Consider the following 144179-nt stretch of genomic DNA (forward strand, 5'->3'; position numbering starts at 1 on the left):
AATTCATTGTGATAGAAGTGTGGGGGAGAGTTCTTCTATTAAGAGTGCTTTTTAAACTTCCTATAAGTTATCTATCCTTTTCCTCTGAATCTACCTGCGTTGCAACAACAAAATTTCCCCATGTGTGGACAAAAAAGGAATTTCTTATCTCATCTTAAGCGTTTAACACTGGAGGGTCTGCAGGATTTTATGGTTCATCTTGAGGGCAAATCTACATGTTGTGGTGATTTTAATGCTCATAGTACGTTGTGGGCATAATGATGAGAATGAGTTGGTGATAGAGGATTTAATGGATATGAAGGGTCTTGTATGTTTGAATGACGGGAGTGGAACTAGATTTAATGCTGGTGTCAGCGGAACCACCTCCTCATCAACGCGGGGAAGACCAAGGAGATGGTGGTGGACTTCCACAGAGGCCACCCCACTGCCCCCTCACCAGTGAACATCCAGGGACGGGACATTGAGAGAGTGACTCATACAAGGACCTGGGTGTTCATCTGAACCACAAACTGAACTGGACTCATAACACAGACGCACTGTACAGGAAGAGCCAGAGTCGGCTCTACCTCATGAGACTCAGGTCTTTTGGAGTGACAGGGCCACTCCTGAAGACCTTCTCTGACTCTGTGGTGGCATCAGCTCCTGTAGGTGTGGCCTGCTGGAGCAGCAGCATCACAGAGAGGGAGAGGAAGAAGCTGGACAAGGGTCCTGACTAGATTCACATCTATGCTGGACCATGAGTGTCGCCCCCTGCAGGACACTCTGTCCGCTCTGGAGAGCAGCTTCAGAGAGACTGATCCAACCTCGCTGTGTGAGGGAGAGGTTTCACAGGTCTTTCCTTCCTGCTGCTGTCAGACTGTATAACAAACACTGCTAGCCCTGAACATGTGCAATACTGATTTAACCATGTGCAATACTGTCATATTCATGTGCAATTACTGTCATACTCACACGCAATTAATTTCATTCATGTGCATACAACTGATGTAAATAAGAGTGTTTACTTTACCATTATTATTAGTATTATTTGTCTTATGCCTGCTACTTTTATTTCTATTATTATTATTATTATTAGGCCCGAGCGCCACAAGCTGGCGAGAGGCCTATTAGTCTCGTAAGGCCGTGCAAAGCACGGCTGCGAAAGTGCGCACATAGTGCGCACGAAATCGAGCGCGAAGCGCTCGCCCACTTCCAAACACTCACTAACGCACTCCTCCACTCATGCACGCCCCGTGCATACTAATTAGTTGTAGGAAAATGGAACATTACCGTTGTAAACGGGCGAAGCCCGTGCAAAAGTTCGCACTAAACGAGCACTTTACATATAAAGCACTCATTTGCGCTAAGTAGCTCACGAATACGTTCCCCATCTCTTGCATGTTCCGTGCATATAAGCATGTAATGCAAAAATTGAACATTATTACTGTATAGAGGGCCAAAAACACAAAGTCGAAAGTACCCGTCAGTGACCAGGGACCCACACCATGAGGTAGGAAAGCGCGAGCGCTTTCCGAAAATGTATAGTTTATGATATTTGAAAAATGGGAAACATTGTTTTCTCATCGGAATATTCTTCTTCTTCTTCTTCTTCTTCTTATTCTCGGGACCAACCCCCCTATTTTTCACCCAGTGAACATTGACGAAAAGTCACAAAAATTTGCACACCTCTAAAAATCGTGCCTCTCTACATTATGGCTATTTCCCTTTTCTAAAATAAAAAAATTGGCGCGTCAGCGCCCCCAAATGTACCAAAAATGCATTGAGAGATGGGAAATGACCCAAAAAAAATCTGATCGTAGAATCATGAAATTTGGCGCAGAGGTAGATGGTGACAAGAGAAGTAAAAAATATTATTACGGCAACGCCGTCCGCCCAACCAAAAGTCGGCCATATTGCTTCAAAAATGGCTAAACATGACTTCGGAGTTTTTCCAAACGTCGTACTTTTACGAACTCCTTCCAGGGCGTTGGCCCTAAAAAGCTGAAATTTGGTGAAAATGCTACTGAGGAGTGGGACATCAAAAGTTATCCAAATTACATTGATACCTGTCACGGTCTCTGTGCGGCGAAGCCGCAAACTGTAGCAAGAATTTCAGAAATCTCCCAAATTTTACATTTCTGCCGTTTGCGCAGATAAAGTCCGAATTGCGTCAAATTAGAATCAGTTGTTAAACTCTTTGCCCTAAACCTACTTGAAGTGAAATTAATTAATTTGGCGCCACAGCGCCCCCTACAGATTTTATATGGAGGTTAAATGTTTAGTTTTGCGAAATTATATGAAATTTGACACACAACTCAATTTTAGCATCCCCATCAAAAAAGTCAATGAGACCCATGTCATAATTGTTATGGCGTTGCCGTAACGATGACCGAAACCTTCCATGTTATTCCAATGGGGAAATCGCCAGAACATGTTTACACTTTAGACTTTCACAAACTCCTCTTAGGGCGTCAGCCCTATTAACCTGAAATTTGGCGAGACTCATCTTCAGGGGTGGACCATCAAAAGTTATCCACATTTTTATTCAAAGAGTCACGGTGTCTGTGCGGCAAAGCCGCACATTTTGCCAAGAATTCAAAATAAAATAGCTTTTTGATGGTAAAACAAAGGGGAGAAGATGTGACAGCGTCACAGATTCAGCAGTAGGCGTAATAAAAGGACAATTGGGGCGCGTTAGCGCCCCCTCCTCTTGCGGCGTGGCGGCGGCGTAGCGAGGGCCGATCATTGCCGCTTGCGGCTATATTTATTATTATTATTATTATTATTTTATCTTTATTTTTATTTTTCTGCCCTCCATTCCCTATTAAGATATGAGAGGACCTGTTTACAAGGTTTTGTTAATAAGAGTTTTTGTTTATAAGAGTTCTTCTATTAAGAGTGTTTTTTTTAACTTCCTATAAGTTATCTGTCCTTTCCCCCTGTATCTACTGTGTTGTAACACCCACATTTCCCCATGTGTGGACATTAAAGGCATATCTTATCTTATCTTGCCTCAAAGGCCGGTTTTTCTATATTATACAAACGAGAGCAGAGGGGAGAACAAGAGAGTAGAGCAGTAAGAGCCGCAGAGAGGAGGACGTTCTGACGTGTCTGAGGTTGGGACACACAGGGCTGAATGACACCCTCAGAATAATAGGGAAACATTGAACAGGGGAGTGCGAGCGCTGCAGAGTCCAAGAGACAGTGGAGCATGTCATTATTCATTGCCCGAAATATCAACAGCAAAGACAAATTGTGAGAGAGAGTATGTGAACATGGGATTAGATTTAGTATCAAGGAATGATTGCTGAACATCTCACAAGAGGTTATAGTAAAGGTACTCCTTATGTACCTTAAGTCAACAGGATCAATGGGGAGGATTTAAGGACTGTTGGGGCCTTCCCAACCCACACTCCATACCGGCCGGTGGCGGTAATGGTGGTGGCACCTTTAGTTGCGTGCCAACCGCCAATAAACAATACTAGAAGAAGAAGAAGAAGTACTTCCGTGAGTTAGGCGTGTATGATCTAGTGCCTGCCATGCTGCTGGACTCGCTGCTTAAACCCGCGACCTACAACGACTCCAACTCAACATAGCCGAAGGTAAGTGAAGAATGACATTATATTTGTAAAGGAATGTGTTTCCTTCACTTATATCCGGTGTTTAGGCCATAGTTTTAACTTGTTTGTGACGTTAGCTAGTCGGCTAACGCTAGTCGGCTAACGCTAGTCGGCTAACGCTACAAACGTAAAACAACAACACTAATGAAGTGAACTCTTTATCGGTTCGGCTGGATGTGAAGTGAATTACTGAGAGTGTGTTTCTACTATTATTTTACATGTTTATTGCTTTTTATGAAAGATATACACGTTTTTACCGTTGTCCCAGCAACAATACATAGCTTCACGCTGACGTCGTCATCCGGGTCACTTGACCTAGTAACGGGGGCATTCAGTTTGCGAGGGGGAAACAACACCATAACTACCGCGTGTCACGTGGTTACGCAGAGCATTTGGAGCATCAGTGATTTGAACATCCCAAAACTGAGCAACTTTTTGAGATTGATCAGAATGACAGTTAGCTTACTCGGTATCAAGGTTTTGTGAGGGGGCAGTGACCCGGATGTTGTGACGTCATCTGAAGCTATGTATCGTCTCAGTAGAAGTGCATGTGACACACTGAATGGACAGTCCACTCTCGATGCACTTGGACAGATCCTTCTTCTTCAAAGACAGAGAAGTCTCCTCGGGGGTCTTTCGTGTTCCTGTAAATGAATAAATCTTGTAAATGATTCATCAACTTAACTGCATTGATGACATCAGTAATAAGCCCTCACTTCCTCTGTTGTGCTGCAGTCTTTGTTTAGTGCAACGCGTACATCCATGGATTTGCTCTTCCATGACAGATGTAACCTAAAGCATTGTTTATTATTTTCTGATCGGATGTTGCATCCCGATCAGTGATCGGATATACATTTTACTCTTACTAGTTTGATCAGCGTTATACATTTCAAGCTTATTATTAGTCTCTCTCCTCCGTATAACACATGAATGGATCATGACATTTTACTGCCCACACTTTACGGCAGTTAACTTGCATCATGGATCAATCATCTGCATGTCCAGGGAATTTCGCGGACACCACACAGCAGAGAGCATCTTAACAGATTAAGGAAAAAATGCTCAATAACTGGGGCATCGACAAGCAACGGGTCGGTGTAATTTTGCGTGACAAGCGCTGCTAATATGAAGAAAGCTATGTGTGAGACGGGAGTGCGGAGTGTGCGCTGCGTCGCACATTCTGGCCATCTCTGCGTACAGAACTTGCTTTCCCAACACGGCGTGATAGACACCGTGGCTACTGCGAGGATGAGTGTAGGTCGCTTCAAACACTGGCCCCTGGCCTACTCTCGACTCGACAACAGATGGATTTCATCAAGAAAAACATACGTTTTATTATTTAAGCCCAAGAGTATTAAGAGTGCAGTTCTGAAAAGCACATTATGGCCTTACTTTATGACACTGTTGCAATTTTAATACACTTTGTTTATTTGTTTACATGCTTCTGGGGATTTTAAGTTGAGCTGCTTTTTTATTTAATTCAAATTCTGCACTATTGTTTCTTATTCAAGCTACCTCAAAAAAGGTGCACTGTTAAAGTGTTAAAAAATAAAATAAAAACTGCGACAACCTGCATTTGTGCATTTAAAAAAAAAAGTTACTGTACTAGGGAAAGAAATCCCGCACACTGTCTTACTTGCGGATAAAAATGTATTGGTAAAGAGGCAACGTTTCGGCAACTGGGCCTTCGTCAGGCAAATGGGTAACTGAGGATGGGACAGAGGTTTAAATAGGAGTGGCCTAAAAAATAGGAGTGGCCAATCACAGATGTTAAAGGTCCCATAACATGCAAAATCGACTTTTCAGAGCTTTTAACCTTCTTACATTGCTATTTGTGCTTCATATTTGTCCAGAGTGTTTTTTTTGATTGATTCCCGCAGTGTTTAGCTATATTACAGACTATCTCCTTTCCACAAATCTCCAAACTGACGGGCGGTGGGGCAAGACCGCGTCATAAGGGCAAGCACGCGTCATTAGCCCCCCTCACCCCCCGCCTGCCGCCTCCCGCCCCCTTCCCCCCGGCTCCGCGCTGCTGTCTCCCTTCAAGCTCATTCCGGAGTTTTTCTGCTTCGATTTACGAGGAAACACGGCTCAAAGAGGCCCAAAACGTCATTAATGATATCGCACTCTTTACTCTTATCACAATGGTGAAGGTTTATGTGGCACTTGATGCAGCAACCGGGAAAATAAACGGAGAGAAGTTCTATCCGATACGAAAAACCAGGAAATAAGAGCGCGATGGACATAAGACTTTTTTATCCATCTCTATCTCTATAGATAGATAGATAGATAGATAGATAGATAGATGGATAGATTCTCACTCATTCGCGCGGAGCTGCGCAGCGCGGAGCAGACAGCTGTGGGGCTACGTCACGGGTGGGCGGGGCACACACGCTCTCTGAGACTACGTCACGGGTTGGGCGGGGGAGCCAAATCGCTCTTCGCAAGGTTGGGGGCGAATATCAAACCAAGCCGTTTGCATTTCCGGGTTGGTGAGGGGGTCCAAGGTCTGGGTGATATTTCTTAACTATTCTGTTAAGGCTGTTGCACAACCCTTATTATTACCAATTATTATTACCAATTATACACTAGACTACACTAGACTACGAAACGTGAAAAAAAGCATGTTATGGCACCTTTAACCCCAAACGATAAACGATAGACAAATAGTGACACCTCATGATGAATTACACATACGTCAAAAATAGTATTAATCACTATTTTTTGAAGGCCCAGTTGCCGAAACGTTGTCTCTTTACCAATACATTTTTATTTGCAAGTAAGACAGTGCGCAGGATTTCTATTATTATTATTATTATTATTATTATTATTATTATTATTTTATATATATATATATAATTCCACAAATGTTCCCAATCATTGTGTTCACACTTGCTATCACAGGCAACACAACACCGCTCTGTGACGAGTTCTTGCTGGTTTGCTCACGGCAACAAACCACACTTTTTTGTAGCTGCTGTGAACAGCTGCAAGTTCCCCGAGTTGATCTGGCGCTGTACTCACACCACGTTTGTGAAATATGTTTGCTCATGTAACAGTTATACGATTAAATCCCACGGGCGCATACATGGATGCGCCCGTGGGTAAAACAAAACTAATCAAATGTGTGGTGATTTTCATAGCTTACGATGCCCACAAATGTTTTTTTCCCAGCAGCTTTTGAGTTTGCTCTCACAATTTGACATTCTCGAAACATACGGCCAGTAAATATGCAATAAAATGTTTAACGTCTGGTTTTCATTATTTTGAAATCCAGGTCGAGTTACCGGAAACACACATTTTTTTCTTCTTATGAAGTTCTCTCAGGTGTGAACTGTTGCCCAGTCAAGTGACCCAAACTGCCATTTTTAGAGCCAATTACCTTCCCAGGAATGTTGTGTAGAAGCATTGCGACTCCTGCTGACCAATTTGTTCCATAACTAAAATATATTTTGTCTCCCCAACATTTTTCATCAGTGTTTTTGGTGTGTGTCTCTTGAAGAAGAAAATGATGTGCTTTGGTTTTAGTCGAGTCTCTCAAACCCCGAGCATTGAGAGACGCCTGCCGTGTGGGGCGGGCTGCGGCCTCATGAGTTTGAGTCCGGCTTTCACCTGTTTGCTGCATGTCGTTCCCCAGTCTCATTCCCATTTCCCACTGCACTGTCCTGTCAAAGCCTACAGTCCAAAAAAAACTCTGGAAAAAAAAGTACTCAGAATGTGAAATACAAAGGATCAAACATGACTCTCCCACTTTACCCTCATTCACACAAACACATTTAATTGTTAAATTAAATCAATGTGTTACATTCATTAAATGTTGAATGTAAACATGTTTGAATGACAGAGCTCTGGCTAGACTTGTTTGATGCTGTCGGTCCTCACCCAAAGCCAGAGCCTGTTATACTGTCCACATTCTTATAGAAACAGTAAAGTTCTGTTCGTTTCATAACTCACTGAAGCTTGTGAAAATGACTTATTTTTTTCCATTACAACACCACTCTCAATGGTGATAAGGAATTGACAAAAGTATAAGTTATTTATTTAACCCTATTATTACTTAACATCTTCTTTTTCTGTGTTCATGGCAGATCTAAAAGTCCATCAGAAGAATGGGGTTCACCCTTTGACCAGTGTGGAAAGACATGGAGCTGTTCTTCTGCGCTCAAGAAACACTACAGAACTCACACAGGAGAAAAACCATACGAGTGTGACCAGTGTGGAAACAGTTTTCCTACAGCAAGAGCTCTCAAAATACACACTAGTATCCACACTGGAGAGAAACCTTACAGCTGTGATGTTTGTGAGAAGACATTTTCAAGCTCAAGCTACTTAAAAAAACACATGAGAATCCACACTGGAGAGAAACCTTACAGCTGTGATGTTTGTCAGAAGACATTTTCAAGCTCAAGCTACTTAAAAAAACACATGAGAATCCACACTGGAGAGAAACCTTACAGCTGTGATGTTTGTCAGAAGACATTTTCAAGCTCAAGCTACTTAAAAAAACACATGAGATTCCACACTGGAGAGAAACCTTACAGCTGTGATGTTTGTCAGAAGACATTTTCAAGCTCAAGCAACTTAACATCACACATGAGAGTCCACACTGGAGAAAAACCTTACAGCTGTGATGTTTGTGAGACGGCATTTTCATACTTGTGCAGCTTAATAAAACACATGAGAGTCCACACTGGAGATAAACCTTACAGCTGTGATGTTTGTGAGAAGGCATTTTCATGCTCAAGCCACTTAACATCACACATGAGAGTCCACACTGGAGAAAAACCTTACAGTTGTGATGTTTGTGAGACGGCATTTTCCCAGTCAAGCAGCTTAACATCACACATGAGAATCCACACTGGAGAGAAACCTTACAGTTGTGATGTTTGTCAGAAGACATTTTCATGCTCAAGCAGCTTAACATCACACATGAGAATCCACACTGGAGAGAAACCTTACAGTTGTGATGTTTGTGAGACGGCATTTTCATGCTCAAGCAGCTTAACATCACACATGAGAATCCACACTGGAGAGAAATCTTACAGCTGTGATGTTTGTCAGAAGACATTTTCAAGCTCAAGCAGCTTAATAAAACACATGAGAGTCCACACTGGAGAGAAACCTTACAGCTGTAATGTTTGTCAGAAGACATTTTCAAGCTCAAGCAGCTTAATAAAACACATGAGAGTCCACACTGGAGATAAACCTTACAGCTGTGATTTTTGTGAGAAGGCATTTTCAAGCTCAAGTCACTTAACATCACACATGAGAGTCCACACTGGAGAAAAACCTTACAGCTGTGATGTTTGTGAGAAGGCATTTTCAAGCTCAAGCTGCTTAAAAAAACACATGAGAGTCCACACTGGAGAGAAACCTTTTAAGTGTGACCAGTGTGAAAAGGCTTTTAGAACATCACCTGAGCTCTCGAATCACTACACAACCCACACAGGAATAACACTAAATGAGTGTGACCAGTGTGGAAACAGTTTTTCTACAGCAAGCGCTCTCAAAAGTCACACCAGAATCCACACTGGAGAGAAACCTTACAGCTGTGATGTTTGTGAGACGGCATTTTCCCAGTCAAGCAGCTTAATAACACACATGAGAATCCACACTGGAGAAAAACCTTACAGCTGTGATGTTTGTGAGAAGGCATTTTCAAGCTCAAGCAACTTAACATCACACATGAGAATCCACACTGGAGAGAAACCTTACAGCTGTGATGTTTGTCAGAAGGCATTTTTCCAGTCAGGCAACTTAACATCACACATGAGAGTCCACACTGGAGAGAAACCTTACAGCTGTGATGTTTGTCAGAAGGCATTTTTCCACTCAGGCAGCTTAATAAAACACATGAGAGTCCACACTGTTGAAAAGCCTTAGGCCTAAGGCTTTTATCAGATGCATGTGTTTTCATATCAAACGCCTGCTAATGTTCATGTTTTACCATAAATGAGCTCATCATCTGGACACTGTTTTTTTTTCCCAACTCCTTCAAGAGTCATTCTCAATATGTGGATGTAGTCTGAGAATGCAAATATTTACTCTACTCTATGAAGGGTGTTTACAATTTCACTTGAGATTACTCTCCTTTGTATCCTAACTGTAAAGGGCTATCAAAACCCTTTTGTTAGCTGATGTTAGCTCCCTCATCACTGAGTACCTGATTAGCGTCAGAATGGACAGGGCTTTTCCCGCCCCATGGCTTCAAGACACTATTGTATGCGACCGGTATGTTTAACGTTAAATTTCTATTCAAAGAGCTCTTTCTGAACAAAATGGCCTCTGTAGGACATATGTGTCCATAGAGACCTTTAAGAGACATTACCTTTTCATAATTAAGACACTGTTGCAGAAAGCAAAGCAAAATGTTGGATGGGTGGAAGAATGTTCCCCATCCCCCCATTGACCAACAACACTGTCTTCACCACACCCCCCTCCCCCCCTTTGGGTCAACACCTCTGATAAAGAACACAGAGGACACCAAATGGGTCCAAGGACCTGACCCCTGTGGAGAAGTGGAATCGTCCACTGTAACAAATCCTCTTGTTCTGCTGGATGGAAACTTTCTCAGGATGAAGTCCTTAATGACTGTATTTCACATTTAAACTGACTTAACGTTTACTGTGTGATCTAAACTTGTAAATAAATCATGCTTTAGTTTAGTTTGCCTTAAGAACTGTGTTAGAAATGTGTTTATGTCATATTTAATGTACTTCCTCATGACCTGCTAATGATGTGTGGGAGGGGCTTCCATTGTCTCCCACGTCTCAGCACTGTGCTCAGAATGTCAAATCTTCGAACGCTAAACTCTGAGCAAAGACCAGCGCCACAGACGGCTCTAAGGACCCAAAGATCTCTGAGGAGGCCTTGATCCACATCTGGGCCTTCTCTTGGACACATGAGACCTGAGAGTGGCTGAAACTTGCAGAGTGGCATTAAATTGAGGTTTCATCCAGATTATTTTAGAATTAATCAAAACTTACTTTTCACGTTGATCCCAGACATAGCTGGTGTAATTAATGTGTAATTACTTGCTTTGATATTTTTGTTTATTAAACTACACAAAATCATTCTGGTTTATAGACTTTTTATTGATCTTTTTTTTTTAGAGTTATAGTTGTCAGTCAATGGATAAAGTGCTCCCTTTTCAGAAAACGAGACTCGGTAGGTATTAATGTTTTGCTGAACAAGCTTCAGATTTTGCCCTTTTTAAATTTAAATCTGAACAATAACTACCTAAAATCCTAGCCCCAGAGAATATTGTCCATAACAAACACCATGTTCAAGCACAAGGGTGTCCATCAGTGCACGTGGCACCAGGACGCATACTTCCCAACTCTCTTGGAGATATTTATTTAAAAAAATAAAAATTGACCTTTTCTACTAGCCTTTACTTTGGTAGCAAAGGCGAGCGGGGGGGGGGAGCATACGGGGGACACGGGCGCCGCCATGTTTGTTGAGATTACGATGCTGAGCGTTTCCATCCCAGAATTCAACGCAGGTCAAATTTAATCCGAAATCTACACCATGATAGTGAACGACATGAGCGTTAACAAAGATAGCGGCGCCAATAAGGATAAATTGACTGATGAAAATAAATACCGGTTCTACACCACATGCTTGTTTAATATAGAAATATACTATGAAGCGTAAAGTGGGACGAATATGCATCCGATGAGTCATGTGTCTCAATCCTGGTCCTGTTGGACCTCAGCGCAGCGTTTGACACCATCGACCACAACATTCTACTGCAGAGGTTAGAATGTGATGTAGGTGTTGGAGGAACAGCCCTCAGCTGGTTTAAATCCTATCTATCTGATAGGTTCCAATTTGTTAATGTAAACCAGAGCTCCTCACCAAGCTCTAAAGTAATTTACGGTGTGCCACAGGGTTCGGTACTCGGTCCAATTCTGTTTACTCTTTATATGCTACCATTAGGCAACATTATTAGAAAGCATGGCATTAACTTCCACTGCTATGCAGACGACACTCAGCTGTATTTATCAATGAAACCTGATCAGAGCGATCAAGTAGACAGACTTAGTACTTGTGTGAAGGAGATAAAAACCTGGATGACACTAAACTACCTGCTTCTTAACCCTGAAAAAACCGAGGTCATTGTGCTTGGCCCTAAGCATCTACGAGACGCTCTATCTGAGCAGATAGTCACACTGGACAATGTCAGTGTAGCCTCCAGTTCTACTGTAAGAAACCTTGGAGTCTTATTTGACCAGGAGCTCTCATTTAAAGCTCATATAAATCAAGCTTGTAAAACAGCCTATTTCCATTTGCGCAACATCGCCAAAATCAGAAGAATCCTGCCTAAAAGTGATGCTGAAAAACTTATCCATGCATTTGTAACGACTAGATTAGACTACTGTAACTCCCTGCTTGCAGCGTGTCCTAAAAGCTCCATAAAAAGCTTTCAACTGGTTCAAAATGCAGCAGCAAGATTACTAACAGGAACAAAAAGAAGAGAGCACATTACGCCAGTGCTGAAGTCTCTTCACTGGCTCCCCGTCGAGTCTAGAATCAAATTCAAAATTCTACTCTTGACCTACAAAGCCATAAATGACATGGCCCCATCCTACCTCAAAGATGCTATAGAACCATATCATCCAAACAGAGCTCTTCGCTCTCAGAATGCTGGCCTTCTGGTGGTGCCAAGAGTCTCTAAAAGTACTGTAGGAGGTAGAGCGTTTAGCTACCAAGCTCCTGTGTTATGGAATCAGCTCCCGACCCATGTTAAATATGCTGACACAGTCTCTTCATTTAAGTCCAGGCTTAAAACGTTCCTCTTCGAAATCGCTTATGGTCAGAGTAGTTAGGAACAGAAAGATAAACCCACAGCTTCAGCTACGCTGCCCTAGGAGTAACTATGCTGGGGAAAGTATGGCAGCTTGAGCACTATCCTCTTCTTCTTCTGACTACTTATGCTATCAAACAATATTTATTTTTTAATTCCACTTGCAAACTGTTCACCGCCTTCTTTTTCTTTCTCTCACTCCTGAGGACCTGTGGACCCAGATGCCCCTCCCCTGGTGAAGTGGTCCCTGCCCTGTGTGGACGGTCCCTCATCTGCCTGAAGAGTGGCTCCAGTTCGCCTCAGTCGGTCCCTCATCTGCCTGAAGAGTGGGTCCAGCTCGCCTCCGACGGTCCCTCGTCTGCCTGAAGAGTGGGTCCAGCTCGCCTCCGACGGTCCCTCTTCTGCCTGAAGAGTGGGTCCAGCTCGACTCAGACGGTCCCTCTTCTGCCTGAAGAGTGGGTCCAGCTCGACTCAGACGGTCCCTCATCTGCCTGAAGAGTGGGTCCAGTTCGCCTCAGTCGGTCCCTCATCTGCCTGAAGAGTGGGTCCAGTTCGCCTCAGTCGGTCCCTCATCTGCCTGAAGAGTGGGTCCAGCTCCAGTCTCCTTGTGTCCGTCTGTCCGTCTGTGAGAGTCGGATCTCTCCTTCACTGGAACTCCTCCAGGTTTCTACGCTTTTTTCCCAAAGAGGTTTTTTTGTAGTTTTTCCTGGCCGAGAAGGAGAGTCTAAGGACAGAGGACCCTGGGACATCGTCCCTCGCCACCACAGACATTGTTGATTCATTTCTCCCTGTGGCCCTCAGAGGCAACTGTTGTTGTGATTTTGGGCCTTACAAAAATAAATTGATTTGATTTGATTTGATGTGGCTCGCCTCATTAGTGTTATTTTCGGTTAATTCTGTTAAAATTTGAAATCTCCCGCATAGGGGGGCAATCTCCCATTTTTTAATGTGTTATCTCCCCCCTGGGATGGTAAATAATTTGGGAAGTATGAGGACACCCTAGGCTGGAGATCAATTATCGGCTTCGTTGTCGTGTCATCTGACCTCCGGCCACGTATCTTGGACACTCGGGTGAAGAGAGGAGCAGAGCTGTCAACTGATCACCACCTGGTGGTGAGTTGGATCCGCTGGCGGAGGAGGAAGCTGTGCAGACACAAGCGCATTGTGAGGGTCTGTTGAGAACGTCTTGCGGAGCCCTCTGTCAGTAGGGTCTTCAACTCACACCTTCGGAACAGCTTCTCCCATTTCTTGGGGGAGGCTGGGGACATTGAGTCAGAGTGGACCATTTTCGTGACCTCCATCGTCGATGCGGCTGCTCAGAGCTGTGGTCGCAAGGTCTCAGGTGCCTGCAGGTACGGCAACGCCCGAACCCGGTGGTGGACACCGGAAGGGATGTTGTCAGGCTGAAGAAGTAGGCCTATCAGGCCTCTTTGGCTTGTAGGACTCCTGAGGCCTTTGACAGGTATCGGCTGACCAGACGAGCCGCAGCTTGTGCTGTCGCTGAGAGGAGTTTGGGGAGATCATGGAGGAGGACTACTGGTTGCCCCCAAAGAAATTCTGGAAAACCGTCCGTCGCCTCAGAAGTGGGAAGCAGTGCTTCACCAACACCGTTTACGGTGCGGGTGGAGACCTGCTGACCTCAACTGGGGATGTTGTCAGGACGGTGGAAGGAATACATTGAGAACCTCCGTAATCCCACTATCACATATTCCGAAGAGGAAGCAGACTGAAGACTCTGAGGCTGACTCGTCCATCGCCCAAGCTGAAGTCATTGAGGTTGTTGGCAGACTCCTTGGTGGCAGGGCTCTTGGGGTGGATGAGATCTGCCCTGAGTACCTAAAATTTTTCTGGATGTTGTAGGACTGTCTTGGCTGACACATCTAAGTGTCTCTGGACTGGCAGACCGGAGTGGTCATCCCTCCGTTCAAGAAAGGGGACCGGAGGGTGTGTTCCAACTACAAAGGGATCACACTCCTCAGTAAGGTCTGTTCCAGGGTACTGAAGAGGAGAATACGACTGATAGTCGAACCTCAGATTCAGGAGGAGCAGAGTGGTTTTTGTCCCGGTCGTGGAACACTGGACCAGCTCTAGACTCTCCATCGGGTGCTCGAGGGTTTATGGGAGTTTGCCCAACCAGTCCACATGTGCTTTGTGGATCTGGAGAAGGCTTTCAACCGTGTCCTTCGGGGTGTCCTTTGGGGGGTGCTCTGGGGCTACGGGGTCCGGGGCCCTTTGCTCAGGGCTGTCCGGTCCCTGTATGACTGGAGCAGGAGCTGTGTACATTGGAGTAAGTCAGACCTGTTCCCAGTGCGTGTTGGATGCCAGGGCATCCCTTTGTCACAGGTTCTGTTTTTTGTTTTTATGGACAGAATTTCTAGGCGCAGTCAGGGGTCGGAGGGTTTGGGGACCACAGGATTTCATCTCTGCTGTTTGCAGACGATGTTGTCCTGATGGCTCCATCAAACCCGGACCTGCAACATGCACTGGGACGGTTTGAGCCGAGTGTGAAGCGGCTGGGATGAGAATCAGCTCCAAATCCGAGGCCATGGTTCTCAACCGGAAAAAGGTGTCTTGCCCTTTCCAGGTGGGTGGGGAGTCCTTGCCCCAAGTGGAGGAGTTCAAGTATCTCGGGGTCTTGTTCACGAGTGAGGGAAGAGGGAACGTTAGATTGACAGTTGGATCGGTGCAGCGGTCTGTTGTGGTGAAGAAGGAGCTGAGTCGAAAGGCAAAGCTCTCAATTTACCGGTCAATCTACATTCCCTCACCTATGGTCATGAGGTAATATTTTGAATAATTGGTTAAATCCAACTGAACTCTTTGCTTTGAAAACCACTGCAAATATGATGACGGTTCAAAACCATGAACCATTTGCTCAATATTCAAACCCATTTTGGGCTGTATTCAAAATCAGAGCGTATTAAAAAAAAAGTCAAAATGTGTCCTGTTGAGTTGTGCTGTAGACCTTTAGTCGAACAATCGATCAATGGTGTCTTTGTCAAATTCATTTTGGGTTCTTTTGAAGGATTAATATTCACAACAACAGAAAAGAATAAACAAGTGAGATACTGTGAGATTTGGGAGTGAATTATGGGTTCATTCTGTCGTTTTTCATGTAAATACACTGGTCGTTTTCTATAAAAATAAAAAAAAAATATTTGCAATAGTGTGAACTCCTGTGATCTTGTGGTGTTGTCGTTCCACTTTGGGTTAAATACATGTTCTGTTAGCAAAATATATAAAATCAATGTTGTTTTTAAGTTGGGCTGAATTTGAATATTAAGTTTATTGTTGATGGTAAAAAGTTCAAACCTCAACTAACACATTTAAACACATTTCTGTTGTATTGAAATAATATTGTCTGATTATCGTTATCAGGAATTAGATAAAGATTTTTGTCACTATTTTTGCCTTAGTCTTCTCATAAAGATACTAAATAGTTTTGCCCGCTTTAATCGTGTCTACTGCACGGTTTTGGCCGTAGAGGTTTAGGTTTATAGTTTTACTTCCTGTTTGTAATTTATGACGTCACACTAGTGAATTACCCAGCAACCACTTTTTGATTCGACAAATAGAAATATATGAGCGCTACTTTATTTTGTTGAATTAACATTTATAGGGTGAAAAACAGTTGTTTTGTGTAAATTATACATCTACTCTGGCTGGACCCTAATGTGATGTCACTTCCTGTCATTTACTATAGATTTGTTTGTACTTTTCCTTGCATATAGCCGCTCGATCGGTGTAAAACTATGGTTCATATGTACAACAGATACAGACACACCAAATAAAAACCTGTAACGTGCCCTTTGAACTAGGGACTGTTGAATGTGGTGTCGATGAGTCTCGCAGGCCTGTTTGAATAGAACGGTTTGGCGTCTTGATTGTGTGTTACAAAGTTGCGTGTCTCTCATGTAACGCGCCTGAGCAGACGTTCAGCCCAGCGCTTCCGTTTTGCAGCGTATAAGGAAGAAAACTGTCTGGATGTTGCCAGAGCCCATTATTATAACACTTTCCGAGCCGGGCCACGTGACAGATGATTGAACGCTTTTCTTTCAACACTGACGATTTCAGTTTGAGTTGAGTTTGTCTTATTAAAAGCAGACTGACTTTTAACACAAAAAATAGTCACATTTCTTTCTCCATTTTGCTAAAGGTGTGATTTTTGTTTGTCTCACTATTAAATCTGCAAGTGAAAAGTAACGTTAAGGCTCAATTAATGAAAAAAATATGACAATCACAGTTATTAAAACCATAACTGTAATCACGATTATTCAAACAATTATTTGTTTTAGAGCAGGGATGTCAAATTTTACCGTTTTGATTAAATATCACGATTTAATGATTGATCACGATTATTGAGACTGTGACCAAACAACAGTGACAGTGAATTTCCCTGGGAGCGCCCCGGGTTTTTGCCTCTGTGACACAAGCGGTGTGCTTGGCCTGCCGATACCTGTCAACGGCCTTAGGAGTCCCATAAGCAGAAGAAACCTTATCCCTTACGCCATCCCGTACTTCCGGCGTCCACCACCGGGTTCGGGGGTTGCCGCCTTCCTAGATTTTTAAAGATGAATATTCATTAAAAACCTATAAAGGGTTAATTTGAAAAATTAAAAAGTGTGTATGATACCTGGAGACAAAAAGTACTAAAAAAAAAAACTTAGATTTGACTTTCTAGTTTACCTGATTTAGAAGCTATAAAATTGTATTATTATTATCTAAATAGGGTTGAATTGAAAAAAGTACAAGGTGTGCTTGATACCTAGAAATTAAACCTACTATAAAAGACAGTAGAAGCTATTGAAAGAATTCCTTGTTTTTTGAAGGTGAATATTCATAAACTACCTGGCCTGATAACGAGACTGTGACTGGGGCTTAGCATCGGACCTCTTCTTGACTGGAAAACATCATAATGGCCAATGTGAAACCTGTGGAAAAGAAGAAACTGTCCCCCATGTTTTAATGGAGTGTAACAGGTTTGCAGTTCAGAGGAGATCACTTTTGTCCTACTTCTTTGATCTGGGGTTTAAATCTGTGTCAGTGAAGACTTTGCTTGTCCCCTCTTTGCATCAGCAGGTGTACAGAGCGTCATAACGGACTATCACCAGTGAGAGGCAGCAGTTCTCTGTGTGGTGCGTAGTCTCCCGGAAATACATTGTTACCTGCCTGGCTGGCCCCTTGAAGAGAGAGGGTGGCATTGTGGGTAGCCGGAAGTGTCTTGTTGTTTTTGGGTCTGTTTTTCGATGTTTTTTCGGCGGGCGCGTGTCTGCCACCGCTGATCCGCATGTCCTGCATTCCGTTTCATGTAACCAAATAAAATCGTGTTGCAACGAGTACTATGCCTGCTCAGCCTCTGTACCACGGTTAGGAGTTTACTGGGCAGGGGAAGTATTAATAAATCCGGAGGTGGAAATAAATTTGGCCACGTCCCGGAAGGGACCTGCGCGCTAATGTATAGCTTACATAGAGATATCGTTCTACTGACGCGCGCAGATCTCTATTGGTGGTGCGGAGGCAAAGTGCTTCACCATGCATTAGACGGCAAGAATGAAGGTCCTTGTGCCCTAGTATCTCTCATTGTGCAGGCAGACGTGTTTCCCATGACAGCTAACGACATTTTGCAGTGGGCTGATTCTCCTGTCCGGATGGCAGAGAACCCACTGCGTCCCATGAGATCGGTAGGGAAATCCACTCCCTGGCTGAGTGAAGCTGACCCAACCTATGTCGATGCCATAGGAGTCCCACGGGGTGTGCCAGACGAGTATAAAATAAGTAATCAAGTGGCCGCAGGATTTGAATCATTCTTTTGCCCGTGGTGTACTATAAATAAAAACGTTGATAGAATTAATTACATCCATTATAATGTTCAGAGACTGGGTAATTTTTCCCAGGAAGGATTCACTGCTGTACACGAGCAGCTAGCCGCTACCTCTCTGATGGCCTTCCAGAATCGTATAGCCTTGGACATGCTCTTGGCAGAGAAAGGCGGGATTTGCGCCATGATAGGGGAGGAGCAATGTTGTACTTTTATACCGAATAACACACGCGAAGGGGGCCGTTTGACCCAGGTTGTTGACGGATTACGCACACTAAATAGAAAGATGAAAAAGCATTCGGGGGTAGACACATCCATTTGGGATTCATGGATGAATTATTTTGGTAAATGGATGTGATAAAATGTGAATATATGATTATATTTCTGTGATGTATTTTATCTGCATAATAGTGATATTTTATCTGCATCATTAGTCTAAGAGAATAACGGGTGTGTGACAAACTGCATTTGTGAAGGGGTCGTAAAGATGGGCCAAAGGATGTTTACCCTAGGGGGGTGACAGCCCAGAGGAGTTTGGGTAATGTTTACCCAAGGCTTGATCTCTAGGAAAAATACCAGCTGTAAAACAAGTGCCTTGATGTGAAGCTGACCAATGAGAAATGTGACCCGCCTATTCCAGAATATCTAACAAAACCAACCAGCATGGGAAAAAACGGGGTGAGACGCAGGAGGATCACGCAGGCTGCGTACCACAGCCTGCGTGATCAGTCCAGGCGTTTTCTCCCAAGCTTGCCATACAAATGTCTCATATTTCTGTGTCGTTTCATTTTCTAAGTTGAATTGTGTTCTCGATGTGTTACGGAATAGCATCGGTGTATGTCTGATTCCATGACAATGGAAAGGGTTAATGTCGTCTGTGATACTCTCCCTCGCCGTTTTCCTGGCCATCCTGGTCTTGTGTGGCTATGGCTGCATACCCTGTATCAAGACCTTCACGGTGTCTTACCCGCCTGGTGGAACGAACGATCGGCGGCTTTGTGGCTCAGGCAGGAGGAGGTCAGTATATGTTGATATGTTGGTGCCAAAGGAAGATGCTGTCCTCCCGGAGGAAGAGGAATGTTATCTACTCTAACCTTTCCCTTTGTCTAGTGTGCTGCGCTGTGCTTTATTTTTCAGAGTTGTCTGGTGAGCCGAACAATGGGAAAGTTTTGCAGTTCTGTAGTAGACATGTTTATATTGATGCACGGTTTTCTCACCAGTGATTTTATGTGAATTATTTGATTATATATGGGTTCTGATTGTGATCTCCTTCAGATATCAACAGGGGGAATGAAGTATATTGATTATGCTACTATGTTTGTTACTTATGCTCATGTATCGCTTCATTCTTCTGCCCAGTCCAGATGAAGGGAGATCGGAGGGTCGGAAAAGAGTCGTGAGAGAGCAGAATAATCCTAAAGTAATCCTTCAATTTAAAACTGAGAGTGAGTTAGGAAAAATTGGAATCTTGGCGCTGTCAAGGGAGATAAAGAAGATATTGGGGGATGTAGCATTTGCCAGTGTTGAGAGATGGTAATCTACTGATTGTGTGTGATTCGGAGGCGCAGAAAAACTCAGCAATGCAGATTAGTAGCATTGGAAAGATGGCTGTAAGTGAGTTTAAGGTTGTTGGAGAAAGGAAAGGAGCACGTGGAGTAGTCACAGGAATCCCCCTGGATGAAGATCTGAATAAGTTTAAAAACAGTTTGGGTGCAGGGGTGGATTCTGTTAAGAGATTGATGAGATGGAGTGATGGCCAAAGAATTCAGAGCATGTCGGTTTTATTGGAATTTTAAGATGTGCTTCCTGAGAGAGTGAAGGTCGGCTGTTTGAGTTTCCTGGTAAGAGAATATGTCCCTCCTCCACTCCGGTGCTACAAGTGTCAGCTTTATGGCCACGGTGTAAAGAGGCAAGCAGAAATGTTTAAAATGTGGAGGTGAACATAAGATTGAAGAATGTGAGGAAAATGCTCAGATTAAGTGCTGTAATTGTGGGGGACAGCACACTGCGACGTTTGGTGGATGTGAGGTAAGAAAGAAAGCTGTACAAATTGAAAAGGTAAAAATGTTGAATAACATCTCGTATGCAGAAGCTGCAACGAAGGTCCAAATACAGAAACGAGGAAACACTGCTGACACCAGTGTTGTTCCAAAAAGAGGAGGAACAAGTATAGTACTTGCTGTTGATGACTTGGTAGTATTTTTGTCTTATGTGATAAATTGCTCTGAACAAGTCAAACGTAAACCAGACAAAGCTAAGATGATAGTAGAGGGGGCGGAGAAATTCTTGGGTGCTAAAGGTATCTCTTGGGAGCTAATGAACAAAAGGTTAGAGGGGAACAGTAAGGCAGGAGGAGAAACAAGTGAGAAGACCTGATTATACTGCAGTGGAATGCCAGGAGTCTCATTGCAAATGGACAGGAATTTAAAGGATATGTACAAGATAGTAAGGTGAAACCGGATGTCATTTGTGTTCAAGAAACCTGGCTAAAGCCAACATTAGATTTTGTTATTAGAGGGTACGAGTGTGTTCGAAGGGATAGGCAAGGAGGAAATGGTGGAGGATGTGCAATATTTATCAGGAATGGGATCAGTATAGAGTTTTAAGTAAAGGGAAAGAATTAGAATTCATTGTGATAGAAGTGTGGGGGAGAGTTCTTCTATTAAGAGTGCTTTTTAAACTTCCTATAAGTTATCTATCCTTTTCCTCTGAATCTACCTGCGTTGCAACAACAAAATTTCCCCATGTGTGGACAAAAAAGGAATATCTTATCTCATCTTAAGCGTTTAACACTGGAGGGTCTGCAGGATTTTATGGTTCATCTTGAGGGCAAATCTACATGTTGTGGTCATTTTAATGCTCATAGTACGTTGTGGGCATAATGATGAGAATGGGTTGGTGATAGAGGATTTAATGGATATGAAGGGTCTTGTATGTTTGAATGACGGGAGTGGAACTAGATTTAATGCAAGGAATGGAACAAAATCAGCCCATCATATTGCTGGGATGAGCACCTGGGTCGTTGATAAGGAGTGATCACTACCCAATAAAAACAGATAAGTTTTAATTATGAGAGTGCACGGAAGGAATAAGTAGGTGGTGTTTTAAAGGAATAGACTGGAATAAATTCAGGGTCATTTGTGAAAATGAAATGGAGAAAGCACAGTTTGGGCTCTGGAACCCATCTCCTCGAGAGGGGCTGGACGCTCCACTTCTCTGGTGTTGCCCGCGGGGAGAGGCGGCGGGCTGGTGTGGGCTTGCTGATAGCCCCTCAGCTCAGCCGCCACGTGTTGGAGTTTACCCCGGTGAACGAGAGGGTCGCGTCCCTCCGCCTTCGGGTGGGGGACAGGTCTCTCACTGTTGTGGCGGCCTACGGGCCGAACAGCAGTGCAGAGTACCCGGCCTTCTTGGAGTCCTTGGGAGGGGTACTGGACAGTGCACCGACCGGGGACTCTGTTGTTCTACTGGGGGACTTCAACGCCCACGTGGGCAATGACAGTGACACCTGGAGAGGGGTGATCGGGAAGAACGGCTTCCCCGATCTGAACCCGAGCGGTGTTCAGTTATTGGACTTCTGTGCTAGCCACGGATTGTCCATAACGAACACCATGTTCAAGCACAAGGGTGTCCATCAGTGCACATGGCACCAGGACACCCTAGGCCGGAGGTCAATGATCGACTTTGCTGTCGTGTCATCAGACCTCCGGCCGCGTGTCTTGGACACTCGGGTGAAGAGAGGGGCAGAGTTGTCAACCGATCACCACCTGGTGGTGAGTTGGATCCGCTGGCGGAGGAGGAAGCCGGACAGACTTGGCAGACCCAAGCGCATTGTGAGGGTCTGTTGGGAACGTCTAGTGGAGCCCTCTGTCAGTAGGGTATTCAACTCGCACCTCCGGGAGAGCTTCTCCCATGTCCCGGGGGAGGCTGGGGACATTGAGTCCGAGTGGACCATGTTCTCCGCCTCCATTGTTGATGCGGCTACTCGGGGCTGTGGTCGCAAGGTCTCCGGTGCCTGTCGTGGCGGCAACCCCCGAACCCGGTGGTGGACACCGGAAGTAAGGGATGCCGTCAGACTGAAGAAGGAGGCCTATCAGGCCACTCTAGCTTGTAGGTCTCCGGAGGTCATCGACGGGTACCGGCAGGCCAAGCGAGCCGCGGCCCGTGCTGTCGCAGAGGCAAAAACCCGGGCCTGGGAGGAGTTCGGGGAGGCCATGGAGGAGGACTATCGGTCGGCACCAAAGAAATTCTGGCAAACCGTCCGGCGCCTCAGGAGGGGGAAGCAGTGTCTCACCAACACCGTTTACGGTGCGGGTGGAGACCTGCTGACCTCGACTGGGGATGTCGTCGGACGGTGGAAGGGATACTTTGAGGATCTCCTTAATCCCTCAGTCACGTCTTCCGAAGAGGAAGTAGAGACCGGGGACTCGGAGGCTGGCTCATCCATCAGCCAAGCTGAAGTCACTGAGGTTGTTCGCAAACTCCTCGGTGGCAGGGCTCCGGGGGTGGATGAAATCCGCCCTGAGTACCTAAAGTATCTGGATGTTGTAGGACTGTCTTGGTTGACACGTCTCTGCAACATCGCGTGGCGTTCGGGGACCGTGCCTCTGGACTGGCAGACCGGGGTGGTGGTCCCTCTGTTCAAGAAGGGGGACCGGAGGGTGTGTTCCAACTACAGAGGGATCACACTCCTCAGCCTCCCGGGTAAGGTCTATTCCAAGGTACTGGAGAGGAGAATCCGACCGATAGTCGAACCTCGGATTCAGGAGGAGCAGAGTGGTTTTCGTCCCGGTCGTGGAACACTGGACCAGCTCTATACCCTCCATCGGGTGCTCGAGGGTTCATGGGAGTTTGCCCAACCAGTCCACATGTGCTTTGTGGATCTGGAGAAGGCTTTCGACCGTGTCCCTCGGGGTGTCCTTTGGGGGGTGCTCCGGGAGTACGGGGTCCGGGGCCCTTTGCTCAGGGCTGTCCGGTCCCTGTATGACCGGAGCAGGAGCTGTGTTCGCATTGCCGGCAGTAAGTCAGACCTGTTCCCAGTGCATGTTGGACTCCTCCAGGGCTGCCCTTTGTCACCGGTTCTGTTCATAATTTTTATGGACAGAATTTCTAGGCGCAGTCAGGGGTCGGAGGGTGTCCGGTTTGGGGACCACAGGATCTCATCTCTGCTGTTTGCAGACGATGTTGTCCTGATGGCTCCATCAAACCCGGACCTGCAACATGCACTGGGACGGTTTGCAGCCGAGTGTGAAGCGGCTGGGATGAGAATCAGCACCTCTAAATCCGAGGCCATGGTTCTCGACCGGAAAAAGGTGGCTTGCCCTCTTCAGGTGGGTGGGGTGTCCTTGCCCCAAGTGGAGGAGTTCAAGTATCTCGGGGTCTTGTTCACGAGTGAGGGAAGGATGGAGCGTGAGATCGACAGGCGGATCGGTGCAGCGGCTGCAGTGATGCAGTCGCTGCATCGGACCGTTGTGGTGAAGAGGGAGCTGAGCCGAAAGGCAAAGCTCTCGATTTACCGGTCGGTCTATGTTCCTACCCTCACCTATGGTCATGAGCTTTGGGTAGTGACCGAAAGAACAAGATCGCGGATACAAGCGGTCGAAATGAGTTTCCTCCGCCGTGTGGCTGGACGCTCCCTTAGAGATAAGGTGAGGAGCTCGGCCACACGGGGGGAGCTCGGAGTAGAGCCGCTGCTCCTCCACGTCGAGAGGAGCCAGCTGAGGTGGCTCGGGCATCTGTTCCGGATGCCTCCTGGGCGCCTCCCTCGGGAGGTGTTTCAGGCATGTCCCACCGGGAAGAGGCCCCGGGGAAGACCCAGGACACGCTGGAGAGACTATGTCTCTCGGCTGGCCTGGGAACGCCTCGGGATCCCCCCGGAGGAGTTAGAGGAAGTGTCTGGGGAGAAGGAAGTCTGTGAGTCCCTGCTCAGACTGCTGCCCCCGCGACCCGGCCCCGGATAAAGCGGTAGAAGATGGATGGATGGATGGAAATGGAGAAAGTAAATGTGGATGTAAACTTATTTGTGTCTCGCGATTGTGAGAGCAGCAAAGCAGACAATAAGGAAGAGCAAAGGTAAGCAAAACCGAAAGATTGTCCCTTGGTGGTCTGAAGAATGCACAAATGCCATTCGAGCGAGGAATAAAGCATTTAAAGTATTGAAAAGAAATGATTGTTTTCAAAATTATATTGATTATAAAAAGAAAATGGCAATGGTAAAAAGAACGGTAAAAGGAGAAAGAGTATTGGAGAGGTTACTGTGACACGCTTGGTAGACAATCATCGGTAGGTCAGGTTTGGGGAACAATTAAAAGAATGGCTGGTATTAATAAAAGTTTTAGTTACCCAGTGATGAAAAATGGAGAAGAAGTAGTTCTAGATAATGCAAATAAAGCTGAGTTGTTAGCTAGGCAATATGTAAAAGTTAATAGTCGGGAAAATCTGAGTGTAGAGGAAAAGAGAGCAAGAAGAAAGATTGTGGGAAATAACACCAATAGATTAGATGATATCAGTGACTATGATAGTGCAATTAATGTTGAATTTACAATGAAGGAACTCAATGACGCTTTAAATAAGTATGAAAAGATGAAGTTATTGTATGTTGAAGAACCTCAGTGGAAAAAGTAAAGCCTTAATTTTACAGTTGTATAATAAAGTGTGGATGGAGAATTCCTACCAGACCAGTAGAAGGAGGCAGTAATAGTACCAAATTGTAAACCAGGTAAGGATCCCAGCTTGGCAGTGAGCTATAGACCTAGAGCCTTGACATCGCATGTAGGGAAACTAATGGAAAAAATGATCAATGAAAGACTATGCTATATTTTGGAAAAAAATGAAATGATTAAAAGCCACCAGTCTGGATTTAGGAAAGGCAGGAGTACAATAGACCCAGCAGTTATTTTGGAGCATGAAATTAGAAAAGCCCAAGTGAATAAGGAGTGTGTTGTTGCAGTATTTTTTGACATTGAAAAAGCTGATGATATGATGTGGAGGGAGGGGCTAATTATAAGGTTGCATCAGATGGGAATAAGAGGCAAGATGTTAGGATGGGTTAGGAATTTTTTGGTAGGAATATTTCAGTGCGTGTGGGGAAAGATTTTAGCTCAAAGTATGACATCAAAAATGGTACGCCACAGGGGAGTGTAGTGGGCCCGGTGCTGTTTTCTATTATGAATAATGAAATATTTTGTAATGTGGAAGGCCCTATAGGGGTCTCTCTTTTTGCAGATGATGGAGTAATGTGGAAGAGAGGTAGAAATATTGAATATACTGGGGGGAAATTGCAACAAGCCATACATTAAGTGGAAACATGGACAATTAAGTGGGGATTTAGATTTTCTGTAAATAAGACAAAAACAATGTTTTTTACGAGTGTGAGTTTAAGTATTTGGGGTTGTGGTTTGACACTATATTGACATGGGGAGTGCATATAAGTAAAACAGTAGAGAAGTGTAAAAAAGTGGTAAACATTATGAGGTGCTTGAGAGGACGGGAGTGGGGACGGGAGTGGGGAGCTAGCCGGAAATGCCTGAAGGTAATATATATGGCTCTGATCAGATCATCGATTGACTATGGGTGTATTGTATATTGCTCAGCTTCAAGGAGTAATCTAAAAAAATTAGATATAGTTCAGAACCAAGCTTTAAGAGTGTGTTGTGGGGCGATGAGGTCAACTCCAGTAGATGCACTCCAAGTTGAAAAGGGGGAGATGCCTCTAGATAGCAGAAGAGAGCAGATGATTCTAACATATTGGGTTAATTTACAAGGACATAGTGTAAGCCACCCAGGACTAAATGTACTAAAACCATGTCAGGAAAAAGAAAAAGCACAGTTCACCAGCTTTGGGTGGATAGGAGAGAGTGAAGCTCAAATAAATAGGAATTAACCAGCTGAACGTGAGCCCGACAGTTCCAAACTCTAATGTCCCTCCATGGTTTCTGAAAGAGCCTGGGGTAGATCTGAGTTTGTTGAGAAGAAAGAAATGTAGTAGTGTTAATGTGAACGGGTACATAAATAGAGAGTATTCAGAAAATCTAGTAATTTACACTGATGCATCAAAGTTAACTAGTGGTAAGGTTGGAGTAGCTTTTGTCATCCATGATATAGACATTGTTGTAAAAAAAAGAGTAAGTGATTACATAGCTGTGTAAACAGCAGAACTGTTGGCTGTGCTTTTGGCACTAAACTGGAGGAGGAAAATGGGCAAGAGAAAAATCTAGTTGCATCAGATTCAAGTAGAGCAATAACAAGTATTAAACATTTGAGCTCGGAAACCAGACAAGACGTAATCTGTGAAATAGGACAAGTGCTAGAAAGAATAAACAGACAAGGGAAACAAGTACACACTCACATAGGGGTGGAAGGGAACGAGCTGGCACATAAATATGCAAAAGGAGGAGCTACAAAAGCAGAGGTGGACATCCCCATTTTGCATTGTAAAACATAAATCAAAACCACAATTATGGAAGAAGTTAGGAAACGATGGCAGAGGAGATGGGTTGCTTGCTCCTCCCCCTGCACAGCTGCACAATGCCCTGCACCCGTCCCTCTTCACACCTCTGCTCCAGCCCATCAGCTCCCCACTTTGCCTGGACTCACCCATCCCCCCAGCACACAGTCCCCCTGCCAACCACTGACTCTCTCAACAGCACAGGTGAGGAGAGAGCTGAAGAGGATTAAAGTGAGGAGGGCAGCAGGACCTGACGGCATCAGCCCCAGGCTCCTTAAGTCCTGCAGATGAACTGTGTGGAGTTATGGAGCATGTCTTCAACATGAGCCTGAAGCTCAGGGTGGTACCACAGGTCTGAAGACCTCCTGTCTGGTACCTGTGCCCAAGACACCGCGCGCCAAAGACTTCAGCTTAACAGCTTCAGGCCGGTGGCTCTCACGTCCCACCTGATGAAGACACTGGAGCGGCTGGTCCTGGACCACCTCCGCTCCACCGTGAGCCCAGCCATGGACCCGCTGCAGTTTGCATACCGGCATCGGAGTGGAGGACGCCGTCATCTCCCTGCTGCACCGCTCTCTCTCTCACCTGGAGAAACCTGGCAGCTCTGTGAGGATCCTGTTCTTTGATCTCTCTAGCTCCTTCAACGCCATCCAGCCGCTGCTCCTGAGGGACAAGCTTGATCCTGGACTACCTCACAGAGGCACTGTCATTTTGCCTTTTCTCTTCACCCTCTACACTGCAGACCTCAGACACGACACGGACAGCTGTGTCCTGCAGAAGTTCTCTGACCACTCTGCCATCATCGGACTCATCACAGACGACGATGATGCAGGGGACTGGACTGGTACAGGACTTTGTGGACTGGTGTCAGCGGAACCACCTCCTCATCAACGCGGGGAAGACCAAGGAGATGGTGGTGGATTTCCGCAGACGCCACCCCACTGCCCCCTCACCACTGAACATCCAGGGACGGGACATTGAGAGAGTGGACTCATACAAGGACCTGGGTGTTCATCTGAACCACAAACTGAACTGGACTCATAACACAGACGCACTGTACAGGAAGAGCCAGAGTCGGCTCTACCTCATGAGACTCAGGTCTTTTGGAGTGACAGGGCCACTCCTGAAAACCTTCTCTGACTCTGTGGTGGCCTCAGCTCCTGTAGGTGTGGCCTGCTGGAGCAGCAGCATCACAGAGAGGGAGAGGAAGAAGCTGGACAAAGTCTTTAAGAAGTCCCGCTCCGTCCTGGGCTGCGCTCTGGACTTGGTGCAGGAGGTGGGGGACAGAAGGGTCCTGACTAGATTCACATCTATGCTGGACCATGAGTGTCGCCCCCTGCAGGACACTCTGTCCGCTCTGGAGAGCAGCTTCAGAGAGACTGATCCAACCTCGCTGTGTGAGGGAGAGGTTTCACAGGTCTTTCCTTCCTGCTGCTGTCAGACTGTATAACAAACACTGCTAGCCCTGAACAAGTGCAATACTGATTTAACCATGTGCAATACTGTCATATTCATGTGCAATTACTGTCATACTCACACGCAATTAATTTCATTCATGTGCATACAACTGATGTAAATAAGAGTGTTTACTTTACCATTATTATTAGTATTATTTGTCTTATGCCTGCTACTTTTATTTCTGTTATTATTATTATTTTATTTTATCTTTATTTTTATTTTTCTGCCCTCCATTCCCTATTAAGATATGAGAGGACCTGTTTACAAGGTTTTGTTGATAAGAGTTTTTGTTTATAAGAGTTCTTCTATTAAGAGTGTTTTTTTTAACTTCCTATAAGTTATCTGTCCTTTCCCCCTGTATCTACTGTGTTGTAACACCCACATTTCCCCATGTGTGGACATTAAAGGCATATCTTATCTTATCTTGCCTCAAAGGCCGGTTTTTCTATATTATACAAACGAGAGCAGAGGGGAGAACAAGAGAGTGGAGCAGTAAGAGCCGCAGAGAGGAGGACGTTCTGACGTGTCTGAGGTTGGGACACACAGGGCTGAATGACACCCTCAGAATAATAGGGAAACATTGAACAGGGGAGTGCGAGCACTGCAGAGTCCAAGAGACAGTGGAGCATGTCATTATTCATTGCCCGAAATATCAACAGCAAAGACAAATTGTGAGAGAGAGTATGTGAACATGGGATTAGATTTAGTATCAAGGAATGATTGCTGAACATCTCACAAGAGGTTATAGTAAAGGTACTCCTTATGTACCTTAAGTCAACAGGATCAATGGGGAGGATTTAAGGACTGTTGGGGCCTTCCCAACCCACACTCCATACCGGCCGGTGGCGGTAATGGTGGTGGCACCTTTAGTTGCGTGCCAACTGCTGATAAACAATACTAGAAGAAGAAGAAGTACTTCCGTGAGTTAGGCGTGTATGATCTAGTGCCTGCCATGCTGCTGGACTCGCTGCTTAAACCCGCGACCTACAACGACTCCAACTCAACATAGCCGAAGGTAAGTGAAGAATGACATTATATTTGTAAAGGAATGTGTTTCCTTCACTTATATCCGGTGTTTAGGCCATAGTTTTAACTTGTTTGTGACGTTAGCTAGTCGGCTAACGCTAGTCGGCTAACGCTAGTCGTCTAACGCTACAAACGTAAAACAACAACACTAATGAAGTGAACTCTTTTTATCGGTTCGGCTGGATGTGAAGTGAATTACTGAGAGTGTGTTTATACTATTATTTTACATGTTTATTGCTTTTTATGAAAGATATACACGTTTTTACCGTTGTCCCAGCAACAATACATAGCTTCACGCTGACGTCGTCATCCGGGTCACTTGACCTAGTAACGGGGGCAGTCAGTTTGCGAGGGGGAAACAACACCATAACTACCGCGTGTCACGTGGTTACGCAGAGCATTTGGAGCATCAGTGATTTGAACATCCCAAAACTGAGCAACTTTTTGAGATTGATCAGAATGACAGTTAGCTTACTCGGTATCAAGGTTTTGTGAGGGGGCAGTGACCCGGATGTTGTGACGTCATCTGAAGCTATGTATCGTCTCAGTAGAAGTGCATGTGACACACTGAATGGACAGTCCACTCTCGATGCACTTGGACAGATCCTTCTTCTTCAAAGACAGAGAAGTCTCCTCGGGGGTCTTTCGTGTTCCTGTAAATGAATAAATCTTGTAAATGATTCATCAACTTAACTGCATTGATGACATCAGTAATAAGCCCTCACTTCCTCTGTTGTGCTGCAGTCTTTGTTTAGTGCAACGCGTACATCCATGGATTTGCTCTTCCATGACAGATGTAACCTAAAGCATTGTTTATTATTTTCTGATCGGATGTTGCATCCCGATCAGTGATCGGATATACATTTTACTCTTACTAGTTTGATCAGCGTTATACATTTCAAGCTTATTATTAGTCTCTCTCCTCCGTATAACACATGAATGGATCATGACATTTTACTGCCCACACTTTACGGCAGTTAACTTGCATCATGGATCAATCATCTGCATGTCCAGGGAATTTCGCGGACACCACACAGCAGAGAGCATCTTAACAGATTAAGGAAAAAATGCTCAATAACTGGGGCATCGACAAGCAACGGGTCGGTGTAATTTTGCGTGACAAGCGCTGCTAATATGAAGAAAGCTATGTGTGAGACGGGAGTGCGGAGTGTGCGCTGCGTCGCACATTCTGGCCATCTCTGCGTACAGAACTTGCTTTCCCAACACGGCGTGATAGACACCGTGGCTACTGCGAGGATGAGTGTAGGTCGCTTCAAACACTGGCCCCTGGCCTACTCTCGACTCGACAACAGATGGATTTCATCAAGAAAAACATACGTTTTATTATTTAAGCCCAAGAGTATTAAGAGTGCAGTTCTGAAAAGCACATTATGGCCTTACTTTATGACACTGTTGCAATTTTAATACACTTTGTTTATTTGTTTACATGCTTCTGGGGATTTTAAGTTGAGCTGCTTTTTTATTTAATTCAAATTCTGCACTATTGTTTCTTATTCAAGCTAGCTCAAAAAAGGTGCACTGTTAAAGTGTTAAAAAATAAAATAAAAACTGCGACAACCTGCATTTGTGCATTTAAAAAAAAAAGTTACTGTACTAGGGAAAGAAATCCCGCACACTGTCTTACTTGCGAATAAAAATGTATTGGTAAAGAGGCAACGTTTCGGCAACTGGGCCTTCGTCAGGCAAATGGGTAACTGAGGATGGGACAGAGGTTTAAATAGGAGTGGCCTAAAAAATAGGAGTGGCCAATCACAGATGTTAAAGGTCCCATAACATGCAAAATCGACTTTTCAGAGCTTTTAACCTTCTTACATTGCTATTTGTGCTTCATATTTGTCCAGAGTGTTTTTTTGATTGATTCCCGCAGTGTTTAGCTATATTACAGACTATCTCCTTTCCACAAATCTCCAAACTGACGGGCGGTGGGGCAAGACCGCGTCATAAGGGCAAGCACGCGTCATTAGCCCCCCTCACCCCCCGCCTGCCGCCTCCCGCCCCCTTCCCCCCGGCTCCGCGCTGCTGTCTCCCTTCAAACTCATTCCGGAGTTTTTCTGCTTCGATTTACGAGGAAACACGGCTCAAAGAGGCCCAAAACGTCATTAATGATATCGCACTCTTTACTCTTATCACAATGGTGAAGGTTTATGTGGCACTTGATGCAGCAACCGGGAAAATAAACGGAGAGAAGTTCTATCCGATACGAAAAACCAGGAAATAAGAGCGCGATGGACATAAGACTTTTTTATCCATCTCTATCTCTATAGATAGATAGATAGATAGATAGATAGATAGATAGATAGATAGATAGATAGATAGATAGATAGATAGATAGATAGATAGATAGATTCTCACTCATTCGCGCGGAGCTGCGCAGCGCGGAGCAGACAGCTGTGGGGCTACGTCACGGGTGGGCGGGGCACACACGCTCTCTGAGACTACGTCACGGGTTGGGCGGGGGAGCCAGATCGCTCTTCGCAAGGTTGGGGGCAAATATCAAACCAAGCCGTTTGCATTTCCGGGTTGGTGAGGGGGTCCAAGGTCTGGGTGATATTTCTTAACTATTATGTTAAGGCTGTTGCACAACCCTTATTATTACCAATTATACACTAGACTACGAAACGTGAAAAAAAGCATGTTATGGCACCTTTAATCACAAAACGATAAACCATAGACAAATAGTGACACCTCATGATGAATTACACATACGTCAAAAATAGTATTAATCACTATTTTTTTGAAGGCCCAGTTGCCGAAACGTTGTCTCTTTACCAATACATTTTTATTTTTATTTGCAAGTAAGACAGTGCGCAGGATTTCTATTATTATTATTATTTTATATATATATATATAATTCCACAAATGTTCCCAATCATTGTGTTCACACGTGCTATCACAGGCAACACAACACCGCTCTGTGACGAGTTCTTGCTGGTTTGCTCACGGCAACAAACCACACTTTTTTGTCGCTGCTCTGAACAGCTGCAAGTTCCCCGAGTTGATCTGGCGCTGTACTCACACCACGTTTGTGAAATATGTTTGCTCATGTAACGGTTATATGATTAAATCCCACGGGCGCATACATGGATGCGCCCGTGGGTAAAACAAAACTAATCAAATGTGTGGTGATTTTCATAGCTTACGATGCCCACAAATGTTTTTTTCCCCGCAGCTTTTGAGTTTGCTCTCACAATTTGACATTCTCGAAACATACGGCCAGTAAATATGCAATAAAATGTTTAAGGTCTGGTTTTCATTATTTTGAAATCCAGGTCGAGTTACCGGAAACACACATTTTTTTCTTCTTATGAAGTTCTCTCAGGTGTGAACTGTTGCCCAGTCAAGTGACCCAAACTGCCATTTTTAGAGCCAATTACCTTCCCAGGAATGTTGTGTAGAAGCATTGCGACTCCTGCTGACCAATTTGTTCCATAACTAAAATATATTTTGTCTCCCCAACATTTTTCATCAGTGTTTTTGGTGTGTGTCTCTTGAAGAAGAAAACGATGTGCTTTGGTTTTAGTCGAGTCTCTCAAACCCCGAGCATTGAGAGACGCCTGCCGTGTGGGGCGGGCTGCGGCCTCATGAGTTTGAGTCCGGCTTTCACCTGTTTGCTGCATGTCGTTCCCCAGTCTCATTCCCATTTCCCACTGCACTGTCCTGTCAAAGCCTACAGTCCAAAAAAAACTCTGGAAAAAAAAGTACTCAGAATGTGAAATACAAAGGATCAAACATGACTCTCCCACTTTACCCTCATTCACACAAACACATTTAATTGTTAAATTAAATCAATGTGTTACATTCATTAAATGTTGAATGTAAACATGTTTGAATGACAGAGCTCTGGCTAGACTTGTTTGATGCTGTCGGTCCTCACCCAAAGCCAGAGCCTGTTATACTGTCCACATTCTTATAGAAACAGTAAAGTTCTGTTCGTTTCATAACTCACTGAAGCTTGTGAAAATGACTTATTTCTTTCCATGACAACACCACTCTCAATGGTGATAAGGAATTGACAAAAGTATAAGTTATTTATTTAACCCTATTATTACTTAACATCTTCTTTTTCTGTGTTCATGGCAGATCTAAAAGTCCATCAGAAGAATGGGGTTCACCTGTGACCAGTGTGGAAAGACATGGAGCTGTTCTTCTGCGCTCAAGAAACACTACAGAACTCACACAGGAGAAAAACCATACGAGTGTGACCAGTGTGGAAACAGTTTTCCTACAGCAAGAGCTCTCAAAATACACACTAGTATCCACACTGGAGAGAAATCTTACAACTGTGATGTTTGTGAGAAGACATTTTCAAGCTCAAGCTACTTAAAAAAACACATGAGAATCCACACTGGAGAGAAACCTTACAGCTGTGATGTTTGTCAGAAGACATTTTCAAGCTCAAGCTACTTAAAAAAACACATGAGATTCCACACTGGAGAGAAACCTTACAGCTGTGATGTTTGTCAGAAGACATTTTCAAGCTCAAGCAACTTAACATCACACATGAGAGTCCACACTGGAGAAAAACCTTACAGCTGTGATGTTTGTGAGACGGCATTTTCATACTTGTGCAGCTTAATAAAACACATGAGAGTCCACACTGGAGATAAACCTTACAGCTGTGATGTTTGTGAGAAGGCATTTTCATGCTCAAGCCACTTAACATCACACATGAGAGTCCACACTGGAGAAAAACCTTACAGTTGTGATGTTTGTGAGACGGCATTTTCCCAGTCAAGCAGCTTAACAACACACATGAGAGTCCACACTGGAGAGAAACCTTACAGTTGTGATGTTTGTCAGAAGACATTTTCATGCTCAAGCAGCTTAACATCACACATGAGAATCCACACTGGAGAGAAACCTTACAGTTGTGATGTTTGTGAGACGGCATTTTCATGCTCAAGCAGCTTAACATCACACATGAGAATCCACACTGGAGAGAAATCTTACAGCTGTGATGTTTGTCAGAAGACATTTTCAAGCTCAAGCAGCTTAATAAAACACATGAGAGTCCACACTGGAGATAAACCTTACAGCTGTGATTTTTGTGAGAAGGCATTTTCAAGCTCAAGTCACTTAACATCACACATGAGAGTCCACACTGGAGAAAAACCTTACAGCTGTGATGTTTGTGAGAAGGCATTTTCAAGCTCAAGCTGCTTAAAAAAAACACATGAGAGTCCACACTGGAGAGAAACCTTTTAAGTGTGACCAGTGTGAAAAGGCTTTTAGAACATCACCTGAGCTCTCGAATCACTACACAACCCACACAGGAATAACACTAAATGAGTGTGACCAGTGTGGAAACAGTTTTTCTACAGCAAGCGCTCTCAAAAGTCACACCAGAATCCACACTGGAGAGAAACCTTACAGCTGTGATGTTTGTGAGAAGGCGTTTTCAAGCTCAAGCAACTTAACATCACACATGAGAATCCACACTGGAGAGAAACCTTACAGCTGTAATGTTTGTCAGAAGGCATTTTTCCAGTCAGGCAACTTAACATCACACATGAGAGTCCACACTGGAGAGAAACCTTACAGCTGTGATGTTTGTCAGAAGGCATTTTTCCACTCAGGCAGCTTAATAAAACACATGAGAGTCCACACTGTTGAAAAGCCTTAGGCCTAAGGCTTTTATCAGATGCATGTGTTTTCATATCAAACGCCTGCTAATGTTCATGTTTTACCATAAATGAGCTCATCATCTGGACACTGTTTTTTTTTTCCCAACTCCTTCAAGAGTCATTCTCAATATGTGGATGTAGTCTGAGAATGCAAATATTTACTCTACTCTATGAAGGGTGTTTACAATTTCACTTGAGATTACTCTCCTTTGTATCCTAACTGTAAAGGGCTATCAAAACCCTTTTGTTAGCTGATGTTAGCTCCCTCATCACTGAGTACCTGATTAGCGTCAGAATGGACAGGGCTTTTCCCGCCCCATGGCTTCAAGACACTATTGTATGCGACCGGTATGTTTAACGTTAAATTTCTATTCAAAGAGCTCTTTCTGAACAAAATGGCCTCTGTAGGACATATGTGTCCATAGAGACCTTTAAGAGACATTACCTTTTCATAATTAAGACACTGTTGCAGAAAGCAAAGCAAAATGTTGGATGGGTGGAAAAATGTTCCCCATCCCCCATGGACCAACAACACTGTCTTCACCACACCCCCCTCCCCCCCTTTGGGTCAACACCTCTGATAAAGAACACAGAGGACACCAAATGGGTCCAAGGACCTGACCCCTGTGGAGAAGTGGAATCGTCCACTGTAACAAATCCTCTTGTTCTGCTGGATGGAAACTTTCTCAGGATGAAGTCCTTAATGACTGTATTTCACATTTAAACTGACTTAACGTTTACTGTGTGATCTAAACTTGTAAATAAATCATGCTTTAGTTTAGTTTGCCTTAAGAACTGTGTTAGAAATGTGTTTATGTCATATTTAATGTACTTCCTCATGACCTGCTAATGATGTGTGGGAGGGGCTTCCATTGTCTCCCACGTCTCAGCACTGTGCTCAGAATGTCAAATCTTCGAACGCTAAACTCTGAGCAAAGACCAGCGCCACAGACGGCTCTAAGGACCCAAAGATCTCTGAGGAGGCCTTGATCCACATCTGGGCCTTCTCTTGGACACATGAGACCTGAGAGTGGCTGAAACTTGCAGAGTGGCATTAAATTGAGGTTTCATCCAGATTATTTTAGAATTAATCAAAACTTACTTTTCACGTTGATCCCAGACATAGCTGGTGTAATTAATGTGTAATTACTTGCTTTGATATTTTTGTTTATTAAACTACACAAAATCATTCCGGTTTATAGACTTTTTATTGATCTTTTTTTTTTAGAGTTATAGTTGTCAGTCAATGGATAAAGTTTTTCAGAAAACGAGACTCGGTAGGTATTAATGTTTTGCTGAACAAGCTTCAGATTTTGCCCTTTTTAAATTTAAATCTGAACAATAACTACCTAAAATCCTAGCCCCAGAGAATATTGTCCATAACAAACACCATGTTCAAGCACAAGGGTGTCCATCAGTGCACGTGGCACCAGGACGCATACTTCCCAACTCTCTTGGAGATATTTATTTAAAAAAATAAAAATTGACCTTTTCTACTAGCCTTTACTTTGGTAGCAAAGGCGAGCGGGGGGAGCATACGGGGGACACGGGCGCCGCCATGTTTGTTGAGATTACGATGCTGAGCGTTTCCATCCCAGAATTCAACGCAGGTCAAATTTAATCCGAAATCTACACCATGATAGTGAACGACATGAGCGTTAACAAAGATAGCGGCGCCAATAAGGATAAATCGACTGATGAAAATAAATACCGGTTCTACAATACATGGTTTGTTTAATATAGAAATATACTATGAAGCGTAAAGTGGGACGAATATGCATCCGATGAGTCATGTGGCTCGCCTCATTAGTGTTATTTTCGGTTAATTCTGATAAAATTTGAAATCTCCCGCATAGGGGGGCAATCTCCCATTTTTTAATGTGTTATCTCCCCCCTGGGATGGTAAATAATTTGGGAAGTATGAGGTGTCGTGTCATCTGACCTCCGGCCACGTATCTTGGACACTCGGGTGAAGAGAGGAGCAGAGCTGTCAACTGATCACCACCTGGTGGTGAGTTGGATCCGCTGGCGGAGGAGGAAGCTGTGCAGACACAAGCGCATTGTGAGGGTCTGTTGAGAACGTCTTGCGGAGCCCTCTGTCAGTAGGGTCTTCAACTCACACCTTCGGAACAGCTTCTCCCATTTCTTGGGGGAGGCTGGGGACATTGAGTCAGAGTGGACCATTTTCGTGACCTCCATCGTCGATGCGGCTGCTCAGAGCTGTGGTCGCAAGGTCTCAGGTGCCTGCAGGTACGGCAACGCCCGAACCCGGTGGTGGACACCGGAAGGGATGTTGTCAGGCTGAAGAAGTAGGCCTATCAGGCCTCTTTGGCTTGTAGGACTCCTGAGGCCTTTGACAGGTATCGGCTGACCAGACGAGCCGCAGCTTGTGCTGTCGCTGAGAGGAGTTTGGGGAGATCATGGAGGAGGACTACTGGTTGCCCCCAAAGAAATTCTGGAAAACCGTCCGTCGCCTCAGAAGTGGGAAGCAGTGCTTCACCAACACCGTTTACGGTGCGGGTGGAGACCTGCTGACCTCAACTGGGGATGTTGTCAGGACGGTGGAAGGAATACATTGAGAACCTCCGTAATCCCACTATCACATATTCCGAAGAGGAAGCAGACTGAAGACTCTGAGGCTGACTCGTCCATCGCCCAAGCTGAAGTCATTGAGGTTGTTGGCAGACTCCTTGGTGGCAGGGCTCCTGGGGTGGATGAGATCTGCCCTGAGTACCTAAATTTTTTCTGGATGTTGTAGGACTGTCTTGGCTGACACATCTAAGTGTCTCTGGACTGGCAGACCGGAGTGGTCATCCCTCCGTTCAAGAAAGGGGACCGGAGGGTGTGTTCCAACTACAAAGGGATCACACTCCTCAGTAAGGTCTGTTCCAGGGTACTGAAGAGGAGAATACGACTGATAGTCGAACCTCAGATTCAGGAGGAGCAGAGTGGTTTTTGTCCCGGTCGTGGAACACTGGACCAGCTCTAGACTCTCCATCGGGTGCTCGAGGGTTTATGGGAGTTTGACCAACCAGTCCACATGTGCTTTGTGGATCTGGAGAAGGCTTTCAACCGTGTCCTTCGGGGTGTCCTTTGGGGGGTGCTCTGGGGCTACGGGGTCCGGGGCCCTTTGCTCAGGGCTGTCCGGTCCCTGTATGACTGGAGCAGGAGCTGTGTACATTGGAGTAAGTCAGACCTGTTCCCAGTGCGTGTTGGATGCCAGGGCATCCCTTTGTCACAGGTTCTGTTTTTTGTTTTTATGGACAGAATTTCTAGGCGCAGTCAGGGGTCGGAGGGTTTGGGGACCACAGGATTTCATCTCTGCTGTTTGCAGACGATGTTGTCCTGATGGCTCCATCAAACCCGGACCTGCAACATGCACTGGGACGGTTTGAGCCGAGTGTGAAGCGGCTGGGATGAGAATCAGCTCCAAATCCGAGGCCATGGTTCTCAACCGGAAAAAGGTGTCTTGCCCTTTCCAGGTGGGTGGGGAGTCCTTGCCCCAAGTGGAGGAGTTCAAGTATCTCGGGGTCTTGTTCACGAGTGAGGGAAGAGGGAACGTTAGATTGACAGTTGGATCGGTGCAGCGGTCTGTTGTGGTGAAGAAGGAGCTGAGTCGAAAGGCAAAGCTCTCAATTTACCGGTCAATCTACATTCCCTCACCTATGGTCATGAGGTAATATTTTGAATAATTGGTTAAATCCAACTGAACTCTTTGCTTTGAAAACCACTGCAAATATGATGACGGTTCAAAACCATGAACCATTTGCTCAATATTCAAACCCATTTTGGGCTGTATTCAAAATCAGAGCGTATTAAAAAAAAAGTCAAAATGTGTCCTGTTGAGTTGTGCTGTAGACCTTTAGTCGAACAATCGATCAATGGTGTCTTTGTCAAATTCATTTTGGGTTCTTTTGAAGGATTAATATTCACAACAACAGAAAAGAATAAACAAGTGAGATACTGTGAGATTTGGGAGTGAATTATGGGTTCATTCTGTCGTTTTTCATGTAAATACACTGGTCGTTTTCTATAAAAATAAAAAAAAATATTTGCAATAGTGTGAACTCCTGTGATCTTGTGGTGTTGTCGTTCCACTTTGGGTTAAATACATGTTCTGTTAGCAAAATATATAAAATCAATGTTGTTTTTAAGTTGGGCTGAATTTGAATATTAAGTTTATTGTTGATGGTAAAAAGTTCAAACCTCAACTAACACATTTAAACACATTTCTGTTGTATTGAAATAATATTGTCTGATTATCGTTATCAGGAATTAGATAAAGATTTTTGTCACTATTTTTGCCTTAGTCTTATCATAAAGATACTAAATAGTTTTGCCCGCTTTAATCGTGTCTACTGCACGGTTTTGGCCGTAGAGGTTTAGGTTTATAGTTTTACTTCCTGTTTCTAATTTATGACATCACACTAGTGAATTACCCAGCAACCACTTTTTGATTCGACAAATAGAAATATATGAGCGCTCCTTTATTTTGTTGAATTAACATTTATAGGGTGAAAAACAGTTGTTTTGTGTAAATTATACATCTACTCTGGCTGGACCCTAATGTGATGTCACTTCCTGTCATTTACTATAGATTTGTTTGTACTTTTCCTTGCATATAGCTGCTCGATCGGTGTAAAACTATGGTTCATATGTACAACAGATACAGACACACCAAATAAAAACCTGTAACGTGCCCTTTGAACTAGGGACTGTTGAATGTGGTGTCGATGAGTCTCGCAGGCCTGTTTGAATAGAACGGTTTGGCGTCTTGATTGTGTGTTACAAAGTTGCGTGTCTCTCATGTAACGCGCCTGAGCAGACGTTCAGCCCAGCGCTTCCGTTTTGCAGCGTATAAGGAAGAAAACTGTCTGGATGTTGCCAGAGCCCATTATTATAACACTTTCCGAGCCGGGCCACGTGACAGATGATTGAACGCTTTTCTTTCAACACTGACGATTTCAGTTTGAGTTGAGTTTGTCTTATTAAAAGCAGACTGACTTTTAACACAAAAAATAGTCACATTTCTTTCTCCATTTTGCTAAAGGTGTGATTTTTGTTTGTCTCACTATTAAATCTGCAAGTGAAAAGTAACGTTAAGGCTCAATTAATGAAAAAAATATGACAATCACAGTTATTAAAACCATAACTGTAATCACGATTATTCAAACAATTATTTGTTTTAGAGCAGGGATGTCAAATTTTACCGTTTTGATTAAATATCACGATTTAATGATTGATCACGATTATTGAGACTGTGACCAAACAACAGTGACAGTGAATTTCCCTGGGAGCGCCCCGGGTTTTTGCCTCTGTGTCAACGGCCTTAGGAGTCCCATAAGCAGAAGAAACCTTATCCCTTACGCCATCCCGTACTTCCGGCGTCCACCACCGGGTTCGGGGGTTGCCGCCTTCCTAGATTTTTAAAGATGAATATTCATTAAAAACCTATAAAGGGTTAATTTGAAAAAGTAAAAAGTGTGTATGATACCTGGAGACAAAAAGTACTAAAAAAAAACCTTAGATTTGACTTTCTAGTTTACCTGATTTAGAAGCTATAAAATTGTATTATTATTATCTAAATAGGGTTGAATTGAAAATAGTACAAGGTGTGCTTGATACCTAGAAATTAAACCTACTATAAAAGACAGTAGAAGCTATTGAAAGAATTCCTTGTTTTTTGAAGGTGAATATTCATAAACTACCTGTCCTGATAACGAGACTGTGACTGGGGCTTAGCATCGGACCTCTTCTTGACTGGAAAACATCATAATGGCCAATGTGAAACCTGTGGAAAAGAAGAAACTGTCCCCCATGTTTTAATGGAGTGTAACAGGTTTGCAGTTCAGAGGAGATCACTTTTGTCCCACTTCTTTGATCTGGGGTTTAAATCTGTGTCAGTGAAGACTTTGCTTGTCCCCTCTTTGCATCAGCAGGTGTACAGAGCGTCATAACGGACTATCACCAGTGAGAGGCAGCAGTGCTCTGTGTGGTGCGTAGTCTGCCGGAAATACATTGTTACCTGCCTGGCTGGCCCCTTGAAGAGAGAGGGTGGCATTGTGGGTAGCCGGAAGTGTCTTGTTGTTTTTGGGTCTGTTTTTCGATGTTTTTTCGTCGCGCGCGTGTCTGCCACCGCTGATCCGTATGTCCTGCATTCCGCTTCATGTAACCAAATAAAATCGTGTTGCAACGAGTACTATGCCTGCTCAGCCTCTGTACCACGGTTAGGAGTTTACTGGGCAGGGGAAGTATTAATAAATCCGGAGGTGGAAATAAATTTGGCCACGTCCCGGAAGGGACCTGCGCGCTAATGTATAGCTTACATAGAGATATCGTTCTACTGACGCGCGCAGATCTCTATTGGTGGTGCGGAGGCAAAGTGCTTCACCATGCATTAGACGGCAAGAATGAAGGTCCTTGTGCCCTAGTATCTCTCATTGTGCAGGCAGTCGTGTTTCCCATGACAGCTAATGACATTTTGCAGTGGGCTGATTCTCCTGTCCGGATGGCAGAGAACCCACTGCGTCCCATGAGATCGGTAGGGAAATCCACTCCCTGGCTGAGTGAAGCTGACCCAACCTACGTCGATGCCATAGGAGTCCCACGGGGTGTACCAGACGAGTATAAAATCAGTAATCAAGTGGCCGCAGGATTTGAATCATTCTTTTGCCCGTGGTGTACTATAAATAAAAACGTTGATAGAATGAATTACATCCATTATAATATTCAGAAACTGGGTAATTTTTCCCAGGAAGGGTTCACTGCTGTACACGAGCAGCTAGCCGCTACCTCTCTGATGGCCTTCCAGAATCGTATAGCCTTGGACATGCTCTTGGCAGAGAAAGGCGGGATTTGCGCCATGATACGGGAGGTGCAATGTTGTACTTTTATACCGAATAACACACGCGAAGGGGGCCGTTTGACCCAGGTTGTTGACGGATTACGCACACTAAATAGAAAGATGAAAAAGCATTCGGGGGTAGACACATCCATGTGGGATTCATGGATGAATTATTTTGGTAAATGGAAAGGGTTAATGTCGTCTGTGATACTCTCCCTCGCCGTTTTCCTGGCCATCCTGGTCTTGTGTGGCTATGGCTGCATACCCTGTATCAAGACCTTCACGGTGTCTTACCCACCTGGTGGAACGAACGATCGACGGCTTTGTGGCTCAGGCAGGAGGAGGTCAGTATATGTTGATATGTTGGTGCCAAAGGACGATGCTGTCCTCCCGGAGGAAGAGGAATGTTATCTACTCTAACCTTTCCCTTTGTCTAGTGTGCTGCGCTGTGCTTTATTTTTCAGAGTTGTCTGGTGAGCCGAACAATGGGAAAGTTTTGCAGTTCTGTAGTAGACATGTTTATATTGATGCACGGTTTTCTCACCAGTGATTCTATGTGAATTATTTGATTATATATGGGTTCTGATTGTGATCTCCTTCAGATATCAACAGGGGGAATGAAGTATATTGATTATGCTCATGTATCGCTTCATTCTTCTGCCCAGTCCAGATGAAGGGAGATCGGAGGGTCGGAAAAGAGTAGTGAGAGAGCAGAATAATCCTAAAGTAATCCTTCAATTTAAAACTGAGAGTGAGTTAGGAAAAATTGGAATCTTGGCGCTGTCAAGGGAGATAAAGAAGATATTGGGGGATGTAGCATTTGCCAGTGTTGAGAGATGGTAATCTACTGATTGTGTGTGATTCGGAGGCGCAGAAAAACTCAGCAATGCAGATTAGTAGCATTGGAAAGATGGCTGTAAGTGAGTTTAAGGTTGTTGGAGAAAGGAAAGGAGCACGTGGAGTAGTCACAGGAATCCCCCTGGATGAAGATCTGGATAAGTTTAAAAACAGTTTGGGTGCAGGGGTGGATTCTGTTAAGAGATTGATGAGATGGAGTGATGGCCAAAGAATTCAGAGCATGTCGGTTTTATTGGAATTTAAAGATGTGCTTCCTGAGAGAGTGAAGGTCGGCTGTTTGAGTTTCCTGGTAAGAGAATATGTCCCTCCTCCACTCCGGTGCTACAAGTGTCAGCTTTATGGCCACATAGCAGCGGTGTAAAGAGGCAAGCAGAAATGTTTAAAATGTGGAGGTGAACATAAGATTGAAGAATGTGAGGAAAATGCTCAGATTAAGTGCTGTAATTGTGGGGGACAGCACACTGCGACGTTTGGTGGATGTGAGGTAAGAAAGAAAGCTGTACAAATTGAAAAGGTAAAAATGTTGAATAACATCTCGTATGCAGAAGCTGCAACGAAGGTCCAAATACAGAAACGAGGAAACACTGCTGACACCAGTGTTGTTCCAAAAAGAGGAGGAACAAGTATAGTACTTGCTGTTGATGACTTGGTAGTATTTTTGTCTTATGTGATAAATTGCTCTGAACAAGTCAAACGTAAACCAGACAAAGCTAAGATGATAGTAGAGGGGGCGGAGAAATTCTTGGGTGCTAAAGGTATCTCTTGGGAGCTAATGAACAAAAGGTTAGAGGGGAACAGTAAGGCAGGAGGAGAAACAAGTGAGAAGACCTGATTATACTGCAGTGGAATGCCAGGAGTCTCATTGCAAATGGACAGGAATTTAAAGGATATGTACAAGATAGTAAGGTGAAACCGGATGTCATTTGTGTTCAAGAAACCTGGCTAAAGCCAACATTAGATTTTGTTATTAGAGGGTACGAGTGTGTTCGAAGGGATAGGCAAGGAGGAAATGGTGGCGGATGTGCAATATTTATCAGGAATGGGATCAGTATAGAGTTTTAGGTAAAGGGAAAGAATTATAATTCATTGTGATAGAAGTGTGGGGGAGAGTTCTTCTATTAAGAGTGCTTTTTAAACTTCCTATAAGTTATCTATCCCTTTCCTCTGAATCTACCTGCGTTGCAACAACAAAATTTCCCCATGTGTGGACAAAAAAGGAATATCTTATCTCATCTTAATAAGCGTTTAACACTGGAGGGTCTGCAGGATTTTATGGTTCATCTTGAGGGCAAATCTACATGTTGTGGTGATTTTAATGCTCATAGTACGTTGTGGGCATAATGATGAGAATGGGTTGGTGATAGAGGATTTAATGGATATGAAGGGTCTTGTATGTTTGAATGACGGGAGTGGAACTAGATTTAATGCTGGTGTCAGCGGAACCACCTCCTCATCAACGCGGGGAAGACCAAGGAGATGGTGGTGGACTTCCACAGAGGCCACCCCACTGCCCCCTCACCAGTGAACATCCAGGGACGGGACATTGAGAGAGTGACTCATACAAGGACCTGGGTGTTCATCTGAACCACAAACTGAACTGGACTCATAACACAGACGCACTGTACAGGAAGAGCCAGAGTCGGCTCTACCTCATGAGACTCAGGTCTTTTGGAGTGACAGGGCCACTCCTGAAGACCTTCTCTGACTCTGTGGTGGCATCAGCTCCTGTAGGTGTGGCCTGCTGGAGCAGCAGCATCACAGAGAGGGAGAGGAAGAAGCTGGACAAGGGTCCTGACTAGATTCACATCTATGCTGGACCATGAGTGTCGCCCCCTGCAGGACACTCTGTCCGCTCTGGAGAGCAGCTTCAGAGAGACTGATCCAACCTCGCTGTGCGAGGGAGAGGTTTCACAGGTCTTTCCTTCCTGCTGCTGTCAGACTCTATAACAAACACTGCTAGCCCTGAACATGTGCAATACTGATTTAACCATGTGCAATACTGTCATATTCATGTGCAATTACTGTCATACTCATATGAAGAAAGCTATGTGTGAGACGGGGGTGCGGAGTGTGCGCTGCGTCGCACATTCTGGCCATCTTTGCGTACAGAACTTGCTTTCCCAACACGGCGTGATAGACACCGTGGTTACTGCGAGGATGAGTGTAGGTCGCTTCAAACACTGGCCCCTGGCCTACTCTCGACTCGACAACAGATGGATTTCATCAAGAAAAACATACGTTTTATTATTTAAGCCCAAGAGTATTAAGAGTGCAGTTCTGAAAAGCACATTATGGCCTTACTTTATGACACTGTTGCAATTTTAATACACTTTGTTTATTTGTTTACATGCTTCTGGGGATTTTAAGTTGAGCTGCTTTTTTATTTAATTCAAATTCTGCACTATTGTTTCTTATTCAAGCTACCTCAAAAAAGGTGCACTGTTAAAGTGTTAAAAAATAAAATAAAAACTGCGACAACCTGCATTTGTGCATTTAAAAAAAAAAGTTACTGTACTAGGGAAAGAAATCCCGCACACTGTCTTACTTGCGAATAAAAATGTATTGGTAAAGAGGCAACGTTTCGGCAACTGGGCCTTCGTCAGGCAAATGGGTAACTGAGGATGGGACAGAGGTTTAAATAGGAGTGGCCTAAAAAATAGGAGTGGCCAATCACAGATGTTAAAGGTCCCATAACATGCAAAATCGACTTTTCAGAGCTTTTAACCTTCTTACATTGCTATTTGTGCTTCATATTTGTCCAGAGTGTTTTTTTTATTGATTCCCGCAGTGTTTAGCTATATTACAGACTATCTCCTTTCCACAAATCTCCAAACTGACGGGCGGTGGGGCAAGACCGCGTCATAAGGGCAAGCACGCGTCATTAGCCCCCCTCACCCCCCGCCTGCCGCCTCCCGCCCCCTTCCCCCCGGCTCCGCGCTGCTGTCTCCCTTCAAGCTCATTCCGGAGTTTTTCTGCTTCGATTTACGAGGAAACACGGCTCAAAGAGGCCCAAAACGTCATTAATGATATCGCACTCTTTACTATTATCACAATGGTGAAGGTTTATGTGGCACTTGATGCAGCAACCGGGAAAATAAACGGAGAGAAGTTCTATCCGATACGAAAAACCAGGAAATAAGAGCGCGATGGACATAAGACTTTTTTATCCATCTCTATCTCTATAGATAGATAGATAGATAGATAGATAGATAGATAGATAGATTCTCACTCATTCGCGCGGAGCTGCGCAGCGCGGAGCAGACAGCTGTGGGGCTACGTCACGGGTGGGCGGGGCACACACGCTCTCTGAGACTACGTCACGGGTTGGGCGGGGGAGCCAGATCGCTCTTCGCAAGGTTGGGGGCAAATATCAAACCAAGCCGTTTGCATTTCCGGGTTGGTGAGGGGGTCCAAGGTCTGGGTGATATTTCTTAACTATTATGTTAAGGCTGTTGCACAACCCTTATTATTACCAATTATACACTAGACTACACTAGACTACGAAACGTGAAAAAAAGCATGTTATGGCACCTTTAATCACAAAACGATAGACAAATAGTGACACCTCATGATGAATTACACATACGTCAAAAATAGTATTAATCACTATTTTTTGAAGGCCCAGTTGCCGAAACGTTGTCTCTTTACCAATACATTTTTATTTGCAAGTAAGACAGTGCGCAGGATTTCTATTATTATTATTATTATTATTATTATTATTATTTTTTATATATATATATATATATATATATATATATATATATATATATATATATAATTCCACAAATGTTCCCAATCATTGTGTTCACACGTGCTATCACAGGCAACACAACACCGCTCTGTGACGAGTTCTTGCTGGTTTGCTCACGGCAACAAACCACACTTTTTTGTCGCTGCTCTGAACAGCTGCAAGTTCCCCGAGTTGATCTGGCGCTGTACTCACACCACGTTTGTGAAATATGTTTGCTCATGTAATGGTTATATGATTAAATCCCACGGGCGCATACATGGATGCGCCCGTGGGTAAAACAAAACTAATCAAATGTGTGGTGATTTTCATAGCTTACGATGCCCACAAATGTTTTTTTCCCTGCAGCTTTTGAGTTTGCTCTCACAATTTGACATTCTCGAAACATACGGCCATTAAATATGCAATAAAATGTTTAAGGTCTGGTTTTCATTATTTTGAAATCCAGGTCGAGTTACCGGAAACACACATTTTTTTCTTCTTATGAAGTTCTCTCAGGTGTGAACTGTTGCCCAGTCAAGTGACCCAAACTGCCATTTTTAGAGCCAATTACCTTCCCAGGAATGTTGTGTAGAAGCATTGCAACTCCTGCTGACCAATTTGTTCCATAACTAAAATATATTTTGTCTCCCCTACATTTTTCATCAGTGTTTTTGGTGTGTGTCTCTTGAAGAAGAAAACGATGTGCTTTGGTTTTAGTCGAGTCTCTCAAACCCCGAGCATTGAGAGACGCCTGCCGTGTGGGGCGGGCTGCGGCCTCATGAGTTTGAGTCCGGCTTTCACCTGTTTGCTGCATGTCGTTCCCCAGTCTCATTCCCATTTCCCACTGCACTGTCCTGTCAAAGCCTACAGTCCAAAAAAAACTCTGGAAAAAAAAGTACTCAGAATGTGAAATACAAAGGATCAAACATGACTCTCCCACTTTACCCTCATTCACACAAACACATTTAATTGTTAAATTAAATCAATGTTGAATGTAAACATGTTTGAATGACAGAGCTCTGGCTAGACTTGTTTGATGCTGTCGGTCCCCACCCAAAGCCAGAGCCTGTTATACTGTCCACATTCTTATAGAAACAGTAAAGTTCTGTTCGTTTCATAACTCACTGAAGCTTGTGAAAATGACTTATTTTTTCCATTACAACACCACTCTCAATGGTGATAAGGAATTGACAAAAGTATAAGTTATTTATTTAACCCTATTATTACTTAACATCTTCTTTTTCTGTGTTCATGGCAGATCTAAAAGTCCATCAGAAGAATGGGGTTCACCTGTGACCAGTGTGGAAAGACATGGAGCTGTTCTTCTGCGCTCAAGAAACACTACAGAACTCACACAGGAGAAAAACCATACGAGTGTGACCAGTGTGGAAACAGTTTTCCTACAGCAAGAGCTCTCAAAATACACACTAGTATCCACACTGGAGAGAAACCTTACAGCTGTGATGTTTGTGAGAAGACATTTTCAAGCTCAAGCTACTTAAAAAAACACATGAGAATCCACACTGGAGAGAAACCTTACAGCTGTGATGTTTGTCAGAAGACATTTTCAAGCTCAAGCAGCTTAACAACACACATGAGAGTCCACACTGGAGAGAAACCTTACAGCTGTGATGTTTGTCAGAAGACATTTTCAATCTTGAGCAACTTAATAAAACACATGAGAGTCCACACTGGAGAAAAACCTTACAGCTGTGATGTTTGTCAGAAGACATTTTCAATCTTGAGCAACTTAATAAGACACATGAGAGTCCACACTGGAGATAAACCTTACAGCTGTGATGTTTGTGAGAAGGCATTTTCAAGCTCAAGCCACTTAACATCACACATGAGAGTCCACACTGGAGAAAAACCTTACAGCTGTGATGTTTGTGAGAAGGCATTTTCAAGCTCAAGCTGCTTAAAAAAACACATGAGAGTCCACACTGGAGAGAAACCTTTTAAGTGTGACCAGTGTGAAAAGGCTTTTAGAACATCACCTGAGCTCTCGAATCACTACACAACCCACACAGGAATAACACTAAATGAGTGTGACCAGTGTGGAAACAGTTTTTCTACAGCAAGCGCTCTCAAAAGTCACGCCAGAATCCACACTGGAGAGAAACCTTACAGCTGTGATGTTTGTGAGACGGCATTTTCCCAGTCAAGCAGCTTAACAACACACATGAGAGTCCACACTGGAGAAAAACCTTACAGCTGTGATGTTTGTGAGACGGCATTTTCCCAGTTAAGCCACTTAACATCACACATGAGAGTCCACACTGGAGAGAAACCTTACAGCTGTGATGTTTGTCAGAAGACATTTTCATGCTCAAGCAGCTTAATAAAACACATGAGAGTCCACACTGGAGATAAACCTTACAGCTGTGATGTTTGTGAGAAGGCATTTTCAAGCTCAAGCCACTTAACATCACACATGAGAGTCCACACTGGAGAAAAACCTTACAGCTGTGATGTTTGTGAGAAGGCATTTTCAAGCTCAAGCTGCTTAAAAAAACACATGAGAGTCCACACTGGAGAGAAACCTTTTAAGTGTGACCAGTGTGAAAAGGCTTTTAGAACATCACCTGAGCTCTCGAATCACTACACAACCCACACAGGAATAACACTAAATGAGTGTGACCAGTGTGGAAACAGTTTTTCTACAGCAAGCGCTCTCAAAAGTCACACCAGAATCCACACTGGAGAGAAACCTTACAGCTGTGATGTTTGTGAGACGGCATTTTTCCAGTCAGGCAACTTAACATCACACATGAGAATCCACACTGGAGAGAAACCTTACAGCTGTGATGTTTGTCAGAAGGCATTTTTCCACTCAGGCAGCTTAATAAAACACATGAGAGTCCACACTGTTGAAAAGCCTTAGCGGCTAAGGCTTTTATCAGATGCATGTGTTTTCATATCAAACGCTTGCTAATGTTCATGTTTTACCATAAATGAGCTCATCATCAGGACACTGTTTTTTTCCCCCCAACTCCTTCAAGAGTCATTCTCAATATGTGGATGTAGTCTGAGAATGCAAATATTTACTCTACTCTATGAAGGGTGTTTACAATTTCACTTGAGATTACTCTCCTTTGTATCCTAACTGTAAAGGGCTATCAAAACCCTTTTGTTAGCTGATGTTAGCTCCCTCATCACTGAGTACCTGATTAGCGTCAGAATGGACAGGGCTTTTCCCGCCCCATGGCTTCAAGACACTATTGTATGCGACCGGTATGTTTAACGTTAAATTTCTATTCAAAGAGCTCTTTCTGAACAAAATGGCCTCTGTAGGACATATGTGTCCATAGAGACCTTTAAGAGACATTACCTTTTCATAATTCAGACACTGTTGCAGAAAGCAAAGCAAAATGTTGGATGGGTGGAAGAATGTTCCCCATCCCCCATGGACCAACAACACTGTCTTCACCACACCCCCCTCCCCCCCTTTGGGTCAACACCTCTGATAAAGAACACAGAGGACACACAATGGGTCCAAGGACCTGACCCCTGTGGAGAAGTGGAATCGTCCACTGTAACAAATCCTCTTGTTCTGCTGGATGGAAACTTTCTCAGGATGAAGTCCTTAATGACTGTATTTCACATTTAAACTGACTTAACGTTTACTGTGTGATCTAAGCTTGTAAATAAATCATGCTTTAGTTTAGTTTGCCTTAAGAACTGTGTTAGAAATGTGTTAATGTCATATTTAATGTACTTCCTCATGACCTGCTAATGATGTGTGGGAGGGGCTTCCATTGTCTCCCACGTCTCAGCACTGTGCTCAGAATGTCAAATCTTCGAACGCTAAACTCTGAGCAAAGACCAGCGCCACAGACGGCTCTAAGGACCCAAAGATCTCTGAGGAGGCCTTGATCCACATCTGGGCCTTCTCTTGGACACATGAGACCTGAGAGTGGCTGAAACTTGCAGAGTGGCATTAAATTGAGGTTTCATCCAGATTATTTTAGAATTAATCAAAACTTACTTTTCACGTTGATCCCAGACATAGCTGGTGTAATTAATGTGTAATTACTTGCTTTGATATTTTTGTTTATTAAACTACACAAAATCATTCTGGTTTATAGACTTTTTATTGATCTTTTTTTTTTAGAGTTATAGTTGTCAGTCAATGGATAAAGTTTTTCAGAAAACGAGACTCGGTAGGTATTAATGTTTTGCTGAACAAGCTTCAGATTTTGCCCTTTTTAAATTTAAATCTGAACAATAACTACCTAAAATCCTAGTCCCAGAGAATATTGTCCATAACAAACACCATGTTCAAGCACAAGGGTGTCCATCAGTGCACGTGGCACCAGGACGCATACTTCCCAACTCTCTTGGAGATATTTATTTAAAAAAATAAAAATCAACCTTTTCTACTAGCCTTTACTTTGGTAGCAAAGGCGAGCGGGGGGGAGCATACGGGGGACACGGGCGCCGCCATGTTTGTTGTGATTACGCTGCTGAGCGTTTCCATCCCAGAATTCAACGCAGGTCAAATTTAATCCGAAATCTACACCATGATAGTGAACGACATGAGCGTTAACAAAGATAGCGGCGCCAATAAGGATAAATCGACTGATGAAAATAAATACCGGTTCTACACTACATGGTTTGTTTAATATAGAAATATACTATGAAGCGTAAAGTGGGACGAATATGCATCCGATGAGTCATGTGGCTCGCCTCATTAGTGTTATTTTCGGTTAATTCTGATAAAATTTGAAATCTCCCGCATAGGGGGGCAATCTCCCATTTTTTAATGTGTTATCTCCCCCCTGGGATGGTAAATAATTTGGGAAGTATGAGGACACCCTAGGCTGGAGATCAATTATCGGCTTCGTTGTCGTGTCATCTGACCTCCGGCCACGTATCTTGGACACTCGGGTGAAGAGAGGAGCAGAGCTGTCAACTGATCACCACCTGGTGGTGAGTTGGATCCGCTGGCGGAGGAGGAAGCTGTGCAGACACAAGCGCATTGTGAGGGTCTGTTGAGAACGTCTTGCGGAGCCCTCTGTCAGTAGGGTCTTCAACTCACACCTTCGGAACAGCTTCTCCCATTTCTTGGGGGAGGCTGGGGACATTGAGTCAGAGCGGACCATTTTCGTGACCTCCATCGTCGATGCGGCTGCTCAGAGCTGTGGTCGCAAGGTCTCAGGTGCCTGCAGGTACGGCAACGCCCGAACCCGGTGGTGGACACCGGAAGGGATGTTGTCAGGCTGAAGAAGTAGGCCTATCAGGCCTCTTTGGCTTGTAGGACTCCTGAGGCCTTTGACAGGTATCGGCTGACCAGACGAGCCGCAGCTTGTGCTGTCGCTGAGAGGAGTTTGGGGAGATCATGGAGGAGGACTACTGGTTGCCCCCAAAGAAATTCTGGAAAACCGTCCGTCGCCTCAGAAGTGGGAAGCAGTGCTTCACCAACACCGTTTACGGTGCGGGTGGAGACCTGCTGACCTCGACTGGGGATGTTGTCGGGACGGTGGAAGGAATACATTGAGAACCTCCGTAATCCCACTATCACATATTCCGAAGAGGAAGCAGACTGAAGACTCTGAGGCTGACTCGTCCATCGCCCAAGCTGAAGTCATTGAGGTTGTTGGCAGACTCCTTGGTGGCAGGGCTCCTGGGGTGGATGAGATCTGCCCTGAGTACCTAAAGTTTCTGGATGTTGTAGGACTGTCTTGGCTGACACATCTAAGTGTCTCTGGACTGGCAGACCGGAGTGGTCATCCCTCCGTTCAAGAAAGGGGACCGGAGGGTGTGTTCCAACTACAAAGGGATCACACTCCTCAGTAAGGTCTGTTCCAGGGTACTGAAGAGGAGAATACGACTGATAGTCGAACCTCAGATTCAGGAGGAGCAGAGTGGTTTTTGTCCCGGTCGTGGAACACTGGACCAGCTCTAGACTCTCCATCGGGTGCTCGAGGGTTTATGGGAGTTTGACCAACCAGTCCACATGTGCTTTGTGGATCTGGAGAAGGCTTTCAACCGTGTCCTTCGGGGTGTCCTTTGGGGGGTGCTCTGGGGCTACGGGGTCCGGGGCCCTTTGCTCAGGGCTGTCCGGTCCCTGTATGACTGGAGCAGGAGCTGTGTACATTGGAGTAAGTCAGACCTGTTCCCAGTGCGTGTTGGATGCCAGGGCATCCCTTTGTCACAGGTTCTGTTTTTTGTTTTTATGGACAGAATTTCTAGGCACAGTCAGGGGTCGGAGGGTTTGGGGACCACAGGATTTCATCTCTGCTGTTTGCAGACGATGTTGTCCTGATGGCTTCATCAAACCCGGACCTGCAACATGCACTGGGACGGTTTGAGCCGAGTGTGAAGCGGCTGGGATGAGAATCAGCTCCAAATCCGAGGCCATGGTTCTCAACCGGAAAAAGGTGTCTTGCCCTTTCCAGGTGGGTGGGGAGTCCTTGCCCCAAGTGGAGGAGTTCAAGTATCTCGGGGTCTTGTTCACGAGTGAGGGAAGAGGGAACGTTAGATTGACAGTTGGATCGGTGCAGCGGTCTGTTGTGGTGAAGAAGGAGCTGAGTCGAAAGGCAAAGCTCTCAATTTACCGGTCAATCTACATTCCCTCACCTATGGTCATGAGGTAATATTTTGAATAATTGGTTAAATCCAACTGAACTCTTTGCTTTGAAAACCACTGCAAATATGATGACGGTTCAAAACCATGAACCATTTGCTCAATATTCAAACCCATTTTGGGCTGTATTCAAAATCAGAGCGTATTAAAAAAAAAGTCAAAATGTGTCCTGTTGAGTTGTGCTGTAGACCTTTAGTCGAACAATCGATCAATTGTGTCTTTGTCAAATTCATTTTGGGTTCTTTTGAAGGATTAATATTCACAACAACAGAAAAGAATAAACAAGTGAGATACTGTGAGATTTGGGAGTGAATTATGGGTTCATTCTGTCGTTTTTCATGTAAATACACTGGTCGTTTTCTATAAAAATAAAAAAAAATATTTGCAATAGTGTGAACTCCTGTGATCTTGTGGTGTTGTCGTTCCACTTTGGGTTAAATACATGTTCTGTTAGCAAAATATATAAAATCAATGTTGTTTTTAAGTTGGGCTGAATTTGAATATTAAGTTTATTGTTGATGGTAAAAAGTTCAAACCTCAACTAACACATTTAAACACATTTCTGTTGTATTGAAATAATATTGTCTGATTATCGTTATCAGGAATTAGATAAAGATTTTTGTCACTATTTTTGCCTTAGTCTTATCATAAAGATACTAAATAGTTTAGCCCGCTTTAATCGTGTCTACTGCACGGTTTTGGCCGTAGAGGTTTAGGTTTATAGTTTTACTTCCTGTTTGTAATTTATGACATCACACTAGTGAATTACCCAGCAACCACTTTTTGATTCGACAAATAGAAATATATGAGCGCTCCTTTATTTTGTTGAATTAACATTTATAGGGTGAAAAACAGTTGTTTTGTGTAAATTATACATCTACTCTGGCTGGACCCTAATGTGATGTCACTTCCTGTCATTTACTATAGATTTGTTTGTACTTTTCCTTGCATATAGCCGCTCGATCGGTGTAAAACTAGGGTTCATATGTACAACAGATACAGACACACCAAATAAAAACCTGTAACGTGCCCTTTGAACTAGGGACTGTTGAATGTGGTGTCGATGAGTCTCGCAGGCCTGTTTGAATAGAACGGTTTGGCGTCTTGATTGTGTGTTACAAAGTTGCGTGTCTCTCATGTAACGCGCCTGAGCAGACGTTCAGCCCAGCGCTTCCGTTTTGCAGCGTATAAGGAAGAAAACTGTCTGGATGTTGCCAGAGCCCATTATTCTAACACTTTCCGAGCCGGGCCACGTGACAGATGATTGAACGCTTTTCTTTCAACACTGACGATTTCAGTTTGAGTTGAGTTTGTCTTATTAAAAGCAGACTGACTTTTAACACAAAAAATAGTCACATTTCTTTCTCCATTTTGCTAAAGGTGTGATTTTTGTTTGTCTCACTATTAAATCTGCAAGTGAAAAGTAACGTTAAGGCTCAATTAATGAAAAAAATATGACAATCACAGTTATTAAAACCATAACTGTAATCACGATTATTCAAACAATTATTTGTTTTAGAGCAGGGATGTCAAATTTTACCGTTTTGATTAAATATCACGATTTAATGATTGATCACGATTATTGAGACTGTGACCAAACAACAGTGACAGTGAATTTCCCTGGGAGCGCCCCGGGTTTTTGCCTCTGTGTCAACGGCCTTAGGAGTCCCATAAGCAGAAGAAACCTTATCCCTTACGCCATCCCGTACTTCCGGCGTCCACCACCGGGTTCGGGGGTTGCCGCCTTCCTAGATTTTTAAAGATGAATATTCATTAAAAACCTATAAAGGGTTAATTTGAAAAAGTAAAAAGTGTGTATGATACCTGGAGACAAAAAGTACTAAAAAAAAACCTTAGATTTGACTTTCTAGTTTACCTGATTTAGAAGCTATAAAATGGTATTATTATTATCTAAATAGGGTTGAATTGAAAATAGTACAAGGTGTGCTTGATACCTAGAAATTAAACCTACTATAAAAGACAGTAGAAGCTATTGAAAGAATTCCTTGTTTTTTGAAGGTGAATATTCATAAACTACCTGTCCTGATAACGAGACTGTGACTGGGGCTTAGCATCGGACCTCTTCTTGACTGGAAAAAATCACAATGGCCAATGTGAAACCTGTGGAAAAGAAGAAACTGTCCCCCATGTTTTAATGGAGTGTAACAGGTTTGCAGTTCAGAGGAGATCACTTTTGTCCCACTTCTTTGATCTGGGGTTTAAATCTGTGTCAGTGAAGACTTTGCTTGTCCCCTCTTTGCATCAGCAGGTGTACAAAGCGTCATAACGGACTATCACCAGTGAGAGGCAGCAGTGCTCTGTGTGGTGCGTAGTCTGCCGGAAATACATTGTTACCTGCCTGGCTGGCCCCTTGAAGAGAGAGGGTGGCTTTGTGGGTAGCCGGAAGTGTCTTGTTGTTTTTGGGTCTGTTTTTCGATGTTTTTTCGGCGGGCGCGTGTCTGCCACCGCTGATCCGTATGTCCTGCATTCCGTTTCATGTAACCAAATAAAATCGTGTTGCAACGAGTACTATGTCTGCTCAGCCTCTGTACCACGGTTAGGAGTTTACTGGGCAGGGGAAGTATTAATATATCCGGGGTGGAAATAAATTTGGCCACGACCCGGAAGGGACCTGCGCGCTAATGTATAGCTTACATAGAGATATCGTTCTACTGACGCGTGCAGATCTCTATTGGTGGTGCGGAGGCAAAGTGCTTCACCATGCATTAGACGGCAAGAATGAAGGTCCTTGTGCCCTAGTATCTCTCATTGTGCAGGCAGACGTGTTTCCCATGACAGCTAACGACATTTTGCAGTGGGCTGATTCTCCTGTCCGGATGGCAGAGAACCCACTGCGTCCCATGAGATCGGTAGGGAAATCCACTCCCTGGCTGAGTGAAGCTGACCCAACCTATGTCGATGCCATAGGAGTCCCACGGGGTGTGCCAGACGAGTATAAAATAAGTAATCAAGTGGCCGCAGGATTTGAATCATTCTTTTGCCCGTGGTGTACTATAAATAAAAACATTGATAGAATTAATTACATCCATTATAATGTTCAGAGACTGGGTAATTTTTCCCAGGAAGGATTCACTGCTGTACACGAGCAGCTAGCCGCTACCTCTCTGATGGCCTTCCAGAATCGTATAGCCTTGGACATGCTCTTGGCAGAGAAAGGCGGGATTTGCGCCATGATAGGGGAGGAGCAATGTTGTACTTTTATACCGAATAACACACGCGAAGGGGGCCGTTTGACCCAGGTTGTTGACGGATTACGCACACTAAATAGAAAGATGAAAAAGCATTCGGGGGTAGACACATCCATTTCGGATTCATGGATGAATTATTTTGGTAAATGGATGTGATAAAATGTGAATATATGATTATATTTCTGTGATGTATTTTATCTGCATAATAGTGATATTTTATCTGCATCATTAGTCTAAGAGAATAACGGGTGTGTGACAAACTGCATTTGTGAAGGGGTCGTAAAGATGGGCCAAAGGATGTTTACCCTAGGGGGGGTGACAGCCCAGAGGAGTTTGGGTAATGTTTACCCAAGGCTTGATCTCTAGGAAAAATACCAGCTGTAAAACAAGTGCCTTGATGTGAAGCTGACCAATGAGAAATGTGACCCGCCTATTCCAGAATATCTAACAAAACCAACCAGCATGGGAAAAAACGGGGTGAGACGCAGGAGGATCACGCAGGCTGCGTACCACAGCCTGCGTGATCAGTCCAGGCGTTTTCTCCCAAGCTTGCCATACAAATGTCTCATATTTCTGTGTCGTTTCATTTTCTAAGTTGAATTGTGTTCTCGATGTGTTACGGAATAGCATCGGTGTATGTCTGATTCCATGACAATGGAAAGGGTTAATGTCGTCTGTGATACTCTCCCTCGCCGTTTTCCTGGCCATCCTGGTCTTGTGTGGCTATGGCTGCATACCCTGTATCAAGACCTTCACTGTGTCTTACCCGCCTGGTGGAACGAACGATCGGCGGCTTTGTGGCTCAGGCAGGAGGAGGTCTGTATATGTTGATATGTTGGTGCCAAAGGAAGATGCTGTCCTCCCGGAGGAAGAGGAATGTTATCTACTCTAACCTTTCCCTTTGTCTAGTGTGCTGCGCTGTGCTTTATTTTTCAGAGTTGTCTGGTGAGCCGAACAATGGGAAAGTTTTGCAGTTCTGTAGTAGACATGTTTATATTGATGCACGGTTTTCTCACCAGTGATTCTATGTGAATTATTTGATTATATATGGGTTCTGATTGTGATCTCCTTCAGATATCAACAGGGGGAATGAAGTATATTGATTATGCTACTATGTTTGTTACTTATGCTCATGTATCGCTTCATTCTTCTGCCCAGTCCAGATGAAGGGAGATCGGAGGGTCGGAAAAGAGTCGTGAGAGAGCAGAATAATCCTAAAGTAATCCTTCAATTTAAAACTGAGAGTGAGTTAGGAAAAATTGGAATCTTGGCGCTGTCAAGGGAGATAAAGAAGATATTGGGGGATGTAGCATTTGCCAGTGTCGAGAGATGGTAATCTACTGATTGTGTGTGATTCGGAGGCGCAGAAAAACTCAGCAATGCAGATTAGTAGCATTGGAAAGATGGCTGTAAGTGAGTTTAAGGTTGTTGGAGAAAGGAAAGGAGCACGTGGAGTAGTCACAGGAATCCCCCTGGATGAAGATCTGGATAAGTTTAAAAACAGTTTGGGTGCAGGGGTGGATTCTGTTAAGAGATTGATGAGATGGAGTGATGGCCAAAGAATTCAGAGCATGTCGGTTTTATTGGAATTTAAAGATGTGCTTCCTGAGAGAGTGAAAGCCGGCTGTTTGAGTTTCCTGGTAAGAGAATATGTCCCTCCTCCACTCCGGTGCTACAAGTGTCAGCTTTATGGCCACATAGCAGCGGTGTATAGAGGGAAGCAGAAATGTTTAAAATGTGGAGGTGAACATAAGATTGAAGAATGTGAGGAAAATGCTCAGATTAAGTGCTGTAATTGTGGGGGACAGCACACTGCGACGTTTGGTGGATGTGAGGTAAGAAAGAAAGCTGTACAAATTGAAAAGGTAAAAATGTTGAATAACATCTCGTATGCAGAAGCTGCAACGAAGGTCCAAATACAGAAACAAGGAAACACTGCTGACACCAGTGTTGTTCCAAAAAGAGGAGGAACAAGTATAGTACTTGCTGTTGATGACTTGGTAGTATTTTTGTCTTATGTGATAAATTGCTCTGAACAAGTCAAACGTAAACCAGACAAAGCTAAGATGATAGTAGAGGGGGCGGAGAAATTCCTGGGTGCTAAAGGTATCTCTTGGGAGCTAATGAACAAAAGGTTAGAGGGGAACAGTAAGGCAGGAGGAGAAGCAAGTGAGAAGACCTGATTATACTGCAGTGGAATGCCAGGAGTCTCATTGCAAATGGACAGGAATTTAAAGGATATGTACAAGATAGTAAGGTGAAACCGGATGTCATTTGTGTTCAAGAAACCTGGCTAAAGCCAACATTAGATTTTGTTATTAGAGGGTACGAGTGTGTTCGAAGGGATAGGCAAGGAGGAAATGGTGGAGGATGTGCAATATTTATCAGGAATGGGATCAGTATAGAGTTTTAAGTAAAGGGAAATAATTATAATTCATTGTGATAGAAGTGTGATAGAAGTGTGGGGGAGTCTTCTATTAAGAGTGCTTTTTAAACTTCCTATAAGTTATCTATCCTTTTCCTCTGAATCTACCTGCGTTGCAACAACAAAATTTCCCCATGTGTGGACAAAAAAGGAATATCTTATCTCATCTTAAGCGTTTAACACTGGAGGGTCTGCAGGATTTTATGGTTCATCTTGAGGGCAAATCTACATGTTGTGGTCATTTTAATGCTCATAGTACGTTGTGGGCATAATGATGGGAATGGGTTGGTGATAGAGGATTTAATGGATATGAAGGGTCTTGTATGTTTGAATGACGGGAGTGGAACTAGATTTAATGCAAGGAATGGAACAGAATCAGCCCATCATATTGCTGGGATGAGCACCTGGGTCGTTGATAAGGAGTGATCACTACCCAATAAAAACAGATAAGTTTTAATTATGAGAGTGCACGGAAGGAATAAGTAGGTGGTGTTTTAAAGGAATAGACTGGAATAAATTCAGGGTCATTTGTGAAAATGAAATGGAGAAAGTAAACGTGGATGTAAACTTCTTTGTGTCTTGCGATTGTGAGAGCAGCAAAGCAGACAATAAGGAAGAGCAAAGGTAAGCAAAACCGAAAGGAGAGTCTAAGGACAGAGGACCCTGGGACATCGTCCCTCGCCACCACAGACATTGTCTGACTCCCTCGCCACCACAGACATTGTCTGACTCCCTCGCCACCACAGACATTGTTGATTCATTTCTCCCTGTGGCCCTCAGAGGCAACTGTTGTTGTGATTTTGGGCCTTACAAAAAAAGAAAAAAGAAAAAAAAAGAAAAAAAAAAGAAAAGAAAGAAAGATTGTCCCTTGGTGGTCTGAAGAATGCACAAATGCCATTCGAGCGAGGAATAAAGCATTTAAAGTATTGAAAAGAAATGATTGTTTTCAAAATTATATTGATTATAAAAAGAAAATAGCAATGGTAAAAAGAACGGTAAAAGGAGAAAGAGTATTGGAGAGGTTACTGTGACACGCTTGGTAGACAATCATCGGTAGGTCAGGTTTGGGGAACAATTAAAAGAATGGCTGGTATTAATAAAAGTTTTAGTTACCCAGTGATGAAAAATGGAGAAGAAGTAGTTCTAGATAATGCAAATAAAGCTGAGTTGTTAGCTAGGCAATATGTAAAAGTTAATAGTCGGGAAAATCTGAGTGTAGAGGAAAAGAGAGCAAGAAGAAAGATTGTGGGAAATAACACCAATAGATTAGATGATATCAGTGACTATGATAGTGCAATTAATGTTGAATTTACAATGAAGGAACTCAATGACGCTTTAAATAAGTATGAAAAGATGAAGTTATTGTATGTTGAAGAACCTCAGTGGAAAAAGTAAAGCCTTAATTTTACAGTTGTATAATAAAGTGTGGATGGAGAATTCCTACCAGACCAGTAGAAGGAGGCAGTAATAGTACCAAATTGTAAACCAGGTAAGGATCCCAGCTTGGCAGTGAGCTATAGACCTAGAGCCTTGACATCGCATGTAGGGAAACTAATGGAAAAAATGATCAATGAAAGACTATGCTATATTTTGGAAAAAAATGAAATGATTAAAAGCCACCAATCTGGATTTAGGAAAGGCAGGAGTACAATAGACCCAGCAGTTATTTTTGAAAATGAAATTAGAAAAGCCCAAGTGAATAAGGAGTGTGTTGTTGCAGTATTTTTTGACATTGAAAAAGCTGATGATATGATGTGGAGGGAGGGGCTAATTATAAGGTTGCATCAGATGGGAATAAGAGGCAAGATGTTAGGATGGGTTAGGAATTTTTTGGTAGGAATATTTCAGTGCGTGTGGGGAAAGATTTTAGCTCAAAGTATGACATCAAAAATGGTACGCCACAGGGGAGTGTAGTGGGCCCGGTGCTGTTTTCTATTATGAATAATGAAATATTTTGTAATGTGGAAGGCCCTATAGGGGTCTCTCTTTTTGCAGATGATGGAGTAATGTGGAAGAGAGGTAGAAATATTGAATATACTGGGGGGAAATTGCAACAAGCCAAACATAAAGTGGAAACATGGACAATTAAGTGGGGATTTAGATTTTCTGTAAATAAGACAAAAACAATGTTTTTTACGAGTGTGAGTTTAAGTATTTGGGGTTGTGGTTTGACACTATATTGACATGGGGAGTGCATATAAGTAAAACAGTAGAGAAGTGTAAAAAAGTTGTAAACATTATGAGGTGCTTGAGAGGACGGGAGTGGGGACGGGAGTGGGGAGCTAGCCGGAAATGCCTGAAGGTAATATATATGGCTCTGATCAGATCATCGATTGACTATGGGTGTATTGTATATTGCTCAGCTTCAAGGAGTAATCTAAAAAAATTAGATATAGTTCAGAACCAAGCTTTAAGAGTGTGTTGTGGGGCGATGAGGTCAACTCCAGTAGATGCACTCCAAGTTGAAAAGGGGGAGATGCCTCTAGATAGCAGAAGAGAGCAGATGATTCTAACATATTGGGTTAATTTACAAGGACATAGTGTAAGCCACCCAGGACTAAATGTACTAAAACCATGTCAGGAAAAAGAAAAAGCACAGTTCACCAGCTTTGGGTGGATAGGAGAGAGTGAAGCTCAAATAAATAGGAATTAACCAGCTGAACGTGAGCCCGACAGTTCCAAACTCTAATGTCCCTCCATGGTTTCTGAAAGAGCCTGGGGTAGATCTGAGTTTGTTGAGAAGAAAGAAATGTAGTAGTGTTAATGTGAACTTTACCATTATTATTAGTATTATTTGTCTTATACCTGCTACTTTTATTTCTATTATTAGGCCCGAGCGCCACAAGCTGGCGAGAGGCCTATTAATCTCGTAAGGCCGTGCGAAGCACGGCTGCGAAAGTGCACACGTAGTGCGCACGAAATCGAGCGCGAAGCACTCGCCCACTTCCAAACACTCACTAACGCACTCCTTCACTCATGCACGCCCCGTGCATACTAATTAGTAGTAGGAAAATGGAACATTACCGTTGTAAACGGGCGAAGCCCGTGCAAAAGTGCGCACTAAACGCGGTCGTCATCCCCATATAAAGCACTCATTTGCGCTAAGTACCTCACGAATACGTTCCCCATCTCTTGCATGTTCCGTGCATTTAAGCATGTAATGCAAAAATTTAACATTATTACTGTATAGAGGGCAAAAAACACAAAGTGGGCGGAGCCCACTCAAAATCAACGAAAGTACCCGTCAGTGACCAGGGACCCACACCATGAGGTAGGAAAGCGCGAGCGCTTTCCGAAAATGTATAGTTTATGATATTTGAAAAATGGGAAACATTGTTTTCGCATCGGAATATTATTCTTTCTTCTTCTTCTTCTTCTTCTTCTTCTTCTTCTTCTTCTTCTTCTTCTTCTCGGGACCAACCCCCCTATTTTTCACCCAGTGAACATTGATGAAAAGTCACAAAAATTTGCACACCTCTAAAAATCGTGCCTCTCTACATTCTGGCTATTTCCCTTTTCTAAAATAAAAAAATTGGCGCGTCAGCGCCCCCAAATGTACCAAAAATGCATTGAGAGATGGGAAATGACCCAAAAAAAATCTGATCGTAGAATCATGAAATTTGGCGCAGAGGTAGATGGTGACAAGAGAAGTAAAAACTATTACTGCGGCAACGCCGTCCGCCCAACCAAATGTCGGCCATATTGCTTCAAAAATGGCTAAACATGACTTCGGAGTTTTTCCAAACGTCGTACTTTTACGAACTCCTCCCAGGGCGTTGGCCCTAAAAAGCTGAAATTTGGTGAAAATGCTACTGAGGAGTGGGACATCAAAAGCTATCCAAATGACATTGACCCTGTCACGGTCTCTGTGCGGCGAAGCCGCAAACTGTAGCAAGAATTTCAGAAATCTCCAAAATTTTACATTTCTGCCGTTTGCGCAGATAAAGTCCGAATTGCGTCAAATTAGAATCAGTTGTTAAACTCTTTGCCCTAAACCTACTAGAAGTGAAATAAATCAATTTGGAGCCACAGCGCCCCCTACAGATTTCATATGGAGGTTAAATATTTAGTTTTGCGAAATTATATGAAATTTGACACACAACTCAATTTTGGCCCCATCAAAAAAGTCAATGAGACCCATGTCATAATTGTTATGGCGTTGCCGTAACGATGACCGAAACCTTCCATGTTATTCCAATGGGGAAATCGCCAGAACATGTTTACACTTTAGACTTTCACAAACTCCTCTTAGGGCGTCAGCCCTATTAACCTGAAATTTGGTGAGACTCATCTTCAGGGGTGGACCATCAAAAGTTATCCACATTTTTATTCTAAGAGTCACGGTGTCTGTGCGGCAAAGCTGCACATTTTGCCAAGAATTCAAAATAAAATTGCTTTTTGATGGTAAAACAAAGGGGAGAAGATGTGACAGCGTCACAGATTCAGCAGTAGGCGTAATAAAAGGACAATTGGGGCGCGTTAGCGCCCCCTCCTCTTGCGGCGTGGCGGCAGCGTGGCGAGGGCCGATCATTGCCGCTTGCGGCTATATTTATTATTATTATTATTATTATTATTATTTTATCTTTATTTTTATTTTTCTTCCCTCCATTCCCTATTAAGATATGAGAGGACCTGTTTACAAGGTTTTGTTAAAATAGTTTTTGTTTATAAGAGTTCTTCTATTAAGAGTGTTTTTTTTAACTTCCTATAAGTTATCTGTCCTTTCCCCCTGTATCTACTGTGTTGTAACACCCACATTTCCCCATGTGTGGACATTAAAGGCATATCTTATCTTATCTTGCCTCAAAGGCCGGTTTTTCTATATTATACAAACGAGAGCAGAGGGGAGAACAAGAGAGTGGAGCAGTAAGAGCCGCAGAGAGGAGGACGTTCTGACGTGTCTGAGGTTGGGACACACAGGGCTGAATGACACCCTCAGAATAATAGGGAAACATTGAACAGGGGAGTGCGAGCGCTGCAGAGTCCAAGAGACAGTGGAGCATGTCATTATTCATTGCCCGAAATATCAACAGCAAAGACAAATTGTGAGAGAGAGTATGTGAACATGGGATTAGATTTAGTATCAAGGAATGATTGCTGAACATCTCACAAGAGGTTATAGTAAAGGTACTCCTTATGTACCTTAAGTCAACAGGATCAATGGGGAGGATTTAAGGACTGTTGGGGCCTTCCCAACCCACACTCCATACCGGCCGGTGGCGGTAATGGTGGTGGCACCTTTAGTTGCGTGCCAACTGCTGATAAACAATACTAGAAGAAGAAGAAGAAGAAGTACTTCCGTGAGTTAGGCGTGTATGATCTAGTGCCTGCCATGCTGCTGGACTCGCTGCTTAAACCCGCGACCTACAACGACTCCAACTCAACATAGCCGAAGGTGAGTGAAGAATGACATAATATTTGTAAAGGAATGTGTTTCCTTCACTTATATCCGGCGTTTAGGCCATAGTTTTAACTTGTTTGTGACGTTAGCTAGTCGGCTAACGCTAGTCGGCTAACGCTAGTCGGCTAACGCTAGTCGGCTAACGCTACAAACGTAAAACAACAACACTAATGAAGTGAACTCTTTTTATCGGTTCGGCTGGATGTGAAGTGAATTACTGAGAGTGTGTTTCTACTATTATTTTACATGTTTATTGCTTTTTATGAAAGATATACACGTTTTTACCGTTGTCCCAGCAACGATACATAGCTTCACGCTGACGTCGTCATCCGGGTCACTTGACCTAGTAACGGGGGCATTCAGTTTGCGAGGGGGAAACAACACCATAACTACCGCGTGTCACGTGGTTACGCAGAGCATTTGGAGCATCAGTGATTTGAACATCCCAAAACTGAGCAACTTTTTGAGATTGATCAGAATGACAGTTAGCTTACTCGGTATCAAGGTTTTGTGAGGGGGCAGTGACCCGGATGTTGTGACGTCATCTGAAGCTATGTATCGTCTCAGTAGAAGTGCATGTGACACACTGAATGGACAGTCCACTCTCGATGCACTTGGACAGATCCTTCTTCTTCAAAGACAGAGAAGTCTCCTCGGGGGTCTTTCGTGTTCCTGTAAATGAATAAATCTTGTAAATGATTCATCAACTTAACTGCATTGATGACATCAGTAATAAGCCCTCCCTTCCTCTGTTGTGCTGCAGTCTTTGTTTAGTGCAACGCGTACATCCATGGATTTGCTCTTCCATGACAGATGTAACCTAAAGCATTGTTTATTATTTTCTGATCGGATGTTGCATCCCGATCAGTGATCGGATATACATTTTACTCTTACTAGTTTGATCAGCGTTATACATTTCAAGCTTATTATTAGTCTCTCTCCTCCGTATAACACATGAATGGATCATGACATTTTACTGCCCACACTTTACGGCAGTTAACTTGCATCATGGATCAATCATCCGCATGTCCAGGGAATTTCGCGGACACCACACAGCAGAGAGCATCTTAACAGATTAAGGAAAAAATGCTCAATAACTGGGGCATCGACAAGCAACGGGTCGGTGTAATTTTGCGTGACAAGCGCTGCTAATATGAAGAAAGCTATGTGTGAGACGGGAGTGCGGAGTGTGCGCTGCGTCGCACATTCTGGCCATCTCTGCGTACAGAACTTGCTTTCCCAACACGGCGTGATAGACACCGTGGCTACTGCGAGGATGAGTGTAGGTCGCTTCAAACACTGGCCCCTGGCCTACTCTCGACTCGACAACAGATGGATTTCATCAAGAAAAACATACGTTTTATTATTTAAGCCCAAGAGTATTAAGAGTGCAGTTCTGAAAAGCACATTATGGCCTTACTTTATGACACTGTTGCAATTTTAATACACTTTGTTTATTTGTTTACATGCTTCTGGGGATTTTAAGTTGAGCTGCTTTTTTATTTAATTCAAATTCTGCACTATTGTTTCTTATTCAAGCTACCTCAAAAAAGGTGCACTGTTAAAGTGTTAAAAAAATAAAATAAAAACTGCAACAACCTGCATTTGTGCATTTAAAAAAAAATGTTACTGTACTAGGGAAAGAAATCCCGCACACTGTCTTACTTGCGGATAAAAATGTATTGGTAAAGAGGCAACGTTTCGGCAACTGGGCCTTCGTCAGGCAAATGGGTAACTGAGGATGGGACAGAGGTTTAAATAGGAGTGGCCTAAAAAATAGGAGTGGCCAATCACAGATGTTAAAGGTCCCATAACATGCAAAATCGACTTTTCAGAGCTTTTAACCTTCTTACATTGCTATTTGTGCTTCATATTTGTCCAGAGTGTTTTTTTGATTGATTCCCGCAGTGTTTAGCTTTAGTACAGACTATCTCCTTTCCACAAATCTCCAAACTGACGGGCGGTGGGGCAAGACCGCGTCATAAGGGCAAGCACGCGTCATTAGCCCCCCTCACCCCCCGCCTGCCGCCTCCCGCCCCCTTCCCCCCGGCTCCGCGCTGCTGTCTCCCTTCAAGCTCATTCCGGAGTTTTTCTGCTTCGATTTACGAGGAAACACGGCTCAAAGAGGCCCAAAACGTCATTAATGATATCGCACTCTTTACTATTATCACAATGGTGAAGGTTTATGTGGCACTTGATGCAGCAACCGGGAAAATAAACGGAGAGAAGTTCTATCCGATACGAAAAACCAGGAAATAAGAGCGTGATGGACATAAGACTTTTTTATCTCTATCTCTATAGATAGATAGATAGATAGATAGATAGATAGATAGATAGATAGATTCTCACTCATTCGCGCGGAGCTGCGCAGCGCGGAGCAGACAGCTGTGGGGCTACGTCACGGGTGGGCGGGGCACACACGCTCTCTGAGACTACGTCACGGGTTGGGCGGGGGAGCCAGATCGCTCTTCGCAAGGTTGGGGGCGAATATCAAACCAAGCCGTTTGCATTTCCGGGTTGGTGAGGGGGTCCAAGGTCTGGGTGATATTTCTTAACTATTATGTTAAGGCTGTTGCACAACCCTTATTATTACCAATTATACACTAGACTACACTAGACTACGAAACGTGAAAAAAGCATGTTATGGCACCTTTAATCACAAAACGATAGACAAATAGTGACACCTCATGATGAATTACACATACGTCAAAAATAGTATTAATCACTATTTTTTGAAGGCCCAGTTGCCGAAACGTTGTCTCTTTACCAATACATTTTTATTTGCAAGTAAGACAGTGCGCAGGATTTCTATTATTATTATTATTATTATTTTATATATATATATATAATTCCACAAATGTTCCCAATCATTGTGTTCACACGTGCTATCACAGGCAACACAACACCGCTCTGTGACGAGTTCTTGCTGGTTTGCTCACGGCAACAAACCACACTTTTTTGTCGCTGCTCTGAACAGCTGCAAGTTCCCCGAGTTGATCTGGCGCTGTACTCACACCACGTTTGTGAAATATGTTTGCTCATGTAACGGTTATATGATTAAATCCCACGGGCGCATACATGGATGCGCCCGTGGGTAAAACAAAACTAATCAAATGTGTGGTGATTTTCATAGCTTACGATGCCCACAAATGTTTTTTTCCCCGCAGCTTTTGAGTTTGCTCTCACAATTTGACATTCTCGAAACATACGGCCAGTAAATATGCAATAAAATGTTTAAGGTCTGGTTTTCATTATTTTGAAATCCAGGTCGAGTTACCGGAAACACACATTTTTTTCTTCTTATGAAGTTCTCTCAGGTGTGAACTGTTGCCCAGTCAAGTGACCCAAACTGCCATTTTAGAGCCAATTACCTTCCCAGGAATGTTGTGTAGAAGCATTGCGACTCCTGCTGACCAATTTGTTCCATAACTAAAATATATTTTGTCTCCCCAACATTTTTCATCAGTGTTTTTGGTGTGTGTCTCTTGAAGAAGAAAACGATGTGCTTTGGTTTTAGTCGAGTCTCTCAAACCCCGAGCATTGAGAGACGCCTGCCGTGTGGGGCGGGCTGCGGCCTCATGAGTTTGAGTCCGGCTTTCACCTGTTTGCTGCATGTCGTTCCCCAGTCTCATTCCCATTTCCCACTGCACTGTCCTGTCAAAGCCTACAGGCCCAAAAAAACTCTGGAAAAAAAAGTACTCAGAATGTGAAATACAAAGGATCAAACATGACTCTCCCACTTTACCCTCATTCACACAAACACATTTAATTGTTAAATTAAATCAATGTTGAATGTAAACATGTTTGAATGACAGAGCTCTGGCTAGACTTGTTTGATGCTGTCGGTCCTCACCCAAAGCCAGAGCCTGTTATACTGTCCACATTCTTATAGAAACAGTAAAGTTCTGTTCGTTTCATAACTCACTGAAGCTTGTGAAAATGACTTATTTTTTCCATGACAACACCACTCTCAATGGTGATAAGGAATTGACAAAAGTATAAGTTATTTATTTAACCCTATTATTACTTAACATCTTCTTTTTCTGTGTTCATGGCAGATCTAAAAGTCCATCAGAAGAATGGGGTTCACCTGTGACCAGTGTGGAAAGACATGGAGCTGTTCTTCTGCGCTCAAGAAACACTACAGAACTCACACAGGAGAAAAACCATACGAGTGTGACCAGTGTGGAAACAGTTTTCCTACAGCAAGAGCTCTCAAAATACACACTAGTATCCACACTGGAGAGAAACCTTACAGCTGTGATGTTTGTGAGAAGACATTTTCAAGCTCAAGCTACTTAAAAAAACACATGAGAATCCACACTGGAGAGAAACCTTACAGCTGTGATGTTTGTCAGAAGACATTTTCAAGCTCAAGCAGCTTAACAACACACATGAGAGTCCACACTGGAGAGAAACCTTACAGCTGTGATGTTTGTCAGAAGACATTTTCAATCTTGAGCAACTTAATAAAACACATGAGAGTCCACACTGGAGAAAAACCTTACAGCTGTGATGTTTGTCAGAAGACATTTTCAATCTTGAGCAACTTAATAAGACACATGAGAGTCCACACTGGAGATAAACCTTACAGCTGTGATGTTTGTGAGAAGGCATTTTCAAGCTCAAGCCACTTAACATCACACATGAGAGTCCACACTGGAGAAAAACCTTACAGCTGTGATGTTTGTGAGAAGGCATTTTCAAGCTCAAGCAGCTTAACAACACACATGAGAGTCCACACTGGAGAGAAACCTTTTAAGTGTGACCAGTGTGAAAAGGCTTTTAGAACATCACCTGAGCTCTCGAATCACTACACAACCCACACAGGAATAACACTAAATGAGTGTGACCAGTGTGGAAACAGTTTTTCTACAGCAAGCGCTCTCAAAAGTCACACCAGAATCCACACTGGAGAGAAACCTTACAGCTGTGATGTTTGTGAGACGGCATTTTCCCAGTCAAGCAGCTTAACAACACACATGAGAGTCCACACTGGAGAAAAACCTTACAGCTGTGATGTTTGTGAGACGGCATTTTCCCAGTTAAGCCACTTAACATCACACATGAGAGTCCACACTGGAGAGAAACCTTACAGCTGTGATGTTTGTCAGAAGACATTTTCATGCTCAAGCAGCTTAATAAAACACATGAGAGTCCACACTGGAGATAAACCTTACAGCTGTGATGTTTGTGAGAAGGCATTTTCAAGCTCAAGCCACTTAACATCACACATGAGAGTCCACACTGGAGAAAAACCTTACAGCTGTGATGTTTGTGAGAAGGCATTTTCAAGCTCAAGCTGCTTAAAAAAACACATGAGAGTCCACACTGGAGAGAAACCTTTTAAGTGTGACCAGTGTGAAAAGGCCTTTAGAACATCACCTGAGCTCTCGAATCACTACACAACCCACACAGGAATAACACTAAATGAGTGTGACCAGTGTGGAAACAGTTTTTCTACAGCAAGCGCTCTCAAAAGTCACACCAGAATCCACACTGGAGAGAAACCTTACAGCTGTGATGTTTGTCAGAAGACATTTTCAAGCTCAAGCAGCTTAACAACACACATGAGAGTCCACACTGGAGAGAAACCTTACAGCTGTGATGTTTGTCAGAAGGCATTTTTCCACTCAGGCAGCTTAATAAAACACATGAGAGTCCACACTGTTGTAAAGCCTTAGCGGCTAAGGCTTTTATCAGATGCATGTGTTTTCATATCAAACGCTTGCTAATGTTCATGTTTTACCATAAATGAGCTCATCATCAGGACACTGTTTTTTTCCCCCAACTCCTTCAAGAGTCATTCTCAATATGTCGATGTAGTCTGAGAATGCAAATATTTACTCTACTCTATGAAGGGTGTTTACAATTTCACTTGAGATTACTCTCCTTTGTATCCTAACTGTAAAGGGCTATCAAAACCCTTTTGTTAGCTGATGTTAGCTCCCTCATCACTGAGTACCTGATTAGCGTCAGAATGGACAGGGCTTTTCCCGCCCCATGGCTTCAAGACACTATTGTATGCGACCGGTATGTTTAACGTTAAATTTCTATTCAAAGAGCTCTTTCTGAACAAAATGGCCTCTGTAGGACATATGTGTCCATAGAGACCTTTAAGAGACATTACCTTTTCATAATTCAGACACTGTTGCAGAAAGCAAAGCAAAATGTTGGATGGGTGGAAGAATGTTCCCCATCCCCCATGGACCAACAACACTGTCTTCACCACACCCCCCTCCCCCCCTTTGGGTCAACACCTCTGATAAAGAACACAGAGGACACACAATGGGTCCAAGGACCTGACCCCTGTGGAGAAGTGGAATCGTCCACTGTAACAAATCCTCTTGTTCTGCTGGATGGAAACTTTCTCAGGATGAAGTCCTTAATGACTGTATTTCACATTTAAACTGACTTAACGTTTACTGTGTGATCTAAGCTTGTAAATAAATCATGCTTTAGTTTAGTTTGCCTTAAGAACTGTGTTAGAAATGTGTTTATGTCATATTTAATGTACTTCCTCATGACCTGCTAATGATGTGTGGGAGGGGCTTCCATTGTCTCCCACGTCTCAGCACTGTGCTCAGAATGTCAAATCTTCGAACGCTAAACTCTGAGCAAAGACCAGCGCCACAGACGGCTCTAAGGACCCAAAGATCTCTGAGGAGGCCTTGATCCACATCTGGGCCTTCTCTTGGACACATGAGACCTGAGAGTGGCTGAAACTTGCAGAGTGGCATTAAATTGAGGTTTCATCCAGATTATTTTAGAATTAATCAAAACTTACTTTTCACGTTGATCCCAGACATAGCTGGTGTAATTAATGTGTAATTACTTGCTTTGATATTTTTGTTTATTAAACTACACAAATTCATTCCGGTTTATAGACTTTTTATTGATCTTTTTTTTTTTAGAGTTATAGTTGTCAGTCAATGGATAAAGTGCTCCCTTTTCAGAAAATGAGACTCGGTAGGTATTAATGTTTTGCTGAACAAGCTTCAGATTTTGCCCTTTTTAAATTTAAATCTGAACAATAACTACCTAAAATCCTAGCCCCAGAGAATATTGTCCATAACAAACACCATGTTCAAGCACAAGGGTGTCCATCAGTGCACGTGGCACCAGGACACATACTTCCCAACTCTCTTGGAGATATTTATTTAAAAAAATAAAAATTGACCTTTTCTACTAGCCTTTACTTTGGTAGCAAAGGCGAGCGGGGGGAGCATACGGGGGACACGGGCGCCGCCATGTTTGTTGAGATTACGATGCTGAGCGTTTCCATCCCAGAATTCAACGCAGGTCAAATTTAATCCGAAATCTACACCATGATAGTGAACGACATGAGCGTTAACAAAGATAGCGGCGCCAATAAGGATAAATCGACTGATGAAAATAAATACCGGTTCTACACTACATGGTTTGTTTAATATAGAAATATACTATGAAGCGTAAAGTGGGACGAATATGCATCCGATGAGTCATGTGGCTCGCCTCATTAGTGTTATTTTCGGTTAATTCTGTTAAAATTTGAAATCTCCCGCATAGGGGGGCAATCTCCCATTTTTTAATGTGTTATCTCCCCCCTGGGATGGTAAATAATTTGGGAAGTATGAGGACACCCTAGGCTGGAGATCAATTATCGGCTTCGTTGTCGTGTCATCTGACCTCCGGCCACATATCTTGGACACTCGGGTGAAGAGAGGAGCAGAGCTGTCAACTGATCACCACCTGGTGGTGAGTTGGATCCGCTGGCGGAGGAGGAAGCTGTGCAGACACAAGCGCATTGTGAGGGTCTGTTGAGAACGTCTGGCGGAGCCCTCTGTCAGTAGGGTCTTCAACTCACACCTTCGGAACAGCTTCTCCCATTTCTTGGGGGAGGCTGGGGACATTGAGTCAGAGTGGACCATTTTCGTGACCTCCATCGTCGATGCGGCTGCTCAGAGCTGTGGTCGCAAGGTCTCAGGTGCCTGCAGGTACGGCAACGCCCGAACCCGGTGGTGGACACCGGAAGGGATGTTGTCAGGCTGAAGAAGTAGGCCTATCAGGCCTCTTTGGCTTGTAGGACTCCTGAGGCCTTTGACAGGTATCGGCTGACCAGAGGAGCCGCAGCTTGTGCTGTCGCTGAGAGGAGTTTGGGGAGATCATGGAGGAGGACTACTGGTTGCCCCCAAAGAAATTCTGGAAAACCGTCCGTCGCCTCAGAAGTGGGAAGCAGTGCTTCACCAACACCGTTTACGGTGCGGGTGGAGACCTGCTGACCTCAACTGGGGATGTTGTCAGGACGGTGGAAGGAATACATTGAGAACCTCCGTAATCCCACTATCACATATTCCGAAGAGGAAGCAGACTGAAGACTCTGAGGCTGACTCGTCCATCGCCCAAGCTGAAGTCATTGAGGTTGTTGGCAGACTCCTTGGTGGCAGGGCTCCTGGGGTGGATGAGATCTGCCCTGAGTACCTAAAATTTTTCTGGATGTTGTAGGACTGTCTTGGCTGACACATCTAAGTGTCTCTGGACTGGCAGACCGGAGTGGTCATCCCTCCGTTCAAGAAAGGGGACCGGAGGGTGTGTTCCAACTACAAAGGGATCACACTCCTCAGTAAGGTCTGTTCCAGGGTACTGAAGAGGAGAATACGACTGATAGTCGAACCTCAGATTCAGGAGGAGCAGAGTGGTTTTTGTCCCGGTCGTGGAACACTGGACCAGCTCTAGACTCTCCATCGGGTGCTCGAGGGTTTATGGGAGTTTGCCCAACCAGTCCACATGTGCTTTGTGGATCTGGAGAAGGCTTTCAACCGTGTCCTTCGGGGTGTCCTTTGGGGGGTGCTCTGGGGCTACGGGGTCCGGGGCCCTTTGCTCAGGGCTGTCCGGTCCCTGTATGACTGGAGCAGGAGCTGTGTACATTGGAGTAAGTCAGACCTGTTCCCAGTGCGTGTTGGATGCCAGGGCATCCCTTTGTCACAGGTTCTGTTTTTTGTTTTTATGGACAGAATTTCTAGGCGCAGTCAGGGGTCGGAGGGTTTGGGGACCACAGGATTTCATCTCTGCTGTTTGCAGACGATGTTGTCCTGATGGCTCCATCAAACCCGGACCTGCAACATACACTGGGACGGTTTGAGCCGAGTGTGAAGCGGCTGGGATGAGAATCAGCTCCAAATCCGAGGCCATGGTTCTCAACCGGAAAAAGGTGTCTTGCCCTTTCCAGGTGGGTGGGGAGTCCTTGCCCCAAGTGGAGGAGTTCAAGTATCTCGGGGTCTTGTTCACGAGTGAGGGAAGAGGGAACGTTAGATTGACAGTTGGATCGGTGCAGCGGTCTGTTGTGGTGAAGAAGGAGCTGAGTCGAAAGGCAAAGCTCTCAATTTACCGGTCAATCTACATTCCCTCACCTATGGTCATGAGGTAATATTTTGAATAATTGGTTAAATCCAACTGAACTCTTTGCTTTGAAAACCACTGCAAATATGATGACGGTTCAAAACCATGAACCATTTGCTCAATATTCAAACCCATTTTGGGCTGTATTCAAAATCAGAGCGTATTAAAAAAAAAGTCAAAATGTGTCCTGTTGAGTTGTGCTGTAGACCTTTAGTCGAACAATCGATCAATGGTGTCTTTGTCAAATTCATTTTGGGTTCTTTTGAAGGATTAATATTCACAACAACAGAAAAGAATAAACAAGTGAGATACTGTGAGATTTGGGAGTGAATTATGGGTTCATTCTGTCGTTTTTCATGTAAATACACTGGTCGTTTTCTATAAAAATAAAAAAAAATATTTGCAATAGTGTGAACTCCTGTGATCTTGTGGTGTTGTCGTTCCACTTTGGGTTAAATACATGTTCTGTTAGCAAAATATATAAAATCAATGTTGTTTTTAAGATGGGCTGAATTTGAATATTAAGTTTATTGTTGATGGTAAAAAGTTCAAACCTCAACTAACACATTTAAACACATTTCTGTTGTATTGAAATAATATTGTCTGATTATCGTTATCAGGAATTAGATAAAGATTTTTGTCACTATTTTTGCCTTAGTCTTCTCATAAAGATACTAAATAGTTTTGCCCGCTTTAATCGTGTCTACTGCACGGTTTTGGCCGTAGAGGTTTAGGTTTATAGTTTTACTTCCTGTTTGTAATTTATGACGTCACACTAGTGAATTACCCAGCAACCACTTTTTGATTCGACAAATAGAAATATATGAGCGCTCCTTTATTTTGTTGAATTAACATTTATAGGGTGAAAAACAGTTGTTTTGTGTAAATTATACATCTACTCTGGCTGGACCCTAATGTGATGTCACTTCCTGTCATTTACTATAGATTTGTTTGTACTTTTCCTTGCATATAGCCGCTCGATCGGTGTAAAACTATGGTTCATATGTACAACAGATACAGACACACCAAATAAAAACCTGTAACGTGCCCTTTGAACTAGGGACTGTTGAATGTGGTGTCGATGAGTCTCGCAGGCCTGTTTGAATAGAACGGTTTGGCGTCTTGATTGTGTGTTACAAAGTTGCGTGTCTCTCATGTAACGCGCCTGAGCAGACGTTCAGCCCAGCGCTTCCGTTTTGCAGCGTATAAGGAAGAAAACTGTCTGGATGTTGCCAGAGCCCATTATTATAACACTTTCCGAGCCGGGCCACGTGACAGATGATTGAACGCTTTTCTTTCAACACTGACGATTTCAGTTTGAGTTGAGTTTGTCTTATTAAAAGCAGACTGACTTTTAACACAAAAAATAGTCACATTTCTTTCTCCATTTTGCTGGAGGTGTGATTTTTGTTAGTCTCACTATTAAATCTGCAAGTGAAAAGTAACGTTAAGGCTCAATTAATGAAAAAAAATGACAATCACAGTTATTAAAACCATAACTGTAATCACGATTATTCAAACAATTATTTGTTTTAGAGCAGGGATGTCAAATTTTACCGTTTTGATTAAATATCACGATTTAATGATTGATCACGATTATTGAGACTGTGACCAAACAACAGTGACAGTGAATTTCCCTGGGAGCGCCCCGGGTTTTTGCCTCTGTGACACAAGCGGTGTGCTTGGCCTGCCGATACCTGTCATCGGCCTTAGGAGTCCCATAAGCAGAAGAAACCTTATCCCTTACGCCATCCCGTACTTCCGGCGTCCACCACCGGGTTCGGGGGTTGCCGCCTTCCTAGATTTTTAAAGATGAATATTCATTAAAAACCTATAAAGGGTTAATTTGAAAAAGTAAAGAGTGTGTATGATACCTGGAGACAAAAAGTACTAAAAAAAAAAACTTAGATTTGACTTTCTAGTTTACCTGATTTAGAAGCTATTACATTTTATTATTATTATCTAATTAGGGTTGAATTGAAAAAAGTACAAGGTGTGCTTGATACCTAGAAATTAAACCTACTATAAAAGACTATAGAATCTATTGAAAGAATTCCTTGTTTTTTGAAGGTGAATATTCATAAACTACCTGTCCTGATAACGAGACTGTGACTGGGGCTTAGCATCGGACCTCTTCTTGACTGGAAAACATCATAATGGCCAATGTGAAACCTGTGGAAAAGAAGAAACTGTCCCCCATGTTTTAATGGAGTGTAACAGGTTTGCAGTTCAGAGGAGATCACTTTTGTCCCACTTCTTTGATCTGGGGTTTAAATCTGTGTCAGTGAAGACTTTGCTTGTCCCCTCTTTGCATCAGCAGGTGTACAGAGCGTCATAACGGACTATCACCAGTGAGAGGCAGCAGTGCTCTGTGTGGTGCGTAGTCTCCCGGAAATACATTGTTACCTACCTGGCTGGCCCCTTGAAGAGAGAGGGTGGCATTGTGGGTAGCCGGAAGTGTCTTGTTGTTTTTGGGTCTGTTTTTCGATGTTTTTTCGGCGGGCGCGTGTCTGCCACCGCTGATCCGTATGTCCTGCATTCCGTTTCATGTAACCAAATAAAATCGTGTTGCAACGAGTACAATGCCTGCTCAGCCTCTGTACCACGGTTAGGAGTTTACTGGGCAGGGGAAGTATTAATATATCCGGGGTGGAAATAAATTTGGCCACGACCCGGAAGGGACCTGCGCGCTAATGTATAGCTTACATAGAGATATCGTTCTACTGACGCGTGCAGATCTCTATTGGTGGTGCGGAGGCAAAGTGCTTCACCATGCATTAGACGGCAAGAATGAAGGTCCTTGTGCCCTAGTATCTCTCATTGTGCAGGCAGACGTGTTTCCCATGACAGCTAACGACATTTTGCAGTGGGCTGATTCTCCTGTCCGGATGGCAGAGAACCCACTGCGTCCCATGAGATCGGTAGGGAAATCCACTCCCTGGCTGAGTGAAGCTGACCCAACCTATGTCGATGCCATAGGAGTCCCACGGGGTGTGCCAGACGAGTATAAAATAAGTAATCAAGTGGCCGCAGGATTTGAATCATTCTTTTGCCCGTGGTGTACTATAAATAAAAACGTTGATAGAATTAATTACCATCCATTTTCCATTTTTTTTTTTTTTTTTTTTTTTTTTGTATGGATGGATGGATAGAATTAATTACATCCATTATAATGTTCAGAGACTGGGTAATTTTTCCCAGGAAGGATTCACTGCTGTACACGAGCAGCTAGCCGCTACCTCTCTGATGGCCTTCCAGAATCGTATAGCCTTGGACATGCTCTTGGCAGAGAAAGGCGGGATTTGCGCCATGATAGGGGAGGAGCAATGTTGTACTTTTATACCGAATAACACACGCGAAGGGGGCCGTTTGACCCAGGTTGTTGACGGATTACGCACACTAAATAGAAAGATGAAAAAGCATTCGGGGGTAGACACATCCATTTGGGATTCATGGTTGAATTATTTTGGTAAATGGATGTGATAAAATGTGAATATATGATTATATTTCTGTGATGTATTTTATCTGCATAATAGTGATATTTTATCTGCATCATTAGTCTAAGAGAATAACGGGTGTGTGACAAACTGCATTTGTGAAGGGGTCGTAAAGATGGGCCAAAGGATGTTTACCCTAGGGGGGGTGACAGCCCAGAGGAGTTTGGGTAATGTTTACCCAAGGCTTGATCTCTAGGAAAAATACCAGCTGTAAAACAAGTGCCTTGATGTGAAGCTGACCAATGAGAAATGTGACCCGCCTATTCCAGAATATCTAACAAAACCAACCAGCATGGGAAAAAACGGGGTGAGACGCAGGAGGATCACGCAGGCTGCGTACCACAGCCTGCGTGATCAGTCCAGGCGTTTTCTCCCAAGCTTGCCATACAAATGTCTCATATTTCTGTGTCGTTTCATTTTCTAAGTTGAATTGTGTTCTCGATGTGTTACGGAATAGCATCGGTGTATGTCTGATTCCATGACAATGGAAAGGGTTAATGTCGTCTGTGATACTCTCCCTCGCCGTTTTCCTGGCCATCCTGGTCTTGTGTGGCTATGGCTGCATACCCTGTATCAAGACCTTCACGGTGTCTTACCCGCCTGGTGGAACGAACGATCGGCGGCTTTGTGGCTCAGGCAGGAGGAGGTCAGTATATGTTGATATGTTGGTGCCAAAGGAAGATGCTGTCCTCCCGGAGGAAGAGGAATGTTATCTACTCTAACCTTTCCCTTTGTCTAGTGTGCTGCGCTGTGCTTTATTTTTCAGAGTTGTCTGGTGAGCCGAACAATGGGAAAGTTTTGCAGTTCTGTAGTAGACATGTTTATATTGATGCACGGTTTTCTCACCAGTGATTCTATGTGAATTATTTGATTATATATGGGTTCTGATTGTGATCTCCTTCAGATATCAACAGGGGGAATGAAGTATATTGATTATGCTACTATGTTTGTTACTTATGCTCATGTATCGCTTCATTCTTCTGCCCAGTCCAGATGAAGGGAGATCGGAGGGTCGGAAAAGAGTCGTGAGAGAGCAGAATAATCCTAAAGTAATCCTTCAATTTAAAACTGAGAGTGAGTTAGGAAAAATTGGAATCTTGGCGCTGTCAAGGGAGATAAAGAAGATATTGGGGGATGTAGCATTTGCCAGTGTCGAGAGATGGTAATCTACTGATTTTGTGTGATTCGGAGGTGCAGAAAAACTCAGCAATGCAGATTAGTAGCATTGGAAAGATGGCTGTAAGTGAGTTTAAGGTTGTTGGAGAAAGGAAAGGAGCACGTGGAGTAGTCACAGGAATCCCCCTGGATGAAGATCTGGATAAGTTTAAAAACAGTTTGGGTGCAGGGGTGGATTCTGTTAAGAGATTGATGAGATGGAGTGATGGCCAAAGAATTCAGAGCATGTCGGTTTTATTGGAATTTAAAGATGTGCTTCCTGAGAGAGTGAAGGTCGGCTGTTTGAGTTTCCTGGTAAGAGAATATGTCCCTCCTCCACTCCGGTGCTACAAGTGTCAGCTTTATGGCCACATAGCAGCGGTGTAAAGAGGGAAGCAGAAATGTTTAAAATGTGGAGGTGAACATAAGATTGAAGAATGTGAGGAAAATGCTCAGATTAAGTGCTGTAATTGTGGGGGACAGCACACTGCGACGTTTGGTGGATGTGAGGTAAGAAAGAAAGCTGTACAAATTGAAAAGGTAAAAATGTTAAATAACATCTCGTATGCAGAAGCTGCAACGAAGGTCCAAATACAGAAACGAGGAAACACTGCTGACACCAGTGTTGTTCCAAAAAGAGGAGGAACAAGTATAGTACTTGCTGTTGATGACTTGGTAGTATTTTTGTCTTGTCCAGACAAAGCTAAGATGATAGTAGAGGGGGCGGAGAAACTCCTGGGTGCTAAAGGTATCTCTTGGGAGCTAATGAACAAAAGGTTAGAGGGGAACAGTAAGGCAGGAGGAGAAACAAGTGAGAAGACCTGATTATACTGCAGTGGAATGCCAGGAGTCTCATTGCAAATGGACAGGAATTTAAAGGATATGTACAAGATAGTAAGGTGAAACCGGATGTCATTTGTGTTCAAGAAACCTGGCTAAAGCCAACATTAGATTTTGTTATTAGAGGGTACGAGTGTGTTCGAAGGGATAGGCAAGGAGGAAATGGTGGAGGATGTGCAATATTTATCAGGAATGGGATCAGTATAGAGTTTTAAGTAAAGGGAAAGAATTAGAATTCATTGTGATAGAAGTGTGGGGGAGAGTTCTTCTATTAAGAGTGCTTTTTAAACTTCCTATAAGTTATCTATCCTTTTCCTCTGAATCTACCTGCGTTGCAACAACAAAATTTCCCCATGTGTGGACAAAAAAGGAATATCTTATCTCATCTTAAGCGTTTAACACTGGAGGGTCTGCAGGATTTTATGGTTCATCTTGAGGGCAAATCTACATGTTGTGGTCATTTTAATGCTCATAGTACGTTGTGGGCATAATGATGAGAATGGGTTGGTGATAGAGGATTTAATGGATATGAAGGGTCTTGTATGTTTGAATGACGGGAGTGGAACTAGATTTAATGCAAGGAATGGAACAAAATCAGCCCATCATATTGCTGGGATGAGCACCTGGGTCGTTGATAAGGAGTGATCACTACCCAATAAAAACAGATAAGTTTTAATTATGAGAGTGCACGGAAGGAATAAGTAGGTGGTGTTTTAAAGGAATAGACTGGAATAAATTCAGGGTCATTTGTGAAAATGAAATGGAGAAAGCACAGTTTGGGCTCTGGAACCCATCTCCTCGAGAGGGGCTGGACGCTCCACTTCTCTGGTGTTGCCCGCGGGGAGAGGCGGCGGGCTGGTGTGGGCTTGCTGATAGCCCCTCAGCTCAGCCGCCACGTGTTGGAGTTTACCCCGGTGAACGAGAGGGTCGCGTCCCTCCGCCTTCGGGTGGGGGACAGGTCTCTCACTGTTGTGGCGGCCTACGGGCCGAACAGCAGTGCAGAGTACCCGGCCTTCTTGGAGTCCTTGGGAGGGGTACTGGACAGTGCACCGACCGGGGACTCCGTTGTTCTACTGGGGGACTTCAACGCCCACGTGGGCAATGACAGTGACACCTGGAGAGGGGTGATCGGGAAGAACGGCTTCCCCGATCTGAACCCGAGCGGTGTTCAGTTATTGGACTTCTGTGCTAGCCACGGATTGTCCATAACGAACACCATGTTCAAGCACAAGGGTGTCCATCAGTGCACATGGCACCAGGACACCCTAGGCCGGAGGTCAATGATCGACTTTGTTGTCGTGTCATCAGACCTCCGGCCGCGTGTCTTGGACACTCGGGTGAAGAGAGGGGCAGAGTTGTCAACCGATCACCACCTGGTGGTGAGTTGGATCCGCTGGCGGAGGAGGAAGCCGGACAGACTTGGCAGACCCAAGCGCATTGTGAGGGTCTGTTGGGAACGTCTAGTGGAGCCCTCTGTCAGTAGGGTATTCAACTCGCACCTCCGGGAGAGCTTCTCCCATGTCCCGGGGGAGGCTGGGGACATTGAGTCCGAGTGGACCATGTTCTCCGCCTCCATTGTTGATGCGGCTACTCGGGGCTGTGGTCGCAAGGTCTCCGGTGCCTGTCGTGGCGGCAACCCCCGAACCCGGTGGTGGACACCGGAAGTAAGGGATGCCGTCAGACTGAAGAAGGAGGCCTATCAGGCCACTCTAGCTTGTAGGTCTCCGGAGGTCATCGACGGGTACCGGCAGGCCAAGCGAGCCGCGGCCCGTGCTGTCGCAGAGGCAAAAACCCGGGCCTGGGAGGAGTTCGGGGAGGCCATGGAGGAGGACTATCGGTCGGCACCAAAGAAATTCTGGCAAACCGTCCGGCGCCTCAGGAGGGGGAAGCAGTGTCTCACCAACACCGTTTACGGTGCGGGTGGAGACCTGCTGACCTCGACTGGGGATGTCGTCGGACGGTGGAAGGAATACTTTGAGGATCTCCTTAATCCCTCAGTCACGTCTTCCGAAGAGGAAGTAGAGACCGGGGACTCGGAGGCTGGCTCATCCATCAGCCAAGCTGAAGTCACTGAGGTTGTTCGCAAACTCCTCGGTGGCAGGGCTCCGGGGGTGGATGAAATCCGCCCTGAGTACCTAAAGTATCTGGATGTTGTAGGACTGTCTTGGTTGACACGTCTCTGCAACATCGCGTGGCGTTCGGGGACCGTGCCTCTGGACTGGCAGACCGGGGTGGTGGTCCCTCTGTTCAAGAAGGGGGACCGGAGGGTGTGTTCCAACTACAGAGGGATCACACTCCTCAGCCTCCCGGGTAAGGTCTATTCCAAGGTACTGGAGAGGAGAATCCGACCGATAGTCGAACCTCGGATTCAGGAGGAGCAGAGTGGTTTTCGTCCCGGTCGTGGAACACTGGACCAGCTCTATACCCTCCATCGGGTGCTCGAGGGTTCATGGGAGTTTGCCCAACCAGTCCACATGTGCTTTGTGGATCTGGAGAAGGCTTTCGACCGTGTCCCTCGGGGTGTCCTTTGGGGGGTGCTCCGGGAGTACGGGGTCCGGGGCCCTTTGCTCAGGGCTGTCCGGTCCCTGTATGACCGGAGCAGGAGCTGTGTTCGCATTGCCGGCAGTAAGTCAGACCTGTTCCCAGTGCATGTTGGACTCCTCCAGGGCTGCCCTTTGTCACCGGTTCTGTTCATAATTTTTATGGACAGAATTTCTAGGCGCAGTCAGGGGTCGGAGGGTGTCCGGTTTGGGGACCACAGGATCTCATCTCTGCTGTTTGCAGACGATGTTGTCCTGATGGCTCCATCAAACCCGGACCTGCAACATGCACTGGGACGGTTTGCAGCCGAGTGTGAAGCGGCTGGGATGAGAATCAGCACCTCTAAATCCGAGGCCATGGTTCTCGACCGGAAAAAGGTGGCTTGCCCTCTTCAGGTGGGTGGGGTGTCCTTGCCCCAAGTGGAGGAGTTCAAGTATCTCGGGGTCTTGTTCACGAGTGAGGGAAGGATGGAGCGTGAGATCGACAGGCGGATCGGTGCAGCGGCTGCAGTGATGCAGTCGCTGCATCGGACCGTTGTGGTGAAGAGGGAGCTGAGCCGAAAGGCAAAGCTCTCGATTTACCGGTCGGTCTACGTTCCTACCCTCACCTATGGTCATGAGCTTTGGGTAGTGACCGAAAGAACAAGATCGCGGATACAAGCGGTCGAAATGAGTTTCCTCCGCCGTGTGGCTGGACGCTCCCTTAGAGATAAGGTGAGGAGCTCGGCCACACGGGGGGAGCTCGGAGTAGAGCCGCTGCTCCTCCACGTCGAGAGGAGCCAGCTGAGGTGGCTCGGGCATCTGTTCCGGATGCCTCCTGGGCGCCTCCCTCGGGAGGTGTTTCAGGCATGTCCCACCGGGAAGAGGCCCCGGGGAAGACCCAGGACACGCTGGAGAGACTATGTCTCTCGGCTGGCCTGGGAACGCCTCGGGATCCCCCCGGAGGAGTTAGAGGAAGTGTCTGGGGAGAAGGAAGTCTGGGAGTCCCTGCTCAGACTGCTGCCCCCGCGACCCGGCCCCGGATAAAGCGGTAGAAGATGGATGGATGGATGGAAATGGAGAAAGTAAATGTGGATGTAAACTTCTTTGTGTCTTGCGATTGTGAGAGCAGCAAAGCAGACAATAAGGAAGAGCAAAGGTAAGCAAAACCGAAAGATTGTCCCTTGGTGGTCTGAAGAATGCACAAATGCCATTCGAGCGAGGAATAAAGCATTTAAAGTATTGAAAAGAAATTATTGTTTTCAAAATTATATTGATTATAAAAAGAAAATGGCAATGGTAAAAAGAACGGTAAAAGGAGAAAGAGTATTGGAGAGGTTACTGTGACACGCTTGGTAGACAATCATCGGTAGGTCAGGTTTGGGGAACAATTAAAAGAATGGCTGGTATTAATACAAGTTTTAGTTACCCAGTGATGAAAAATGGAGAAGAAGTAGTTCTAGATAATGCAAATAAAGCTGAGTTGTTAGCTAGGCAATATGTAAAAGTTAATAGTCGGGAAAATCTGAGTGTAGAGGAAAAGAGAGCAAGAAGAAAGATTGTGGGAAATAACACCAATAGATTAGATGATATCAGTGACTATGATAGTGCAATTAATGTTGAATTTACAATGAAGGAACTCAATGACGCTTTAAATAAGTATGAAAAGATGAAGTTATTGTATGTTGAAGAACCTCAGTGGAAAAAGTAAAGCCTTAATTTTACAGTTGTATAATAAAGTGTGGATGGAGAATTCCTACCAGACCAGTAGAAGGAGGCAGTAATAGTACCAAATTGTAAACCAGGTAAGGATCCCAGCTTGGCAGTGAGCTATAGACCTAGAGCCTTGACATCGCATGTAGGGAAACTAATGGAAAAAATGATCAATGAAAGACTATGCTATATTTTGGAAAAAAATGAAATGATTAAAAGCCACCAGTCTGGATTTAGGAAAGGCAGGAGTACAATAGACCCAGCAGTTATTTTGGAGCATGAAATTAGAAAAGCCCAAGTGAATAAGGAGTGTGTTGTTGCAGTATTTTTTGACATTGAAAAAGCTGATGATATGATGTGGAGGGAGGGGCTAATTATAAGGTTGCATCAGATGGGAATAAGAGGCAAGATGTTAGGATGGGTTAGGAATTTTTTGGTAGGAATATTTCAGTGCGTGTGGGGAAAGATTTTAGCTCAAAGTATGACATCAAAAATGGTACGCCACAGGGGAGTGTAGTGGGCCCGGTGCTGTTTTCTATTATGAATAATGAAATATTTTGTAATGTGGAAGGCCCTATAGGGGTCTCTCTTTTTGCAGATGATGGAGTAATGTGGAAGAGAGGTAGAAATATTGAATATACTGGGGGGAAATTGCAACAAGCCAAACATAAAGTGGAAACATGGACAATTAAGTGGGGATTTAGATTTTCTGTAAATAAGACAAAAACAATGTTTTTTACGAGTGTGAGTTTAAGTATTTGGGGTTGTGGTTTGACACTATATTGACATGGGGAGTGCATATAAGTAAAACAGTAGAGAAGTGTAAAAAAGTGGTAAACATTATGAGGTGCTTGAGAGGACGGGAGTGGGGACGGGAGTGGGGAGCTAGCCGGAAATGCCTGAAGGTAATATATATGGCTCTGATCAGATCATCGATTGACTATGGGTGTATTGTATATTGCTCAGCTTCAAGGAGTAATCTAAAAAAAATAGATATAGTTCAGAACCAAGCTTTAAGAGTGTGTTGTGGGGCGATGAGGTCAACTCCAGTAGATGCACTCCAAGTTGAAAAGGGGGAGATGCCTCTAGATAGCAGAAGAGAGCAGATGATTCTAACATATTGGGTTAATTTACAAGGACATAGTGTAAGCCACCCAGGACTAAATGTACTAAAACCATGTCAGGAAAAAGAAAAAGCACAGTTCACCAGCTTTGGGTGGATAGGAGAGAGTGAAGCTCAAATAAATAGGAATTAACCAGCTGAACGTGAGCCCGACAGTTCCAAACTCTAATGTCCCTCCATGGTTTCTGAAAGAGCCTGGGGTAGATCTGAGTTTGTTGAGAAGAAAGAAATGTAGTAGTGTTAATGTGAACGGGTACATAAATAGAGAGTATTCAGAAAATCTAGTAATTTACACTGATGCATCAAAGTTAACTAGTGGTAAGGTTGGAGTAGCTTTTGTCATCCATGATATAGACATTGTTGTAAAAAAAAGAGTAAGTGATTACATAGCTGTGTAAACAGCAGAACTGTTGGCTGTGCTTTTGGCACTAAACTGGAGGAGGAAAATGGGCAAGAGAAAAATCTAGTTGCATCAGATTCAAGTAGAGCAATAACAAGTATTAAACATTTGAGCTCGGAAACCAGACAAGACGTAATCTGTGAAATAGGACAAGTGCTAGAAAGAATAAACAGACAAGGGAAACAAGTAACCCTTTTGTGGGTCCCAGCTCACATAGGGGTGGAAGGGAACGAGCTGGCACATAAATATGCAAAAGGAGGAGCTACAAAAGCAGAGGTGGACATCCCCATTTTGCATTGTAAAACAGAAATCAAAACCACAATTATGGAAGAAGTTAGGAAACGATGGCAGAGGAGATGGGTTGCTTGCTCCTCCCCCTGCACAGCTGGACAATGCCCTGCACCCGTCCCTCTTCACACCTCTGCTCCAGCTCATCAGCTCCCCACTTCGCCTGGACTCACCCATCCCCCCAGCACACAGTCCCCCTGCCAACCACTGACTCTCTCAACAGCACAGGTGAGGAGAGAGCTGAAGAGGATTAAAGTGAGGAGGGCAGCAGGACCTGACGGCATCAGCCCCAGGCTCCTTAAGTCCTGCGCAGATGAACTGTGTGGAGTTATGGAGCATGTCTTCAACATGAGCCTGAAGCTCAGGGTGGTACCACAGGTCTGAAGACCTCCTGTCTGGTACCTGTGCCCAAGACACCGCGCGCCAAACACCTCAACAGCTTCAGGCCGGTGGCTCTCACGTCCCACCTGATGAAGACACTGGAGCGGCTGGTCCTGGACCACCTCCGCTCCACCGTGAGCCCAGCCATGGACCCGCTGCAGTTTGCATACCGGCATCGGAGTGGAGGACGCCGTCATCTCCCTGCTGCACCGCTCTCTCTCTCACCTGGAGAAACCTGGCAGCTCTGTGAGGATCCTGTTCTTTGATCTCTCCAGCTCCTTCAACGCCATCCAGCCGCTGCTCCTGAGGGACAAGCTTGATCCTGGACTACCTCACAGAGGCACTGTCATTTTGCCTTTTTTCTTCACCCTCTACACTGCAGACCTCAGACACGACACGGACAGCTGTGTCCTGCAGAAGTTCTCTGACCACTCTGCCATCATCGGACTAATCACAGACGACGATGATGCAGGGGACTGGACTGGTACAGGACTTTGTGGACTGGTGTCAGCGGAACCACCTCCTCATCAACGCGGGGAAGACCAAGGAGATGGTGGTGGACTTCCACAGAGGCCACCCCACTGCCCCCTCACCAGTGAACATCCAGGGACGGGACATTGAGAGAGTGACTCATACAAGGACCTGGGTGTTCATCTGAACCACAAACTGAACTGGACTCATAACACAGACGCACTGTACAGGAAGAGCCAGAGTCGGCTCTACCTCATGAGACTCAGGTCTTTTGGAGTGACAGGGCCACTCCTGAAAACCTTCTCTGACTCTGTGGTGGCATCAGCTCCTGTAGGTGTGGCCTGCTGGAGCAGCAGCATCACAGAGAGGGAGAGGAAGAGACTGGACAAAGTCTTTAAGAAGTCCCGCTCCGTCCTGGGCTGTGCTCTGGACTCGGTGCAGGAGGTGGGGGACAGAAGGGTCCTGACTAGATTCACATCTATGCTGGACCATGAGTGTCGCCCCCTGCAGGACACTCTGTCCGCTCTGGAGAGCAGCTTCAGAGAGACTGATCCAACCTCGCTGTGTGAGGGAGAGGTTTCACAGGTCTTTCCTTCCTGCTGCTGTCAGACTGTATAACAAACACTGCTAGCCCTGAACAAGTGCAATACTGATTTAACCATGTGCAATACTGTCATATTCATGTGCAATTACTGTCATACTCACACGCAATTAATTTCATTCATGTGCATACAACTGATGTAAATAAGAGTGTTTACTTTACCATTATTATTAGTATTATTTGTCTTATGCCTGCTACTTTTATTTCTATTATTATTATTATTATTATTATTATTTTATCTTTATTTGTATTTTTCTGCCCTCCATTCCCTATTAAGATATGAGAGGACCTGTTTACAAGGTTTTGTTAATAAGAGTTTTTGTTTATAAGAGTTCTTCTATTAAGAGTGTTTTTTTTAACTTCCTATAAGTTATCTGTCCTTTCCCCCTGTATCTACTGTGTTGTAACACCCACATTTCCCCATGTGTGGACATTAAAGGCATATCTTATCTTATCTTGCCTCAAAGGCCGGTTTTTCTATATTATACAAACGAGAGCAGAGGGGAGAACAAGAGAGTGGAGCAGTAAGAGCCGCAGAGAGGAGGACGTTCTGACGTGTCTGAGGTTGGGACACACAGGGCTGAATGACACCCTCAGAATAATAGGGAAACATTGAACAGGGGAGTGCGAGCGCTGCAGAGTCCAAGAGACAGTGGAGCATGTCATTATTCATTGCCCGAAATATCAACAGCAAAGACAAATTGTGAGAGAGAGTATGTAAACATGGGATTAGATTTAGTATCAAGGAATGATTGCTGAACATCTCACAAGAGGTTATAGTAAAGGTACTCCTTATGTACCTTAAGTCAACAGGATCAATGGGGAGGATTTAAGGACTGTTGGGGCCTTCCCAACCCACACTCCATACCGGCCGGTGGCGGTAATGGTGGTGGCACCTTTAGTTGCGTGCCAACTGCTGATAAACAATACTAGAAGAAGAAGAAGAAGAAGAAGAAGAAGAAGAAGAAGAAGAAGAAGAAGTACTTCCGTGAGTTAGGCGTGTATGATCTAGTGCCTGCCATGCTGCTGGACTCGCTGCTTAAACCCGCGACCTACAACGACTCCAACTCAACATAGCCGAAGGTAAGTGAAGAATGACATTATATTTGTAAAGGAATGTGTTTCCTTCACTTATATCCGGCGTTTAGGCCATAGTTTTAACTTGTTTGTGACGTTAGCTAGTCGGCTAACGCTAGTCGGCTAACGCTAGTCGGCTAACGCTAGTCGTCCAACGCTACAAACGTAAAACAACAACACTAATGAAGTGAACTCTTTTTATCGGTTCGGCTGGATGTGAAGTGAATTACTGAGAGTGTGTTTCTACTATTATTTTACATGTTTATTGCTTTTTATGAAAGATATACACGTTTTTACCGTTGTCCCAGCAACAATACATAGCTTCACGCTGACGTCGTCATCCGGGTCACTTGACCTAGTAACGGGGGCATTCAGTTTGCGAGGGGGAAACAACACCATAACTACCGCGTGTCACGTGGTTACGCAGAGCATTTGGAGCATCAGTGATTTGAACATCCCAAAACTGAGCAACTTTTTGAGATTGATCAGAATGACAGTTAGCTTACTCGGTATCAAGGTTTTGTGAGGGGGCAGTGACCCGGATGTTGTGACGTCATCTGAAGCTATGTATCGTCTCAGTAGAAGTGCATGTGACACACTGAATGGACAGTCCACTCTCGATGCACTTGGACAGATCCTTCTTCTTCAAAGACAGAGAAGTCTCCTCGGGGGTCTTTCGTGTTCCTGTAAATGAATAAATCTTGTAAATGATTCATCAACTTAACTGCATTGATGACATCAGTAATAAGCCCTCACTTCTTCTGTTGTGCTGCAGTCTTTGTTTAGTGCAACGCGTACATCCATGGATTTGCTCTTCCATGACAGATGTAACCTAAAGCATTGTTTATTATTTTCTGATCGGATGTTGCATCCCGATCAGTGATCGGATATACATTTTACTCTTACTAGTTTGATCAGCGTTATACATTTCAAGCTTATTATTAGTCTCTCTCCTCCGTATAACACATGAATGGATCATGACATTTTACTGCCCACACTTTACGGCAGTTAACTTGCATCATGGATCAATCATCCGCATGTCCAGGGAATTTCGCGGACACCACACAGCAGAGAGCATCTTAACAGATTAAGGAAAAAATGCTCAATAACTGGGGCATCGACAAGCAACGGGTCGGTGTAATTTTGCGTGACAAGCGCTGCTAATATGAAGAAAGCTATGTGTGAGACGGGAGTGCGGAGTGTGCGCTGCGTCGCACATTCTGGCCATCTCTGCGTACAGAACTTGCTTTCCCAACACGGCGTGATAGACACCGTGGCTACTGCGAGGATGAGTGTAGGTCGCTTCAAACACTGGCCCCTGGCCTACTCTCGACTCGACAACAGATGGATTTCATCAAGAAAAACATACGTTTTATTATTTAAGCCCAAGAGTATTAAGAGTGCAGTTCTGAAAAGCACATTATGGCCTTACTTTATGACACTGTTGCAATTTTAATACACTTTGTTTATTTGTTTACATGCTTCTGGGGATTTTAAGTTGAGCTGCTTTTTTATTTAATTCAAATTCTGCACTATTGTTTCTTATTCAAGCTAGCTCAAAAAAGGTGCACTGTTAAAGTGTTAAAAAATAAAATAAAAACTGCGACAACCTGCATTTGTGCATTTAAAAAAAAATGTTACTGTACTAGGGAAAGAAATCCCGCACACTGTCTTACCTTCGAATAAAAATGTATTGGTAAAGAGGCAACGTTTCGGCAACTGGGCCTTCGTCAGGCAAATGGGTAACTTAGGATGGGACAGAGGTTTAAATAGGAGTGGCCTAAAAAATAGGAGTGGCCAATCACAGATGTTAAAGGTCCCATAACATGCAAAATCGACTTTTCAGAGCTTTTAACCTTCTTACATTGCTATTTGTGCTTCATATTTGTCCAGAGTGTTTTTTTGATTGATTCCCGCAGTGTTTAGCTTTAGTACAGACTATCTCCTTTCCACAAATCTCCAAACTGACGGGCGGTGGGGCAAGACCGCGTCATAAGGGCAAGCACGCGTCATTAGCCCCCCTCACCCCCCGCCTACCAATACATTTTTATTTGCAAGTAAGACAGTGCGCAGGATTTCTATTATTATTATTATTTTATATATATATATATATATATATATATATATATATATATATATATATATATATAATTCCACAAATGTTCCCAATCATTGTGTTCACACGTGCTATCACAGGCAACACAACACCGCTCTGTGACGAGTTCTTGCTGGTTTGCTCACGGCAACAAACCACACTTTTTTGTCGCTGCTCTGAACAGCTGCAAGTTCCCCGAGTTGATCTGGCGCTGTACTCACACCACGTTTGTGAAATATGTTTGCTCATGTAATGGTTATATGATTAAATCCCACGGGCGCATACATGGATGCGCCCGTGGGTAAAACAAAACTAATCAAATGTGTGGTGATTTTCATAGCTTACGATGCCCACAAATGTTTTTTTCCCCGCAGCTTTTGAGTTTGCTCTCACAATTTGACATTCTCGAAACATACGGCCAGTAAATATGCAATAAAATGTTTAAGGTCTGGTTTTCATTATTTTGAAATCCAGGTCGAGTTACCGGAAACACACATTTTTTTCTTCTTATGAAGTTCTCTCAGGTGTGAACTGTTGCCCAGTCAAGTGACCCAAACTGCCATTTTAGAGCCAATTACCTTCCCAGGAATGTTGTGTAGAAGCATTGCGACTCCTGCTGACCAATTTGTTCCATAACTAAAATATGTTTTGTCTCCCCAACATTTTTCATCAGTGTTTTTGGTGTGTGTCTCTTGAAGAAGAAAACGATGTGCTTTGGTTTTAGTCGAGTCTCTCAAACCCCGAGCATTGAGAGACGCCTGCCGTGTGGGGCGGGCTGCGGCCTCATGAGTTTGAGTCCGGCTTTCACCTGTTTGCTGCATGTCGTTCCCCAGTCTCATTCCCATTTCCCACTGCACTGTCCTGTCAAAGCCTACAGTCCAAAAAAAACTCTGGAAAAAAAAGTACTCAGAATGTGAAATACAAAGGATCAAACATGACTCTCCCACTTTACCCTCATTCACACAAACACATTTAATTGTTAAATTAAATCAATGTGTTACATTCATTAAATGTTGAATGTAAACATGTTTGAATGACAGAGCTCTGGCTAGACTTGTTTGATGCTGTCGGTCCTCACCCTAAGCCAGAGCCTGTTATACTGTCCACATTCTTATAGAAACAGTAAAGTTCTGTTCGTTTCATAACTCACTGAAGCTTGTGAAAATGACTTATTTTTTTCCATGACAACACCACTCTCAATGGTGATAAGGAATTGACAAAAGTATAAGTTATTTATTTAACCCTATTATTACTTAACATCTTCTTTTTCTGTGTTCATGGCAGATCTAAAAGTCCATCAGAAGAATGGGGTTCACCTGTGACCAGTGTGGAAAGACATAGAGCTGTTCTTCTGCGCTCAAGAAACACTACAGAACTCACACAGGAGAAAAACCATACGAGTGTGACCAGTGTGGAAACAGTTTTCCTACAGCAAGAGCTCTCAAAATACACACTAGTATCCACACTGGAGAGAAATCTTACAACTGTGATGTTTGTGAGACGGCATTTTGCCGGTCAAGCAGCTTAATATCACACATGAAAGTCCACACTGGAGAGGAACCTTACAGCTGTTATGTTTGTGAGAAGACATTTTCAAGCTCAAGCTACTTAAAAAAACACATGAGAATCCACACTGGAGAGAAACCTTACAGCTGTGATGTTTGTCAGAAGACATTTTCAAGCTCAAGCTACTTAAAAAAACACATGAGATTCCACACTGGAGAGAAACCTTACAGCTGTGATGTTTGTCAGAAGACATTTTCAAGCTCAAGCAACTTAACATCACACATGAGAGTCCACACTGGAGAAAAACCTTACAGCTGTGATGTTTGTGAGACGGCATTTTCATACTTGTGCAGCTTAATAAAACACATGAGAGTCCACACTGGAGATAAACCTTACAGCTGTGATGTTTGTGAGAAGGCATTTTCATGCTCAAGCCACTTAACATCACACATGAGAGTCCACACTGGAGAAAAACCTTACAGTTGTGATGTTTGTGAGACGGCATTTTCCCAGTCAAGCAGCTTAACATCACACATGAGAATCCACACTGGAGAGAAACCTTACAGTTGTGATGTTTGTCAGAAGACATTTTCATGCTCAAGCAGCTTAACATCACACATGAGAATCCACACTGGAGAGAAACCTTACAGTTGTGATGTTTGTGAGACGGCATTTTCATGCTCAAGCAGCTTAACATCACACATGAGAATCCACACTGGAGAGAAATCTTACAGCTGTGATGTTTGTCAGAAGACATTTTCAAGCTCAAGCAGCTTAATAAAACACATGAGAGTCCACACTGGAGAGAAACCTTACAGCTGTGATGTTTGTCAGAAGACATTTTCAAGCTCAAGCAGCTTAATAAAACACATGAGAGTCCACACTGGAGATAAACCTTACAGCTGTGATTTTTGTGAGAAGGCATTTTCAAGCTCAAGTCACTTAACATCACACATGAGAGTCCACACTGGAGAAAAACCTTACAGCTGTGATGTTTGTGAGAAGGCATTTTCAAGCTCAAGCTGCTTAAAAAAACACATGAGAGTCCACACTGGAGAGAAACCTTTTAAGTGTGACCAGTGTGAAAAGGCTTTTAGAACATCACCTGAGCTCTCGAATCACTACACAACCCACACAGGAATAACACTAAATGAGTGTGACCAGTGTGGAAACAGTTTTTCTACAGCAAGCGCTCTCAAAAGTCACACCAGAATCCACACTGGAGAGAAACCTTACAGCTGTGATGTTTGTGAGACGGCATTTTCCCAGTCAAGCAGCTTAATAACACACATGAGAATCCACACTGGAGAAAAACCTTACAGCTGTGATGTTTGTGAGAAGGCATTTTCAAGCTCAAGCAACTTAACATCACACATGAGAATCCACACTGGAGAGAAACCTTACAGCTGTGATGTTTGTCAGAAGGCATTTTTCCAGTCAGGCAACTTAACATCACACATGAGAGTCCACACTGGAGAGAAACCTTACAGCTGTGATGTTTGTCAGAAGACATTTTTCCACCCAGGCAGCTTAATAAAACACATGAGAGTCCACACTGTTGAAAAGCCTTAGCGGCTAAGGCTTTTATCAGATGCATGTGTTTTCATATCAAACGCTTGCTAATGTTCATGTTTTACCATAAATGAACTCATCATCTGGACACTGTTTTTTTTTTCCCAACTCCTTCAAGAGTCATTCTCAATATGTGGATGTAGTCTGAGAATGCAAATATTTACTCTACTCTATGAAGGGTGTTTACAATTTCACTTGAGATTACTCTCCTTTGTATCCTAACTGTAAAGGGCTATCAAAACCCTTTTGTTAGCTGATGTTAGCTCCCTCATCACTGAGTACCTGATTAGCGTCAGAATGGACAGGGCTTTTCCCGCCCCATGGCTTCAAGACACTATTGTATGCGACCGGTATGTTTAACGTTAAATTTCTATTCAAAGAGCTCTTTCTGAACAAAATGGCCTCTGTAGGACATATGTGTCCATAGAGACCTTTAAGAGACATTACCTTTTCATAATTAAGACACTGTTGCAGAAAGCAAAGCAAAATGTTGGATGGGTGGAAGAATGTTCCCCATCCCCCATGGACCAACAACACTGTCTTCACCACACCCCCCTCCCCCCCTTTGGGTCAACACCTCTGATAAAGAACACAGAGGACACCAAATGGGTCCAAGGACCTGACCCCTGTGGAGAAGTGGAATCGTCCACTGTAACAAATCCTCTTGTTCTGCTGGATGGAAACTTTCTCAGGATGAAGTCCTTAATGACTGTATTTCACATTTAAACTGACTTAACGTTTACTGTGTGATCTAAACTTGTAAATAAATCATGCTTTAGTTTAGTTTGCCTTAAGAACTGTGTTAGAAATGTGTTTATGTCATATTTAATGTACTTCCTCATGACCTGCTAATGATGTGTGGGAGGGGCTTCCATTGTCTCCCACGTCTCAGCACTGTGCTCAGAATGTCAAATCTTCGAACGCTAAACTCTGAGCAAAGACCAGCGCCACAGACGGCTCTAAGGACCCAAAGATCTCTGAGGAGGCCTTGATCCACATCTGGGCCTTCTCTTGGACACATGAGACCTGAGAGTGGCTGAAACTTGCAGAGTGGCATTAAATTGAGGTTTCATCCAGATTATTTTAGAATTAATCAAAACTTACTTTTCACGTTGATCCCAGACATAGCTGGTGTAATTAATGTGTAATTACCTGCTTTGATATTTTTGTTTATTAAACTACACAAAATCATTCCGGTTTATAGACTTTTTATTGATCTTTTTTTTTTAGAGTTATAGTTGTCAGTCAATGGATAAAGTTTTTCAGAAAACGAGACTCGGTAGGTATTAATGTTTTGCTGAACAAGCTTCAGATTTTGCCCTTTTTAAATTTAAATCTGAACAATAACTACCTAAAATCCTAGTCCCAGAGAATATTGTCCATAACAAACACCATGTTCAAGCACAAGGGTGTCCATCAGTGCACGTGGCACCAGGACACATACTTCCCAACTCTCTTGGAGATATTTATTTAAAAAAATAAAAATTGACCTTTTCTACTAGCCTTTACTTTGGTAGCAAAGGCGAGCGGGGGGAGCATACGGGGGACACGGGCGCCGCCATGTTTGTTGAGATTACGATGCTGAGCGTTTCCATCCCAGAATTCAACGCAGGTCAAATTTAATCCGAAATCTACACCATGATAGTGAACGACATGAGCGTTAACAAAGATAGCGGCGCCAATAAGGATAAATCGACTGATGAAAATAAATACCGGTTCTACACCACATGCTTGTTTAATATAGAAATATACTATGAAGCGTAAAGTGGGACGAATATGCATCCGATGAGTCATGTGGCTCGCCTTATTAGTGTTATTTTCGGTTAATTCTGATAAAATTTGAAATCTCCCGCATAGGGGGGCAATCTCCCATTTTTTAATGTGTTATCTCCCCCCTGGGATGGTAAATAATTTGGGAAGTATGAGGACACCCTAGGCTGGAGATCAATTATCGGCTTCGTTGTCGTGTCATCTGACCTCCGGCCACGTATCTTGGACACTCGGGTGAAGAGAGGAGCAGAGCTGTCAACTGATCACCACCTGGTGGTGAGTTGGATCCGCTGGCGGAGGAGGAAGCTGTGCAGACAAAAGCGCATTGTGAGGGTCTGTTGAGAACGTCTTGCGGAGCCCTCTGTCAGTAGGGTCTTCAACTCACACCTTCGGAACAGCTTCTCCCATTTCTTGGGGGAGGCTGGGGACATTGAGTCAGAGTGGACCATTTTCGTGACCTCCATCGTCGATGCGGCTGCTCAGAGCTGTGGTCGCAAGGTCTCAGGTGCCTGCAGGTACGGCAACGCCCGAACCCGGTGGTGGACACCGGAAGGGATGTTGTCAGGCTGAAGAAGTAGGCCTATCAGGCCTCTTTGGCTTGTAGGACTCCTGAGGCCTTTGACAGGTATCGGCTGACCAGACGAGCCGCAGCTTGTGCTGTCGCTGAGAGGAGTTTGGGGAGATCATGGAGGAGGACTACTGGTTGCCCCCAAAGAAATTCTGGAAAACCGTCCGTCGCCTCACCAACACCGTTTACGGTGCGGGTGGAGACCTGCTGACCTCAACTGGGGATGTTGTCAGGACGGTGGAAGGAATACATTGAGAACCTCCGTAATCCCACTATCACATATTCCGAAGAGGAAGCAGACTGAAGACTCTGAGGCTGACTCGTCCATCGCCCAAGCTGAAGTCATTGAGGTTGTTGGCAGACTCCTTGGTGGCAGGGCTCCTGGGGTGGATGAGATCTGCCCTGAGTACCTAAAATTTTTCTGGATGTTGTAGGACTGTCTTGGCTGACACATCTAAGTGTCTCTGGACTGGCAGACCGGAGTGGTCATCCCTCCGTTCAAGAAAGGGGACCGGAGGGTGTGTTCCAACTACAAAGGGATCACACTCCTCAGTAAGGTCTGTTCCAGGGTACTGAAGAGGAGAATACGACTGATAGTCGAACCTCAGATTCAGGAGGAGCAGAGTGTTTTTTGTCCCGGTCGTGGAACACTGGACCAGCTCTAGACTCTCCATCGGGTGGTCGAGGGTTTATGGGAGTTTGCCCAACCAGTCCACATGTGCTTTGTGGATCTGGAGAAGGCTTTCAACCGTGTCCCTCGGGGTGTCCTTTGGGGGGTGCTCTGGGGCTACGGGGTCCGGGGCCCTTTGCTCAGGGCTGTCCGGTCCCTGTATGACTGGAGCAGGAGCTGTGTACATTGGAGTAAGTCAGACCTGTTCCCAGTGCGTGTTGGATGCCAGGGCATCCCTTTGTCACAGGTTCTGTTTTTTGTTTTTATGGACAGAATTTCTAGGCGCAGTCAGGGGTCGGAGGCTGTGGTCAGGGGTCGGAGGGTGTTCGGTTTGAGGACCACAGGATTTCATCTCTGCTGTTTGCAGACGATGTTGTCCTGATGGCTCCATCAAACCCGGACCTGCAACATGCACTGGGACGGTTTGAGCCGAGTGTGAAGCGTCTGGGATGAGAATCAGCTCCAAATCCGAGGCCATGGTTCTCAACCGGAAAAAGGTGTCTTGCCCTTTCCAGGTGGGTGGGGAGTCCTTGCCCCAAGTGGAGGAGTTCAAGTATCTCGGGGTCTTGTTCACGAGTGAGGGAAGAGGGAACGTTAGATTGACAGTTGGATCGGTGCAGCGGTCTGTTGTGGTGAAGAAGGAGCTGAGTCGAAAGGCAAAGCTCTCAATTTACCGGTCAATCTACATTCCCTCACCTATGGTCATGAGGTAATATTTTGAATAATTGGTTAAATCCAACTGAACTCTTTGCTTTGAAAACCACTGCAAATATGATGACGGTTCAAAACCATGAACCATTTGCTCAATATTCAAACCCATTTTGGGCTGTATTCAAAATCAGAGCGTATTAAAAAAAAAGTCAAAATGTGTCCTGTTGAGTTGTGCTGTAGACCTTTAGTCGAACAATCGATCAATGGTGTCTTTGTCAAATTCATTTTGGGTTCTTTTGAAGGATTAATATTCACAACAACAGAAAAGAATAAACAAGTGAGATACTGTGAGATTTGGGAGTGAATTATGGGTTCATTCTGTTGTTTTTCATGTAAATACACTGGTCGTTTTCTATAAAAATAAAAAAAAAATATTTGCAATAGTGTGAACTCCTGTGATCTTGTGGTGTTGTCGTTCCACTTTGGGTTAAATACATGTTCTGTTAGCAAAATATATAAAATCAATGTTGTTTTTAAGATGGGCTGAATTTGAATATTAAGTTTATTGTTGATGGTAAAAAGTTCAAACCTCAACTAACACATTTAAACACATTTCTGTTGTATTGAAATAATATTGTCTGATTATCGTTATCAGGAATTAGATAAAGATTTTTGTCACTATTTTTGCCTTAGTCTTATCATAAAGATACTAAATAGTTTTGCCCGCTTTAATCGTGTCTACTGCACGGTTTTGGCCGTAGAGGTTTAGGTTTATAGTTTTACTTCCTGTTTGTAATTTATGACATCACACTAGTGAATTACCCAGCAACCACTTTTTGATTCGACAAATAGAAATATATGAGCGCTCCTTTATTTTGTTGAATTAACATTTATAGGGTGAAAAACAGTTGTTTTGTGTAAATTATACATCTACTCTGGCTGGACCCTAATGTGATGTCACTTCCTGTCATTTACTATAGATTTGTTTGTACTTTTCCTTGCATATAGTCGCTCGATCGGTGTAAAACTATGGTTCATATGTACAACAGATACAGACACACCAAATAAAAACCTGTAACGTGCCCTTTGAACTAGGGACTGTTGAATGTGGTGTCGATGAGTCTCGCAGGCCTGTTTGAATAGAACGGTTTGGCGTCTTGATTGTGTGTTACAAAGTTGCGTGTCTCTCATGTAACGCGCCTGAGCAGACGTTCAGCCCAGCGCTTCCGTTTTGCAGCGTATAAGGAAGAAAACTGTCTGGATGTTGCCAGAGCCCATTATTCTAACACTTTCCGAGCCGGGCCACGTGACAGATGATTGAACGCTTTTCTTTCAACACTGACGATTTCAGTTTGAGTTGAGTTTGTCTTATTAAAAGCAGACTGACTTTTAACACAAAAAATAGTCACATTTCTTTCTCCATTTTGCTAAAGGTGTGATTTTTGTTTGTCTCAATATTAAATCTGCAAGTGAAAAGTAACGTTAAGGCTCAATTAATGAAAAAAATATGACAATCACAGTTATTAAAACCATAACTGTAATCACGATTATTCAAACAATTATTTGTTTTAGAGCAGGGATGTCAAATTTTACCGTTTTGATTAAATATCACGATTTAATGATTGATCACGATTATTGAGACTGTGACCAAACAACAGTGACAGTGAATTTCCCTGGGAGCGCCCCGGGTTTTTGCCTCTGTGACACAAGCGGTGTGCTTGGCCTGCCGATACCTGTCAACGGCCTTAGGAGTCCCATAAGCAGAAGAAACCTTATCCCTTACGCCATCCCGTACTTCCGGCGTCCACCACCGGGTTCGGGGGTTGCCGCCTTCCTAGATTTTTAAAGATGAATATTCATTAAAAACCTATAAAAGGTTAATTTGAAAAAGTAAAAAGTGTGTATGATACCTGGAGACAAAAAGTACTAAAAAAAACCTTAGATTTGACTTTCTAGTTTACCTGATTTAGAAGCTATTACATTTTATTATTATTATCTAATTAGGGTTGAATTGAAAAAAGTACAAGGTGTGCTTGATACCTAGAAATTAAACCTACTATAAAAGACTATAGAATCTATTGAAAGAATTCCTTGTTTTTTGAAGGTGAATATTCATAAACTACCTGTCCTGATAACGAGACTGTGACTGGGGCTTAGCATCGGACCTCTTCTTGACTGGAAAAAATCACAATGGCCAATGTGAAACCTGTGGAAAAGAAGAAACTGTCCCCCATGTTTTAATGGAGTGTAACAGGTTTGCAGTTCAGAGGAGATCACTTTTGTCCCACTTCTTTGATCTGGGGTTTAAATCTGTGTCAGTGAAGACTTTGCTTGTCCCCTCTTTGCATCAGCAGGTGTACAGAGCGTCATAACGGACTATCACCAGTGAGAGGCAGCAGTGCTCTGTGTGGTGCGTAGTCTGCCGGAAATACATTGTTACCTGCCTGGCTGGCCCCTTGAAGAGAGAGGGTGGCATTGTGGGTAGCCGGAAGTGTCTTGTTGTTTTTGGGTCTGTTTTTCGATGTTTTTTCGTCGCGCGCGTGTCTGCCACCGCTGATCCGTATGTCCTGCATTCCGCTTCATGTAACCAAATAAAATCGTGTTGCAACGAGTACTATGCCTGCTCAGCCTCTGTACCACGGTTAGGAGTTTACTGTGCAGGGGAAGTATTAATAAATCCGGAGGTGGAAATAAATTTGGCTACGTCCCGGAAGGGACCTGCGCGCTAATGTATAGCTTACATAGAGATATCGTTCTACTGACGCGCGCAGATCTCTATTGGTGGTGCGGAGGCAAAGTGCTTCACCATGCATTAGACGGCAAGAATGAAGGTCCTTGTGCCCTAGTATCTCTCATTGTGCAGGCAGTCGTGTTTCCCATGACAGCTAACGACATTTTGCAGTGGGCTGATTCTCCTGTCCGGATGGCAGAGAACCCACTGCGTCCCATGAGATCGGTAGGGAAATCCACTCCCTGGCTGAGTGAAGCTGACCCAACCTACGTCGATGCCATAGGAGTCCCACGGGGTGTACCAGACGAGTATAAAATCAGTAATCAAGTGGCCGCAGGATTTGAATCATTCTTTTGCCCGTGGTGTACTATAAATAAAAACGTTGATAGAATGAATTACATCCATTATAATATTCAGAAACTGGGTAATTTTTCCCAGGAAGGGTTCACTGCTGTACACGAGCAGCTAGCCGCTACCTCTCTGATGGCCTTCCAGAATCGTATAGCCTTGGACATGCTCTTGGCAGAGAAAGGCGGGATTTGCGCCATGATACGGGAGGTGCAATGTTGTACTTTTATACCGAATAACACACGCGAAGGGGGCCGTTTGACCCAGGTTGTTGACGGATTACGCACACTAAATAGAAAGATGAAAAAGCATTCGGGGGTAGACACATCCATGTGGGATTCATGGATGAATTATTTTGGTAAATGGAAAGGGTTAATGTTGTCTGTGATACTCTCCCTCGCCGTTTTCCTGGCCATCCTGGTCTTGTGTGGCTATGGCTGCATACCCTGTATCAAGACCCTCATGGTGTCTTACCCACCTGGTGGAACGAACGATCGACGGCTTTGTGGCTCAGGCAGGAGGAGGTCAGTATATGTTGATATGTTGGTGCCAAAGGAAGATGCTGTCCTCCCGGAGGAAGAGGAATGTTATCTACTCTAACCTTTCCCTTTGTCTAGTGTGCTGCGCTGTGCTTTATTTTTCAGAGTTGTCTGGTGAGCCGAACAATGGGAAAGTTTTGCAGTTCTGTAGTAGACATGTTTATATTGATGCACGGTTTTCTCACCAGTGATTCTATGTGAATTATTTGATTATATATGGGTTCTGATTGTGATCTCCTTCAGATATCAACAGGGGGAATGAAGTATATTGATTATGCTACTATGTTTGTTACTTATGCTCATGTATCGCTTCATTCTTCTGCCCAGTCCAGATGAAGGGAGATCGGAGGGTCGGAAAAGAGTAGTGAGAGAGCAGAATAATCCTAAAGTAATCCTTCAATTTAAAACTGAGAGTGAGTTAGGAAAAATTGGAATCTTGGCGCTGTCAAGGGAGATAAAGAAGATATTGGGGGATGTAGCATTTGCCAGTGTTGAGAGATGGTAATCTACTGATTGTGTGTGATTCGGAGGCGCAGAAAAACTCAGCAATGCAGATTAGTAGCATTGGAAAGATGGCTGTAAGTGAGTTTAAGGTTGTTGGAGAAAGGAAAGGAGCACGTGGAGTAGTCACAGGAATCCCCCTGGATGAAGATCTGGATAAGTTTAAAAACAGTTTGGGTGCAGGGGTGGATTCTGTTAAGAGATTGATGAGATGGAGTGATGGCCAAAGAATTCAGAGCATGTCGGTTTTATTGGAATTTAAAGATGTGCTTCCTGAGAGAGTGAAGGTCGGCTGTTTGAATTTCCTGGTAAGAGAATATGTCCCTCCTCCACTCCGGTGCTACAAGTGTCAGCTTTATGGCCACATAGCAGCGGTGTATAGAGGGAAGCAGAAATGTTTAAAATGTGGAGGTGAACATAAGATTGAAGAATGTGAGGAAAATGCTCAGATTAAGTGCTGTAATTGTGGGGGACAGCACACTGCGACGTTTGGTGGATGTGAGGTAAGAAAGAAAGCTGTACAAATTGAAAAGGTAAAAATGTTGAATAACATCTCGTATGCAGAAGCTGCAACGAAGGTCCAAATACAGAAACGAGGAAACACTGCTGACACCAGTGTTGTTCCAAAAAGAGGAGGAACAAGTATAGTACTTGTTGTTGATGACTTGGTAGTATTTTTGTCTTATGTGATAAATTGCTCTGAACAAGTCAAACGTAAACCAGACAAAGCTAAGATGATAGTAGAGGGGGCGGAGAAATTCTTGGGTGCTAAAGGTATCTCTTGGGAGCTAATGAACAAAAGGTTAGAGGGGAACAGTAAGGCAGGAGGAGAAACAAGTGAGAAGACCTGATTATACTGCAGTGGAATGCCAGGAGTCTCATTGCAAATGGACAGGAATTTAAAGGATATGTACAAGATAGTAAGGTGAAACCGGATGTCATTTGTGTTCAAGAAACCTGGCTAAAGCCAACATTAGATTTTGTTATTAGAGGGTACGAGTGTGTTCGAAGGGATAGGCAAGGAGGAAATGGTGGAGGATGTGCAATATTTATCAGGAATGGGATCAGTATAGAGTTTTAAGTAAAGGGAAAGAATTATAATTCATTGTGATAGAAGTGTGGGGGAGAGTTCTTCTATTAAGAGTGCTTTTTAAACTTCCTATAAGTTATCTATCCTTTTCCTCTGAATCTACCTGCGTTGCAACAACAAAATTTCCCCATGTGTGGACAAAAAAGGAATTTCTTATCTCATCTTAAGCGTTTAACACTGGAGGGTCTGCAGGATTTTATGGTTCATCTTGAGGGCAAATCTACATGTTGTGGTGATTTTAATGCTCATAGTACGTTGTGGGCATAATGATGAGAATGAGTTGGTGATAGAGGATTTAATGGATATGAAGGGTCTTGTATGTTTGAATGACGGGAGTGGAACTAGATTTAATGCTGGTGTCAGCGGAACCACCTCCTCATCAACGCGGGGAAGACCAAGGAGATGGTGGTGGACTTCCACAGAGGCCACCCCACTGCCCCCTCACCAGTGAACATCCAGGGACGGGACATTGAGAGAGTGACTCATACAAGGACCTGGGTGTTCATCTGAACCACAAACTGAACTGGACTCATAACACAGACGCACTGTACAGGAAGAGCCAGAGTCGGCTCTACCTCATGAGACTCAGGTCTTTTGGAGTGACAGGGCCACTCCTGAAGACCTTCTCTGACTCTGTGGTGGCATCAGCTCCTGTAGGTGTGGCCTGCTGGAGCAGCAGCATCACAGAGAGGGAGAGGAAGAAGCTGGACAAGGGTCCTGACTAGATTCACATCTATGCTGGACCATGAGTGTCGCCCCCTGCAGGACACTCTGTCCGCTCTGGAGAGCAGCTTCAGAGAGACTGATCCAACCTCGCTGTGTGAGGGAGAGGTTTCACAGGTCTTTCCTTCCTGCTGCTGTCAGACTGTATAACAAACACTGCTAGCCCTGAACATGTGCAATACTGATTTAACCATGTGCAATACTGTCATATTCATGTGCAATTACTGTCATACTCACACGCAATTAATTTCATTCATGTGCATACAACTGATGTAAATAAGAGTGTTTACTTTACCATTATTATTAGTATTATTTGTCTTATGCCTGCTACTTTTATTTCTATTATTATTATTATTATTAGGCCCGAGCGCCACAAGCTGGCGAGAGGCCTATTAGTCTCGTAAGGCCGTGCAAAGCACGGCTGCGAAAGTGCGCACATAGTGCGCACGAAATCGAGCGCGAAGCGCTCGCCCACTTCCAAACACTCACTAACGCACTCCTCCACTCATGCACGCCCCGTGCATACTAATTAGTTGTAGGAAAATGGAACATTACCGTTGTAAACGGGCGAAGCCCGTGCAAAAGTTCGCACTAAACGAGCACTTTACATATAAAGCACTCATTTGCGCTAAGTAGCTCACGAATACGTTCCCCATCTCTTGCATGTTCCGTGCATATAAGCATGTAATGCAAAAATTGAACATTATTACTGTATAGAGGGCCAAAAACACAAAGTCGAAAGTACCCGTCAGTGACCAGGGACCCACACCATGAGGTAGGAAAGCGCGAGCGCTTTCCGAAAATGTATAGTTTATGATATTTGAAAAATGGGAAACATTGTTTTCTCATCGGAATATTCTTCTTCTTCTTCTTCTTCTTCTTATTCTCGGGACCAACCCCCCTATTTTTCACCCAGTGAACATTGACGAAAAGTCACAAAAATTTGCACACCTCTAAAAATCGTGCCTCTCTACATTATGGCTATTTCCCTTTTCTAAAATAAAAAAATTGGCGCGTCAGCGCCCCCAAATGTACCAAAAATGCATTGAGAGATGGGAAATGACCCAAAAAAAATCTGATCGTAGAATCATGAAATTTGGCGCAGAGGTAGATGGTGACAAGAGAAGTAAAAAATATTATTACGGCAACGCCGTCCGCCCAACCAAAAGTCGGCCATATTGCTTCAAAAATGGCTAAACATGACTTCGGAGTTTTTCCAAACGTCGTACTTTTACGAACTCCTTCCAGGGCGTTGGCCCTAAAAAGCTGAAATTTGGTGAAAATGCTACTGAGGAGTGGGACATCAAAAGTTATCCAAATTACATTGATACCTGTCACGGTCTCTGTGCGGCGAAGCCGCAAACTGTAGCAAGAATTTCAGAAATCTCCCAAATTTTACATTTCTGCCGTTTGCGCAGATAAAGTCCGAATTGCGTCAAATTAGAATCAGTTGTTAAACTCTTTGCCCTAAACCTACTTGAAGTGAAATTAATTAATTTGGCGCCACAGCGCCCCCTACAGATTTTATATGGAGGTTAAATGTTTAGTTTTGCGAAATTATATGAAATTTGACACACAACTCAATTTTAGCATCCCCATCAAAAAAGTCAATGAGACCCATGTCATAATTGTTATGGCGTTGCCGTAACGATGACCGAAACCTTCCATGTTATTCCAATGGGGAAATCGCCAGAACATGTTTACACTTTAGACTTTCACAAACTCCTCTTAGGGCGTCAGCCCTATTAACCTGAAATTTGGCGAGACTCATCTTCAGGGGTGGACCATCAAAAGTTATCCACATTTTTATTCAAAGAGTCACGGTGTCTGTGCGGCAAAGCCGCACATTTTGCCAAGAATTCAAAATAAAATAGCTTTTTGATGGTAAAACAAAGGGGAGAAGATGTGACAGCGTCACAGATTCAGCAGTAGGCGTAATAAAAGGACAATTGGGGCGCGTTAGCGCCCCCTCCTCTTGCGGCGTGGCGGCGGCGTAGCGAGGGCCGATCATTGCCGCTTGCGGCTATATTTATTATTATTATTATTATTATTTTATCTTTATTTTTATTTTTCTGCCCTCCATTCCCTATTAAGATATGAGAGGACCTGTTTACAAGGTTTTGTTAATAAGAGTTTTTGTTTATAAGAGTTCTTCTATTAAGAGTGTTTTTTTTAACTTCCTATAAGTTATCTGTCCTTTCCCCCTGTATCTACTGTGTTGTAACACCCACATTTCCCCATGTGTGGACATTAAAGGCATATCTTATCTTATCTTGCCTCAAAGGCCGGTTTTTCTATATTATACAAACGAGAGCAGAGGGGAGAACAAGAGAGTAGAGCAGTAAGAGCCGCAGAGAGGAGGACGTTCTGACGTGTCTGAGGTTGGGACACACAGGGCTGAATGACACCCTCAGAATAATAGGGAAACATTGAACAGGGGAGTGCGAGCACTGCAGAGTCCAAGAGACAGTGGAGCATGTCATTATTCATTGCCCGAAATATCAACAGCAAAGACAAATTGTGAGAGAGAGTATGTGAACATGGGATTAGATTTAGTATCAAGGAATGATTGCTGAACATCTCACAAGAGGTTATAGTAAAGGTACTCCTTATGTACCTTAAGTCAACAGGATCAATGGGGAGGATTTAAGGACTGTTGGGGCCTTCCCAACCCACACTCCATACCGGCCGGTGGCGGTAATGGTGGTGGCACCTTTAGTTGCGTGCCAACCGCCAATAAACAATACTAGAAGAAGAAGAAGAAGTACTTCCGTGAGTTAGGCGTGTATGATCTAGTGCCTGCCATGCTGCTGGACTCGCTGCTTAAACCCGCGACCTACAACGACTCCAACTCAACATAGCCGAAGGTAAGTGAAGAATGACATTATATTTGTAAAGGAATGTGTTTCCTTCACTTATATCCGGTGTTTAGGCCATAGTTTTAACTTGTTTGTGACGTTAGCTAGTCGGCTAACGCTAGTCGGCTAACGCTAGTCGGCTAACGCTAGTCGGCTAACGCTACAAACGTAAAACAACAACACTAATGAAGTGAACTCTTTTTATCGGTTTGGCTGGATGTGAAGTGAATTACTGAGAGTGTGTTTCTACTATTATTTTACATGTTTATTGCTTTTTATGAAAGATATACACGTTTTTACCGTTGTCCCAGCAACAATACATAGCTTCACGCTGACGTCGTCATCCGGGTCACTTGACCTAGTAACGGGGGCAGTCAGTTTGCGAGGGGGAAACAACACCATAACTACCGCGTGTCACGTGGTTACGCAGAGCATTTGGAGCATCAGTGATTTGAACATCCCAAAACTGAGCAACTTTTTGAGATTGATCAGAATGACAGTTAGCTTACTCGGTATCAAGGTTTTGTGAGGGGGCAGTGACCCGGATGTTGTGACGTCATCTGAAGCTATGTATCGTCTCAGTATAAGTGCATGTGACACACTGAATGGACAGTCCACTCTCGATGCACTTGGACAGATCCTTCTTCTTCAAAGACAGAGAAGTCTCCTCGGGGGTCTTTCGTGTTCCTGTAAATGAATAAATCTTGTAAATGATTCATCAACTTAACTGCATTGATGACATCAGTAATAAGCCCTCACTTCCTCTGTTGTGCTGCAGTCTTTGTTTAGTGCAACGCGTACATCCATGGATTTGCTCTTCCATGACAGATGTAACCTAAAGCATTGTTTATTATTTTCTGATCGGATGTTGCATCCCGATCAGTGATCGGATATACATTTTACTCTTACTAGTTTGATCAGCGTTATACATTTCAAGCTTATTATTAGTCTCTCTCCTCCGTATAACACATGAATGGATCATGACATTTTACTGCCCACACTTTACGGCAGTTAACTTGCATCATGGATCAATCATCTGCATGTCCAGGGAATTTCGCGGACACCACACAGCAGAGAGCATCTTAACAGATTAAGGAAAAAATGCTCAATAACTGGGGCATCGACAAGCAACGGGTCGGTGTAATTTTGCGTGACAAGCGCTGCTAATATGAAGAAAGCTATGTGTGAGACGGGAGTGCGGAGTGTGCGCTGCGTCGCACATTCTGGCCATCTCTGCGTACAGAACTTGCTTTCCCAACACGGCGTGATAGACACCGTGGCTACTGCGAGGATGAGTGTAGGTCGCTTCAAACACTGGCCCCTGGCCTACTCTCGACTCGACAACAGATGGATTTCATCAAGAAAAACATACGTTTTATTATTTAAGCCCAAGAGTATTAAGAGTGCAGTTCTGAAAAGCACATTATGGCCTTACTTTATGACACTGTTGCAATTTTAATACACTTTGTTTATTTGTTTACATGCTTCTGGGGATTTTAAGTTGAGCTGCTTTTTTATTTAATTCAAATTCTGCACTATTGTTTCTTATTCAAGCTACCTCAAAAAAGGTGCACTGTTAAAGTGTTAAAAAATAAAATAAAAACTGCGACAACCTGCATTTGTGCATTTAAAAAAAAAAGTTACTGTACTAGGGAAAGAAATCCCGCACACTGTCTTACTTGCGGATAAAAATGTATTGGTAAAGAGGCAACGTTTCGGCAACTGGGCCTTCGTCAGGCAAATGGGTAACTGAGGATGGGACAGAGGTTTAAATAGGAGTGGCCTAAAAAATAGGAGTGGCCAATCACAGATGTTAAAGGTCCCATAACATGCAAAATCGACTTTTCAGAGCTTTTAACCTTCTTACATTGCTATTTGTGCTTCATATTTGTCCAGAGTGTTTTTTTGATTGATTCCCGCAGTGTTTAGCTATATTACAGACTATCTCCTTTCCACAAATCTCCAAACTGACGGGCGGTGGGGCAAGACCGCGTCATAAGGGCAAGCACGCGTCATTAGCCCCCCTCACCCCCCGCCTGCCGCCTCCCGCCCCCTTCCCCCCGGCTCCGCGCTGCTGTCTCCCTTCAAGCTCATTCCGGAGTTTTTCTGCTTCGATTTACGAGGAAACACGGCTCAAAGAGGCCCAAAACGTCATTAATGATATCGCACTCTTTACTCTTATCACAATGGTGAAGGTTTATGTGGCACTTGATGCAGCAACCGGGAAAATAAACGGAGAGAAGTTCTATCCGATACGAAAAACCAGGAAATAAGAGCGCGATGGACATAAGACTTTTTTTATCCATCTCTATCTCTATAGATAGATAGATAGATAGATAGATAGATAGATAGATAGATGGATAGATTCTCACTCATTCGCGCGGAGCTGCGCAGCGCGGAGCAGACAGCTGTGGGGCTACGTCACGGGTGGGCGGGGCACACACGCTCTCTGAGACTACGTCACGGGTTGGGCGGGGGAGCCAGATCGCTCTTCGCAAGGTTGGGGGCGAATATCAAACCAAGCCGTTTGCATTTCCGGGTTGGTGAGGGGGTCCAAGGTCTGGGTGATATTTCTTAACTATTCTGTTAAGGCTGTTGCACAACCCTTATTATTACCAATTATTATTACCAATTATACACTAGACTACACTAGACTACGAAACGTGAAAAAAAGCATGTTATGGCACCTTTAACCCCAAACGATAAACGATAGACAAATAGTGACACCTCATGATGAATTACACATACGTCAAAAATAGTATTAATCACTATTTTTTGAAGGCCCAGTTGCCGAAACGTTGTCTCTTTACCAATACATTTTTATTTGCAAGTAAGACAGTGCGCAGGATTTCTATTATTATTATTATTATTATTATTATTATTATTATTATTATTATTATTATTATTATTATTATTATTATTTTATATATATATATATAATTCCACAAATGTTCCCAATCATTGTGTTCACACTTGCTATCACAGGCAACACAACACCGCTCTGTGACGAGTTCTTGCTGGTTTGCTCACGGCAACAAACCACACTTTTTTGTAGCTGCTGTGAACAGCTGCAAGTTCCCCGAGTTGATCTGGCGCTGTACTCACACCACGTTTGTGAAATATGTTTGCTCATGTAATGGTTATATGATTAAATCCCACGGGCGCATACATGGATGCGCCCGTGGGTAAAACAAAACTAATCAAATGTGTGGTGATTTTCATAGCTTACGATGCCCACAAATGTTTTTTTCCCAGCAGCTTTTGAGTTTGCTCTCACAATTTGACATTCTCGAAACATACGGCCAGTAAATATGCAATAAAATGTTTAAGGTCTGGTTTTCATTATTTTGAAATCCAGGTCGAGTTACCGGAAACACACATTTTTTTCTTCTTATGAAGTTCTCTCAGGTGTGAACTGTTGCCCAGTCAAGTGACCCAAACTGCCATTTTTAGAGCCAATTACCTTCCCAGGAATGTTGTGTAGAAGCATTGCGACTCCTGCTGACCAATTTGTTCCATAACTAAAATATATTTTGTCTCCCCAACATTTTTCATCAGTGTTTTTGGTGTGTGTCTCTTGAAGAAGAAAACGATGTGCTTTGGTTTTAGTCGAGTCTCTCAAACCCCGAGCATTGAGAGACGCCTGCCGTGTGGGGCGGGCTGCGGCCTCATGAGTTTGAGTCCGGCTTTCACCTGTTTGCTGCATGTCGTTCCCCAGTCTCATTCCCATTTCCCACTGCACTGTCCTGTCAAAGCCTACAGTCCAAAAAAAAACTCTGGAAAAAAAAGTACTCAGAATGTGAAATACAAAGGATCAAACATGACTCTCCCACTTTACCCTCATTCACACAAACACATTTAATTGTTAAATTAAATCAATGTGTTACATTCATTAAATGTTGAATGTAAACATGTTTGAATGACAGAGCTCTGGCTAGACTTGTTTGATGCTGTCGGTCCTCACCCAAAGCCAGAGCCTGTTATACTGTCCACATTCTTATAGAAACAGTAAAGTTCTGTTCGTTTCATAACTCACTGAAGCTTGTGAAAATGACTTATTTTTTTCCATTACAACACCACTCTCAATGGTGATAAGGAATTGACAAAAGTATAAGTTATTTATTTAACCCTATTATTACTTAACATCTTCTTTTTCTGTGTTCATGGCAGATCTAAAAGTCCATCAGAAGAATGGGGTTCACCCTTTGACCAGTGTGGAAAGACATGGAGCTGTTCTTCTGCGCTCAAGAAACACTACAGAACTCACACAGGAGAAAAACCATACGAGTGTGACCAGTGTGGAAACAGTTTTCCTACAGCAAGAGCTCTCAAAATACACACTAGTATCCACACTGGAGAGAAATCTTACAACTGTGATGTTTGTGAGACGGCATTTTGCCGGTCAAGCAGCTTAATATCACACATGAAAGTCCACACTGGAGAGAAACCTTACAGCTGTTATGTTTGTGAGAAGACATTTTCAAGCTCAAGCTACTTAAAAAAACACATGAGAATCCACACTGGAGAGAAACCTTACAGCTGTGATGTTTGTCAGAAGACATTTTCAAGCTCAAGCTACTTAAAAAAACACATGAGAATCCACACTGGAGAGAAACCTTACAGCTGTGATGTTTGTCAGAAGACATTTTCAAGCTCAAGCTACTTAAAAAAACACATGAGATTCCACACTGGAGAGAAACCTTACAGCTGTGATGTTTGTCAGAAGACATTTTCAAGCTCAAGCAACTTAACATCACACATGAGAGTCCACACTGGAGAAAAACCTTACAGCTGTGATGTTTGTGAGACGGCATTTTCATACTTGTGCAGCTTAATAAAACACATGAGAGTCCACACTGGAGATAAACCTTACAGCTGTGATGTTTGTGAGAAGGCATTTTCATGCTCAAGCCACTTAACATCACACATGAGAGTCCACACTGGAGAAAAACCTTACAGTTGTGATGTTTGTGAGACGGCATTTTCCCAGTCAAGCAGCTTAACATCACACATGAGAATCCACACTGGAGAGAAACCTTACAGTTGTGATGTTTGTCAGAAGACATTTTCATGCTCAAGCAGCTTAACATCACACATGAGAATCCACACTGGAGAGAAACCTTACAGTTGTGATGTTTGTGAGACGGCATTTTCATGCTCAAGCAGCTTAACATCACACATGAGAATCCACACTGGAGAGAAATCTTACAGCTGTGATGTTTGTCAGAAGACATTTTCAAGCTCAAGCAGCTTAATAAAACACATGAGAGTCCACACTGGAGAGAAACCTTACAGCTGTAATGTTTGTCAGAAGACATTTTCAAGCTCAAGCAGCTTAATAAAACACATGAGAGTCCACACTGGAGATAAACCTTACAGCTGTGATTTTTGTGAGAAGGCATTTTCAAGCTCAAGTCACTTAACATCACACATGAGAGTCCACACTGGAGAAAAACCTTACAGCTGTGATGTTTGTGAGAAGGCATTTTCAAGCTCAAGCTGCTTAAAAAAACACATGAGAGTCCACACTGGAGAGAAACCTTTTAAGTGTGACCAGTGTGAAAAGGCTTTTAGAACATCACCTGAGCTCTCGAATCACTACACAACCCACACAGGAATAACACTAAATGAGTGTGACCAGTGTGGAAACAGTTTTTCTACAGCAAGCGCTCTCAAAAGTCACACCAGAATCCACACTGGAGAGAAACCTTACAGCTGTGATGTTTGTGAGACGGCATTTTCCCAGTCAAGCAGCTTAATAACACACATGAGAATCCACACTGGAGAAAAACCTTACAGCTGTGATGTTTGTGAGAAGGCATTTTCAAGCTCAAGCAACTTAACATCACACATGAGAATCCACACTGGAGAGAAACCTTACAGCTGTGATGTTTGTCAGAAGGCATTTTTCCAGTCAGGCAACTTAACATCACACATGAGAGTCCACACTGGAGAGAAACCTTACAGCTGTGATGTTTGTCAGAAGGCATTTTTCCACTCAGGCAGCTTAATAAAACACATGAGAGTCCACACTGTTGAAAAGCCTTAGGCCTAAGGCTTTTATCAGATGCATGTGTTTTCATATCAAACGCCTGCTAATGTTCATGTTTTACCATAAATGAGCTCATCATCTGGACACTGTTTTTTTTTCCCAACTCCTTCAAGAGTCATTCTCAATATGTGGATGTAGTCTGAGAATGCAAATATTTACTCTACTCTATGAAGGGTGTTTACAATTTCACTTGAGATTACTCTCCTTTGTATCCTAACTGTAAAGGGCTATCAAAACCCTTTTGTTAGCTGATGTTAGCTCCCTCATCACTGAGTACCTGATTAGCGTCAGAATGGACAGGGCTTTTCCCGCCCCATGGCTTCAAGACACTATTGTATGCGACCGGTATGTTTAACGTTAAATTTCTATTCAAAGAGCTCTTTCTGAACAAAATGGCCTCTGTAGGACATATGTGTCCATAGAGACCTTTAAGAGACATTACCTTTTCATAATTAAGACACTGTTGCAGAAAGCAAAGCAAAATGTTGGATGGGTGGAAGAATGTTCCCCATCCCCCCATTGACCAACAACACTGTCTTCACCACACCCCCCTCCCCCCCTTTGGGTCAACACCTCTGATAAAGAACACAGAGGACACCAAATGGGTCCAAGGACCTGACCCCTGTGGAGAAGTGGAATCGTCCACTGTAACAAATCCTCTTGTTCTGCTGGATGGAAACTTTCTCAGGATGAAGTCCTTAATGACTGTATTTCACATTTAAACTGACTTAACGTTTACTGTGTGATCTAAACTTGTAAATAAATCATGCTTTAGTTTAGTTTGCCTTAAGAACTGTGTTAGAAATGTGTTTATGTCATATTTAATGTACTTCCTCATGACCTGCTAATGATGTGTGGGAGGGGCTTCCATTGTCTCCCACGTCTCAGCACTGTGCTCAGAATGTCAAATCTTCGAACGCTAAACTCTGAGCAAAGACCAGCGCCACAGACGGCTCTAAGGACCCAAAGATCTCTGAGGAGGCCTTGATCCACATCTGGGCCTTCTCTTGGACACATGAGACCTGAGAGTGGCTGAAACTTGCAGAGTGGCATTAAATTGAGGTTTCATCCAGATTATTTTAGAATTAATCAAAACTTACTTTTCACGTTGATCCCAGACATAGCTGGTGTAATTAATGTGTAATTACTTGCTTTGATATTTTTGTTTATTAAACTACACAAAATCATTCTGGTTTATAGACTTTTTATTGATCTTTTTTTTTTAGAGTTATAGTTGTCAGTCAATGGATAAAGTGCTCCCTTTTCAGAAAACGAGACTCGGTAGGTATTAATGTTTTGCTGAACAAGCTTCAGATTTTGCCCTTTTTAAATTTAAATCTGAACAATAACTACCTAAAATCCTAGCCCCAGAGAATATTGTCCATAACAAACACCATGTTCAAGCACAAGGGTGTCCATCAGTGCACGTGGCACCAGGACGCATACTTCCCAACTCTCTTGGAGATATTTATTTAAAAAAATAAAAATTGACCTTTTCTACTAGCCTTTACTTTGGTAGCAAAGGCGAGCGGGGGGGGGGAGCATACGGGGGACACGGGCGCCGCCATGTTTGTTGAGATTACGATGCTGAGCGTTTCCATCCCAGAATTCAACGCAGGTCAAATTTAATCCGAAATCTACACCATGATAGTGAACGACATGAGCGTTAACAAAGATAGCGGCGCCAATAAGGATAAATTGACTGATGAAAATAAATACCGGTTCTACACCACATGCTTGTTTAATATAGAAATATACTATGAAGCGTAAAGTGGGACGAATATGCATCCGATGAGTCATGTGGCTCGCCTCATTAGTGTTATTTTCGGTTAATTCTGTTAAAATTTGAAATCTCCCGCATAGGGGGGCAATCTCCCATTTTTTAATGTGTTATCTCCCCCCTGGGATGGTAAATAATTTGGGAAGTATGAGGACACCCTAGGCTGGAGATCAATTATCGGCTTCGTTGTCGTGTCATCTGACCTCCGGCCACGTATCTTGGACACTCGGGTGAAGAGAGGAGCAGAGCTGTCAACTGATCACCACCTGGTGGTGAGTTGGATCCGCTGGCGGAGGAGGAAGCTGTGCAGACACAAGCGCATTGTGAGGGTCTGTTGAGAACGTCTTGCGGAGCCCTCTGTCAGTAGGGTCTTCAACTCACACCTTCGGAACAGCTTCTCCCATTTCTTGGGGGAGGCTGGGGACATTGAGTCAGAGTGGACCATTTTCGTGACCTCCATCGTCGATGCGGCTGCTCAGAGCTGTGGTCGCAAGGTCTCAGGTGCCTGCAGGTACGGCAACGCCCGAACCCGGTGGTGGACACCGGAAGGGATGTTGTCAGGCTGAAGAAGTAGGCCTATCAGGCCTCTTTGGCTTGTAGGACTCCTGAGGCCTTTGACAGGTATCGGCTGACCAGACGAGCCGCAGCTTGTGCTGTCGCCGAGAGGAGTTTGGGGAGATCATGGAGGAGGACTACTGGTTGCCCCCAAAGAAATTCTGGAAAACCGTCCGTCGCCTCAGAAGTGGGAAGCAGTGCTTCACCAACACCGTTTACGGTGCGGGTGGAGACCTGCTGACCTCAACTGGGGATGTTGTCAGGACGGTGGAAGGAATACATTGAGAACCTCCGTAATCCCACTATCACATATTCCGAAGAGGAAGCAGACTGAAGACTCTGAGGCTGACTCGTCCATCGCCCAAGCTGAAGTCATTGAGGTTGTTGGCAGACTCCTTGGTGGCAGGGCTCTTGGGGTGGATGAGATCTGCCCTGAGTACCTAAAATTTTTCTGGATGTTGTAGGACTGTCTTGGCTGACACATCTAAGTGTCTCTGGACTGGCAGACCGGAGTGGTCATCCCTCCGTTCAAGAAAGGGGACCGGAGGGTGTGTTCCAACTACAAAGGGATCACACTCCTCAGTAAGGTCTGTTCCAGGGTACTGAAGAGGAGAATACGACTGATAGTCGAACCTCAGATTCAGGAGGAGCAGAGTGGTTTTTGTCCCGGTCGTGGAACACTGGACCAGCTCTAGACTCTCCATCGGGTGCTCGAGGGTTTATGGGAGTTTGCCCAACCAGTCCACATGTGCTTTGTGGATCTGGAGAAGGCTTTCAACCGTGTCCTTCGGGGTGTCCTTTGGGGGGTGCTCTGGGGCTACGGGGTCCGGGGCCCTTTGCTCAGGGCTGTCCGGTCCCTGTATGACTGGAGCAGGAGCTGTGTACATTGGAGTAAGTCAGACCTGTTCCCAGTGCGTGTTGGATGCCAGGGCATCCCTTTGTCACAGGTTCTGTTTTTTGTTTTTATGGACAGAATTTCTAGGCGCAGTCAGGGGTCGGAGGGTTTGGGGACCACAGGATTTCATCTCTGCTGTTTGCAGACGATGTTGTCCTGATGGCTCCATCAAACCCGGACCTGCAACATGCACTGGGACGGTTTGAGCCGAGTGTGAAGCGGCTGGGATGAGAATCAGCTCCAAATCCGAGGCCATGGTTCTCAACCGGAAAAAGGTGTCTTGCCCTTTCCAGGTGGGTGGGGAGTCCTTGCCCCAAGTGGAGGAGTTCAAGTATCTCGGGGTCTTGTTCACGAGTGAGGGAAGAGGGAACGTTAGATTGACAGTTGGATCGGTGCAGCGGTCTGTTGTGGTGAAGAAGGAGCTGAGTCGAAAGGCAAAGCTCTCAATTTACCGGTCAATCTACATTCCCTCACCTATGGTCATGAGGTAATATTTTGAATAATTGGTTAAATCCAACTGAACTCTTTGCTTTGAAAACCACTGCAAATATGATGACGGTTCAAAACCATGAACCATTTGCTCAATATTCAAACCCATTTTGGGCTGTATTCAAAATCAGAGCGTATTAAAAAAAAAGTCAAAATGTGTCCTGTTGAGTTGTGCTGTAGACCTTTAGTCGAACAATCGATCAATGGTGTCTTTGTCAAATTCATTTTGGGTTCTTTTGAAGGATTAATATTCACAACAACAGAAAAGAATAAACAAGTGAGATACTGTGAGATTTGGGAGTGAATTATGGGTTCATTCTGTCGTTTTTCATGTAAATACACTGGTCGTTTTCTATAAAAATAAAAAAAAAATATTTGCAATAGTGTGAACTCCTGTGATCTTGTGGTGTTGTCGTTCCACTTTGGGTTAAATACATGTTCTGTTAGCAAAATATATAAAATCAATGTTGTTTTTAAGTTGGGCTGAATTTGAATATTAAGTTTATTGTTGATGGTAAAAAGTTCAAACCTCAACTAACACATTTAAACACATTTCTGTTGTATTGAAATAATATTGTCTGATTATCGTTATCAGGAATTAGATAAAGATTTTTGTCACTATTTTTGCCTTAGTCTTCTCATAAAGATACTAAATAGTTTTGCCCGCTTTAATCGTGTCTACTGCACGGTTTTGGCCGTAGAGGTTTAGGTTTATAGTTTTACTTCCTGTTTGTAATTTATGACGTCACACTAGTGAATTACCCAGCAACCACTTTTTGATTCGACAAATAGAAATATATGAGCGCTACTTTATTTTGTTGAATTAACATTTATAGGGTGAAAAACAGTTGTTTTGTGTAAATTATACATCTACTCTGGCTGGACCCTAATGTGATGTCACTTCCTGTCATTTACTATAGATTTGTTTGTACTTTTCCTTGCATATAGCCGCTCGATCGGTGTAAAACTATGGTTCATATGTACAACAGATACAGACACACCAAATAAAAACCTGTAACGTGCCCTTTGAACTAGGGACTGTTGAATGTGGTGTCGATGAGTCTCGCAGGCCTGTTTGAATAGAACGGTTTGGCGTCTTGATTGTGTGTTACAAAGTTGCGTGTCTCTCATGTAACGCGCCTGAGCAGACGTTCAGCCCAGCGCTTCCGTTTTGCAGCGTATAAGGAAGAAAACTGTCTGGATGTTGCCAGAGCCCATTATTATAACACTTTCCGAGCCGGGCCACGTGACAGATGATTGAACGCTTTTCTTTCAACACTGACGATTTCAGTTTGAGTTGAGTTTGTCTTATTAAAAGCAGACTGACTTTTAACACAAAAAATAGTCACATTTCTTTCTCCATTTTGCTAAAGGTGTGATTTTTGTTTGTCTCACTATTAAATCTGCAAGTGAAAAGTAACGTTAAGGCTCAATTAATGAAAAAAATATGACAATCACAGTTATTAAAACCATAACTGTAATCACGATTATTCAAACAATTATTTGTTTTAGAGCAGGGATGTCAAATTTTACCGTTTTGATTAAATATCACGATTTAATGATTGATCACGATTATTGAGACTGTGACCAAACAACAGTGACAGTGAATTTCCCTGGGAGCGCCCCGGGTTTTTGCCTCTGTGACACAAGCGGTGTGCTTGGCCTGCCGATACCTGTCAACGGCCTTAGGAGTCCCATAAGCAGAAGAAACCTTATCCCTTACGCCATCCCGTACTTCCGGCGTCCACCACCGGGTTCGGGGGTTGCCGCCTTCCTAGATTTTTAAAGATGAATATTCATTAAAAACCTATAAAGGGTTAATTTGAAAAATTAAAAAGTGTGTATGATACCTGGAGACAAAAAGTACTAAAAAAAAAAACTTAGATTTGACTTTCTAGTTTACCTGATTTAGAAGCTATTAAATTGTATTATTATTATCTAAATAGGGTTGAATTGAAAAAAGTACAAGGTGTGCTTGATACCTAGAAATTAAACCTACTATAAAAGACAGTAGAAGCTATTGAAAGAATTCCTTGTTTTTTGAAGGTGAATATTCATAAACTACCTGGCCTGATAACGAGACTGTGACTGGGGCTTAGCATCGGACCTCTTCTTGACTGGAAAACATCATAATGGCCAATGTGAAACCTGTGGAAAAGAAGAAACTGTCCCCCATGTTTTAATGGAGTGTAACAGGTTTGCAGTTCAGAGGAGATCACTTTTGTCCTACTTCTTTGATCTGGGGTTTAAATCTGTGTCAGTGAAGACTTTGCTTGTCCCCTCTTTGCATCAGCAGGTGTACAGAGCGTCATAACGGACTATCACCAGTGAGAGGCAGCAGTTCTCTGTGTGGTGCGTAGTCTCCCGGAAATACATTGTTACCTACCTGGCTGGCCCCTTGAAGAGAGAGGGTGGCATTGTGGGTAGCCGGAAGTGTCTTGTTGTTTTTGGGTCTGTTTTTCGATGTTTTTTCGGCGGGCGCGTGTCTGCCACCGCTGATCCGCATGTCCTGCATTCCGTTTCATGTAACCAAATAAAATCGTGTTGCAACGAGTACTATGCCTGCTCAGCCTCTGTACCACGGTTAGGAGTTTACTGGGCAGGGGAAGTATTAATAAATCCGGAGGTGGAAATAAATTTGGCCACGTCCCGGAAGGGACCTGCGCGCTAATGTATAGCTTACATAGAGATATCGTTCTACTGACGCGCGCAGATCTCTATTGGTGGTGCGGAGGCAAAGTGCTTCACCATGCATTAGACGGCAAGAATGAAGGTCCTTGTGCCCTAGTATCTCTCATTGTGCAGGCAGACGTGTTTCCCATGACAGCTAACGACATTTTGCAGTGGGCTGATTCTCCTGTCCGGATGGCAGAGAACCCACTGCGTCCCATGAGATCGGTAGGGAAATCCACTCCCTGGCTGAGTGAAGCTGACCCAACCTATGTCGATGCCATAGGAGTCCCACGGGGTGTGCCAGACGAGTATAAAATAAGTAATCAAGTGGCCGCAGGATTTGAATCATTCTTTTGCCCGTGGTGTACTATAAATAAAAACGTTGATAGAATTAATTACATCCATTATAATGTTCAGAGACTGGGTAATTTTTCCCAGGAAGGATTCACTGCTGTACACGAGCAGCTAGCCGCTACCTCTCTGATGGCCTTCCAGAATCGTATAGCCTTGGACATGCTCTTGGCAGAGAAAGGCGGGATTTGCGCCATGATAGGGGAGGAGCAATGTTGTACTTTTATACCGAATAACACACGCGAAGGGGGCCGTTTGACCCAGGTTGTTGACGGATTACGCACACTAAATAGAAAGATGAAAAAGCATTCGGGGGTAGACACATCCATTTGGGATTCATGGATGAATTATTTTGGTAAATGGATGTGATAAAATGTGAATATATGATTATATTTCTGTGATGTATTTTATCTGCATAATAGTGATATTTTATCTGCATCATTAGTCTAAGAGAATAACGGGTGTGTGACAAACTGCATTTGTGAAGGGGTCGTAAAGATGGGCCAAAGGATGTTTACCCTAGGGGGGTGACAGCCCAGAGGAGTTTGGGTAATGTTTACCCAAGGCTTGATCTCTAGGAAAAATACCAGCTGTAAAACAAGTGCCTTGATGTGAAGCTGACCAATGAGAAATGTGACCCGCCTATTCCAGAATATCTAACAAAACCAACCAGCATGGGAAAAAACGGGGTGAGACGCAGGAGGATCACGCAGGCTGCGTACCACAGCCTGCGTGATCAGTCCAGGCGTTTTCTCCCAAGCTTGCCATACAAATGTCTCATATTTCTGTGTCGTTTCATTTTCTAAGTTGAATTGTGTTCTCGATGTGTTACGGAATAGCATCGGTGTATGTCTGATTCCATGACAATGGAAAGGGTTAATGTCGTCTGTGATACTCTCCCTCGCCGTTTTCCTGGCCATCCTGGTCTTGTGTGGCTATGGCTGCATACCCTGTATCAAGACCTTCACGGTGTCTTACCCGCCTGGTGGAACGAACGATCGGCGGCTTTGTGGCTCAGGCAGGAGGAGGTCAGTATATGTTGATATGTTGGTGCCAAAGGAAGATGCTGTCCTCCCGGAGGAAGAGGAATGTTATCTACTCTAACCTTTCCCTTTGTCTAGTGTGCTGCGCTGTGCTTTATTTTTCAGAGTTGTCTGGTGAGCCGAACAATGGGAAAGTTTTGCAGTTCTGTAGTAGACATGTTTATATTGATGCACGGTTTTCTCACCAGTGATTTTATGTGAATTATTTGATTATATATGGGTTCTGATTGTGATCTCCTTCAGATATCAACAGGGGGAATGAAGTATATTGATTATGCTACTATGTTTGTTACTTATGCTCATGTATCGCTTCATTCTTCTGCCCAGTCCAGATGAAGGGAGATCGGAGGGTCGGAAAAGAGTCGTGAGAGAGCAGAATAATCCTAAAGTAATCCTTCAATTTAAAACTGAGAGTGAGTTAGGAAAAATTGGAATCTTGGCGCTGTCAAGGGAGATAAAGAAGATATTGGGGGATGTAGCATTTGCCAGTGTTGAGAGATGGTAATCTACTGATTGTGTGTGATTCGGAGGTGCAGAAAAACTCAGCAATGCAGATTAGTAGCATTGGAAAGATGGCTGTAAGTGAGTTTAAGGTTGTTGGAGAAAGGAAAGGAGCACGTGGAGTAGTCACAGGAATCCCCCTGGATGAAGATCTGAATAAGTTTAAAAACAGTTTGGGTGCAGGGGTGGATTCTGTTAAGAGATTGATGAGATGGAGTGATGGCCAAAGAATTCAGAGCATGTCGGTTTTATTGGAATTTTAAGATGTGCTTCCTGAGAGAGTGAAGGTCGGCTGTTTGAGTTTCCTGGTAAGAGAATATGTCCCTCCTCCACTCCGGTGCTACAAGTGTCAGCTTTATGGCCACGGTGTAAAGAGGCAAGCAGAAATGTTTAAAATGTGGAGGTGAACATAAGATTGAAGAATGTGAGGAAAATGCTCAGATTAAGTGCTGTAATTGTGGGGGACAGCACACTGCGACGTTTGGTGGATGTGAGGTAAGAAAGAAAGCTGTACAAATTGAAAAGGTAAAAATGTTGAATAACATCTCGTATGCAGAAGCTGCAACGAAGGTCCAAATACAGAAACGAGGAAACACTGCTGACACCAGTGTTGTTCCAAAAAGAGGAGGAACAAGTATAGTACTTGCTGTTGATGACTTGGTAGTATTTTTGTCTTATGTGATAAATTGCTCTGAACAAGTCAAACGTAAACCAGACAAAGCTAAGATGATAGTAGAGGGGGCGGAGAAATTCTTGGGTGCTAAAGGTATCTCTTGGGAGCTAATGAACAAAAGGTTAGAGGGGAACAGTAAGGCAGGAGGAGAAACAAGTGAGAAGACCTGATTATACTGCAGTGGAATGCCAGGAGTCTCATTGCAAATGGACAGGAATTTAAAGGATATGTACAAGATAGTAAGGTGAAACCGGATGTCATTTGTGTTCAAGAAACCTGGCTAAAGCCAACATTAGATTTTGTTATTAGAGGGTACGAGTGTGTTCGAAGGGATAGGCAAGGAGGAAATGGTGGAGGATGTGCAATATTTATCAGGAATGGGATCAGTATAGAGTTTTAAGTAAAGGGAAAGAATTAGAATTCATTGTGATAGAAGTGTGGGGGAGAGTTCTTCTATTAAGAGTGCTTTTTAAACTTCCTATAAGTTATCTATCCTTTTCCTCTGAATCTACCTGCGTTGCAACAACAAAATTTCCCCATGTGTGGACAAAAAAGGAATATCTTATCTCATCTTAAGCGTTTAACACTGGAGGGTCTGCAGGATTTTATGGTTCATCTTGAGGGCAAATCTACATGTTGTGGTCATTTTAATGCTCATAGTACGTTGTGGGCATAATGATGAGAATGGGTTGGTGATAGAGGATTTAATGGATATGAAGGGTCTTGTATGTTTGAATGACGGGAGTGGAACTAGATTTAATGCAAGGAATGGAACAAAATCAGCCCATCATATTGCTGGGATGAGCACCTGGGTCGTTGATAAGGAGTGATCACTACCCAATAAAAACAGATAAGTTTTAATTATGAGAGTGCACGGAAGGAATAAGTAGGTGGTGTTTTAAAGGAATAGACTGGAATAAATTCAGGGTCATTTGTGAAAATGAAATGGAGAAAGCACAGTTTGGGCTCTGGAACCCATCTCCTCGAGAGGGGCTGGACGCTCCACTTCTCTGGTGTTGCCCGCGGGGAGAGGCGGCGGGCTGGTGTGGGCTTGCTGATAGCCCCTCAGCTCAGCCGCCACGTGTTGGAGTTTACCCCGGTGAACGAGAGGGTCGCGTCCCTCCGCCTTCGGGTGGGGGACAGGTCTCTCACTGTTGTGGCGGCCTACGGGCCGAACAGCAGTGCAGAGTACCCGGCCTTCTTGGAGTCCTTGGGAGGGGTACTGGACAGTGCACCGACCGGGGACTCCGTTGTTCTACTGGGGGACTTCAACGCCCACGTGGGCAATGACAGTGACACCTGGAGAGGGGTGATCGGGAAGAACGGCTTCCCCGATCTGAACCCGAGCGGTGTTCAGTTATTGGACTTCTGTGCTAGCCACGGATTGTCCATAACGAACACCATGTTCAAGCACAAGGGTGTCCATCAGTGCACATGGCACCAGGACACCCTAGGCCGGAGGTCAATGATCGACTTTGTTGTCGTGTCATCAGACCTCCGGCCGCGTGTCTTGGACACTCGGGTGAAGAGAGGGGCAGAGTTGTCAACCGATCACCACCTGGTGGTGAGTTGGATCCGCTGGCGGAGGAGGAAGCCGGACAGACTTGGCAGACCCAAGCGCATTGTGAGGGTCTGTTGGGAACGTCTAGTGGAGCCCTCTGTCAGTAGGGTATTCAACTCGCACCTCCGGGAGAGCTTCTCCCATGTCCCGGGGGAGGCTGGGGACATTGAGTCCGAGTGGACCATGTTCTCCGCCTCCATTGTTGATGCGGCTACTCGGGGCTGTGGTCGCAAGGTCTCCGGTGCCTGTCGTGGCGGCAACCCCCGAACCCGGTGGTGGACACCGGAAGTAAGGGATGCCGTCAGACTGAAGAAGGAGGCCTATCAGGCCACTCTAGCTTGTAGGTCTCCGGAGGTCATCGACGGGTACCGGCAGGCCAAGCGAGCCGCGGCCCGTGCTGTCGCAGAGGCAAAAACCCGGGCCTGGGAGGAGTTCGGGGAGGCCATGGAGGAGGACTATCGGTCGGCACCAAAGAAATTCTGGCAAACCGTCCGGCGCCTCAGGAGGGGGAAGCAGTGTCTCACCAACACCGTTTACGGTGCGGGTGGAGACCTGCTGACCTCGACTGGGGATGTCGTCGGACGGTGGAAGGAATACTTTGAGGATCTCCTTAATCCCTCAGTCACGTCTTCCGAAGAGGAAGTAGAGACCGGGGACTCGGAGGCTGGCTCATCCATCAGCCAAGCTGAAGTCACTGAGGTTGTTCGCAAACTCCTCGGTGGCAGGGCTCCGGGGGTGGATGAAATCCGCCCTGAGTACCTAAAGTATCTGGATGTTGTAGGACTGTCTTGGTTGACACGTCTCTGCAACATCGCGTGGCGTTCGGGGACCGTGCCTCTGGACTGGCAGACCGGGGTGGTGGTCCCTCTGTTCAAGAAGGGGGACCGGAGGGTGTGTTCCAACTACAGAGGGATCACACTCCTCAGCCTCCCGGGTAAGGTCTATTCCAAGGTACTGGAGAGGAGAATCCGACCGATAGTCGAACCTCGGATTCAGGAGGAGCAGAGTGGTTTTCGTCCCGGTCGTGGAACACTGGACCAGCTCTATACCCTCCATCGGGTGCTCGAGGGTTCATGGGAGTTTGCCCAACCAGTCCACATGTGCTTTGTGGATCTGGAGAAGGCTTTCGACCGTGTCCCTCGGGGTGTCCTTTGGGGGGTGCTCCGGGAGTACGGGGTCCGGGGCCCTTTGCTCAGGGCTGTCCGGTCCCTGTATGACCGGAGCAGGAGCTGTGTTCGCATTGCCGGCAGTAAGTCAGACCTGTTCCCAGTGCATGTTGGACTCCTCCAGGGCTGCCCTTTGTCACCGGTTCTGTTCATAATTTTTATGGACAGAATTTCTAGGCGCAGTCAGGGGTCGGAGGGTGTCCGGTTTGGGGACCACAGGATCTCATCTCTGCTGTTTGCAGACGATGTTGTCCTGATGGCTCCATCAAACCCGGACCTGCAACATGCACTGGGACGGTTTGCAGCCGAGTGTGAAGCGGCTGGGATGAGAATCAGCACCTCTAAATCCGAGGCCATGGTTCTCGACCGGAAAAAGGTGGCTTGCCCTCTTCAGGTGGGTGGGGTGTCCTTGCCCCAAGTGGAGGAGTTCAAGTATCTCGGGGTCTTGTTCACGAGTGAGGGAAGGATGGAGCGTGAGATCGACAGGCGGATCGGTGCAGCGGCTGCAGTGATGCAGTCGCTGCATCGGACCGTTGTGGTGAAGAGGGAGCTGAGCCGAAAGGCAAAGCTCTCGATTTACCGGTCGGTCTACGTTCCTACCCTCACCTATGGTCATGAGCTTTGGGTAGTGACCGAAAGAACAAGATCGCGGATACAAGCGGTCGAAATGAGTTTCCTCCGCCGTGTGGCTGGACGCTCCCTTAGAGATAAGGTGAGGAGCTCGGCCACACGGGGGGAGCTCGGAGTAGAGCCGCTGCTCCTCCACGTCGAGAGGAGCCAGCTGAGGTGGCTCGGGCATCTGTTCCGGATGCCTCCTGGGCGCCTCCCTCGGGAGGTGTTTCAGGCATGTCCCACCGGGAAGAGGCCCCGGGGAAGACCCAGGACACGCTGGAGAGACTATGTCTCTCGGCTGGCCTGGGAACGCCTCGGGATCCCCCCGGAGGAGTTAGAGGAAGTGTCTGGGGAGAAGGAAGTCTGGGAGTCCCTGCTCAGACTGCTGCCCCCGCGACCCGGCCCCGGATAAAGCGGTAGAAGATGGATGGATGGATGGAAATGGAGAAAGTAAATGTGGATGTAAACTTCTTTGTGTCTTGCGATTGTGAGAGCAGCAAAGCAGACAATAAGGAAGAGCAAAGGTAAGCAAAACCGAAAGATTGTCCCTTGGTGGTCTGAAGAATGCACAAATGCCATTCGAGCGAGGAATAAAGCATTTAAAGTATTGAAAAGAAATTATTGTTTTCAAAATTATATTGATTATAAAAAGAAAATGGCAATGGTAAAAAGAACGGTAAAAGGAGAAAGAGTATTGGAGAGGTTACTGTGACACGCTTGGTAGACAATCATCGGTAGGTCAGGTTTGGGGAACAATTAAAAGAATGGCTGGTATTAATACAAGTTTTAGTTACCCAGTGATGAAAAATGGAGAAGAAGTAGTTCTAGATAATGCAAATAAAGCTGAGTTGTTAGCTAGGCAATATGTAAAAGTTAATAGTCGGGAAAATCTGAGTGTAGAGGAAAAGAGAGCAAGAAGAAAGATTGTGGGAAATAACACCAATAGATTAGATGATATCAGTGACTATGATAGTGCAATTAATGTTGAATTTACAATGAAGGAACTCAATGACGCTTTAAATAAGTATGAAAAGATGAAGTTATTGTATGTTGAAGAACCTCAGTGGAAAAAGTAAAGCCTTAATTTTACAGTTGTATAATAAAGTGTGGATGGAGAATTCCTACCAGACCAGTAGAAGGAGGCAGTAATAGTACCAAATTGTAAACCAGGTAAGGATCCCAGCTTGGCAGTGAGCTATAGACCTAGAGCCTTGACATCGCATGTAGGGAAACTAATGGAAAAAATGATCAATGAAAGACTATGCTATATTTTGGAAAAAAATGAAATGATTAAAAGCCACCAGTCTGGATTTAGGAAAGGCAGGAGTACAATAGACCCAGCAGTTATTTTGGAGCATGAAATTAGAAAAGCCCAAGTGAATAAGGAGTGTGTTGTTGCAGTATTTTTTGACATTGAAAAAGCTGATGATATGATGTGGAGGGAGGGGCTAATTATAAGGTTGCATCAGATGGGAATAAGAGGCAAGATGTTAGGATGGGTTAGGAATTTTTTGGTAGGAATATTTCAGTGCGTGTGGGGAAAGATTTTAGCTCAAAGTATGACATCAAAAATGGTACGCCACAGGGGAGTGTAGTGGGCCCGGTGCTGTTTTCTATTATGAATAATGAAATATTTTGTAATGTGGAAGGCCCTATAGGGGTCTCTCTTTTTGCAGATGATGGAGTAATGTGGAAGAGAGGTAGAAATATTGAATATACTGGGGGGAAATTGCAACAAGCCAAACATAAAGTGGAAACATGGACAATTAAGTGGGGATTTAGATTTTCTGTAAATAAGACAAAAACAATGTTTTTTACGAGTGTGAGTTTAAGTATTTGGGGTTGTGGTTTGACACTATATTGACATGGGGAGTGCATATAAGTAAAACAGTAGAGAAGTGTAAAAAAGTGGTAAACATTATGAGGTGCTTGAGAGGACGGGAGTGGGGACGGGAGTGGGGAGCTAGCCGGAAATGCCTGAAGGTAATATATATGGCTCTGATCAGATCATCGATTGACTATGGGTGTATTGTATATTGCTCAGCTTCAAGGAGTAATCTAAAAAAAATAGATATAGTTCAGAACCAAGCTTTAAGAGTGTGTTGTGGGGCGATGAGGTCAACTCCAGTAGATGCACTCCAAGTTGAAAAGGGGGAGATGCCTCTAGATAGCAGAAGAGAGCAGATGATTCTAACATATTGGGTTAATTTACAAGGACATAGTGTAAGCCACCCAGGACTAAATGTACTAAAACCATGTCAGGAAAAAGAAAAAGCACAGTTCACCAGCTTTGGGTGGATAGGAGAGAGTGAAGCTCAAATAAATAGGAATTAACCAGCTGAACGTGAGCCCGACAGTTCCAAACTCTAATGTCCCTCCATGGTTTCTGAAAGAGCCTGGGGTAGATCTGAGTTTGTTGAGAAGAAAGAAATGTAGTAGTGTTAATGTGAACGGGTACATAAATAGAGAGTATTCAGAAAATCTAGTAATTTACACTGATGCATCAAAGTTAACTAGTGGTAAGGTTGGAGTAGCTTTTGTCATCCATGATATAGACATTGTTGTAAAAAAAAGAGTAAGTGATTACATAGCTGTGTAAACAGCAGAACTGTTGGCTGTGCTTTTGGCACTAAACTGGAGGAGGAAAATGGGCAAGAGAAAAATCTAGTTGCATCAGATTCAAGTAGAGCAATAACAAGTATTAAACATTTGAGCTCGGAAACCAGACAAGACGTAATCTGTGAAATAGGACAAGTGCTAGAAAGAATAAACAGACAAGGGAAACAAGTAACCCTTTTGTGGGTCCCAGCTCACATAGGGGTGGAAGGGAACGAGCTGGCACATAAATATGCAAAAGGAGGAGCTACAAAAGCAGAGGTGGACATCCCCATTTTGCATTGTAAAACAGAAATCAAAACCACAATTATGGAAGAAGTTAGGAAACGATGGCAGAGGAGATGGGTTGCTTGCTCCTCCCCCTGCACAGCTGGACAATGCCCTGCACCCGTCCCTCTTCACACCTCTGCTCCAGCTCATCAGCTCCCCACTTCGCCTGGACTCACCCATCCCCCCAGCACACAGTCCCCCTGCCAACCACTGACTCTCTCAACAGCACAGGTGAGGAGAGAGCTGAAGAGGATTAAAGTGAGGAGGGCAGCAGGACCTGACGGCATCAGCCCCAGGCTCCTTAAGTCCTGCGCAGATGAACTGTGTGGAGTTATGGAGCATGTCTTCAACATGAGCCTGAAGCTCAGGGTGGTACCACAGGTCTGAAGACCTCCTGTCTGGTACCTGTGCCCAAGACACCGCGCGCCAAACACCTCAACAGCTTCAGGCCGGTGGCTCTCACGTCCCACCTGATGAAGACACTGGAGCGGCTGGTCCTGGACCACCTCCGCTCCACCGTGAGCCCAGCCATGGACCCGCTGCAGTTTGCATACCGGCATCGGAGTGGAGGACGCCGTCATCTCCCTGCTGCACCGCTCTCTCTCTCACCTGGAGAAACCTGGCAGCTCTGTGAGGATCCTGTTCTTTGATCTCTCCAGCTCCTTCAACGCCATCCAGCCGCTGCTCCTGAGGGACAAGCTTGATCCTGGACTACCTCACAGAGGCACTGTCATTTTGCCTTTTTTCTTCACCCTCTACACTGCAGACCTCAGACACGACACGGACAGCTGTGTCCTGCAGAAGTTCTCTGACCACTCTGCCATCATCGGACTAATCACAGACGACGATGATGCAGGGGACTGGACTGGTACAGGACTTTGTGGACTGGTGTCAGCGGAACCACCTCCTCATCAACGCGGGGAAGACCAAGGAGATGGTGGTGGACTTCCACAGAGGCCACCCCACTGCCCCCTCACCAGTGAACATCCAGGGACGGGACATTGAGAGAGTGACTCATACAAGGACCTGGGTGTTCATCTGAACCACAAACTGAACTGGACTCATAACACAGACGCACTGTACAGGAAGAGCCAGAGTCGGCTCTACCTCATGAGACTCAGGTCTTTTGGAGTGACAGGGCCACTCCTGAAAACCTTCTCTGACTCTGTGGTGGCATCAGCTCCTGTAGGTGTGGCCTGCTGGAGCAGCAGCATCACAGAGAGGGAGAGGAAGAGACTGGACAAAGTCTTTAAGAAGTCCCGCTCCGTCCTGGGCTGTGCTCTGGACTCGGTGCAGGAGGTGGGGGACAGAAGGGTCCTGACTAGATTCACATCTATGCTGGACCATGAGTGTCGCCCCCTGCAGGACACTCTGTCCGCTCTGGAGAGCAGCTTCAGAGAGACTGATCCAACCTCGCTGTGTGAGGGAGAGGTTTCACAGGTCTTTCCTTCCTGCTGCTGTCAGACTGTATAACAAACACTGCTAGCCCTGAACAAGTGCAATACTGATTTAACCATGTGCAATACTGTCATATTCATGTGCAATTACTGTCATACTCACACGCAATTAATTTCATTCATGTGCATACAACTGATGTAAATAAGAGTGTTTACTTTACCATTATTATTAGTATTATTTGTCTTATGCCTGCTACTTTTATTTCTATTATTATTATTATTATTATTATTATTTTATCTTTATTTGTATTTTTCTGCCCTCCATTCCCTATTAAGATATGAGAGGACCTGTTTACAAGGTTTTGTTAATAAGAGTTTTTGTTTATAAGAGTTCTTCTATTAAGAGTGTTTTTTTTAACTTCCTATAAGTTATCTGTCCTTTCCCCCTGTATCTACTGTGTTGTAACACCCACATTTCCCCATGTGTGGACATTAAAGGCATATCTTATCTTATCTTGCCTCAAAGGCCGGTTTTTCTATATTATACAAACGAGAGCAGAGGGGAGAACAAGAGAGTGGAGCAGTAAGAGCCGCAGAGAGGAGGACGTTCTGACGTGTCTGAGGTTGGGACACACAGGGCTGAATGACACCCTCAGAATAATAGGGAAACATTGAACAGGGGAGTGCGAGCGCTGCAGAGTCCAAGAGACAGTGGAGCATGTCATTATTCATTGCCCGAAATATCAACAGCAAAGACAAATTGTGAGAGAGAGTATGTAAACATGGGATTAGATTTAGTATCAAGGAATGATTGCTGAACATCTCACAAGAGGTTATAGTAAAGGTACTCCTTATGTACCTTAAGTCAACAGGATCAATGGGGAGGATTTAAGGACTGTTGGGGCCTTCCCAACCCACACTCCATACCGGCCGGTGGCGGTAATGGTGGTGGCACCTTTAGTTGCGTGCCAACTGCTGATAAACAATACTAGAAGAAGAAGAAGAAGAAGAAGAAGAAGAAGAAGAAGAAGAAGTACTTCCGTGAGTTAGGCGTGTATGATCTAGTGCCTGCCATGCTGCTGGACTCGCTGCTTAAACCCGCGACCTACAACGACTCCAACTCAACATAGCCGAAGGTAAGTGAAGAATGACATTATATTTGTAAAGGAATGTGTTTCCTTCACTTATATCCGGCGTTTAGGCCATAGTTTTAACTTGTTTGTGACGTTAGCTAGTCGGCTAACGCTAGTCGGCTAACGCTAGTCGGCTAACGCTAGTCGTCCAACGCTACAAACGTAAAACAACAACACTAATGAAGTGAACTCTTTTTATCGGTTCGGCTGGATGTGAAGTGAATTACTGAGAGTGTGTTTCTACTATTATTTTACATGTTTATTGCTTTTTATGAAAGATATACACGTTTTTACCGTTGTCCCAGCAACAATACATAGCTTCACGCTGACGTCGTCATCCGGGTCACTTGACCTAGTAACGGGGGCATTCAGTTTGCGAGGGGGAAACAACACCATAACTACCGCGTGTCACGTGGTTACGCAGAGCATTTGGAGCATCAGTGATTTGAACATCCCAAAACTGAGCAACTTTTTGAGATTGATCAGAATGACAGTTAGCTTACTCGGTATCAAGGTTTTGTGAGGGGGCAGTGACCCGGATGTTGTGACGTCATCTGAAGCTATGTATCGTCTCAGTAGAAGTGCATGTGACACACTGAATGGACAGTCCACTCTCGATGCACTTGGACAGATCCTTCTTCTTCAAAGACAGAGAAGTCTCCTCGGGGGTCTTTCGTGTTCCTGTAAATGAATAAATCTTGTAAATGATTCATCAACTTAACTGCATTGATGACATCAGTAATAAGCCCTCACTTCCTCTGTTGTGCTGCAGTCTTTGTTTAGTGCAACGCGTACATCCATGGATTTGCTCTTCCATGACAGATGTAACCTAAAGCATTGTTTATTATTTTCTGATCGGATGTTGCATCCCGATCAGTGATCGGATATACATTTTACTCTTACTAGTTTGATCAGCGTTATACATTTCAAGCTTATTATTAGTCTCTCTCCTCCGTATAACACATGAATGGATCATGACATTTTACTGCCCACACTTTACGGCAGTTAACTTGCATCATGGATCAATCATCCGCATGTCCAGGGAATTTCGCGGACACCACACAGCAGAGAGCATCTTAACAGATTAAGGAAAAAATGCTCAATAACTGGGGCATCGACAAGCAACGGGTCGGTGTAATTTTGCGTGACAAGCGCTGCTAATATGAAGAAAGCTATGTGTGAGACGGGAGTGCGGAGTGTGCGCTGCGTCGCACATTCTGGCCATCTCTGCGTACAGAACTTGCTTTCCCAACACGGCGTGATAGACACCGTGGCTACTGCGAGGATGAGTGTAGGTCGCTTCAAACACTGGCCCCTGGCCTACTCTCGACTCGACAACAGATGGATTTCATCAAGAAAAACATACGTTTTATTATTTAAGCCCAAGAGTATTAAGAGTGCAGTTCTGAAAAGCACATTATGGCCTTACTTTATGACACTGTTGCAATTTTAATACACTTTGTTTATTTGTTTACATGCTTCTGGGGATTTTAAGTTGAGCTGCTTTTTTATTTAATTCAAATTCTGCACTATTGTTTCTTATTCAAGCTAGCTCAAAAAAGGTGCACTGTTAAAGTGTTAAAAAATAAAATAAAAACTGCGACAACCTGCATTTGTGCATTTAAAAAAAAATGTTACTGTACTAGGGAAAGAAATCCCGCACACTGTCTTACCTTCGAATAAAAATGTATTGGTAAAGAGGCAACGTTTCGGCAACTGGGCCTTCGTCAGGCAAATGGGTAACTGAGGATGGGACAGAGGTTTAAATAGGAGTGGCCTAAAAAATAGGAGTGGCCAATCACAGATGTTAAAGGTCCCATAACATGCAAAATCGACTTTTCAGAGCTTTTAACCTTCTTACATTGCTATTTGTGCTTCATATTTGTCCAGAGTGTTTTTTTGATTGATTCCCGCAGTGTTTAGCTTTAGTACAGACTATCTCCTTTCCACAAATCTCCAAACTGACGGGCGGTGGGGCAAGACCGCGTCATAAGGGCAAGCACGCGTCATTAGCCCCCCTCACCCCCCGCCTACCAATACATTTTTATTTGCAAGTAAGACAGTGCGCAGGATTTCTATTATTATTATTATTATTTTATATATATATATATATATATATATATATATATATATATATATATATATATATATATATATATATATATATATATATATATATATATATATATATATATATATATATATATATATATATATATATATATATATATATATATATATATATATATAATTCCACAAATGTTCCCAATCATTGTGTTCACACGTGCTATCACAGGCAACACAACACCGCTCTGTGACGAGTTCTTGCTGGTTTGCTCACGGCAACAAACCACACTTTTTTGTCGCTGCTCTGAACAGCTGCAAGTTCCCCGAGTTGATCTGGCGCTGTACTCACACCACGTTTGTGAAATATGTTTGCTCATGTAATGGTTATATGATTAAATCCCACGGGCGCATACATGGATGCGCCCGTGGGTAAAACAAAACTAATCAAATGTGTGGTGATTTTCATAGCTTACGATGCCCACAAATGTTTTTTTCCCCGCAGCTTTTGAGTTTGCTCTCACAATTTGACATTCTCGAAACATACGGCCAGTAAATATGCAATAAAATGTTTAAGGTCTGGTTTTCATTATTTTGAAATCCAGGTCGAGTTACCGGAAACACACATTTTTTTCTTCTTATGAAGTTCTCTCAGGTGTGAACTGTTGCCCAGTCAAGTGACCCAAACTGCCATTTTAGAGCCAATTACCTTCCCAGGAATGTTGTGTAGAAGCATTGCGACTCCTGCTGACCAATTTGTTCCATAACTAAAATATGTTTTGTCTCCCCAACATTTTTCATCAGTGTTTTTGGTGTGTGTCTCTTGAAGAAGAAAACGATGTGCTTTGGTTTTAGTCGAGTCTCTCAAACCCCGAGCATTGAGAGACGCCTGCCGTGTGGGGCGGGCTGCGGCCTCATGAGTTTGAGTCCGGCTTTCACCTGTTTGCTGCATGTCGTTCCCCAGTCTCATTCCCATTTCCCACTGCACTGTCCTGTCAAAGCCTACAGTCCAAAAAAAACTCTGGAAAAAAAAGTACTCAGAATGTGAAATACAAAGGATCAAACATGACTCTCCCACTTTACCCTCATTCACACAAACACATTTAATTGTTAAATTAAATCAATGTGTTACATTCATTAAATGTTGAATGTAAACATGTTTGAATGACAGAGCTCTGGCTAGACTTGTTTGATGCTGTCGGTCCTCACCCTAAGCCAGAGCCTGTTATACTGTCCACATTCTTATAGAAACAGTAAAGTTCTGTTCGTTTCATAACTCACTGAAGCTTGTGAAAATGACTTATTTTTTTCCATGACAACACCACTCTCAATGGTGATAAGGAATTGACAAAAGTATAAGTTATTTATTTAACCCTATTATTACTTAACATCTTCTTTTTCTGTGTTCATGGCAGATCTAAAAGTCCATCAGAAGAATGGGGTTCACCTGTGACCAGTGTGGAAAGACATGGAGCTGTTCTTCTGCGCTCAAGAAACACTACAGAACTCACACAGGAGAAAAACCATACGAGTGTGACCAGTGTGGAAACAGTTTTCCTACAGCAAGAGCTCTCAAAATACACACTAGTATCCACACTGGAGAGAAATCTTACAACTGTGATGTTTGTGAGACGGCATTTTGCCGGTCAAGCAGCTTAATATCACACATGAAAGTCCACACTGGAGAGGAACCTTACAGCTGTTATGTTTGTGAGAAGACATTTTCAAGCTCAAGCTACTTAAAAAAACACATGAGAATCCACACTGGAGAGAAACCTTACAGCTGTGATGTTTGTCAGAAGACATTTTCAAGCTCAAGCTACTTAAAAAAACACATGAGATTCCCCACTGGAGAGAAACCTTACAGCTGTGATGTTTGTCAGAAGACATTTTCAAGCTCAAGCAACTTAACATCACACATGAGAGTCCACACTGGAGAAAAACCTTACAGCTGTGATGTTTGTGAGACGGCATTTTCATACTTGTGCAGCTTAATAAAACACATGAGAGTCCACACTGGAGATAAACCTTACAGCTGTGATGTTTGTGAGAAGGCATTTTCATGCTCAAGCCACTTAACATCACACATGAGAGTCCACACTGGAGAAAAACCTTACAGTTGTGATGTTTGTGAGACGGCATTTTCCCAGTCAAGCAGCTTAACATCACACATGAGAATCCACACTGGAGAGAAACCTTACAGTTGTGATGTTTGTCAGAAGACATTTTCATGCTCAAGCAGCTTAACATCACACATGAGAATCCACACTGGAGAGAAACCTTACAGTTGTGATGTTTGTGAGACGGCATTTTCATGCTCAAGCAGCTTAACATCACACATGAGAATCCACACTGGAGAGAAATCTTACAGCTGTGATGTTTGTCAGAAGACATTTTCAAGCTCAAGCAGCTTAATAAAACACATGAGAGTCCACACTGGAGAGAAACCTTACAGCTGTGATGTTTGTCAGAAGACATTTTCAAGCTCAAGCAGCTTAATAAAACACATGAGAGTCCACACTGGAGATAAACCTTACAGCTGTGATTTTTGTGAGAAGGCATTTTCAAGCTCAAGTCACTTAACATCACACATGAGAGTCCACACTGGAGAAAAACCTTACAGCTGTGATGTTTGTGAGAAGGCATTTTCAAGCTCAAGCTGCTTAAAAAAACACATGAGAGTCCACACTGGAGAGAAACCTTTTAAGTGTGACCAGTGTGAAAAGGCTTTTAGAACATCACCTGAGCTCTCGAATCACTACACAACCCACACAGGAATAACACTAAATGAGTGTGACCAGTGTGGAAACAGTTTTTCTACAGCAAGCGCTCTCAAAAGTCACACCAGAATCCACACTGGAGAGAAACCTTACAGCTGTGATGTTTGTGAGACGGCATTTTCCCAGTCAAGCAGCTTAATAACACACATGAGAATCCACACTGGAGAAAAACCTTACAGCTGTGATGTTTGTGAGAAGGCATTTTCAAGCTCAAGCAACTTAACATCACACATGAGAATCCACACTGGAGAGAAACCTTACAGCTGTGATGTTTGTCAGAAGGCATTTTTCCAGTCAGGCAACTTAACATCACACATGAGAGTCCACACTGGAGAGAAACCTTACAGCTGTGATGTTTGTCAGAAGACATTTTTCCACCCAGGCAGCTTAATAAAACACATGAGAGTCCACACTGTTGAAAAGCCTTAGCGGCTAAGGCTTTTATCAGATGCATGTGTTTTCATATCAAACGCTTGCTAATGTTCATGTTTTACCATAAATGAACTCATCATCTGGACACTGTTTTTTTTTTCCCAACTCCTTCAAGAGTCATTCTCAATATGTGGATGTAGTCTGAGAATGCAAATATTTACTCTACTCTATGAAGGGTGTTTACAATTTCACTTGAGATTACTCTCCTTTGTATCCTAACTGTAAAGGGCTATCAAAACCCTTTTGTTAGCTGATGTTAGCTCCCTCATCACTGAGTACCTGATTAGCGTCAGAATGGACAGGGCTTTTCCCGCCCCATGGCTTCAAGACACTATTGTATGCGACCGGTATGTTTAACGTTAAATTTCTATTCAAAGAGCTCTTTCTGAACAAAATGGCCTCTGTAGGACATATGTGTCCATAGAGACCTTTAAGAGACATTACCTTTTCATAATTAAGACACTGTTGCAGAAAGCAAAGCAAAATGTTGGATGGGTGGAAGAATGTTCCCCATCCCCCATGGACCAACAACACTGTCTTCACCACACCCCCCTCCCCCCCTTTGGGTCAACACCTCTGATAAAGAACACAGAGGACACCAAATGGGTCCAAGGACCTGACCCCTGTGGAGAAGTGGAATCGTCCACTGTAACAAATCCTCTTGTTCTGCTGGATGGAAACTTTCTCAGGATGAAGTCCTTAATGACTGTATTTCACATTTAAACTGACTTAACGTTTACTGTGTGATCTAAACTTGTAAATAAATCATGCTTTAGTTTAGTTTGCCTTAAGAACTGTGTTAGAAATGTGTTTATGTCATATTTAATGTACTTCCTCATGACCTGCTAATGATGTGTGGGAGGGGCTTCCATTGTCTCCCACGTCTCAGCACTGTGCTCAGAATGTCAAATCTTCGAACGCTAAACTCTGAGCAAAGACCAGCGCCACAGACGGCTCTAAGGACCCAAAGATCTCTGAGGAGGCCTTGATCCACATCTGGGCCTTCTCTTGGACACATGAGACCTGAGAGTGGCTGAAACTTGCAGAGTGGCATTAAATTGAGGTTTCATCCAGATTATTTTAGAATTAATCAAAACTTACTTTTCACGTTGATCCCAGACATAGCTGGTGTAATTAATGTGTAATTACCTGCTTTGATATTTTTGTTTATTAAACTACACAAAATCATTCCGGTTTATAGACTTTTTATTGATCTTTTTTTTTTAGAGTTATAGTTGTCAGTCAATGGATAAAGTTTTTCAGAAAACGAGACTCGGTAGGTATTAATGTTTTGCTGAACAAGCTTCAGATTTTGCCCTTTTTAAATTTAAATCTGAACAATAACTACCTAAAATCCTAGTCCCAGAGAATATTGTCCATAACAAACACCATGTTCAAGCACAAGGGTGTCCATCAGTGCACGTGGCACCAGGACACATACTTCCCAACTCTCTTGGAGATATTTATTTAAAAAAATAAAAATTGACCTTTTCTACTAGCCTTTACTTTGGTAGCAAAGGCGAGCGGGGGGAGCATACGGGGGACACGGGCGCCGCCATGTTTGTTGAGATTACGATGCTGAGCGTTTCCATCCCAGAATTCAACGCAGGTCAAATTTAATCCGAAATCTACACCATGATAGTGAACGACATGAGCGTTAACAAAGATAGCGGCGCCAATAAGGATAAATCGACTGATGAAAATAAATACCGGTTCTACACCACATGCTTGTTTAATATAGAAATATACTATGAAGCGTAAAGTGGGACGAATATGCATCCGATGAGTCATGTGGCTCGCCTTATTAGTGTTATTTTCGGTTAATTCTGATAAAATTTGAAATCTCCCGCATAGGGGGGCAATCTCCCATTTTTTAATGTGTTATCTCCCCCCTGGGATGGTAAATAATTTGGGAAGTATGAGGACACCCTAGGCTGGAGATCAATTATCGGCTTCGTTGTCGTGTCATCTGACCTCCGGCCACGTATCTTGGACACTCGGGTGAAGAGAGGAGCAGAGCTGTCAACTGATCACCACCTGGTGGTGAGTTGGATCCGCTGGCGGAGGAGGAAGCTGTGCAGACAAAAGCGCATTGTGAGGGTCTGTTGAGAACGTCTTGCGGAGCCCTCTGTCAGTAGGGTCTTCAACTCACACCTTCGGAACAGCTTCTCCCATTTCTTGGGGGAGGCTGGGGACATTGAGTCAGAGTGGACCATTTTCGTGACCTCCATCGTCGATGCGGCTGCTCAGAGCTGTGGTCGCAAGGTCTCAGGTGCCTGCAGGTACGGCAACGCCCGAACCCGGTGGTGGACACCGGAAGGGATGTTGTCAGGCTGAAGAAGTAGGCCTATCAGGCCTCTTTGGCTTGTAGGACTCCTGAGGCCTTTGACAGGTATCGGCTGACCAGACGAGCCGCAGCTTGTGCTGTCGCTGAGAGGAGTTTGGGGAGATCATGGAGGAGGACTACTGGTTGCCCCCAAAGAAATTCTGGAAAACCGTCCGTCGCCTCACCAACACCGTTTACGGTGCGGGTGGAGACCTGCTGACCTCAACTGGGGATGTTGTCAGGACGGTGGAAGGAATACATTGAGAACCTCCGTAATCCCACTATCACATATTCCGAAGAGGAAGCAGACTGAAGACTCTGAGGCTGACTCGTCCATCGCCCAAGCTGAAGTCATTGAGGTTGTTGGCAGACTCCTTGGTGGCAGGGCTCCTGGGGTGGATGAGATCTGCCCTGAGTACCTAAAATTTTTCTGGATGTTGTAGGACTGTCTTGGCTGACACATCTAAGTGTCTCTGGACTGGCAGACCGGAGTGGTCATCCCTCCGTTCAAGAAAGGGGACCGGAGGGTGTGTTCCAACTACAAAGGGATCACACTCCTCAGTAAGGTCTGTTCCAGGGTACTGAAGAGGAGAATACGACTGATAGTCGAACCTCAGATTCAGGAGGAGCAGAGTGTTTTTTGTCCCGGTCGTGGAACACTGGACCAGCTCTAGACTCTCCATCGGGTGGTCGAGGGTTTATGGGAGTTTGCCCAACCAGTCCACATGTGCTTTGTGGATCTGGAGAAGGCTTTCAACCGTGTCCCTCGGGGTGTCCTTTGGGGGGTGCTCTGGGGCTACGGGGTCCGGGGCCCTTTGCTCAGGGCTGTCCGGTCCCTGTATGACTGGAGCAGGAGCTGTGTACATTGGAGTAAGTCAGACCTGTTCCCAGTGCGTGTTGGATGCCAGGGCATCCCTTTGTCACAGGTTCTGTTTTTTGTTTTTATGGACAGAATTTCTAGGCGCAGTCAGGGGTCGGAGGCTGTGGTCAGGGGTCGGAGGGTGTTCGGTTTGAGGACCACAGGATTTCATCTCTGCTGTTTGCAGACGATGTTGTCCTGATGGCTCCATCAAACCCGGACCTGCAACATGCACTGGGACGGTTTGAGCCGAGTGTGAAGCGTCTGGGATGAGAATCAGCTCCAAATCCGAGGCCATGGTTCTCAACCGGAAAAAGGTGTCTTGCCCTTTCCAGGTGGGTGGGGAGTCCTTGCCCCAAGTGGAGGAGTTCAAGTATCTCGGGGTCTTGTTCACGAGTGAGGGAAGAGGGAACGTTAGATTGACAGTTGGATCGGTGCAGCGGTCTGTTGTGGTGAAGAAGGAGCTGAGTCGAAAGGCAAAGCTCTCAATTTACCGGTCAATCTACATTCCCTCACCTATGGTCATGAGGTAATATTTTGAATAATTGGTTAAATCCAACTGAACTCTTTGCTTTGAAAACCACTGCAAATATGATGACGGTTCAAAACCATGAACCATTTGCTCAATATTCAAACCCATTTTGGGCTGTATTCAAAATCAGAGCGTATTAAAAAAAAAGTCAAAATGTGTCCTGTTGAGTTGTGCTGTAGACCTTTAGTCGAACAATCGATCAATGGTGTCTTTGTCAAATTCATTTTGGGTTCTTTTGAAGGATTAATATTCACAACAACAGAAAAGAATAAACAAGTGAGATACTGTGAGATTTGGGAGTGAATTATGGGTTCATTCTGTTGTTTTTCATGTAAATACACTGGTCGTTTTCTATAAAAATAAAAAAAAAATATTTGCAATAGTGTGAACTCCTGTGATCTTGTGGTGTTGTCGTTCCACTTTGGGTTAAATACATGTTCTGTTAGCAAAATATATAAAATCAATGTTGTTTTTAAGATGGGCTGAATTTGAATATTAAGTTTATTGTTGATGGTAAAAAGTTCAAACCTCAACTAACACATTTAAACACATTTCTGTTGTATTGAAATAATATTGTCTGATTATCGTTATCAGGAATTAGATAAAGATTTTTGTCACTATTTTTGCCTTAGTCTTATCATAAAGATACTAAATAGTTTTGCCCGCTTTAATCGTGTCTACTGCACGGTTTTGGCCGTAGAGGTTTAGGTTTATAGTTTTACTTCCTGTTTGTAATTTATGACATCACACTAGTGAATTACCCAGCAACCACTTTTTGATTCGACAAATAGAAATATATGAGCGCTCCTTTATTTTGTTGAATTAACATTTATAGGGTGAAAAACAGTTGTTTTGTGTAAATTATACATCTACTCTGGCTGGACCCTAATGTGATGTCACTTCCTGTCATTTACTATAGATTTGTTTGTACTTTTCCTTGCATATAGTCGCTCGATCGGTGTAAAACTATGGTTCATATGTACAACAGATACAGACACACCAAATAAAAACCTGTAACGTGCCCTTTGAACTAGGGACTGTTGAATGTGGTGTCGATGAGTCTCGCAGGCCTGTTTGAATAGAACGGTTTGGCGTCTTGATTGTGTGTTACAAAGTTGCGTGTCTCTCATGTAACGCGCCTGAGCAGACGTTCAGCCCAGCGCTTCCGTTTTGCAGCGTATAAGGAAGAAAACTGTCTGGATGTTGCCAGAGCCCATTATTCTAACACTTTCCGAGCCGGGCCACGTGACAGATGATTGAACGCTTTTCTTTCAACACTGACGATTTCAGTTTGAGTTGAGTTTGTCTTATTAAAAGCAGACTGACTTTTAACACAAAAAATAGTCACATTTCTTTCTCCATTTTGCTAAAGGTGTGATTTTTGTTTGTCTCAATATTAAATCTGCAAGTGAAAAGTAACGTTAAGGCTCAATTAATGAAAAAAATATGACAATCACAGTTATTAAAACCATAACTGTAATCACGATTATTCAAACAATTATTTGTTTTAGAGCAGGGATGTCAAATTTTACCGTTTTGATTAAATATCACGATTTAATGATTGATCACGATTATTGAGACTGTGACCAAACAACAGTGACAGTGAATTTCCCTGGGAGCGCCCCGGGTTTTTGCCTCTGTGACACAAGCGGTGTGCTTGGCCTGCCGATACCTGTCAACGGCCTTAGGAGTCCCATAAGCAGAAGAAACCTTATCCCTTACGCCATCCCGTACTTCCGGCGTCCACCACCGGGTTCGGGGGTTGCCGCCTTCCTAGATTTTTAAAGATGAATATTCATTAAAAACCTATAAAAGGTTAATTTGAAAAAGTAAAAAGTGTGTATGATACCTGGAGACAAAAAGTACTAAAAAAAACCTTAGATTTGACTTTCTAGTTTACCTGATTTAGAAGCTATTACATTTTATTATTATTATCTAATTAGGGTTGAATTGAAAAAAGTACAAGGTGTGCTTGATACCTAGAAATTAAACCTACTATAAAAGACTATAGAATCTATTGAAAGAATTCCTTGTTTTTTGAAGGTGAATATTCATAAACTACCTGTCCTGATAACGAGACTGTGACTGGGGCTTAGCATCGGACCTCTTCTTGACTGGAAAAAATCACAATGGCCAATGTGAAACCTGTGGAAAAGAAGAAACTGTCCCCCATGTTTTAATGGAGTGTAACAGGTTTGCAGTTCAGAGGAGATCACTTTTGTCCCACTTCTTTGATCTGGGGTTTAAATCTGTGTCAGTGAAGACTTTGCTTGTCCCCTCTTTGCATCAGCAGGTGTACAGAGCGTCATAACGGACTATCACCAGTGAGAGGCAGCAGTGCTCTGTGTGGTGCGTAGTCTGCCGGAAATACATTGTTACCTGGTGGCATTGTGGGTAGCCGGAAGTGTCTTGTTGTTTTTGGGTCTGTTTTTCGATGTTTTTTCGTCGCGCGCGTGTCTGCCACCGCTGATCCGTATGTCCTGCATTCCGCTTCATGTAACCAAATAAAATCGTGTTGCAACGAGTACTATGCCTGCTCAGCCTCTGTACCACGGTTAGGAGTTTACTGTGCAGGGGAAGTATTAATAAATCCGGAGGTGGAAATAAATTTGGCTACGTCCCGGAAGGGACCTGCGCGCTAATGTATAGCTTACATAGAGATATCGTTCTACTGACGCGCGCAGATCTCTATTGGTGGTGCGGAGGCAAAGTGCTTCACCATGCATTAGACGGCAAGAATGAAGGTCCTTGTGCCCTAGTATCTCTCATTGTGCAGGCAGTCGTGTTTCCCATGACAGCTAACGACATTTTGCAGTGGGCTGATTCTCCTGTCCGGATGGCAGAGAACCCACTGCGTCCCATGAGATCGGTAGGGAAATCCACTCCCTGGCTGAGTGAAGCTGACCCAACCTACGTCGATGCCATAGGAGTCCCACGGGGTGTACCAGACGAGTATAAAATCAGTAATCAAGTGGCCGCAGGATTTGAATCATTCTTTTGCCCGTGGTGTACTATAAATAAAAACGTTGATAGAATGAATTACATCCATTATAATATTCAGAAACTGGGTAATTTTTCCCAGGAAGGGTTCACTGCTGTACACGAGCAGCTAGCCGCTACCTCTCTGATGGCCTTCCAGAATCGTATAGCCTTGGACATGCTCTTGGCAGAGAAAGGCGGGATTTGCGCCATGATACGGGAGGTGCAATGTTGTACTTTTATACCGAATAACACACGCGAAGGGGGCCGTTTGACCCAGGTTGTTGACGGATTACGCACACTAAATAGAAAGATGAAAAAGCATTCGGGGGTAGACACATCCATGTGGGATTCATGGATGAATTATTTTGGTAAATGGAAAGGGTTAATGTTGTCTGTGATACTCTCCCTCGCCGTTTTCCTGGCCATCCTGGTCTTGTGTGGCTATGGCTGCATACCCTGTATCAAGACCCTCATGGTGTCTTACCCACCTGGTGGAACGAACGATCGACGGCTTTGTGGCTCAGGCAGGAGGAGGTCAGTATATGTTGATATGTTGGTGCCAAAGGAAGATGCTGTCCTCCCGGAGGAAGAGGAATGTTATCTACTCTAACCTTTCCCTTTGTCTAGTGTGCTGCGCTGTGCTTTATTTTTCAGAGTTGTCTGGTGAGCCGAACAATGGGAAAGTTTTGCAGTTCTGTAGTAGACATGTTTATATTGATGCACGGTTTTCTCACCAGTGATTCTATGTGAATTATTTGATTATATATGGGTTCTGATTGTGATCTCCTTCAGATATCAACAGGGGGAATGAAGTATATTGATTATGCTACTATGTTTGTTACTTATGCTCATGTATCGCTTCATTCTTCTGCCCAGTCCAGATGAAGGGAGATCGGAGGGTCGGAAAAGAGTAGTGAGAGAGCAGAATAATCCTAAAGTAATCCTTCAATTTAAAACTGAGAGTGAGTTAGGAAAAATTGGAATCTTGGCGCTGTCAAGGGAGATAAAGAAGATATTGGGGGATGTAGCATTTGCCAGTGTTGAGAGATGGTAATCTACTGATTGTGTGTGATTCGGAGGCGCAGAAAAACTCAGCAATGCAGATTAGTAGCATTGGAAAGATGGCTGTAAGTGAGTTTAAGGTTGTTGGAGAAAGGAAAGGAGCACGTGGAGTAGTCACAGGAATCCCCCTGGATGAAGATCTGGATAAGTTTAAAAACAGTTTGGGTGCAGGGGTGGATTCTGTTAAGAGATTGATGAGATGGAGTGATGGCCAAAGAATTCAGAGCATGTCGGTTTTATTGGAATTTAAAGATGTGCTTCCTGAGAGAGTGAAGGTCGGCTGTTTGAATTTCCTGGTAAGAGAATATGTCCCTCCTCCACTCCGGTGCTACAAGTGTCAGCTTTATGGCCACATAGCAGCGGTGTATAGAGGGAAGCAGAAATGTTTAAAATGTGGAGGTGAACATAAGATTGAAGAATGTGAGGAAAATGCTCAGATTAAGTGCTGTAATTGTGGGGGACAGCACACTGCGACGTTTGGTGGATGTGAGGTAAGAAAGAAAGCTGTACAAATTGAAAAGGTAAAAATGTTGAATAACATCTCGTATGCAGAAGCTGCAACGAAGGTCCAAATACAGAAACGAGGAAACACTGCTGACACCAGTGTTGTTCCAAAAAGAGGAGGAACAAGTATAGTACTTGTTGTTGATGACTTGGTAGTATTTTTGTCTTATGTGATAAATTGCTCTGAACAAGTCAAACGTAAACCAGACAAAGCTAAGATGATAGTAGAGGGGGCGGAGAAATTCTTGGGTGCTAAAGGTATCTCTTGGGAGCTAATGAACAAAAGGTTAGAGGGGAACAGTAAGGCAGGAGGAGAAACAAGTGAGAAGACCTGATTATACTGCAGTGGAATGCCAGGAGTCTCATTGCAAATGGACAGGAATTTAAAGGATATGTACAAGATAGTAAGGTGAAACCGGATGTCATTTGTGTTCAAGAAACCTGGCTAAAGCCAACATTAGATTTTGTTATTAGAGGGTACGAGTGTGTTCGAAGGGATAGGCAAGGAGGAAATGGTGGAGGATGTGCAATATTTATCAGGAATGGGATCAGTATAGAGTTTTAAGTAAAGGGAAAGAATTATAATTCATTGTGATAGAAGTGTGGGGGAGAGTTCTTCTATTAAGAGTGCTTTTTAAACTTCCTATAAGTTATCTATCCTTTTCCTCTGAATCTACCTGCGTTGCAACAACAAAATTTCCCCATGTGTGGACAAAAAAGGAATTTCTTATCTCATCTTAAGCGTTTAACACTGGAGGGTCTGCAGGATTTTATGGTTCATCTTGAGGGCAAATCTACATGTTGTGGTGATTTTAATGCTCATAGTACGTTGTGGGCATAATGATGAGAATGAGTTGGTGATAGAGGATTTAATGGATATGAAGGGTCTTGTATGTTTGAATGACGGGAGTGGAACTAGATTTAATGCTGGTGTCAGCGGAACCACCTCCTCATCAACGCGGGGAAGACCAAGGAGATGGTGGTGGACTTCCACAGAGGCCACCCCACTGCCCCCTCACCAGTGAACATCCAGGGACGGGACATTGAGAGAGTGACTCATACAAGGACCTGGGTGTTCATCTGAACCACAAACTGAACTGGACTCATAACACAGACGCACTGTACAGGAAGAGCCAGAGTCGGCTCTACCTCATGAGACTCAGGTCTTTTGGAGTGACAGGGCCACTCCTGAAAACCTTCTCTGACTCTGTGGTGGCATCAGCTCCTGTAGGTGTGGCCTGCTGGAGCAGCAGCATCACAGAGAGGGAGAGGAAGAAGCTGGACAAGGGTCCTGACTAGATTCACATCTATGCTGGACCATGAGTGTCGCCCCCTGCAGGACACTCTGTCCGCTCTGGAGAGCAGCTTCAGAGAGACTGATCCAACCTCGCTGTGTGAGGGAGAGGTTTCACAGGTCTTTCCTTCCTGCTGCTGTCAGACTGTATAACAAACACTGCTAGCCCTGAACATGTGCAATACTGATTTAACCATGTGCAATACTGTCATATTCATGTGCAATTACTGTCATACTCACACGCAATTAATTTCATTCATGTGCATACAACTGATGTAAATAAGAGTGTTTACTTTACCATTATTATTAGTATTATTTGTCTTATGCCTGCTACTTTTATTTCTATTATTATTATTATTATTAGGCCCGAGCGCCACAAGCTGGCGAGAGGCCTATTAGTCTCGTAAGGCCGTGCAAAGCACGGCTGCGAAAGTGCGCACATAGTGCGCACGAAATCGAGCGCGAAGCGCTCGCCCACTTCCAAACACTCACTAACGCACTCCTCCACTCATGCACGCCCCGTGCATACTAATTAGTTGTAGGAAAATGGAACATTACCGTTGTAAACGGGCGAAGCCCGTGCAAAAGTTCGCACTAAACGAGCACTTTACATATAAAGCACTCATTTGCGCTAAGTAGCTCACGAATACGTTCCCCATCT

The 144179-nt window shown here is 44.0% G+C and overlaps 3 protein-coding genes and 1 pseudogene across 3 annotated transcripts; all 4 read left to right on the top strand.

Annotated features, from left to right (window-relative positions):
* The first annotated feature begins 8024 nt into the window (after positions 1-8024).
* On the top strand, positions 8025-92503 carry LOC140355869 (uncharacterized). Its single transcript, XM_072440509.1, has 9 exons — positions 8025-9010; positions 9095-9479; positions 14311-14352; positions 17994-18086; positions 33492-34310; positions 47957-48777; positions 68110-68643; positions 68728-69220; positions 90977-92503. The coding sequence occupies exons 1-9, from the start codon at positions 8025-8027 to the stop codon at positions 92465-92467; spliced, it is 5664 nt and encodes a 1887-aa protein (XP_072296610.1). The 3' UTR covers positions 92468-92503.
* Positions 92504-94706: 2203 nt separating this feature from the next.
* Positions 94707-110965, top strand: LOC140355870 (uncharacterized). The gene is made up of 7 exons (XM_072440510.1): positions 94707-94752; positions 95265-95323; positions 98990-99184; positions 99296-99415; positions 100275-100553; positions 107902-108026; positions 109087-110965. Exons 1-7 carry the CDS (start codon positions 94707-94709, stop codon positions 110963-110965), a joined length of 2703 nt encoding a protein of 900 aa, XP_072296611.1.
* Positions 110966-132121: 21156 nt separating this feature from the next.
* Positions 132122-133992, top strand: LOC140356746 (uncharacterized). Its single transcript, XM_072441934.1, has 2 exons — positions 132122-133454; positions 133623-133992. Exons 1-2 carry the CDS (start codon positions 132184-132186, stop codon positions 133954-133956), a joined length of 1605 nt encoding a protein of 534 aa, XP_072298035.1. The 5' UTR covers positions 132122-132183; the 3' UTR covers positions 133957-133992.
* Positions 133993-136195: 2203 nt separating this feature from the next.
* Positions 136196-144179, top strand: part of LOC140355871 (uncharacterized) — a 15878-nt pseudogene continuing 7894 nt past the window's right edge.

This window comes from Eucyclogobius newberryi, unplaced genomic scaffold, assembly GCF_026437365.1.
Source record: "Eucyclogobius newberryi isolate DKJ021-1_F unplaced genomic scaffold, fEucNew1.0.hap1 SCAF_12, whole genome shotgun sequence".
NCBI classification, from domain to species: Eukaryota; Metazoa; Chordata; class Actinopteri; order Gobiiformes; family Gobiidae; genus Eucyclogobius; species Eucyclogobius newberryi.

What these genes read in the sequence shown, in the direction of transcription:
- LOC140355870 (XM_072440510.1), top strand. Translation starts at nt 94,707, where the DNA reads ATGCGGCTGCTCAGAGCTGTGGTCGCAAGGTCTCAGGTGCCTGCAG. An exon ending in AAGGTCTCAGGTGCCTGCAG is followed by an intron (nt 94,753 to 95,264) that starts GTACGGCAACGC and finishes GACACATCTAAG; the next exon opens with TGTCTCTGGACTGGCAGACC. An exon ending in AGTATAAAATCAGTAATCAA is followed by an intron (nt 99,185 to 99,295) that starts GTGGCCGCAGGA and finishes AATTTTTCCCAG; the next exon opens with GAAGGGTTCACTGCTGTACA.
- LOC140356746 (XM_072441934.1), top strand. Translation starts at nt 132,184, where the DNA reads ATGGGGTTCACCTGTGACCAGTGTGGAAAGACATGGAGCTGTTCTTCT. An exon ending in ACTGGAGAGAAACCTTTTAA is followed by an intron (nt 133,455 to 133,622) that starts GTGTGACCAGTG and finishes GAAACCTTACAG; the next exon opens with CTGTGATGTTTGTGAGACGG.
- LOC140355869 (XM_072440509.1), top strand. Translation starts at nt 8,025, where the DNA reads ATGAGAATCCACACTGGAGAGAAACCTTACAGCTGTGATGTTTGTCAG. An exon ending in TCCACACTGTTGAAAAGCCT is followed by an intron (nt 9,480 to 14,310) that starts TAGGCCTAAGGC and finishes CTGGACTGGCAG; the next exon opens with ACCGGAGTGGTCATCCCTCC. An exon ending in ACTGGAGAGAAACCTTTTAA is followed by an intron (nt 48,778 to 68,109) that starts GTGTGACCAGTG and finishes GAAACCTTACAG; the next exon opens with CTGTGATGTTTGTGAGAAGA.